Source organism: Perissodus microlepis, chromosome 10 (genome assembly GCF_051167445.1).
Source record: "Perissodus microlepis isolate ML-2025 ecotype Zambia chromosome 10, ASM5116744v1, whole genome shotgun sequence".
NCBI classification, from domain to species: Eukaryota; Metazoa; Chordata; class Actinopteri; order Cichliformes; family Cichlidae; genus Perissodus; species Perissodus microlepis.
Window position 1 is genome coordinate 15,841,730 of NC_140470.1, and position 120,444 is coordinate 15,962,173.

A 120,444-nucleotide genomic window follows, 5' to 3' on the forward strand; every position below is an offset into this window, starting at 1 on the left:
ACAAATTAAAAGATCACTTCATATTATCCAGGTTTTTGTCACCAGAGATTCCAAGTAGCCACAAAAGCATGAGAGAGAGAGAGAGAGAGAGAGCGATTCGTTGAATTCAGAATTCAAAATTAAGGGTGTATTTTGCAACAATAAAGATGGCAGTAAAGGCATAATTTCCAGGAGAAAAGCATTTAAAACCTTATTTGTGTGCAAAGTCATCACAAGTTATAGTTAATTTAAATAGTGTTTAACAGTTTTTAGATTTTATTTTGTAAAGATTAAGATTTAGACACAATGTAGCAAAATCTATAAGTAGCAACATGTTTATCAGAAAGAACACAGTATCTGACAATAGACAATATCTAAATGAGGTGTAATGAATATTCTATATTTGTGGGACATAAGCTAAGATATGAAGTATAATTTCCAAGGGATTCTACTGAATATAAGAGAAAATATATGTAAAAGTCTTTGCTTGTCAAAAAAAGAAGAAAAAAATGGTAAAATGGCATTCAGTCGTTCACCCATTCACACACACATTCACACACTGGTGATGGCAAGTTCTGATTACAAGAAGAACATGACATGATGCCATTTACATGTTTATGTATTTATTGTTATTACTTTTATCCATTCATTTATTAATTTTATCATGAAGTTTATGAAGCTCTGGTAAAACATAAACTCGTACAGTAGGTGGCAGTATTCGACCAAATATGTTGAGCTGAGGATAAACAGTATACACCATTGTAGATCAAGTCAAGAAGACACTTGGATGAAATTAGATAAAATACATTTTTATCCAATATTGTTGGTCCAATAAATTCCTTCATGCTGAGCCTAGGAAGTCAAAATTTATACATTAAAACAGAAGCGATTTTCAACAGCTTGTTTGTTTGTTTGTTTAATTTGTACCTTTCTGTGACTCTTTACTGTAAGACTTGAGATTTGTTGCTTTTTCTGTCATTAACAGTGTGTCAGGGGCTGACAAACCATAGTGACACTGCTCTGAGATTATACAACTTTCCATAACATTTCTTTTGGGTTGGTACAGAACTACAGGGGGTGATCGTAGGTCAAGAGTTGGCAGTTTGTCTTGTAATCGGAAGGTTGCTGGTTCGAGCCCCGGCTTGGACAGTCTCGGTCGTTGTGTCCTTGTGCAAGACACTTCACCCGTTGCCTACTGGTGCTGGTCAGAGGGCCCAGTGTCCGGCAGCCTCGCCTCTGTCAGTGCACCCCATGGCAGCTGTGGCTACAATGTAGCTTGCCATCACCAGTGTATGAATGTAGTGTAAAGCGCTTTGGGGTCCTTAGGGACTATGTAAAGCGCTATACAAATACAGGCCATTTTACCATTACAGACTACATCAGATAATTTGGGTGTGCATCAAGTCCTCTGAATGGCTAACTGTGGTATAGTGATGAAAGAAAACTATTTGCTGTTTTAAAACAACACAAAAAGTGGTTGGCTTTCTAAATTCAACCGACAAGTAAATGATAATATTTTTTAATCCCTGACTTTTTGCGAGACTTGGTTGCGACCAGCACTACCTCCATTTCTTCTGCAGGTGCATGCATGAACTTTGAAGAATGAACTTGCTGAACTTGTCATAGTAAACTGGAGCCAACATCGCTGATTTCTGGCTTGCAGTCAACCATTAAAAGGAGACAGAAATCAGTAACATCCAGGGGCTGTAGCAGGTTAAGGTAAATGATCCAGAACAGCGTTCCAGTTTTTTCGGTTAATAAGTAAATTTGTAGATATGTAAATGATATGCATTTAAAGATCTACAAAATACTGTCAAGTGAGTTCATTTTCCACGTGTAGCTGGATGGTCCACATGAGGCTTCAGGGGCTCTTATGACACCACACGATCCCACCTGCACACGTCCTTCTTTCTGTGCTGCACATGTCAGTGAGCTTCAGCATCTGCATGGCCCTGCTGAAGAGGAGAGAGCAAAAACTAATACAGTACTTCAAACAATATAACAAATATCACCAACAGCACAAAACCAAACACACAAAGTGTTTCCAAGGAAGATCTGTCATGGTCCGGAGTCTGATGACTCCATGTTTATGGTCTGTGTTTATTAATTTTTTAGAGTTTTGTGGGTTTTGTGTTATTTTTCTTCCAGTGTTTGGGTGTTCTCTGTGCTCCCCTTGTGTTCGTGTCATTTTACTTTGATGGTCCCTTGTCTCATGTCTGTGTCTCTAGCCTTGTCTCCCCTTAGTCTCGTCAAGTGTGCTCAGTCCCAGCTGTGATCTCCTCCTGTGCCCCATTCCCTCGTTATCCCTCAGTATATTTTAGCCCTGTGTTTCTGTCTGTCAGTTTCGTGTCATCCTTTCATGCTGTGTGGGTTTCTCCTGTTGTGCTCCCAGAAATCACCATCCTTAGTTTCCCAGTGTTTTGTTTTTAGTTCCCAGTTTCTAAGTTTTCGTTTGGTTTTGCAAGTGTTTTTTGTGTGACTTTTGCAACTGTAATAAAGTAGCCCCCACCAGTTCATCCCCGTGTTTTGGGTTCTGCATTTGGGCCCTTTCTCCTGCCTGCCACAGCCGTTTCATGACAAGATTATATCAATCGAGGAGATAGAGATTTTTTTCTGCAGACATCAGTTCTGTACATGATCTTTATGCAAGAGAGAGAAAACGAGAGAAAGAGAGATGCCACTTTGGATTTAATTTGGAATTTTTGTTTTTGGAACATTTTTAATAGTAATTATGGGCTGTAACTACTAATGTATAACTAGCTTTTAAAAATGTATTTGTGGACAAACAGGACAAATGTAAAGCACTTCTTTGCAAATTTGACAGATTATTCAATAAACACAGTTTTTGACTATTGAAATTAAAGTTCATCTGAAAAATTGTTCAAAATAACTGTTTGAAAAATCCAAACGTATGGGTGCTGCGCAGCAGGGCTGACTTTGAAGCTTTTATCAGTTTAAAATAAACCTAATAATCTTCTGTTTGAATCTTTATTCTGGAATCTGCTTATATAAAATGCAAATGTATAAAATGTAAGACGCACAAAGAGGACTAAACCTTTGGACCAGTACAGCATTCATCTGACCACAATGCATCCACAACGAGCACAAATCTGCTGTAGCTCACAATACAAGCTATTATGTCACTTATTTCTTAGTGAGACATTTTCCACCGTGGCCCCTCTACACCGGGATTTACTGAACTACACTTTAACTCATCTGAACATCTAGTATATGAACAACAGTTCACCAATCTGAAATTAACTCACGAGTAGAAAAATGTAATACTAGTGTGGGAACCAGAAAGGTGCTGTTTCTGGAAAACATGTAGCAGAAGACTATAGAATAATTTGGAGGATAATAATAAAGTAATGACAATGTCATTGAGTTTGTAGCACAAAACTAATAAGAAAGTAAGTACATTTATTCATATAGTAAATGACCGGTGATTCACATCAAAATAAAACTAACAACAAAAGGAAAACATACAATATAATACACAGATTGATACACAGATTCCGTCAGGAGACTAACACAACTGGACACACCACAGACCAGGGGTCGGCAACCTTTATGTGACACAACTCCCTGTCTTGGACCCCGGCACGACACACACAGACAGTCAGTGTTGCGGGGCAAGTGAGGGTTTTATTTTATTTTATTTTTTCAGCAATTAGACTTTTCAGCCATCGTGTCTCTGGCTCAGGTCTCCCTCTCTTCGGACTCCACGAGCTACTAAAACAGGGAAGACAGTCAGTCAGTTGATCCAACCTGCCCTGACAGCTTCCCTGGCACATGCCCCCGAACCCACAGCACTACCCCACCTCTCCAGCGGAGCCACAGACCACACCCCGCGACATCTGTCTGTCACGTAAAAGCAGTTCTTGAAGAAAAAGAAGTGTAGCTCATATAATGAAGGTAACACAGTCTTTTAAGTATAAATTAGCATGCCACCATTACTTATATTTAAACCACTAATTGATAGTGATTTAAAATCACATGTGACTCCGCAGTGTAAAGTCACAATTTTTCTACTTTAACTTTGTATTTTTATTATAATAAAAAAGGTTTTAGCTTTTTATTGGACAATTAGGAAGTGACAGAAAAAAGTATTAAGGCCTAGCTTGAAAGAAAGTGGCCAAAGAGTTAAGCCGGCCACTCTATACAAATTAAATCAAATTTACTGTCAGTACAGCAATTTGTTTAATTAAACAGACTGTTTAAAATTGGACACTGTGTCAGTAGGCACATCATTTGACGTAGGCACATAAAAGTCGGCTAGATTGCCCAGTTTTATAGCTGGACAAGAATCACAAGAAATCATAATAAATAAAAATTAAACAGTTTTTTAGATTATTATTACATATTATTATTATAAATATAATTATTTGCCTCGTTCTTTGTCAGAATTACACTGAACTACTGGAAAAACCTAAAAGAGCCGCATGCGGTTCAGGACACGGGACAATAGCTAGTTAAAACTACAAGGAGGCAGTATTGCAAAAGTCCTTTCAGTGGAGAAAGGAAAATAACTCCCGAGAAACACCGAAGAAGAATCGGTTGCCTGACAGCGAAACAGCCAATCACAGCCGAGGAAAGACAGCCGTCTAGCACCGCGGCATCTACTGCACATCTCTCTGAAAGAAAATGGCTGACATGGTGTGTGGTTATGACATCTTTCGGCTCGAGTTACATTTTTAAGATGAACCGTGTTTGCACGTGCACTGTTGCATTTAGCGGGTAAATTAAAAAAATGTTTAAAAAGGCGAAAAGAGCTAACTTTAGACGTCGGAATGAATCCGACGAGGATGAGCAGGAGGAGAGTCAGCAGCCGCAGCTGGCGCCGACAATGTTTGGGCCTACCGAAATCCCATTTATGGAGACTTCCAACAGCAACGCTACCGGAGTGCTCAGCACTACAGAGAGCTGTCATAGTAACGGCCTTCAGGCTAACAGCGTTAGAGCCGTCAAGAAGGAAAAGAAGGTCAAAGATACGACTGCCGTGCCAGGACCCACGAAGGCCAGTTTGCTGAGCTTCGTCGATGAAGAAGGTAACTTTGGTAGCCAAACCGATGCTAAGCTAGCTAGCTTGTTCACATTAGCCGGAGAAAGCGTGGTAGTTTTAAGTATGATCGTTATCAAACAGTTTCTGCATATTCTGCGCAAACTACACTTCTACTCCAGGCACTGTAGAGGGAAGAAAGTTATTGACCACCAAGCTAACATGCACGTTGTGCATGGTTAATTGGACTCATTATTAACTTTGTGCTACGACTTGTTTGTAAACAGACGGCTCAGAGGTGTTCCGAGTGAAGAAATCCAATCACAGCAAAAAGATTGTGAAACAACTCAAGAAAGAATACAAGGAGGACTTGGAGAGGTCTGGATCTACCAAACAGGATGTCAAATCAGGTGTGTTAGCCTATTGTCAATGCCATGCGTTATGTGCTGTCATGTGAACCATGAAATATTATATTTACTACTTATCTATATATTAGTGCCCAACTATGAAATAAGGTGAAGCCTGATTAAGCAGTAGAACTGTAATTTTTTTTTAACTGTGACATTAAATTACGTTAGCAAATACTTCCAATGTTTCAGCCAATTAATTGTCAGAGGCCCCCACCTTCTTTAACCATAGTAGTTGTGTTGTCAGCCACATCTGACAGTCACAACTGTGCCATAAATGATTTCACTCGACTTGATGCATCTTTCACTGCATTCCTGTTTTTTGTTTTTCCTAGATGCTCCAACTCAGCCTGCAGTTAAAGAGGAAGTTATTAGCAGAGCAAGTAGTGAACAGGGAGAGGAAGAAATGGAGGTGGAGAGTGCTGATGAACAGGAGGAGGATGCAAGGAGTCAAAGTGGTCAGACAAACAGTCAAGTGTCCAGAAGCAACACCACAGGAGCAACATTCAACACACTTTCTACACTTGGCAGCTTGAGACCAGGTATATACGACACACACTTCCACCACAGTACCTATCTGAAAGGACTGTCATCACAGGAGCACTTTTATGACAGTTTATTGGCATTGTAATAGCTGTGGAGTTTTTCTGTGTGTTATGTAACAAGGAATATCAGTGTCTTTGGTTTTGATATCTTGAGAACAGGTGCAGCGTTTTACATCTACCACTCTGCTGTGTTAGTTTAACTGCATTAGTACTATGCCCCAAACACAAAGGCTGTATTGGTTGTTGTTTGCACAGCATCACAAGAAGTTAGATGAAGACTTTTCTGACTTTATTCCAGGGGAGATTCCTGATGCAGCATTTATCCATGCTGCCAGAAAACGCCGGCAGCTTGCTAGAGAGCTGGGAGGGGATGCTCCTCTGGTTGAAACAGAGGCGCCCAAGAAACGTCTGGTACGAGAAGACCAAGATGCCAGCGATGATGAAGATGAGGAAGAGAAAAGGATCCGATTCAGCGGCGTCAGGAACAAAAGCCAGAGACAAAAGATAGCCGAGGAGATTGGTACTCTATTCAACTTCCCTGCTTGCTGTCTACTGACTACTATTCTGAATCAGATTTGGGTTTTTTTTAACTTTATTAAAAATGGATGTGTCTTTCATATGTGTACAGGTATTGAGGGTAGTGATGATGAAGCACTGGATACCGGACAGGATGAGGAGGTGAGCCGCTGGGAGCAGGAGCAAATTAGGAAAGGAATCAGCATACCCCAGGTAAGATGTACTGAGTCTCTGGACAGAGAGATATAATAAAAATATTCTCCTTTCAGGTGTGACTGTTGACAGTGAATGATGTTTGTGTTTTTACTTACTGTTTGATTCTGTGCTGCCATTGTATTGTTTACTAAAAAACTGGGGCCTTAATCAGAGTTTTTCTGTTTTTCAATTAAGTGGAGCAATTTGAGTATTTGTTCTTCCATATGAATATATTGGAACAATGTCTTTAGATGGTGTGTAAGAGCATCTCAATCTTTGTGAAGCTTGAGCGTATTTAGGTAATTTGGTGGTGACCTTTAGCTTGCACTGGAGCAGTTTGGTCGAGTGTGAAGCGGCTGGAATGAGAATCGGCACCTCCAAGCCTGAGACCACGGTTCTCAATCGGAAAAGGATGGAGTGCTCACTCCAGGTCAGGGACGAGGTCTTGTTCACGAGTGAGCAGAGAGTGGAGGGAGAGATTGATAGATGAATTGGAGCGGCATCCACAGTGATGCAGATGCTGCACCAATCTTTTGTAGTCATGAAGCTGTCTATTTACTAATCAGTATCTGCCTAGCCTCACTTGTTAGTCATAGATAGAAGCAGAATGGGTTCCCAGGTGGCTGAATTTTCTCTTAGAGATAGTGCGTGAAGATCGGTCGTTCAAAAGGGACTCGGAGTAGAGCTGCTGCTCTTTTACAAATATAAAGGAGTAAGTTTGGGGGTTCAGGCATCTGACTAGGGTACCACCTTCTACGTGAGGTATTCTGGGCATGTCTTACTGGGAGGAAGCCCAGGGGCAGACCCAGAACATGGGTGATTTAGTCCAACTGGATGAGTTGGATAAGGTGGCCAGGGTAAGGGATTTCAGGGCATTGGTACTCACCCTGCCACCACACAACCCAAACCCTTTGCTTTCACTTTGGTATTGTGAAGTGTAAAATAGTGTTTCACAACATTCATTATACCTGCATAATGGATGTGAATTTGTTACTCACAATGTTTAGTGGACACACATTTTGGTCAAATGGACTGCAATTGTGTTGGTGATTTCAGTGCATCTTTGTGAGCTGGAAGCAACTTGAATAAGTTGTGTTGCTTTACGAGGCAGACACACCTTTACAGAACTCTTTGCATATGATTTCTTCTTGGTTAACGTCACTCAATTCAAAGCATTTGAATTGAGTGACGCATTTGAATTGAGTGACGCATTTCCAAACGATGCGTAATGATCGGGCACAAGCTCTTCACTGTGTCTGACTTTTGCTGTACATCAGTCTTTTAAAGTTGTTCCTCATCCAAGCTAGTATAGGAAACTACATGGTGCAGGGAACAGCTGTGTTAAGCATATGCAATGTTTTGCCTTTGCATTTAGCATGTATTTTCAATATCACTTGATCATGTTTAATTAATTGTGGGAAGCCAAAATCATGATTGAAATTAAAATTTGATCCATTGTGCCACCCTAATATATTGAATAGTTTATGGGGTTGAAAATTTGTGCTTTAATCGTTAGTTGGAGCAATGCTGTTATTTTTAGTAGCTGAAGTGTTTTGTGTTTTCTGTGTTCCTAATGAATAGGTCCAAAGCAGTCAGCCAGAAGACAGCACAGTCTACTACCAGAACAGCTATGAGAGCCAGCCGTATGGCTCTTCCTACAGCATGCCTTACACCTACAGTACAGTGGCTCCACAGACTGCCAAACCGACTGGACAAGCTGACAATGGTTCTGTTCACTACGGGGCCCCTCTTAATGATCTAATCCCGGTATCCATTGATCTGGTAAAGAAACGCCTGCAGGATAGGTAGGTCCAGTAGAAAACTGCACCAACGTCTGTTTTCAGTCCTCAGCTCGGCTGCTGCCATCTCTGTTTGCTGTGGTCCTGATGACCGAGACACACAGTCCACAGATCTAAGGACCAGAGAGGCAAAAATGTTGCCTCTCTAGTTGCTGTTTATCATTGTTGGTGTACTTCAAACTTTTCTATCTGCAGAGCTTGTAATTAAGATTACACTAGCTTTACAACCATCTAATTTATTCTGTCCTTGTATGTCATGTGTCTACAGGCTCAGCCAAATGCATGCAGGCCACAATGGAAATGTCGACCGCTACAAACAGATCAATGAAGACCTAGCTGCTTCTGAGCGTACCATACAGCAGCTGGAGGACTCATCCAATGACAATGCAGAGCAATATAAGTTCTTGCAAGAGATGCGAGGGTATGTTGGAGACTTGCTTGAGTGTTTCAGTGAAAAGGTAAGGGAGAATTCGCCTGCAGTCTCATTAGCTGTATGCTGTTTTGTGTTTGTGTTATCTCCACGTAATGTGGATTTCCAAGGGATACAGTCTATCGAAATGCTGTCTTTTGAGGATTAATTGTAATAATATATTTTTTTTTTAAACTGTTGAATAATTACGGCTAGTTAACAGTGCTAACAAGCAAATGTGACAGTACATATATGTTGCTTGAAGCACACTTCAGGTATTTCTCAGTTTCTTCAAAACTGCTCTCATTAATTAAAAATATATTTATGAATATATAAATATACCTGTTCAGGTTGTTTAACATTATCAGCTGTTTAAACAGAAATAATATATACTAGTTTTTGTTCATATAATACGATACTAGATTTATGAAAGATGAATTCGAGCTGCAAAAGAAATTATTACAGTAGATTAGACAAGTATGTATTAAAATATTTTCACAACGAGTCCAGATTGGTAAAAGATACTATGTCTTTTACACAAACTATATATTTTGTGTATATATATATATATATATAAAAGAGCTACTTCTGAATGCATGTCTTCACAGAATAATTTAGTTTTGGTCTTACAGCAACTATATGGAATGATGGAAGAACTGGCCTTCCCACCACCATTATGTTTCCTCAACTAATCTGTGCTCCAAATGGGACACTAACCTTCCATTGTCAGCATGAATTAATGTGGAGTGCTTTCATACAGTATATACACGTCTGGATCATGATATTGTTTATGTTGGGTAGAAATGATGAACTTCACTATATTTTCTATACAAATAATCTAAGTTGACCCTTAACTTTGTCACTTTTCAGTGTTTAAACTAAGTAAATCCACTAAGTTCAGGCTTTCCTTCAGAGAGCCTCCCCCAGAATAGCACATTTTCACCCAACACCAGCAATATTTTGGTTCCAGTATTATACTGTCCATCCCACTTCTTTTATCCCTTCAGCAAGACATCCCTGTGACTCGGAGTCCCACTTTTGCTGGGTCAGAGGTCACAGAAGGCATCATATTTTTCAGGTGCCTGCTGTCCTGGAGCTGGAGGCTGCCATGCACCAGTTACTAAGGCAACGGGCCACGCGACTTGTCCAGAGACGACAGGATGATATTAAAGATGAATCGTCGGAGTTTGCAAGCCTTTCAAGTCAGTCCATCTTGAAGGTTTTTATGATTTATTTGAACGGCCTCATTAGCTCTCTGTATGTGCGTGTTATGTCTGCGAGTGTCTGCGGTTCACGCTGTTGTATCGCATCACATTTCTCTCACAAATACGATTAAAGCTAAGTGATGTGTGTTGTCGAGTGGATGAGCATGTACGTTTATGGAAAAAGCTTTGTTGAGGGAGCTGTTTCGGCTGTCCTTTAATGGCCGAATCTGAAAGTCAGCTGGGTGTTTGTAACTCAGCTCAAGTAAAGATGACTGTGTAAAGATGGCATTTAAAAAAACAAATTAAGTGATATGTCATCTGTCACGTTGACTGTGCCATAAGTGAAGTTCCAGCCTGGTAAGTAATTGACACCAAAAAGTGATTGATAAAAACATTGTTTGGATTTAATGTTTTATTGCCAATGGTGCCCAGTAGATAGGAAGGCTAGGGCAATATCTTCACCTGCTTGATAAATTTCAAACAGATTTTGATCTGATCGTCTTTTATTTTTAAGCCTTTAATTATACTTTCTTATTTGAGTACCCATGTTTTAGTTTGGAATTAGTCATCAGAATAAGAATGAGGCTATGGGTTGGCTTAGCTTCTCATTACTGGCTCTAACATTACTCCTGTCTCTTGCAGATAAAGCTGTCATGGCTCCTAATCTAGACTCATTTGGCCGAGATCGCGCAGCATACCAAGAGCACAGTCGTCAGAGGAGGATAGCTGAAAGAGAAGCACGAAGGTACCAAGTGTGCTTGTTCTCACATTCCTCTCCCTGTGGAAATGCTGTATTGTGCTGTACTTTTGGCCACAAATGCGCAACCAATTACAGTTACACAGAAACGAATAATGTGAATCCAGCTATAGATTTGTACAACAAAGGTTTTCTGTGCATCAGATTTTAAGTTTGGACCATGAGAGTGTCACCTTAGTGCCAAGTTGGTAAAAGGCAATTTCTGCTCATGTTTTTAATTTGGCTTCCTTTGTATTCGTGGATGGATACAGGACACGTCGACGACAAGCTAGAGAGCAGAATGGAAAGAGGGCAGAACATAAAGAAGGCTTATCATCTGATGACGAGGAGACTTCTACTGACATCACCAGCTTCAACATGGAGAGAGGTATGTTCCTGTATTTTAAAAAAAGGAAAAAAAGAAATAGATTAAAAAGTAAATGTATATTGTATGCAGTGCTCAACAACGTTAACTAAAAAAATAAATAAATAAATCTGTCAAAATCTTGTTTAAATTTAACAAACTGAATTCAATGAATTTCTCTGAAATAAGTCAAATTATTTGAATATAACATTCAACAAGAAAACAAATGGTTTTCTGTTTAGGAATATAAGTTTAAAAAAAACTGCACCAAAGATGTGCGTTAATATTTTTCCTGCCTTTTTTAGTAAACAAAGAGTAAATTTGAAAATGAATGAAAAACAGTAGTTATATTTTTGCATTGAAAATATTGTTTTGATTAAAGAGCTGTGCACACTGGTTACAGAAACCTAAAAATGATTTGGGTAATTATCAATGCTGTTCATTTAGGGCAGCTGTGGCATTTACCTTACATTGGTTGTTAGTCTAATAAATGTATTACGTACCATACATATAAGATTCAACTGATATTGAAGAGAATTTTTAAAAATCTGACGTGATCTCTTTGTGCTACCCAGATCGTATAATAAGGGAAAGTAAGAAGATATTTGAGGATGTTGTGGAGGACTTTCATTCTCTTGACTACATCAAATCCCACTTTGAAGTGTGGAGGAAGGAGTATGCCAACACCTACAGAGATGCTTACATAGGCCTCTGTCTGCCCAAGCTCTTTAACCCCTTAGTCCGTCTGCAGCTGATTACATGGAACCCTCTCGAGGTAGGGCATGGGTGTATTATCAGTGTAACCAGTTCCTTTTTGAAAGGAAATTGGATGAGGAATGGTGATGGAATCTTTTTTTTCTCTATTCACTGTGCAGGCGCAGTGTGCAAACTTTGAGTACATGCTCTGGTTTGAGTCGCTGCTGTTTTACGGCTTTGAAGAGAACAGCACGTTGCAAAAAGGAGATGGCGACATCGGCTTGCTGCCTGCTATAGTGGAGAAGGTCATCCTCTCCAAACTGTCAGGTTCGAGTAATAGCATGCTCAGAGATGTCCTTGGCTTACAAGCCTGTAGAAAATTTCTCCTACTATATGCATTTCTCTCTACTTTGTGTATGTGGCAGTGTTGGCAGAGCAGGTGTGGGACCCACTTTCCAGCAGTCAAACAACCAGGTTTGTGAGCTTCATTCACAGACTGCTAAAAGGCTATCCCACTGTGCTGCACGGGGACAACCGATACACACAGGTACTCCCCACCCTCATCATCTTTTTCCTCAAAATACATTGGCTGTTAGATTACCTGATCTTTTTAGAAGAACTGCTGTCATTACCTTGATTTCTTTCTCTCTCTCTCTCTCTCTCTCTCTCCCCCCCCCCCCCCCCTTCTTTTAGGAGCTATTGAAAACAATTGTCTTACGGACCAGGAGGACTCTGGATGAAGATGTCTTTCTTCCACTGTACCCCAAGAAGTATGTTCTTATTAATAACAATATTAACATTTGGATTCCACTTAGAATTTTTTTTATATTTACAATAAGCACTTAAAATTGCTTAAAGCAATCTCTCTTGCTTTTATTCAGCATCCTGGAGAACAAGAACAGTGGTCCCTACTTATTCTATCAGAGGCAGTTCTGGTCCTGTGTGAAGGTACGTGTGCAAATGTCTGGTCTTTTTGTTTTGTTTTTGTGTGTGTGTGTCTTTAAATTACTTCCTCCAGTCAGTTGCTGAACTGATAGCATCACATGAATAGCTTGCCTGATTGTTGGAGATCACACAATGAGATCTGTATAACTTGAAAAGCAGCTGCAGCGGGCTGATAATCAAAGTATCTTCACACTGATATTATGTACTTTTGTGTTGCTGCCTTTGAGTCCAGTCTAACTCTTGTCTCCTTCATGCTTAGCTGCTGGGCAACATCCTGCAGTGGGACGGTATCTTATCCATGTCCTCTCTGAAAGATTTGGCCTTGGACAGCACTCTCAACCGATATATCCTCTCTGCACTGCAGACCACAGATACATGGGAGGAAAATATTCAGAAGTGCCAAAAGGTAGATAAAATGTAATCACTTAGTAGGGGTGGATTTCATTCGATAGATAAATCAGATTAAACTGAGCATTGCAGATTTCTTTTACTTAACAAAATATCCTTCCATCCATCATGAACGGATATTATGTGTGAGAACATTGTACCGATATCACTACGTCTGTGTAGGTTCTCAGTCATCACTACTTCACTTGTTTTTGAGAAAAACTGAATTTAGAACTTTTCTCTGACCGTAGTTTTACTTGTGATATATAGTTTTAAACTGATAACTGCGCTTTCAGTTGATTTGTTTTAAAAGTGCTGTAAACCTTGATATTCCAAAGCAAATGAGAAGATTTCACATTTGGTAATATAAGAATTACTGACACAAATCTTTGGTCCTACCTATTAAATTTTGTTTAAAATGATATACTTTACAAACTGTAAAAATTACTGCTCACAAACTGTAAGGCAGTAATTTTAGTTTGCTCATATGACAAACTGTGTGATACGACATCATTTTTTTCCCCACCTTACATACTCGTTATTTACAACCATGTAAAATACAATAAGATTTGTTGGCTGAGATCATTCTGGTAAAGAGGGAGCATGCACAGACAAAATATTTTGAAGGAGGGGTCTGTTGTACCTGTTTATGACTACATGGTCAGTTGCCATTTTTAAGTCATGTGATTATTAAAAACTGGCCCTTCTGCTGGGGTGTTAGATGTTAGTTGGTTATCTTTTTACCATTAGTGACTCGCTGAACATGATAACACAAAGCTATTGTTTAATTCGTTCTCGTGTGCTTCTCAGGTGGTGGAGTGCTTGCCATCGCACTGGTTTTCTGGATTGAAGGGCCAGCAAACGTTGCCTCAGTTGGAACCATTCTGTCGCTACCTCACTCACCTGGCCAACTCAATCCACCGCAGCGCACTGGTCGGGTCTGATATTGAGCGGCGCACTTCAAAGTAAGGACCTCTACATGGCTTTGTATATACAACTTGGGGCCTTGAATTTACTAATAGCTATATCTGCAAGAATGGTATTGAATGTGCTTTAGGAACAATTGCATTGTCAGTGTTGTTTTATCATATTAACTCTTCCTTTTTCACAATGAGTGCTTTTAAGCTGTGTTGTGATAAGTATTTTTCGTAGTGCTCATAGTGCATGTCATGTCTTACAACAGGGAGCAGGTCAAGGATGTTGTGAAGATGTTGGGCCAAATGAATGCCCTGGACCACATCATAGCTGTGGCAGCAGAGCATGGGATTAAAGACATCAAACCACTTTTAGAAGTCAAATCATAGAGGAGAAGCAACTTTCCATCCGGATTACAGATCACTAAATGGGATTCCCAGAGAAGGGATGTGTCACCCAGCTTAATAACTCAACAACTGAGACCATGACTGAAAAAAAGATCTTGTAAATATTGTAAATATTGTATAGAAAGGTGTGTTTATACTGATGCTGAAATTAGGCCTTGTATTGTCAGCTCAAAGAGACTGCTCACTGCTGGCAATATTTTAAATGTGTAGAAGTTCTTGACATGGATTATTTTTTGAGACTCTGATCCCTGAATGAACACTATTCACTCCAACTCTGTACAGCAGACTCATCTTTGCCATACAAGCTAAAAGGTCAGATGCACGCAGGCAAAGAATGGTATCCAACTTTTGTTTCCTAACAGTCCAGATGTGATCTTTCTGTGATCCCTGCTTCATCCTGTTAGTATTTCTCACACCTCTCTGTTCAAATGCTCTTTAAGAACCTGAGGGCTTTGTTTTCAGCTTTGCAAGAATTCTGTTTTAGTAGTTTATTTGCCTGTGAATAAAATGAACATTTGAATGATTCTGTCTTGCTGCCATTAAGCAACAACTGCCCCTCATGATGTCGTGTTTTATGTAAGTATTATGATCATAAAGGAACAATCCAAACTTACACCGTGTTCTTCACCGTAGGGTTTTTAAAACTACAATATCTCTTTAAATTTGGGGGAAAATGGGTATCACTGATTTATTTAAAATGATAACATGGAAAACCACGTTTTCAAAAAATTACAAACTGCCAGTTTCTACACTCTTGGCAACTCTGTTTATGTGAAATGATACTTTGTTACCGAGTTCAGCCAGCTGCCACATGTGGGATTTGGTGTCATCCAGTGCGATTTCAGCCAGGAGGCGATTGCGCAATAGTAATGAGCGGGTGGGACAAGCCGTTTTTGCCTTTCTATCCCCCTCCTCTAGCTCAACAACCTAGACATAGCCACTCAAGACCTAAATATATCTTTTCTACATTTAAAGACGACACTTTCCTGACCAGCATCGTGTGAGACAAGAGTTTGGGGGTTCTACAGCTTCCTCTTCTCGGGCCTCCCAGGGAAACTGTAAATACCTCTCCTCCTTATGCCCGTTAAGGTAAAGTACTGCTTACAATAGCTACGTAGCGACTGCATGAAAGTGATCGGGCACTTAACACTACTGTATAGCAGACTTGACTGCTGTCCAAGTTAGTGTTAGGGATCTTTGAGGAAACGTATTTTCCTGTGTACATTTGAGTAAAGCGAATAGGGGGTCCATGCTGTAAAACACATGCTTTTTTCACTCGGACCCCCATTTTTACTGCTCGGTTGTCTGTGCTGCCGTCTTCTGCAGCGTGTCTGTGTGCAACTGTATCCTACTTAAGGAAGCTTCTGTTAATTCTACATTAAGGGGGTACTTGTGATGCATCCTTTGAAGGTGCAATCACACCAAATGAACTACAATTCCCGGACACGTGACTCTACAAGTTATCCAACGGTGGCCTGATGCATGCAAGGATTCTTGCCATGTAAGATCTGGAGCACCGTGCAGGACTTAAAACTGCTCTAAACCGAGGACTGAGTGGGACCTGAACCTGAACGATCAATCGGTGGTCTTCCTCTTGTCCTCGATCGAGGACAGTAACAGTAGAAATTAAAATCCCACCTCAGGCTGTATGTCACCGACGCCCCGATTTGACATTACTCCGATTTCCAATTGTACAATAACCTTTTGTTTTCAGGACAGCTGTCCGGGAGTACATAGCTACTGAAAAGCTCATTTAAATTGCAATTTATAGACAAATTGCAGCAAGATTGTTGCTATCGCCAACCCCGTTTATTGACGAACTTCAGAGAGACAGCGTTTGATATTTTTGTAATTACTACAATAGTTAGATTTCTTATTTTCCCCAATTACTGTAGCAGGCTTTTGGCTTGGGAGTCTGGGTTGTTTCCCCGTGTCTCTCTCTCTCTCTCTCTCACTCTCTCTCTCTCACACACACACACACACACACACACACACACACACACACACACTTTTATTTTGAAGTCTACACCCCCACCCCCCTTTCCCTCCCCTCACTATTTTCAGCAAAATGGCACCCACTGTCTCAAGGGTTTGTATTTTATGAAAGAACCTCAAACTGACCTGTGGAAAACATTACTAACCCTGTCAACATGATGCATTAGAATAATTAAAAAAAATGAAGCTGGTTCTTAAATTAGAGAAATCACAAGTTTATTGTTTTAATATTGTTCCACTTATTAGAAAATACAATAAAGAATAAGTACTTCATACAACAACATGTCAGTGAAAAAGTAATTCAGTGGAAAAACAAATTTTAAATGGTCTAAGCCCCCTGACTATTGCAATGATGGCAACAGATTGCTTTTAATTAGGACTTCTTCTTATAAGGGATTGGTACATATAACCTACCAGGTCTATTTTTTTTTAATTTCTTTTTTATGGTTTACTCCTGAGCAGAAATGTCTGTCTCCAGCATTTGTGCTCAGCCAGTGTCCCGTTGATCAGTCTCAATAAGGAAGATGTGATTAAAAGTGTGGATGCTGCAATCTCAAGAGCTCCATCTGGCACTCCTATGCAGCCTCTCAACATAGTCTTCCCCATTGTTCATCTTTCTCCACATAATTTGCTTAGGGATTAATACAGTATTCTGATTCTTACTTTGTGGTGAGCTATAATTGTCCTACATCCAACGCTTGTGCAAGATGGCTCAGCAGAACAATGGAACCCTTTTTAAATCACAATGATCTTTCAGATTGGTCAGAGACTCTTACACACATTGTCTAATCAGTCATTAATTTTTTTTTTTAAGACTCTGATTTGATTTGGTGAGTCTTGCTAAGGACTTCACTGTGGTCCTGGACTTTGTGCAGGGGTGCAGTGTTTGGCTGGAGGGTGAGGACAGCATTGCTAAGCAGAATGGGTGGTCCTAGAGTAAAGACAGTGGAGTTTAGCTGCAAGGCCAGAATGATATTGCTGCGAGGATGGGTAGTCCTGCAGTAAAGGCAGTGATACCGCACTTGGGTGCCGTGCTGAGCTAGGGAGCAAAGTGTTTATTGTTGGGGAGGGTGTGTGGTCCTGAAGCAACAGCAGTGGTGTAACACGGGAAGGCAAGGATGATTTTGCTGAGCAAGGTGGGTTGTTCTGGAATAAGGGCTGTAGCGCATAGATGGAGGGCGAGGATGATTTTGCAGAGGAGGACAGGTGGTCCTAGAGTGAGAATGGCGCCTCACTTGGATGCTGTGCTCAGCTCGAGGGCAAGGTTGGTTTTGCTGGGTAGGGTGGCTGGTCCTGGAGGATGGTTGCTGCAGAGACCTGCACACAGGTACCACCAGCCGTTACTGACAGATGCTCATCTTCTGAAAGCAAGAGTTAACACTGCAAAACAATCAAGCCATGTGCCAAATTATTGACTCACTCATCTGAATACAACATTTTCCACATAAAGCGAGATACATAACATATGCTCACAGTGGAAATGTGTTGTATGTGTCCATGTCCAGTGGGACATTAAAGGAGAACCAGTGTTTCAAATGAGAAGTAATATCTTACTCGAAGCTGTAGGGGTACAAGCGCAATATGTGGCGCAGTGTTGTGAAGTCGTGCTGCAGCACCTGACTGGGCGTCATCCGTTTTTCAGGATCAAGCTGAAGCATTCCTTTAAGCAGCTCGATAAACACCAGCAGATCACAGATTTCTGCGGATTTACTGGTATGATTTTGATGACGTGTGAACCAGAGCTGAAACATCAAAGAAAGAAAAGTCCCTTAAAAACTCTGAATTTTAAGTTGTTTCTTTTTGGGGGTTTTGTTTAAATATTTATTATATAAATAAAATCTATATTTAGTTTTAAACATAAAATAGAACAGTCAAGAAGTACACCTACGTTTTTAAGGTCATCAAGAGAGGTCAACTTCATCATCCTTTTCTCAGTGAACTTAATCCCTGTCTCACTGACAAACTGCTCAGGTGTCTGAAAAGACAGGAAACTCATTAGCACTGATAAATTGTAGACTGACAAAAATTGGCAATTTTCTTGAAAAACAAGGTTAAGAAAATATTTGACATTTTTAGAGAATGGCATATGCGGTTAATCAGTAATTGTAAAGTACTAAGAACCTTGAGTTTCCACGTGTTGGTGGTGAAATACAACTGCGTGTCGAAATAAAAGGCAGTCTTGAGCCCACTGTCGAGGATCTTGCCTGGAGGCTGGCCCTGAGTCTCCACTATGTACCTCATCTGGAAATACAGACCAATTGGTCAAATTCAGAGTCCAACAACTTTAATATAATGTGTTGTAATCCTTTAAATAAAGCTTTAAGTTCTTCAAAGGAGAAGCGTTAGTCACAGTTATACTTACCACCTCATATTCATTCTCACCAGGGTAGAGCATGGAGCCAAGGTACAGATTAGCAGCAATGCAGCCCAGAGACCATACATCTACGGCCTCTGTAAATGGAGCCCCGAGAATAATCTCTGGGGACCTGATTTAGGACAAACAGGAAAAACAGCAACTGTCAATTATTAACAACAAAAGTGACAACTGGAATAGTTATACAGCCGAGAAGCCCATCACAGAAACAGCAGGGGAGTATCCAGTATTGACCTTTAAGAGAAAAAGCCACTTTGGTTACAGCTACTAACCGGTATGAACGGGACTGAATGTAAGAGCCCATCGAGGCAGCGGAGGTGTCACATGCCAAGCTAAAGTCAATCACTTTGACCCTATATGGTTGTTTCTGATGGTTGACAAGCATCACATTTTCCAGCTTGAGGTCTGCATGTATCAAACGTACAGACTTCAAATGATCCAGCGCTTTCGCAATCTAAAAAAAAAACCCAAACAAAAAACCCCCCACACACCTTTGTATTAATGTAATCAGCATCCATCTGAAAAACTTTATTTATGTAGAGAATACAGTTAAACACACCTGCTGGGTGATGGCTCTAACTGACTTTAGAGCGAGTGGTCGGAATTGTCTTTCCTTCATGAATTCATAAAGGTTCTTGTCCAAAAGCTCAAATTCGAGACATAATTTTTGCCCATCGGTAAGAATGTTGTAAAACTGAACCAAGTTATACCTTTCAGATTTGTATAACTTTAACTTTCGCAGGGCAGCCACCTGGCAACATATGAGTTTTAGCTTCAAGTATAGATTTTAGAGGAATTTCTTCAAATACAATTGTTGGATTAATAACTGCATCAAGCCAAGTCTTTCCTACCTCCAAGTTTGCCAGTCCATTTCTGAAGCAATCAGTCTTAACTATTTTGATGGCTACGCTCTTCATGTCATTGAGCCTAATGAATTTTCCAACCGTGCCATAGGCTCCTTCTCCCAGGGTAGTTATCATCTGGTACCGTGCAGCTCCAGTGAAGTACCAGCCTATGGGAAGTAATCGGTTGATCTGGGCAATTTTATGGGCATCTCTGGCATCATAACGCCTAAAAAGAAAAAACGTTATAAAGAACAAAGATTCCTAAAAAACAAACAAACAAAAATTTAAAAACTCATTTAAACCTTCATTTCTTACAATGTAGACAGATTTTCATAATAACAGCAGGTGATATTAGAGGAAAAAGTGAAATAATGCATTGTGATTGTAAACCGATCATCTGCTGTCATGAGCTAGTTAACCAGAAAGCAAACTAAATACTTGGCAAGTTAATGTCCTTGATTTATCTCAGTAGTTTCACCTTAAAAATTACTTTGATGAATATCGAGTGAACAAGTTCTGCATACTACAGTGCTTGGAGTTTTTTAGTACTGAAATGGAAAGGTTTGGTGAAGATGTTTTTTTTAGGTCACAAGTCAGGGGTCTGACTGGACTTCAATAAATAAGTCTTACAGTTAACGTTATTTTAACCTGTCACAAACATTGATTTGGTGATGTCTAAAGGTGCATTCTTGGAGAGTACAAAACTTCAAACATTAGCCATTAGCCATTTCAAATGAGAGAAGACAGTTTTTACCTATAAAACAAATTAGTGCCACAGAGCCGAGCTCATTTGGCCCAGGTGAAACTCATGCACCTAATTACCCTCCAGTTATCTCCTGCAGAATAAAGCACGGCACAAAATCCAAAAGATAGAGATCTAGTATCCATGCGACATCACAAACCACACCTTCAAAGTGTAGGGGCTCTGAATGCGAGTCTCATACGAGATACATTACAATCCAGCATTATGTTTTATTTTATGTTCTTATTAAAAACCTTATTAATATTATAACAGATGCATTAAGTACTGACAGCCAAATAATTTTAAGAGCACATTTGCACATGTAAAGTTACGTTAAGGGTTACCTTACATTAAGGGTGCAGACGCATTATAAGCCTGCATGTGGCATGCATGCACTAGGTCAGGGGTGTCGAACTGCAGTCTTCAAGTCATTCTTTGTTGACAATAAACTTATTTGAATATTTATTAGGACTGCCACTAATGATTATTTTTATTATAGATTAATCCACTTATTTTTTTTTCCATTGATTGAATGTTTTGCACAAGCCATAATCCAAAGTTGTAAAGGCCTTAGCAACTTTAGCTGACCAACATTTCCTTGATTACCCTATTAGATTTATTACCTTATTAGATTCACAAGAACAACCAAGAAACTTGTTAACACTTAAAACAAAGCCCATAGGAGCAGTAGACAATGCATCTTTTGGAGAAATTGCAATGGGATGTTGCTACTTCCAGAGTTGGTCTGTGGCTTGGTGCTAAGAAGCCAGACAGAAAATGGGTGGGAGAGAAGTTTATTCTTATATCATAAAATGTTGAAAACAATTAAACAGGTTGATTTTGTTTTTAAAATCTGGAACATTCAAGTATGCTAAAGTGTACTTAGTATATCATTAAGGCAGACGATTAAAGCCTACTGGTTACACTATAACTAACACTATGATATTTTAAATGGAGGTTTGTTAAAGTTGCTGCTTGTGTGATTATAGATGCAGTGAGAGTCATGTTTCCCTTGCCGCCATATGTCATGACATCTTAAAACCTTCAACCTGAAAGTAGACAGAGGACGTTCAAGAAGGTGAGCTGCTGTTCTTGTTGTTATTCTACTACTGCTTCACATAAAGAAAATACATTTTATTAGAGGACTCAATGATACTTTATGGTCAGACCTTGTCTTTGTTAGACACGGGAAGCCAAACTAGATTAATCAATAAAGTACATCTAGCAATAGTCCAAAACAGAGGCGTTAGACGCTGCTCAACTGCAGGATGAGATCCTCTCTTTTTTCAGTGACCAAGCTAGCAAACCAACTTGTAAGGCAAACATTAGCTGGGAGGGCCTGAAGTAGCTGGGGAGCAGTGACCACACTGAACCTAGGTATTTAATGAATGCAAAGTTTCATCAGTAAAAGCAAACATGCTATAAGGAATAAGGAATATCTAACTTTTATTGGGGTGGCTGCCGCTCAGGAGAAGCAGTTCATCCTCTAATGGGAATATTGGTGGTCCGATTCTTGGCTGCTCCAGTCTGCACGCCAAAGCGTTTTAGGTAGAACGCAGTTAAGCTTATATAAGAAACAGTCCATTTACCATTTATAGAGCTATCTACACTTTGGTCAGATACATTTTTAGAAATTTCTGTTTAATTCTGGAAGGATGACAGATTTTATACAAATATTGATAAGATGAGTCACTACTAACGAATCCAAAATAGATCCGGTCCAGATGGGGCTGAATATGTGATCCTTATCTGTTCTGCGTCCATCCTGCTGTGCAGGTGGACTGCGATCTGGACCTGGTTTGCAGATCCACTACAGAGCCTATGATATCTCTAGGTTGGATCTGAGCCAGGGTCATTTTGCTATTTAAAAGTAGCCTAAACCCAGGATTGAGAAGGTCTTGAACCCTAATGTGTCGTGTGGCCTGGGTGGAGTTTCGGCAATCTAAATTAGAGTGAAAGCAGAAAGTGGCCACTAACATCTGACTGTAGGAGTAAAGTAAAGGTGTTGTGCAGTAAGTTCCATAATGGAAAACATAACAAATCTTCAAACTGATTCAGATCCTGCTTTGGTTAGTATGAAGGTGTTAAGAGTTAAATATTTGTCTCCTAATTGGGTACTGACTTGTCAAGTTTAAAATCTGACAAGTCAACATTTTATTCTTTTTTCTGCAAAAAACAAAACAAAACTCAAATAAAGTGGAATATCTATTGTTTTGCTATTACCACAATGAGTTTTTGTCTTTATGCTTATATTCTTGAGAAAAATAGAGAGGCTCATTATACAGTAACATATAATCAACAAGAGTTCATGTTATAAAGGCATTTAAAGAAAGAGTAATCTGACCTTTCAGATCTAGACCATTGCAGCTCAGACCAGCTCGAGTCAGTCTAACTTTAGCACCCCTGAATGTGGGTCACTAGTGGTGAAGTTGCTGACTGTGTTAGTCTATCTGCAACCCCTACACACTTAAATAAGTGTGTGTGTCTGTGCGTTTGTATGTGTGTGTGTGTAAGCTTTCCAGGATCACTGAGATTATGGAGGCTTTCGCACCATGAAGGGCTTATTCATATTTCCTCATTACTGTGTCTCTACCTGATTTGTGGCTTCTATTTATACCCATCACAGTTATGAGTAACACACTCAGACATTGTGTGTTCCTGCTTTTGGAATTGATTTGTTGCTGAAATAGGAATGCTAAGAATAAGATTCCAGATAGAAGGTTTGTATTGAGTGGGTAGGGATTTATGAAACCTGTAACTTTTCGTAATAACCAGAATACTTTTTATGCTTTAACTCTGAATATTTTAGAGTTCCACTTTTTCCTGGAGTAATCTACAGAGAAATAATCTACTATGAGGGGAATTAAGTCCATTGTAAAATGTTGATGAAAGAGATCTTTTGGTCAATGTAACATAACCTAACAGTTAAACATATGCTCTTGAAGTTCTTGATATGTTACTGCATATGATCTGGGTGGTGAGTTCACTCACTTTACATTGTGTCAAGTGTATTTGTTTCTTGGCATATATTTATATTTGTCACAGTCTCTGCTGCGCTCTTGGCCAGGTTTATATATAAAAATCAATATATATCACAAGTATACACAAATATAGTACTTTGAAATATAAAGTTAAATTTTTGCTGCTTATTAGGTCAAAAGTGCAGTCGTGCTTTTCTGGGGTTTTTTTTTCATCTTTGGCAACAAAAACTCTGCAACTATAAGTTGACTAGCCAATCACAATGAAACAAGTCACGCTTTACACTGAAACAGTATCACTTTCAGAGTTTTGTAGCTTTTTATTGACCACCACCAGTCATAAAAGTGATTCCAGAGATGTCAATAAATACAGCCTTCTTTTTATTTCCTTTTAATTTTGTGAAAAACAGCATGAACTATTCCTGACCTGACCTAAAAACATTAGTATTTTTTACCTGCGTCAGGAAAGAGGAGGAAGAGTAGAAGTATTATTAGTTATTACCAGCCAGCCTGACATGTTGCCAGCCTCTTTTTTCTTTTTCGCAGGTATAGTTTCACTTCAGTTTGACTTTAAAACAATATGTCCACCAAAACAACCAATCTGTTTAAGGAGTTACTACCTGATGCCCAGGTGCTGCCCATTTCCTTCTTTTACTTATTAACAGTTGACTTGCTTCTGATATTTTTCCAACTTGTTTGAACATAAAATCATTCAGCTGCTACTGAAAAACCACAATTCCCACACCCTAATTTTCCAGGAGTAAGTCATTTCAATTCACTTAATATCTCTGATGTTGCTTTGTCAATTTCTATTACTTATAATAGCAATAACATTCTGAATTTTTAATGCAGGATAAGAACTTTAGAGTTTATCATAACGCAGAGACCTACTCGTCTCTGCATTATGAGTACTTACTTTGATATTGTATGTGCCCTCTGTTAGGAAAGTATGGGGAGTAGGACTGTTAAGAAAATGGGGGAACTGTCATGATCCCTGCATTTTGGACCCTACGTTTGACATTGTGAGCTAATGTTTCCTTTGTATTTTTAAAAGGACAAAATATTTCAAAAGAAAAGTTTTGTTTCTTTTGTAATATTGCTTTCCTTGTGGCCTTAGATATATTTAGTTCACCATTTTCAACTAAGTGTTGGTCCCTTTATAGTTAATATATAGTGTACTATTTGTTGAATGGCTGCTTTCATTTAATTCCCTGTGTTTACAAGTTTAAAAGCTTTGTCTATTTTCTGTGGCTCTTTTCGATTATCTTCTTAAGACTTATTGTATTCCTCTGAGTCTTTGGTTCTTCTTAGTTGTAGTTACTGTTTACACTGGGTTAGTACCCTGTTGTGTTCCTTGGTGTCCTGATCTGCATTGCCCTTCATCTTTATGTGTTCTTCTGTCTAGTCTTTCTCTCCACCCTTATGCCAAGTTAACCTTTGCTTCCATTCAGTTGTGTCTTTCTGTTTTATTTTCTGTTGTTCTCTGTGTCTTCTGTTTTGTTTACTTCCCCAGCCTGATAATGTCTATAGTAACAACATTTTTGTACCTTTTACTTTTTACATTAAAGCAGATTTTTTGTTTGAGTCATTCCTGTTTCCTGAGTCCTGCATTTGGGTCCGCCCTCTCACATGGTAAAATCCATGCTGGCTATTTTTCATCTTCTTTTCTTTTTCTTTTTTTACAAGTGTTTAGATTAACTTCAAGTTTGACTTACTTACATAACATTCTGTTGCTTTTGGCTTAAATTGATTTGAAAAACTAATATACTAGAAATGTGATTTCACTCAAATAAGAGGCCTAGATTTTTGGTAATGCTGACAAGTGTTGTGGAAACATTTTATGTCTTTATGAAACATTTGGATCTGACACAGTGGCTAACTGTTACTGATACTGTATTACTCATCTTGTTCTTTGTTTGTCCGTAGAGGTGGTGCCAACTATTGATACACATTGTTCAGTTACAACTGACAAGGTTTACGGGTTCAAGGTGACCCTGTGGGGCATACCACCTCTATCTTGGTTAGCCAATAAGAAACACAACATGTTACCGTGTGGAACTGAAGATGATACCAAGATATTGCTGCAAATATAAGTAATCAGATAACACAGGTAAAATAAAATCAACACATAATTTTCAGAACTTCTCTGTGTTGCTTTGTCACAGTGTGGCCGGGTACTTATTCTAGCTCTTTAAACATTCATGTGTGTTGTATGCATAACTACAACTAGTTGAATCACAACTATAGTCTGTTGTAGCACCTGCTCATTCCTAAGGTTACGTTCTTGCCCTCATCTCAGCCCAGAGGCCCTAGATGTAGAGGACAAATTTATATCAAACCACAAGCTCGATGTTTTTAATGGATCTCTTTTGTTCACACTTTTAAAATTTCACCCTCACTAATGACCTTTTAACCTCCCTCAGTAATCATTGTGTGTCGCTAAACTGAAATGGAGAAAGCATAACACCAACTCCTGTTATTTAGTTCATTTAGTTCAGGAATGCAGAAAGTTGGAAGGCAAATGAACACTAATTAAAAATGCGACAGCCCTCTCTACTTTAAATGAATTTATAAAATAAACTACCAAAAAGCAGTTAAAGCTGCAAAATAAATAAGTATAATTCTTTTATATCATGTCATTTGTTCTCCAAGGAAGAAGTTTAACCCAGAAAATGACTGGTGCAGGGACTTGCACCGATATATTTCTACTTTAAGGAAATATAACACTGGGTACAAAACGTTAATCATTATCCTGCGGTCAGAATAGTTTCTCAGCTTAAGTTTTGCTTGTGCTATAGATATGTCAACCCAGTTTTTAAAGAGATACTATCTGCTGTTGCTCATTTATTTCTTTTACTTATTAACAGTTGGTTTGCTACTTGGTATTTTTTCCAGCTGGTAGTAAACTGAAAAATCATTCAGTTGTTACTGAGAATGCTTTTTGTGCGCTTTTAAAGCATTAGATTTAAAGTTAAAATAATATTGTTGTAAATCCATCCATCCATACTGACATGAGGTTTTGTGTTTTTACTTTGCTGTTCATTTACCTCAAAACGATGCCTCTGTTATACCACATGCTGACAATATTTCAAATGCACAGCCTAATAATGCATAGAAGTTATTGACACAAAAATGAATGATCAGCATCGTTTATTGACCTGACTAACTTTTTTCATGTTTATTTCATTTCATTTCCACTTTATTTGTCAGGGGCCATGTACAAACAAAAGAAAAACTTTAATCTCCTAAGATAAAAGGTTGTACCAGATTTAGCTACTAGCTTTACTATCTGCAGCCTGTGGGCAGCACAAATAGAAGAACTTTGAATAATATCTTTGGCTTGATAAACCAAGTCTCTTGGGTTGTTTTAGCAGGATGCTTCAGCCCTGTGCACATCACAATTGTCCTGCTGCTTCTATCGGCAGTCACGTCATTAATACACACTCTTGGCTCGCTGGCAGCCGTAGATGCACATGCCATAGCATTGCTTCCATAATAAGCAGACAAGAGGATGGATGAAGGAGATGGATAGATGAATGTGTGGCCTCTTTTACATGTTTTCTAGCAAAGTCTAACTTGCCTATCTTAGGCTAATGTCTAATTATGACCTTCTCCCTTGCCTACACAGGTCTTTCAACTTTTAGCATATCAGAAATTCCAGTGAACAGCTGCCAAATACAAGTCCAACTATTCCCTTATTATTGCAATGAAATATCGAGAGAATAAGCCTCACACAGCCAACCACTAATCAGTCAATTACCTTTGATCCTCTGGAAACAGCAAATCATCCATAAAATGGCTATAATTTACTCATTATATGTTTTTTTTTTTTTTTTAATGTATGTTTCTTATCTTTTTGACTTGGAAGTTAACTGGAGCAGTTGTGCCCTCCAAAATTGAAGACTACCAATTTCCAGACACTTGAATTTCTGGTTATTGATTTCAACAGTTGTCAGGTGTGTGACTTAATCATTTGGTGTAGTTTAAGCCAGAAGGTTATTGCATCATAGTAATGGCTAATAGTAATGAGCAGGTGGGGCTGCGTGTTTGCACCTCTATCTCCTCCTCCATCTCAATGCGTTAAATAGAGTAACCCCGAAACTCCTCACTGCATCCAAAGACCAACTTTCACCAAGTGGGAGACTGTGTTGTGGGGTTCTACAGCTTCATCTTCTTAGGCTTCACAGGGAAGCATCCAATACCTTAGATACCTTTTGCCCAGCTGCTGCATTAAGGTAAAATACTACTGTTGTAATGCTATCATTTCTGTGTCACAAATGCAGGAAAGTGATCAAGTACTACCGAACTGGTAACTTAGTAGTACTGTACCCCAGCTTGGAATCATTTTCTGGGGGAGAAATGTGTTTTCCTACATAAAATTAGGAGCACCCAGTGGTCTGTGCTGCCATCGCATGCACTCTCTCTGCAAGCATTTAGAATTTCCTTTTTCCTGCACTTGTATCCTACTGAAAGAAGTTTGTTTTAATGCAACACTACAATAATGAGCTACTTAAAGCACATGGTCAGTAGCAAAAATTATTAAAAATGAATAATAAATCCTGGAAACTGCTAGATCTGAATCTATCAGAGCTGCAATTGAACTTATCCAACAATGGCCTGTAATGCATGTAGGGAAAAGGGTGGCTGTAAGATTTGAAGTACTGTGCAGAATTTCAAACTGGCCTAAAATCAGGACTGAGCAGGTCTCAGACTCTGGTTAAAAGCACAGGTGGTGGTGAAAGCAAAGGCACTGCAATGAGAATGAGAAAAATACCTCATTCTAAGGTGTTAAATCCCATCCCATTTACGTCAATATGAAAACTTTCTGAAACTTTAAGGCTGTCATGTCAACAAGGAAATCCAATCTCTCACATGCACAGTACTGTTTGCTATTACTGCAGTGAGTTCGTTTTATATTTACACTTGTTTCCTCTAGAAAAGGGCATAAGTTCATTATCTAGATAGCTTCAGCTCAGACCAGCATGAGCTCACATTTTCCCTAAACAATGTGTAGCTTCTGTTTATACCATCACAGTTAAGATGAAGCAAGTTGCAACTGGATTTTGACTTTGACTTATCAAAGCAGTGTGAAAAATATAAGCAAGTCCAGCTTTAGTAAATATGTGTATAAATGGTTATTAAGATATCGAGTACCAGCAGAGGCGGGCGATGGTGATACTGATAATGACGTATCACAATAATGGAAAAACAGAACACACACACACATATATAAATAAATACATAAATTTATTATATGCCTGTGTGCGCATGTGCATGTTTGAGTTTGTGTGTCTGTGTGGGTGTGTAGGTCATTCACTGTCCCTCGGGTGGTGGCATGTTGACATATATCAGGCAGCCAATCATGCCCTGTGTCCTTCTCCTGGGAATATATTTTTATTTTGAAATGTTGCTTAGCTCGTGGAAATTTGGAATTACAGAAGTGAAGTGGTTTAAGTAAGTGTTCCTTACTTCATTGAATGATTTCCATTCCAGGAGGAAATGTGTCTTTGTTTCAAACTGACCAGTCAAACACCGATCGCATGTTCTGTGTCCTTGCGTTAAGAGCTGTCTCTACTTTCTATCTCTGACTGTTTTTCTTACATACATTTATTTGCATTTTGTTATAATTAATTGTCTCTGGCTGGTGTTTGGAAAGCAGTGTTTTTGTGAGACCGGTCAGGCTCATTCTTTGTGTTTGGAGGGCTTTAGAATGGAGTGGGTCTTAGGGGCTGGACTTAGGGTGATCAAAAATGTTTTACTTTATTTAATTCAATCTAATTATCAGTGGGTGTCTTCCTAATTCTGCTGGACAGTCATCACTTAGTGCTTTTCTGTGTATGTATAAAATGTCGAATTCTGCATTTAGTGATTATGTTGGGTGTTTATTTGAACAGATTATAGCTCTGATGACTGAGTGAACCCTGTACTTCAAACGGTACAGTGCACACCATAATATTATCAAATGTTTCAAGGCAGATTTTCATTGGAATTTGCTCTAATTTAAATTCTCTTTTTTCTTTATTCCCTCTCTCACACACACACAGCTAACCAAGTCTTCACTCTAAAGTTTATTGTGCTATCTAGAGAGACTATAAAAACAAAAACTATATTGTTTTTAATAAAATTAGATGTGGAAAAGATGACTTTAACTTTAACTTTTCTACTTTGACACTATTTTTAAACTGAGGTTCTTATGTTGTTGTAGCCAGCTGTGAGGTCCGTTTTAAAATGCGGACAGTGACCAGTTCAATCTTTCACAGTTAGCCGTCTGTTTTTTTATATTGTCTTTATTTTAGTATAACTAGTTTAGCTTAGTATACAGATACAGCCACTCAATATTGCTGCTTTCAGTCCGATGATTTTCTCAGTATTATTTTTATTATTGTTTTGTACCTTAGGGTGGAATGTTTCTTCAAGTTCTGTTTTAACCTTGCAACCATCCAAATCTAAGTGTATTCCACCTGTGTTAACTTGATAGGTGTGTGTAGGTGTGTAACTCTTATCAGCTGTTTAGGTTGTTTATGAGGGCTGGGCTGGGTCTTTGAAAATGTGAGCAAACAAACAAAGCAACCTCATGGTGCCTTCCTGAAAGCAGGGCATTAGAAGACTGGCAAAAAATGGAGTCTATACTACTATGTGAATTCCATATATTTAAGATTTTCCCACTTGATAATGAGCTTTTGTTCTTTCTGTTGAAACCTTCAATTTGTTTCAAGGAGAGCAGCACATGCTCTCACAGTTACCACAAGATTAAAAAAAGACTGACATTCTGATGTCGGGGGTTTCATGAACGCTGCGCTGAAAACTGTTTCTGTGACTGACCTTCTCTGACCTTAATACACTAAACAGGCATGTTCTGGTTTGTCAGATCATTGCAAGTTGAAATGACTTCTGCATCGTTTTGGGTTACACTCTGGTGTAAATCTACCATGATGTTACAAAGTTTGCAAATGTATTAACAACAGTAACGAACTCTGGACTGCATACTTTTAAAACGGGATTTTAACAGTAACGTAAGTAATCTAAAAATCGTTTTTGATTAATTTTATTGAAGGACAAAACACATAATTGGCATTGAATAAGAAGGCTTCACAGACAGGCAGAGCTGGGGGGAGGGTGCTGCTTGTCTGTTTCACATCATTAAGTGGTGACGATATGCAAATGAAGCGCGGCAGCTTAACAACAAGCACTAAAATGAGAAAAGCAAAAATCCCTCCCTATAGTTCGGGAAAATACAAAGAAGGTGACTGTTTTTATAACAGTGTTCTATAAATACTTTCTATCAATGATTCCTGGAACACCGTTTACAAGTTTTAAAATCACAACCAGCACTGACAGGATATTTGTGTGGGGTTTGGAAGTTGCTGCCCTTCCGTGGGGGTTCAGAGAGCTGTTTGATGAATCACCTAATGTGTGACAATGGAATCTGCTGTGATGCTAATGACGGTCTGCCCTCTGCCTACCTGTCTGTAAAAGTTGTTAAAATTACCGCAGTGATTTATCAGAAATGTGCAGAGTGTGGAAGGAGAATTAAAAGAAAAACAGGTGGTTAACAGCGAGCAATTTACTGCATTTAAAAATGATGCAATCCATATATTATAAGACTACATAACTAGCTAATATATGTAATTATTATTGTACCACATCTAAAATACGCTCTTCTCTGACAGGACCAACCAGTAATCAGTTTGCATTTATATTTTGCATTGATACATGTGTAGAAAGCTGGAAGTGAATCAACTTCCATTAGTGCCCCCTGGTGGATGTACAAGACATTACCACTGGTTTTCATAAATGCTGCTTGGGACAGGTCATGGTCCTGTCAGGAATGAGGCGGGCATTTGAAGTGGCTGTATCTGTTACTAATACCACATCCAACTTTCATTTGTAGCTTTTATACGGAGCCCCGGAGGGGACATGGGAGAAAAAAAAATTAAGACGGACTTTTGCGAGATCTCGCAAAACTAACTCGGGATCTCGCAAAACTTTTGCGAGATCTCGCAAAACAAACTCGGGATCTCGCAAAACTTTTGCGAGCTCTCGCAAAACAAACTCGGGATCTCGCAAAACAAACTCGGGATCTCGCAAAACTTTTGCGAGCTCTCGCAAAACAAACTCGGGATCTCGCAAAACTTTTGCGAGATCTCGCAAAAGTTTTAGCCGCATTCTTCCCGTTAGCTTCGAGCTAACGGGAGGTCTCGACCTCCTGTTAGCTTCGAGCTAATGGGAGGTCGAGACCTACTACAGCCGGGAGGAACACCGCTTTCCCGGCGTCCGAATAATGTGGCTAAAACTTTTGCGAGATCTCGCAAAAGTTTTGCGAGATCCCGAGTTTGTTTTGCGAGAGCTCGCAAAAGTTTTGCGAGATCCCGAGTTTGGTTTGCGAGAGCTCGCAAAAGTTTTGCGAGATCCCGAGTTTGTTTTGCGAGAGCTCGCAAAAGTTTTGCGAGATCCCGAGTTAGTTTTGCGAGATCTCGCAAAAGTCCGTCTTAATTTTTTTTTCTCCCATGTCCCCTGCGGGGCTCCGTACTTTTATCTTAATTTCTTCTCCTACAATAATTTAATTATTTCCACGTGTTAGGTATTGTGTTGTTTGTTGTACCCTCTGTTTGTTAGGAGGTTCTCAAATATATTTTACCTTCACGATCTGTACCGAAATAACTTGCAAAATGAATAAAACCTCTTAAATTAACTTAATCTTAAATAGGTACTTATTTTGTTAAATCTAACTTAAAGTTAACAGGCTACATTTTTCAAGAAATGATTTCTTTGACATTACTTCTGTTGTTGCAGGACAGGTTAAATATTTTCCCTGTGGGATACTGGTAAAACAGTACTGAGTATTTTCCTGGGTATCTGAGATACGCATCAACATTGAATCATCAAAAAAGGATTTAAAAAAAAACTTCACCACCTTGCACTACATTTAACAAACTTAAACACTTTAAAAAAAATTTTTTAAAAACTTGTCTTTTTTGTACCTGATGTGCTTGTGACAAAAAAGTGCCTCAGGTACCACTAAGAATGTTCATTTATTCACCATTATTGTTTAAGGGAGCCACATATTGCCACATATTTCTATTCTTTAGTAATTCTATGATTTTGATGATGGAGCCGAACTGAAAATCTGGAGCTTCAGAAGGAGGGAGAGACGAACCCCGATCGTGGTTCTTCACGCAGCCTGTTTTACATGCAGCCAAATCCACTTGTTCAGCGAGCTGATTGGTTATCAGACTTTTAGACAGAATAGACAGAATGTCTACAGAAATTTTGACACCTGGGAAAGCTATCTTTTCCCCGCTGTGCGCGCACACAGAGACATTTTCAAGTTACTTCCCTCGATCAGCCCTATTATATATAATTATCGAAATGTTTGTCTAAAATGCACTCGTTAATGTTACTTTGTAATGGTGCTAGATTAATGTCCGAATATAACATCCAAAAACCTGACGTTAATACTGCCCACAGCCTCACACAGCCTGGTGCGCATTTACGCACATGGCCTAAAAACCCTGTCTTAATTAAACTGCGGACAACTCGAGATGTGACGTTAACTACATTTTTGTGTCTTTCCACACATACAGGCCAGCTGGTGGACACTGACTTCAGGTTTATATAGTGAAATAGTATTTTTTTTAAACAAACTTTTTCTCCTCCTTGTATATAAATGATTCTATTAACAGCTATCACGAAAAACTTCCTCCAGCCACGTGCGCATTTTTGCGATTGCAGCAAACGGAATGCCGATGCGGCATTCTGTAATATTTACTGAGTATTCACATCAAGCCAAAACACCTGCAAATGTCCCCGTACTCTAAATAATATATAGCAACGATTTTGCAACATACCGAGTCAGACATCGTGTTAAGAATGAACTATTAAAATGTCAATAGAGAAGAGAGGCGAGCATCAGGGAAGCTGAAGGAACTGCCTGTGAGATGCTTTTTTAACGGAGGAGACAAACAGAGGAGGGAGGGAGAGAGATGGCACGCTTACCTTCTTGAAGAAGGTTGTTGCCCGTTGTTGGCAGGTGGTGGTCCAGGGAAAACCCGCTCAGTTGGCAGCTCATCCATTGCCTTTACTGTAGAGTAAATTTAGAGTAAATTATTTGATCCTCTTCAGTACACTGAAACATACACACTTGTCATGGAGTTTGCAACAGCTAGTTGATAACTCCAGTGTTATGGAAAAAAGTAGGTTCTTAAATTTGCTCTCAAAAACTTACTGAAGCTACAGATGTCAGTTTAGAAAATTTACCTTGTTTGTCTCCAGTCCTCCCAAATGCTTCTTCCAGAGCTGCCTTCTTGAGGATGTTGCAGAAAAACTTTCTAGTTCTAATCAAACCTGCCGCTTTAGCAGATTCAGCTGATGGAGAAAGTGCAGGGATTCCAGAAGAGGGACCCTGTCTTTTACGCAGCTCCATGCGCCGCCCCTGTCTACGTTTGTGCGAAATAAAGCTTCTTCATTGGTGCAACTGTGCACAATTAGCATACATGTCAATAAATGAAGGCTGATATTGTTTCATGCAAATATTTGCATGGTTAAAATACAGTCAAACAACTATTTGTAGATAGTTTTATACATGTAGTTAGCAGCCTGTGCGCTTAAGATGTTATCGCTAACGGCTATGGAAAACAACAGCAGGCCTGCTGCAGTCTAACCTTTGCAAAGCTAATGCTACTAAATTTAATACCAACACAGTCCCATAGTTAATGCTACGCTTTTTTTCCTCTACCACCTCTGTGTTAGCCCTCATCAAGCTGACAGCATTAACTTTATCCAGCATTGCTAGCGTTAGCTATTTCCACAGTGACATGCTACGTTCAGACAGAAATGTCTTTATTTTATAAGATAAAAGTTTCAAATTCATTAACACAAGCCAGCACAGGAAACATTGGGCCTGTAGTTAATTCTTACCCACACTTATAGTTAGCTAGTAGTTTTAAAACAGAATAGCACAAAATGTCCAATTTCGACCTTTGTAATATTTAAATCTAGTCTGGAATGTCTGGTCCCATATCTACACTTACATTTCTTCCTCCGATGAAATGAAGAAAACAGGAAAACAGATGACTAAATAAATAATCCATCCTCTTCCATGCTAATGCCCTCCACACTGGACTGAATGAATTTAGCACCTGTGCTCAGCCATTCACTGTACTGTACAGATGAATAGAAGCGGTCATTGTCAAAAATAAACCTATTTAGTTAAATCCTGTATTATTATCATCATCATCATCATCATCATCATCATCATTATTATTATTATTATTATTATTATTATTATTATTATTATTATTGACCTGACAAAGTGTGTTACTGATAGTTTTTTTCTGTCTGTTTTTTGTTACTTTGTTTAAAGGTGACTTGTGATTTAATTATCTCAGTTTACTTGGACTTCTTTATGGTAAAGCCAGTATGACTAAATCCAGCCACCAGTCTTCCTCAAAGTTGTGAGAGAGGTGTTGATTGTTATAAAAAAAAAAGTGTGTTAAGTGTCCTTTGTTTCTCTTGGCGGTTTCTCTGCATTTGAACTCTTTAGCTTGTCGTGCTTTTTAATATATAGATTTGCCGAAACAAAACAAAAAAACACAGCACATCATTTTCTGCACTTTTCTCTGTTTCTCTGTCAAAGGGTGTCAGGGTACTCATTCTAGCTGTTTAAACATTCACACGTGTTGCCCTACATACAGCATGTATGTATAACTAGAAAAAGTTGAATCATAACTATAGTCTGTTAAAGCATCCACTCATTCACAAGGTTACATTCCTGACCTGATCAAAGTCTAGAGAACTTAGATGTAGAGGGTAAATTTCCATCAGACCACAAAGCTTTTTATTAAACTTCAGCCCATCGTTGTCTCTACCACTGACTTTACTGCAAATAAATTCAGTGATGCTCTTGTCAGTAAGTCTTTTCCTGTTACAACAGCCCTACCGAATCCCAGTGAACTCCTAACCTCTTTCAATAATCATTGTCATGTAGCTGAACTGAAATGCAGAACGTAAAACTCACACTCCTCCCTGCATGACTAATTATCTAGATTACTTAACCCTTTACTGGGCAATTTTCAGCCTAAGAACAATATCCCTCTTATCTTGATCACTTAATGTTTTTGGAATTGGATTGTAATCAGAGGTTATCTGAAAACACAGTAATCCTCACTCACTGCCAACTAAAAACACTGCCAGTTTCAAACCATTAATCATTCTCCTCTTGGAGCATAGACATCAAGGTTTTGTGTGTGTGTGTGTGTGTGTGTGGGGGGGGGGGGGGGGGGGGGGAGAATACCAGTTGACTCTTTTACTTATAAACAGTTCTTCGCTTCTGGTATTTTTCATCTGCTACTGAGAAAGTTCAATTAGCATTCCCAGGGGCCGTTTTGATTGTTTTCAATGATCGACAGAGGTGACTGCTCAGTGTTTGTGCTTTTATATTTGATTACTGCCTTGGATACTTTTTCTCACTGTTTTCTCATGCTCTGTCTATTAAGGTTAACACACCCCACTTGCCCATGGTGTTCCTGAATACTTTATTTTTTATGTATTCATTTATGTATTTTTTCATTAAAGGCAATTTTCAGGCCTACTAATCACATTAAGCTCTTTTAAAGCTTCAGTTAAGTAATTTTAACCCCACACCCCAGATATCAAATTTGACAGATTTTTAAGTGTCCAGGACCCTCTTAGGGACACTCCCAATAGGGGTTAAAAATCTGGGACTCTCCACCAATTGCTCTTAGAGCTGAAAAAGCTCTTCGGATGAGAAGTGAAACAGCTTCAAGAAACTTAAAGAAGTCCAGACGCGTTTCTTTCCAAGCTCAGTCACCTCAAGGAACTTTATATTGTAAGGTAAAGACTCTACAATAACAGCTAAGGCTATTTATGGAATGACTATTAGGTCTTCTTCAAGCCAGCCATTTTCCAAATGTCCAGAAGTGTCATATTTATGGTCTAACTTCATTGGTTGAAAGGGCTTACACCCCTTTTCTGTTCAGTTCCCCCCTTCCACTTCTTTAACATATTATCCAAAGTACCCTGCCAAATACTTTTTAATGTGTCTTACAAGGGACCATTCTTTATATTGCATACTGTTATAAATGTAATATGCAACTACAATGCTGCTGTTATTTTAGTCTATGTACAAGAGTTCTTCTGGTAGAAATGCATTTATTAAGTCATCCTAAGTCTGCAGGAATTAAGTCTGCACATGTGTGCATGTGTGCCCGGTGCTTGGAATAGCCAAGCCATGTGATTCTTCTAGAGTCTATTTCAGATCACCTACTGTCCAAAGCCCCACAGTCTTCACAGCAGCTTAAAGAAAAGTTAACAAATGCACAGTTTAATCCTTCTGTCGTCACTTATCATTTCATCAGGAGTTGTTAGGTCGAGCGCTGAAGTGTACCTGTAGGTGTGTTTGAGTAAGTACTCTGTTCTGTCTTTTTCTGCCTTCACAACCAACAGGTTACTTTGACATAATGTTCAGAAGGCATATTTTAGTTTGTTTTGAATGATCAGATTTCATTCAATTTGAACAAAATCTGACAAAATGTAGATTTTTCGACAGAAAGTTGTGACCCTAGACTGACCCGTATACTCAAGTCAGTCAGGGGTTGTGTGATATATATGTAGGTCACGTTCATTGGTTTGTTTATTTTTTTTCTGCAAGGACTTTATGACTGCGCCAGAACATTTTTTTAAATCTTTACACTGAATTGGATTTTTATTACAAATTTGTATTTATGAGCTTCCGAGATCATAGACAGATGCTGAATGAGTGAAATAATATAGGGTTAATACATAATATAGGGTTAATACATGCATGCAGATTGTCTGACAGCAGTAGCCCTTTTGGGGTCTCATTAAGGAGAAATGGCAACCTGAAGTCACATTTTACTTTGAAAAAATGCTAGTTTTTTATGCCATGCAGTATATGAATCAGATATATCAATTCTGTAATTGAAGGCTGGAACTAACACTTATCTTCACTTTTGATTATATTCTCTATCAACTGTTTGGTCTGTAAATGTCAGAATCTACCAGGAAAATATTAACATTTGATTTTCTCATTTAACTAATAAAGGACCAATTGGTGTGCATCTAATCAAAAGGCATATGTTCATTATCTAGGCCCTTAATAGTGGAAAATAGAAGAGGCAGTCACCTGTGAAAATCTAATGAATGGCCATCGAGCTTACCGTTGAACGTGTATCATCATTTATAATCACTGACAACATGCAAACTATAGTGACCTCTACAACACTGCTGCAGGTGTGACTTCTGCTGAGATTGGTTTTTAGTTCAGTGACATGAAAATATCTGTATAGTGTTTTTTGTACTGAGCAGTTATTTTCATTTATTCCCTAAAATGTGGCTGGTTGCATGTGATATTATATTTGTATTTACATATGCTATATTTTACAGCGTCATCTAAGTCGGCTTTAGATATATGTGTGTAATTTTGCTTGGTTTGGATACAAGCTCATTTATTAGACATTTTTATACAGTGTAATTCATAATTGTGATGTGCTAGGCTGGAAAATTGAATGAGAGCCTGATTATTCTCAGAGGTAAGTGAGACGACAGTGTTCTCACATCAGCTTGTCCTTGGGTGGAAGTTTCTGTGAGCTGTTGCACTGTCCACATGACCTCTCGTGTTCATATCCTTAGGTCACTGCATTCTCACAAGGTGTCTGGATACTTGTCAGGCTGCTACTCTCTGTTACTTGTGTTTATCTTGTGCAAATGACTTAGCTGTATGATCCAAACATGGGCTAAACAGTAACAATCCTGGCAGATACTTTTAGTTTATTTTCTGCAATGAGTAACGTACTATAATGAGCTTCCTTAGCTATTGTCAGAAATTATTCGGAGTCCTTTGTTGAAACAGGGGAGATGAAAAACTAAGCGTGTTTTTTAAACTTACTGTCTTTCATCTTTAGGTTGTGACCTCTGAACCCCTAAACCCTGACTTTTGCTGAGACCAGAGTGTGATCCATGGCTATAAAGAGCCTTCTGCACGCTGCTTCCACTTTCAGGAAGCAGCTGATGAGGGTGAAGGTGGTAAACTCTAACTCCGAGGACTCCCGTCTGTGCCGATGTCTCAACACCTTTGACCTGGTAGCCCTCGGTGTGGGCAGTACATTGGGTGCTGGTGTTTATGTGCTCGCTGGTGCTGTTGCAAGAGAGAATTCTGGCAAGTGACATTACTTTTGATAGTGAAAACATGTGTATTGAGGAAAAACCTGAAAGTTTTTAATCATATGATTCCCACCACCTTCCACAGGTCCTGCTATTGTGCTGTCATTCCTGATAGCAGCTATAGCCTCAGTGTTAGCCGGGCTTTGCTACGCTGAGTTTGGAGCCCGTGTTCCCAAAACAGGCTCGGCTTATCTGTACTCCTATGTGACTGTAGGGGAGCTGTGGGCCTTCATCACTGGATGGAACCTCATTCTTTCCTACGTCATTGGTAAGCATAAAGCAGCACTGCTTTATTGTTTCTGTTTTGTCTAGTTTAAGGTCATGTGTAGGAAGAAATTTGTCTTCAAGAATGTTTTTTTCTTCGTCTCAGGTGCCTCCAGCGTGGCTCGTGCATGGAGCTCCACCTTTGATGAGTTGATAGGGAACCCCATAGGGCAGTTCTGCAGACAGTACATGGCCCTGAATGTACCAGGAGCACTGGCAGAGTATCCTGACATATTTGGTGCTTTCATCATAATCATTCTTACAAGTAAGAAGACATAGAAAGCATTTAATATTACACTTAACACATTTTCCCAAGACATTTTTCATTTTCCATTTCTTTGTCCTTTGCAATTCTAAGGTCTGCTGGCATTTGGGGTCAAAGAATCGGCAATGGTGAACAAGGTCTTCACTTGTATCAATGTCCTAGTCTTGGTGTTCATGGTGATCTCTGGATTCGTCAAAGGCACTATTAAAAACTGGCAGCTAGACCCTGAAGAGATCCTACATGCAAGTTATACAACAAACAGCACCAAGTAAGGACATATTCAATGCTGAATCTTTCCCTTTAACTGTCTCTGTTACTCTATTTTTTTTTTTTATCTGGATGACATTCTTTTAGAACTATATTTCATATTATTTATATTCCTCTGGTTTAGTGTGACAGACGTCCTGCCAAGCGCAGAGAGTTTAGGAATCGGCGGCTTCATGCCATTTGGATTCACCGGTGTCCTGTCAGGAGCCGCTACCTGTTTCTATGGGTTTGTAGGATTTGACTGCATTGCTGCCACAGGTTAGTGCTGATCTGACCTGAAAACTCTGTCGACCTTCTGTTTTTGACTCCCTCTGCTTCACGTCTCGCAGTTTCACATACATCTCCCTTTGACGGCCTCATGGGTGTGTTTCCATTTTCAGGGAGAGAGGGGGGAATGTAACTCAATCTTTTTGGAACCGTTTCAGCCCCGAGCTTTCCTAAACATCCAGAAGTATTACATAACAGGGGGCAAGAGAGAAATTAAAGATGCACTTTACTGCGTTTGGCTCATTTCTGCTATTGGCTGAAGGCCAAAAGACTGCTACTCAGGTTAGGGGGGAACAAACAGGGTTTTGGAAGAGGGCATTCCAGAGGTTTTTCCCTGAGTTTTGCAGAGTTTGTGAATAGGCTTGTTTCTTTATACATGTTACAAGGTTTTTCCCACCCATAGGTTTCCTGAATTTTAACTGGCTGGCAAGCTGACCAGTTAGCCTTAAATTACGATTGTCAGACATAACACAAACTCACAATGATCTTTTTGCATGTGTGTGTGTGTATGGCAGTAAGAGTTAAGTTGGCATGAAGCCATACTCCATTTCCCCCTGAGACACACACACAGACACACACAAACACACACACACATATCATCCACACAGCAGTTGTCTCCGTCACGTTTCAGAGCTCTTTTATTTTACAGTACTTTGGGCCTGCTTTGACACGTAACTGTGCGTCTTATGCACTCGCTCCATCACCGTAATGTGGTTTTATTACACAGCAAGGCCTTCCTACATAATCCCCTGCAGCTGAGCAGTTAGGCCTCTCAGCATGGTGGCTCCCCCCAAAAAAATAAGCTAATATCTTCAAACCTTGCAATGAACTGGGAGTGGCTAGTAACAAAGACATAGCTGTATAGCAGACGATGGGGCGATTTAGGAAATAACTAAGAAGGTAAAGTAATTTCACTGCTATTTACAGGTTCAGTCAACCACTTAGCATTCAGTTAATTTCCATAAAATTTTGCATGCACTTCACGATGCAACTGCAGCACTTCCGTAAATTATGTTACCTTTCTGAATACAGTGCCTGCACCCTGCATTCAAATGGACAATTCTCAGATGAAAGCATAAAACTCCTCCAAAATCTGAATATCCATCCATCATCCATCCAACAGTAGAGTTTGTACTGTGTTCTGTGTTTTCGTTCCACTGAATTTTCACATATTCACTTTTCTGCCTCATGTTCAAATGCTGAAAGTAAGAATTTCTGTCTTCTGACGATGTTTTTCAAATATAAATATAAGCAAAAAATGGCACATTACCTGAAGATATTTCTGCACCCGTTGAAATCATACAGAAGCAGATTTGCATATCTTGGCTCTTAACTGTGTCTATATATTATATATGTCCTAGGTGAAGAGGTGAAGAACCCCCAGCGAGCCATTCCTTTTGGTATCGTATCCTCATTGCTCATCTGCTTTGTGATCTACTTCAGCGTTTCTGGTGCTCTCACCCTCATGATGCCATACTACCTGCTGGACAGCAACAGCCCTCTGCCTACAGCTTTTAATTATGTGGGCTGGGGGGGCGCGAAATATGCTGTAGCTGTAGGCTCTCTTTGCGCTCTCTCTACAAGGTAAGAGATTTGAACTTAGAAGCACAATGAACATGTACTAGATCTTGTTCTGATTAACTGATTAACTCTAAGATAAGCAACTGTAAATACCAGTAGGTATTCTATTAGGCTGAGGAATATAAATTTGTTCCTTGTGGACCATGACATTTATTCAGCATTGTCCACTCAGTCATCATTAACCAAATGCAATTTTTCTTTAAAAAATCGAATTGGAATCCTATCAAAATATAGATTTTTGAATGGGGAAATGAAACACTGTCACTCAGCTGCTACAGCTGCAGCAGGAGGGCAGGAGTCAGTAACTAACTCAGAATCTTCACTACATCTGCTTTCTGGAGCGCAACCAAAGACTATCATTCATTTTAAATGCGCAGTTGTGTACACGGTTCTGTCTCAGATAACTACACACACACATATATATTTATGTTTGTGTTCCTGAGCGAGAGTGTATATTTAACTTCAGAAAGCATTTGATGCCTTAACTAAAAATAAAAAATGCTGCTGAGAATATAGCTGCACCATCACTGTGTGAAGGCGATTATGTAACAGGGACTCAGAAAGGCTAAGGCAGGTGACATTTTTTTTTTACTAACAATTAGTTTCTAATCACTTTAAATGATGGTCCATATATGTTATATTTAGCAATTAATAATAGCAACAATCAACCAATATTTTATTCATGATAAAACATAGAAAACATATCAAATGTTTAAACTGAGTATTTTACTATTTCATGATAAAAATTACGATACAATGATAATTTTGAATTTGACAGCACCAGACTGGGCACGGGTGCAACAAACGGCTGAAAAAGAACATTTTGATATTATCTTAAATGGTTAATTGCTGCACGAAAGGCAATAGCCAGAAATCAATATTGGAAGCTCATGTGCTTCGGCCCCTCAGGCAACACCGCATTAAAACCAGGCATGATTCACAAAGGTTAAAGCTCTATCATGCAGAGAAGAAACTATTTATGAACATGATCTAGAAATGCTGTCTTCTCTGGGCCAAAGCTGTGGTCCAGTGAAATGCAATTTGAAATTCCCTTAGGTAAACTTGAACACCGTGTCCTCTGGACTAGTGAGGAGAGAGACTATGCATGTTGTCATCGCTGTGTCCAAAAGTATGCATCTCTGATTTTAAGGGGATGCATTAGTGCATTAGTACATTAAAGGTTTTATAGTGACATATGCTGCATATCTCAGCAAGACTGTGTTAAACCACTTCTTGAAACACTTAGAACTGCATGGTTTCATAGTAGCAGAGGGTGCTCAAAGGGCCGACTTGGAGTCCAGACCTTTCACCAGCTGAAAAGATTTACATGAAATATTTTTTCTCCTATCATCACAAAAAGGTCGTGGCGGATGGCTGTCGCTCCCTGAGCCTGGTTCTGCCAGAGGGTTTCTTACTGTTAAAAGGAAGTTTTTCCTTCCCACTGTCACCAAGTGCTTGCTGAAAGGTATTTGAGCAAGCACTTGGTATTATTGTAAGGTCCATATCTTTCAGTATAAAGAGTCTTGAGGCGCTGTTTTTATGAATTGGTGCTATAAAAATAAAATGAATTGAAAATAAACGTGTAGTGAAAAATACGATAAACAAGACCCAGGGCTGTTGAACAGCTCAAATCAGATAAGAGTGAGATAACATTCCTCTTTCAAAGGTTCAGCAGCTGATCTCCTCAGTTCTCGAATGTTTTGAGACTGCTGTTAAAAGAAGAGAGGATGCCACACAGTGGTAAACAGCATGGCCCTGTCCCATCTTTACTAAGACATATTAAATTCAGCTAATATTAAATATAAAAATAAGCTAATATCTTTGTTTTAATGGTACATTTTCTCAGTTTAAACATTGATTTTTTTCATGTTTTATTGTGAATAAAATATGGGTGCATAAGATCTGCAAAACATTGCATTAAATTGTTATTTACATATTACAAAGTTACATTACAAAGTGTTGCACGTGTGTTCCTAACTTAAAATGTACGCACAACATATTTAAGTATCTTGTGTTCTGTTTTTTTTTTTTGTCTTAATCTGCTGTATCTATGTTGAATGTAATGCTCCTTGCATATGTGTGCTGTTGTCTTTGCTTATGCATGTTTCACATGGTTGCTCGTGTGGATACTTTATATTTTGGTACGCCCTTCCCCCCATGTTAGCTTGCTGGGTTGTCTGTACCCTGTTCCTCGTGTGATCATGGCTATGGCTGATGATGGGCTGTTATCAAAGTCCTTGGCCAGGGTCAACTCCTGCACCAAAACCCCACTAAATGCAACTTTTGTCACTTCCTCTCTGGCAGGTGAGATACTAACATGCGTTAGCATTAAAAACGAATTATTAAGTGTTTTACATAGCCAGGTCTCTGTTTAGTTGGCTGAGGGAGTCAAGGTTATTGTGTCTATACTATAAGTCTTCCATTGTTTTTTCTATTGGGAAACTTGAGACATATTTTCTAACTTGCATCTTGAGAAGGAGATGTGCACCAGCACTAATCCAAACTAAACCGCATGGTACGTGGACTAAAACTGACAGTAACAGCATGTGCAAAACATGCAGTCATACAGGGGGCCAAATTTTACATGCTGACATCAGAGTATCCTTGTCCCAGTATGTTGTTCTTCAACAGTGTTGCCAGTCTGGCATGCTGCAGCATGTTCTTTAACCCCCAGATCTTTCCACCCACATCAGTCTACTTTCTCTGAATCTTCTCTTGGTACTCACTGACCTTTCCTAATTCTTCTTTCCCCCTTGTCCCCCACGTTACACCAAACCGCTGCCATCACAATATGATGCCCTCCCCCCACCTTTACCCCAGTCTGTTGGGTTCCATGTTCCCCCTACCTCGTATCATCCTTGCCATGGCGCAGGATGGCCTGCTCTTCTCCTTCTTGGCCAACATCAGCGAGAGAAAATCTCCCGTAACATCTACTGTTGCTGCCGGGGCTATATCTGGTAAGATAAAGGGGGGCGTTAAATAAAAACGCAAATTCCTGTATTTGAGTAGAGGGACTTGAGAGAGGCAGTGATAGAAGGTCAGGTTTGAATTGAAGAGAAAAAGAACAAAGCAGAGACTTTTTGGTTTTTGAAAGATTAAGTTTCAAAACTTTTTATAACTTTTTTTTAATAGAGGCAGCTCTTTTATTGATATCTGATTTTCCAACCTATGGGAATTTTTGCCACCTCCAGCCTATACTTTATCCATTCCCAACTGGGGCCCTTTTTAAAACTGAAAACATGCAAACCTTTAATCAAAACTTTAATCAACAGGTTTTTAATCTTTTCTTGATTTGTTTTGTTGAGATTGATTTACTATTAACTTCCTTTCTTAGCCACTGCTTCATTTTTTATCTTTCCCCACCAGTGACGTGATATGAGATTTTGTCCCATTTAAAAAATAGAACGGAAAAATAAGAGTATCATATAAATGAAATGGAATGACTTTGTCGCCAGGTGAATGCTGGTTTCTCTCCATAATGCTATTTTTGCCCTATACCCTAATACAGCACCCTAAGAAGATTGTAGTTGTGAAATTTCAAGTAAATTTTGAACTCATATAATTATAAATTATACATTTTTTTTGTAGCAAAGATTTCTTTTGTGTGTGGTAAACCATTGGAACACCAGAGGGTCATGACCCACACTTTGGGAATCACTATTGTGAAAAGAATATGTACATTCAAGCTAGCGTCTTTATGAGGCTGTACTCAATGGCATCATTTGAGCTTATGATCAGCATACTTCTATGCTCACAGTAACTGTATAAGCATGCTGAATGTTAGACACATCTTAATTTATTCTTCTCACTTTAAATTGTTATTTTTTGTCTCCTTGTACTGTGAAGTTGTCATGGTGTTAATGTTCGAGCTGAAGGACCTGGTGGACCTGATGTCGATAGGGACGCTGCTAGCCTACACATTAGTGGCTGCCTGTATCCTGGTGCTCAGGTTGGTGAGAATATACCAGCTTGAAGAATTTACCTTGGACACGGTCTGAACATGTTTATAGTTGTTTATGCTAGCCAATAAAACTATTGGAAGCTATTTCAAACATACGCAGCATTGACATTGCTTATAAGCAGGTTCATTGTGTGCTAATGTTGCAGTGTGCATTACCAGCTTTTTCACCGGTGCTAGCAACTATTTTAAGTGGCAGGAACACAGAGTACAACTGCTATGTCTGAACACTTCATTATGGGTGTTTGTTCTTGTTGTTTCAGGTACCGGCCCAGCATGGGTTACCAGATTGTCAGTAGCCACGAGGAGATGGAGTTGAATGAGGGCAACATCCTGCCCGGTATGGAAGAGAGGCTCAGCTTCAAAATCTTGCTGTTCCCAGACAACCCCACACCATCCAAACTGTCAGGCTTCACTGTCAACGTCTGTGTCTTTCTCCTCGGTATGTTATTAAACCAGGACTGCCTTAAAATGGCAATAAAATCATACAAATAATGTAAGAAAATCAAGTATAAAGACCTTGTAAAGCACTTTAGTTTTAAATGTGCTGTAGAAATAACATTTATTTGCTTACTCAATAAAATGAAGGTGTTAGATCTTTGGTAAACAACCCAACAAGTATGCTCGCCTTGAATGTAGGTGATGGATTTATTTCCAGTATCTTCACTGTTAAAAATCACATTGCACTTGTGAAGTATTACACATAAGATAATAACATTTCTTTCATTTCAAAGGAATGCTGATGCTGGCATTCAGTGTTCTGGCATCTTATGGAGATCTTGCTTCGTGGAACTTGGTAGCCCTCAGCGTCATCTTCATGATGTGTCTTTTCGTGGTCTTCATCATCTGGAGACAGCCCCAGAACCACACTAAACTCTCCTTCAAGGTTTGATTTAAGCCCTTTCAGCACTACCTCTGCCCCCTGAGAGTTCACGCTTGCTAAGTTTTAATGGATACTGTTACGCTTTCTCCTTTTGTGGTATTTGTCTCCCAGGTGCCCATGCTGCCCTTCATTCCAGTGATCAGCATGTTTGTCAATATCTACCTGATGATGCAGCTTGAAGAACGCACTTGGGTTAAATTCTCAATCTGGATGGCCATAGGTAGTTACACTCCATCGTTCTTTTTTTAACTGCAAGAATTCTGCTCGCTACACTTACCTAGGATGACGCTGAAAAGTCTCACACACCCAGCTGACTATTTTACTTGCTTTAGCTGCTTGAAATGGGCTAGCTGCTTTGACTTGACATTGCAATGTGTTCGCAGACCGATCTGAAACATTTGCAAAACATGAGTAAACATACTTTGTCAGTTGGTTGCGAAAATGTCGATGTTATTAAAAAGGTACATGTTTTTAGACTGAGAAGTTCAGCAGGTGTATTTGCATTGAAAAGCTACAAACTGCCAACAAAATAGCTTTTAAACTAATTATATCCTGCAAGTAAAGTTAAGTTCTTTTTGCCTTTCCAGGTTTCGCGATCTACTTCGGCTATGGTTTCCGTCACAGCACCCTGTCAGCTGCAGCTCATTCGACTCCGGACACAGAGATGATGGGCTTAGGGCTTAACCACAAGTCAGCATCACCAGAAAAGGAAGCCTTTCTGTCCAATGGCATTGATGTAAGGGAAGAGAATGATGGAGATTTGTAGGAATTTGCAAATCTCCATCATCAGATCACGCTGCTTCCAAGACATGCATCCTTGATAGCCAGCAGTCAGTCTGTGTCAGCTCACTGGCAGAACTTTCTTTTAGGGAAGGTAAAGATAAATACCTCATACCTAAAATTCACAAACTTCTGACTTACTTCTTCAGCTGCAGGGAGAACACAGCCATAACTGACATGTTCTGTATTTTGCAATAACGTTCAGATTCAAGTGCCAATTATTACTTGACTATCAGGAATTAGGGCTTATGTTGGAGATACAGAATACATCATTGTCTTAAAGAGGTTGGGGGGGGGGGCATAGTCTCTGTTTCTTTTCATATTGGGTTGTACTTACGTCTACAACCTGTGACTGAGCCACATTTTTGACAGCAGGAATATGTACAAAAGCCAATGTGTGGGTGCCAGAAAGGTCTGCAATGATCAATGATGGATGGATTTTTGTTGTTGTTGTTGATGATGACGTTTGTTTGTTGTATCAAAAGTTCATCAGTTAGGTTCATGAGTCTTTGTTGGACAATGACACATTTTTTAGTGCTTTTGCCTCCATTCTGTACCAAGAGATTTTAAATCAAATGATCAAGATGTGAATCAAGGGAAGTGCAGACTTTCATTCAAAGTGTTTATACATAGGTCTGAATTTAATTATCAGGGACAAAAAAAAACCCTGGAGAAATTAACAAGGGTTGCTTTTAATAACTGGGCAAAAATCTTTTACAGTCAGTGATGGTCTGACATCCAGAAATTAGTTCAGTTTTTTCTTCTGAAAGTGTAAACTACCCTCTGTTGGCTTGATGTAACTGATATGGCCATTAAAGAACATAGCCTTTCTTTGCCTTGAGAAAGTTGCTTTTGCAGAATGTGTTTGGTCATTATCCAGTTTGCACTGCGAAGTGTCCATTGTACAACCGGGTTGAATTGGAACATAGAGTACAGCCCTGCATGCTTCACAGTTCATCCTGCTACTTATATCAGCAGCTGAATCGTCATCAATAAACTCTAGTAAACTGGTTCCATTGGCAGCCATACATACTCATGCCATAACACTGACTCCACCGTGTTTGACAGATGATGTGTTATGCTTTGGATCATGAGTTGTTTTTTTCCTGCTTCACTATCCTTTTCCCATTATTATTGGCTTCATCCGTGCAGGTTCTTTTAGATATATTTCTGGCAAAGTCTAATCTGGCCTGTCTCTTGTTGAGTTTAACCAGCAGATTGAATCCTCTTTTAAAATGACTCGATTTCCATTCATGAAGGCAACTAACTACCTCCTAAAGAGTGTTCTTGACTTTCTTAACCAAGAAAGTCAAGAACACTCTGATAACGACTGTGTTTAGACTGTCCCCCCCATTCCATGCAAGGCCACCTGGGTTGGCCTGGGTTGGCTGGAAGACTGTTTACTTAGCCTGGCGGGGCGAAGGACACTGTCTCAGCTGAACTCTGGACACACACACACATACACTGATATGCACACACTGATCCCCCCTCCCTTTCCAAACGCCCCCCTCCCTTTTCCAAATCCCTTTCCATCGATCCCTCTGCCCTACCGGGGAAGATGGCAGTCGACTGGACCAGCGCAGACATGCTGCAGGACCAGATGCGCTGTCTACACCGGCTCTCTCTTACCCTTTACCCGCCCCTGTTGCTTGTCTTGTGTTTCTATGGTGTACTGATAGTCATGTGCTTTTTGTGCTTTTTGTGTTATCAAACTGTTCTCCCACTAGTAGCTCAGTCTGAGTGGAGTTTTTTTTCTCCTCCTCTTACCTCATGTTATGTATTTTCGTTGTTTTTTTCCTATCAGCCTACCTTTCTGACATGTCTCCCCAATGTGATGTTTGTGTAAAGTTGGTCAGAAGGTTCCTTTGTAAGTGCGCATGCGCCATTAGCGTGCTGCCTGCTGTTACCCTAATTTCCTTCGGGATTAATAAAGTATTCTGATTCTGATTCTGATTCTGAAAAGAATTCTGCGATCATCCACTTTAGTTTCTCCTGTAGTTTCCTACACTTTCTGGTGTTTCTCAGCTGCCCCCTGTGTCCCTTCTTGTAACAGATTATTGATTTGGCAGCTGTTTATTTTGGTTTATTTTTGATTTAAAATCCATCGTTGTGTGGTGGTCCACAAAGGCTAAATTACAAAATAACAAACACAAATAAAGTGTGTCATTGTCCAGATACTTATGGACCTGAGTGTATGTGCAGAAGTCTTATCATCAGATAACACATGTAAGTATAAAATACAGGTTGGTATGAATACCTAAGTTCTCTAAAATCTCCCAGTTCTTATGTAACAATAGAAAGTATACTGTTCTAACATTGCTCCATTACAAGCTCTCACATTACACTTGGCTTATCTGTGACATAATTCTTCACTAACAGAAATCTGTGGTCAGGTCATTGTCTGGATGTATAAAAGCAGCTGCAGTTCGCTGTGCTTTACCGTTTCTATATGTGAAAAATTTTCATTGATGCCTTTTGAGGTCCAAAACTTGGTCCTCATGTTCAGTTGTGGTTTAACAGTACAGTTTTAATGCAGTGGTGTGTTTGTTTATATCTTTGTTTTCTTAAGCAGCAATCATGAAACATTGTAAAGCAAAGATCTGCAACGCAGAATGTAATACACAAACTAATGTTCCAGGAGTGTAGACAACACTATTGCAAGTTGTTTAACTTGTGCGTTGTGTTAGCTCTCCCATTGGTAATGGCAGTAAATCTAACTTCTGAATCTTTGTACATGTTTAGGATGAAAGCAATGACAGTTTCAGATTTTCAGTTCATGTCCTCCAACTTTAAGTGACAGTGAATTTTCACAGTGCTGGCTGCTGTATCTTTGCATTTGTGGTTTGTAGCATGTATTTTCGAATACAAAATAAGAGAGGCCAAATTTTTACCACTTGTTTGTTTTTTCTAATCAAATGAAATGTCTCTTTTGAGGAAGTTATATGTCCGCCATTCATTTTACATGTTTTCTCCTGTTTATTGATGCGTTTTAATACCCATGCTGAATTTTTACAAATGTAATTGGATACTATTTGGCTGAGTTTTACACCACTGTCATTAAAATATGTGACACACACAAACTGAACTTAATAAAATTTTGATTGTATGATCAAAATGACTGGCTTCATATTTTATTCCTTTAAACATGGTTTTCACTATCAAAATTATGCTTGCATTTTGAATGAAAGAAGCAGTGAAGCAGTGCATGATTGCCGGCATCGTTTCGACCACTTTTCAGTGCGTCTGTTTTTCGAAACATCTTGATATTGACCGGAGGCATAAAAATGTTAATCTACTTAGCAGTGGGTGATTATTTCAGATGAACTATATAGACAAAACTACACATTACACCTGCAAGAGCTTTGATGACAAGAGTTCTAAATGTAGTTGACTTTTGTAGCTAGATGTAACAACTTCCACTCTCCTGGGAAGACTTTCTGCAAGAATGCGTTTGTGGAAAATTTTGGCCATTAATCCAAAAGAACATTTGTGAGGTCAGACACTGATGTTGGACATTTGGAGTTTTTCTGCTAGTTCATCCCAAAAGTGTTTAATGAGACTGAGGACAAGGCTCTGTGTTCGCCAGTCAAGTTCTTTCACAATAAACACATCCAACTATATGAATCTCGCTTTGTGCAAATAAAATACTGTGTTCCCTAAACCCTAAACTGTTCCCACAAAGACGGAAGCAGAGACTTGTCTAAAATGTCTTGATAACCTGAAGCATTAAGATATTCCTTCACTGAATCTAATGAGCCCAGGCCCAGCCGCAGGGAAGCTATAATTAGGGGTGTGGATACAATTGATTTCTTTAACTGTAGATGGCAGATCTTTAACTTTTCACACATATCATAGTTTCACTGCATTTGTAGTTCTTCAATTACAGTTTTATAGCCAAAGCACTTCCCATAATTTTATAAAAGGAATTTAACTCAAAGGAATCTACATGTTGTGCCAAATCTCAGTATTTAGGAAAAAACTATGTATGGACCTACAACAGTATGAAAGAGATGAACATAAAATACTGAAATACAGGAAATGAGCAGTAAATTAAATATCCAATTCTAAAACCGTTTGGACGCTGTGTAAACTATAAATAAAAAACAGAATCTTTTATTCACAACTGAGATATTTTAGGTCATTTTGAATTCGATTGCAGCAGCAATGTTTGGCCCACTTGATTGATTTAAAATCTTGGAAAATTTGTCATTTTCCAAAAACCTATGAACCTAATTGTATATACATCTTCTCACACACACACACACACACACACACACACACACACACACACACACACAAATCCTACACATATCCTGCTATTTTGGTACCAGTGTCAGTATGTAGACTCCATATGCCTGTAATGCTTAAATGATTTTTGAATTTATAGCACAGTTGTACTTGTAATTCAGCTTTTCAAAATCCAGTCGCGGTCATATTGGAATCCCACCACGTGGGAAGAGCTGCTTCACACATGTTCCAGCAGAGGGCGCACATGTGTTAAAAAAGCCCGGGCGTCTGAGCAGAAGGATGCTCAGCCAGGTGTCGGCTGCAGCATCAGCACCGCTCCTCCTCCAGTTCCCTCCTCCTGCTGCTGTCCGCAGTACCTCTCTTTCTCTCTCTATCTCTCTCTCTCTCTCTGTGCGTCGTTTCTGGCAGCCAGGGAGAGTGGGGAGGGAGTGGAGAGACGCGCTGGCAACTCCTGCGTTTTTACCGACATTCTTCAATGAATCAGCAACAGAGAAAGCTGCAGGTAAGTCGTACGACTGTAAACACCCCGTGCTTATTTTGCTCGGAGGGCCAGCATTGATTTCCCGAAAAAGTGTCGCACTTATTTTGCTCGTAGGATTTCGGGTCTTGCTGCCGGATTCGGTTCGACCAGCACCATAAATACAGTTTGTTTTTGACTAGGCCCGCATCACGGCAATGTGCGAAGGATTTAGCTCGACTCTACATATAAATAGCTGTAACCTCGAAGTTGAGCCACAGTGTTGGAGAGAAAGTGAGGTCAGAAGGAAGAGACGGTGCGATGGAGATGGATGGAGCAGGTGAAGTCTCTGTGAGTGTTGCTAATGATCCAGTATAGATTTTAGGATTTAAACCAGATCCACTGCACTGAGAGATGACATGGACTTGAGTTTGAAGGATTTTGTTTTCATTTCTCGCCAAATGTTATTTATTGATGAGCTATTTTTTGTGCAGTGTTTATAGACTTCAAAAGCAAAGACTCTCACAGCTTTCTAATACATAACATATAATTCTTGTTAACTGATAGCTGAAAAGCTGCAATATTTTAAATTTCTTGTCGTGTTTGCCCGCTCAGGCTTAAGCTTTTTACCAGTGAAAGTGGACAAATGTACATTTATAATACAAAAGTTTGAAGTCTGATAGTATGATTAATAACTTTTCATTTCTAAGTCCACGAGTGACACTGCTGCACACTCATGCAAACACTAATTCTTCAGTATCTTGACTACTTTCAAGGAATCCACGGCACAGAGGTTGTATTGATACTTCAGTTCCATTTGCAACACTTCCCATTTTCTCAGTCTCATTGTTGGAGACTTGAGACCTGACAAAAGAAAACAACAGATGGAACAATTAAAAGTGACTGAGGGATTTCACGCTGTTGTTTCAATTGACCGGTGTCGGATGATTGGATTGTCCTTGAGGCAGTTGGATGGCAGTGTCTTTGTTGGGGTGAATCCCCCTTTTTCAGCTGCTTGGCTGAAGTTCTTGTACTTTTTTCAAATACGTTCTAGTTTGCAAGCGTTAAAGTTCAGAATTTGCCTGTACTACTGAAGAATGTAAACAATGTGCCTCTAATCTGACAGTTTCCATGTAAAAATAAGTGATGTTTTCAGCATATATTGAAATTGTCTGCTGCCACTATTGATCTCAGTATCAGAGACTTCCCACATTTATGGATCTTCAAGTCCGTTTTGCTAAATCTCACCAATCCCTCCCGATCATGTTAACGTGGAGGTTGACACTGCATCAAAGCAGGAAAGCAGATCTTACGGCCTTGGCTGTACACTGACTGCTCTAGTTGCTGCTCTCGATGCTGATGCATGTGTGATTGATTCATTACATCTGACCTCTGCTAGGTCTGAAGAGCGATCAATTTATCAGATCTCTGCCAGAAATACCACTGCCGGCTGTGTGTGTGTGTGTGCGTGTCTGACTTTGTGTGTTTTGTCTAAGCGTGAGGTTCCTATACCGTGTGTGTGTGTGTATATATTTGTTTCTGTAGGTACAGAAAAGCCTATGAATGTAGCACACCGGTATGACCTTCAAGGTTATTTAATAGGACAGAACGGAGGAGAAGGAGGAGGAAGGAAGGGAGAGAGGGAGAAATTGAGATGGGAAGTGAACTGAAGCTGAGAAGGACATTAAAGTTGGTCAGTGTGCCTTTGAATAACATGTCACAAGTGCAAGGCTTTAATTATTTTGAAACATTTTTGTCTTTTTTTTTAAACATTTTTGCTTGGATGATTGTGGTCTACTAATAAATATAACAGTGGTTTCCCGATAGTGGTGAAATAGGCTTAATGTAAGAAAATGATAGAAAAGGTTGCAGTTATTTTAATAACACAATTGTAAGAATCCTCCACACTTTGGACGCAAGACGCTCTGCACTTGCAAGTGCACGTACACACGCATGTGCCTTATGTGTGAACCAAGCATCAGCACACGCATTCTTGAATTCACACTGCTTTTGTCTGGAAGGTGGCATTGAGCTTATTGTAGCTCCTCCCCTGCAGTCGCAGGCAAGACATTACAGGGTGAAAAGAGAGGCACGCCTCCCCTCATGACACACACATACAGTTTTCCGTGTCCCACCAGGAGCAGACATGAAAGACCTTTATTCACTTGTGTCAGTCAGTTTAAGCGCTCACCTGATTTTGCTTTTTTATTTTAAATGTATCTTATTTGTATATTTGTCTCATATTATTTTATTAAGCTACAGACGTTATTAAGAAACTTTATAGAATTGTGTCAATGAACTTAAAAGCATGTGTGTGATAGAAAGAACCGCTGTAGTTATCCTTGGTTAGGTCTACCTCATTAATGTTTTATGAAACTTCTCAACAGTGTACATCTATGTTCTTTTTTTAGACTTACTCCCACCAAATAAAATCCACTCTCAGAACAGCAGCACAAGGGAATTCTTCTCCTGTGTTGTACTTTCTAGCTTTCCATTATTGAATGTATGAAAACACTTAAAAAAAAAGCTTCCCCCCCCCCCCCCCCCCCCCCCCACACACACACACACACACACACTTTTTGCATATCATTGCCCCTCCTAAAAAACCCTCATCTCGCCCTATTCTTTGCTCACCTCTCACTGATCCTTGGGCAGCTCTCCCTCCCCCACACCCCAGGGGTTTACCACTTGCTCATTGCACATACGCTTGCACATTACAATACTAACCAGAATCCGTCACATCCCCGCTCCTTTGCACCCCCTCGGCACTCCGCAGCACCATTTTCTGTTTCTATATTCTCTCGAAATAAACACAAGTGACTCAGCTCGCCTAAGTTGCTCTCAGCTTCTCTTTGTCTGGGCCGTCTCGCCTCTCCTGCTTTATGTCTGACCGTGTATGTCTGCGAGTCTTGGTGAGCTTGTGGCATCCTCACAGTCCCACGGAGAATTGCACTATCATTGCACCGCTTTGCATTTGAAATGAACTCCTCTTTGTCCCGCCTCATACAGTTTCGCACAGCCAGCTATGGAAGAGTTAACATTTTTTTTCTGCGACAGGAGTGAGGCTAGTGGGTGGAGGGGCTTTACTAATAACAATGCGGTGGTGCTGCTACCAGCAGCCAGCATGGACAAACACCCTCTTTTCTGCTCCCCTTACCTCAATAAACCCTTGTCTGGACCTTTGCAAACACGTGTTTTAATGGCACGTAGTTGCTGCTTTTAACCTGATGGTTCAGGTTGAATATCCAGAAAGGACTCAGCTTTGTTGTCGTTTTTATTTATTTATTTTTTCCTCATATTTCCTGCCTTATTCTTTCATTTCATCTTAGGTCAGCTTTTGTTGCATTGGTCTTGCTTTTTATGTGCCCCATTCTTACATTAAAAAAAATGTAAAATGTAAAATTGTAGTTTAACCATGTAGATCACGTTGCACCATAAAGTTTATTATTATTGTCTGCCATCACTTTATCCCAGTCCGGCATTACCGACTGCATAGCCTGGTGAAATAGACAGCGAGGCGGGACCGTGTCCGATTTAGTAGAGATTCATCCCGTGTTTTTGCATAAAAAGCAAGGCTAAAAAAAATAAATAAATAAGGAGATGGTAAATCCCATAAATAGATGTGTGCATGCATGCAGACCTTTTGTTTTGTTTTTGTTTTTTTAAGCCTCATTCCCCCCCCAGTTAGGAGCTGTTTCTTTGTCTGCCCCTGCTGCAGCGATAGTCACTGCCTGAGTGTGAGCTGTTGTGTGTGAAGGTGATTCTCGTGTTTGATGATCTTTCATTTTGCATGCACTCGGTGATCACCTTGGTGCTTTATGGGGTTATTCGGATCAGAAGTCCTTTTGTTTTTGTTCTGCCTCCCGTGTTGGCAACAATGGGACAAACCTAGCGTCCGAACACGTTTTGATGGATGGATGTGCACGTGAACCCGTGCCAGCGTTTGACCGTTTTTCATTTGGTTTCACCTAATAAATCTAATTTCTGGCATATTGTGATCTGCTGCTGATTTCATAGCAGGCGCCAAACGCCGCCTGCCTGCCCGAAATAAGGGAATAAATCAGCTTTTATTGGAGATCATCTGATATTCTCATTCTCCCTTATTCACTCATATATGACCACCCACTATGACTCAAGATCCTGTAGAAATCCTGTTACCGATTCCCCTGCGATATAGACTTATTCCCCTCCCCCGGGGTACAAAAAGGTGTCCAACTGTAGGAGTAGAGTGGGGGGATGAGCTGAGAGGAAATCATTTGGGCAGATGTAGCCTGCTGATGTGCCATCTATAAGGATGAAAATGAGATTGATTACCTCACCCTGCCCTTATTAACTCTGTATTATTGGGATGAAAGAGAAGAGGGGAGCAAAAGAGACAGAGTTGTTGAGAAAGGTATAACACCAAAGAACTGAAGGGACATCGCTGAGCTCAGTGTTGTGAGCTAAATTCTGTCAGCGAGGCGACGCTGGTTGATGAGGAGCATGTCTGTAAGCACAGCTATAAAGAAAATCGATGCAAAACAACAATCAAGGAGCCGGAGAAGACTATTTCTGGTTATTTTTGCACTCCTGTTTGCCTCGCTGTTTCTGTGTGATGGTAATCCCTTTGCTGTGTGCATACTGGGTTATTGCTCGGTTCACACATATAAACAGTCAAGCATACTTCAGTGAATCATCACTTGTGAAATTCTGTCTGCAGGCTATCTATTGTGTCTTGTGAAAATGGAGCGTTTAGCTTATTTCACTCCTATTTCTGTATGTGTGGTTCGCAGACAGGGATGAGGTGGCGGTAGTGGGGTTGAAAAGGAAGGAATGGATGACTAATTCTTAGCTAATTTGTGAATAGGTTTTTTTCGCTAAGCTTTATCCTGCTGGATGATTACGTTAAGGAATGCAATATAAAGACAATATCCTCCGCCCCCACCAAATTAGCACAAATATGATAGTTTTTATGTCTTACATCTATCCACGGCTCTAGAACACGGCTTTTCACAAGTTCACACTCTCCAACATGTTCATTGTACAAGGACACACAAGGGTGATGTCATTGGTGATTAATTGCATGTATGCAAAGACACAGCATGGACTGAATTAGAGAGAGAGACAAAAAAAGATTTTAAGGATAACCGCTCCACTGCATTTTAATGCAAATCCTTGCACAATCCAATTTTCAAATGCGGGAACAATCAGGAGTCATGAATTATGTCGTCGCTTTGTCCATTTGAGTTTGTTCCCCTTTTGCTAATATTGCAACGTGATGGAATTTACATCTCAGCAGAGGTATGTGCGGATGAAAGAGCGATAGGGCATGGGGCAATAAATATATGTGTGTGTTCCTGGGTTTCCCCTTGGGACCACAGAGCTGTAAAACCTGTCTGCTCTCCAGTGGGGGAGGAGAGAAATAAAGCAAAGTGCCAAAGACAAATGGCTTCTGTAATAGCCACATGTGCTGCTGGACCAGCAACAAAGACACTGAGGGGGAAGGCTGGTGTTGATGTGTCTACACAGGTGACTGCCTTTGTACTGTCACATGCGTTCATGCGATACAGAAAATGTAAACCAACTCAGCAACAGAAGAACAAAAAGATATGTCCATCAAATTTCCTTACTTGCTTTCAAAGAAGAATATATAAGATGCCGGGGCATATTCCTTTGAAATTTCATGGGTTTTTTTATCTGGAAAAAATTCTTTGCGGCACTCAACTTTGATCCCCTGAATGAATCCAAGACTGGCAGCCCCTACCCTTCTTGAAATCTGTAAAACCCTCTCACATATTTTGGCTCATATTCTGACCTGAGAGGAAGTAGAGGACTGAAAAGAGGAGGCTGAATCTTCACCACTCTTACTATTGCAAGACATTAGTGTCTTTAGAGACACAGTTTTCTTCATCCAGTTAAAAAACAAAACACAGCATTCTCTCTATAAGTCAAGTATTCATTAGAAATGCCTTATAGCAACATATTGAACAATTCAATTTGTAATTGTAAGTGAGAGGTTAGAGCACAGTTAGATGGTTACTTTAATTTGAGCTCTACTGATGGAGTGGAGATTTTAAAAAAAAGCTGGTAGGTAGGCAAAACTAAAATAAAGAGTTGCTAATGTGGCCAGGAAATAGCTATTAGTGTGTCAAGTCAAGTACTTTGACTTTGACTTGACACCATTGTTTCATGTAGTACACGATCTACTGCATACTTAGTTGTGGAGTATGTGAATTTCAACAGGTTAATTTGGCTAGCTGTTGCACTTCTGAACTTCTACATCTTTCTGTGCCTCTGAGCACACATAAAATAACATTTTTCAACAGTCAAGATTAAAATTGACATACACGCAACATTAAACACCATTACACCAACATGACATGTGCTTTAGATGGCTGAAAAAAATCTCTGACATCATCATTGATGCTATTATTGGCTGACATTGTTTGGAACCCTGTCTTTCCATTGCGTAGCCAAGAGTTAACTTTGTGACGTTTATGAGTACATCGTCAGTGTGCTCACTTCATGTAACAATACTTGATTGAGTGAACAGCAGAGATGCACCGATCGACCAGTCAGGGAGTGGAACTGGACAAATTCCAGCGTTCTCGTCCTAGACTGGTGACTGCCCGGTCAGCCTCACTCATGTGTAATTACAAGCTGGTCTGTTTCATGCCTGCACAACACAAGCGCAGGTTTCACAGGCAAACGGCCAAGCACCCGCTCACAGCCGCACGCTAACACGTCATTAACGTGGAAGTTCTTCACTGTGAGTGAAGTCAAAGAGTAAAATACCTGCAACAGCAAAGCTAATCCTCACCCTGACTAAAAATGGCCATTTTAGTGATGTGGCTAAAGGTAAAGCTATGCAGATGTCAGAGCCAACCACAAGACAGCAGCCTCGGTATGAGCAAAAGATCAAAGCGGTTACAAGAAAAACTATGGAGACTAGTGAAAAAGAGAAAAAGGTTGATGTTCTTTTTGTATTGAGTGTATGTAAACATGCTAGAATAAATGGCATAATAAAAGAAATAACATTTATTTTATTACAGAAATCTGTTTCATCGACTTTTGTTTGGTAAGGTAATACATCAGCTAAAGATTATTGTACAGGAACCCCGTAACGTATTGGAGTCGAAGGAAAATTGTACGTTTTAATTTCTTTCATTATGAAAATCAGATTTTGCATTATTCATACTGTCAGTTTTAATGCTTAGGAAGAAAATTGACAAAAAAATAGGCATCAGTGGGTCACACTTAGAAAAAAACTGAAGAAAATTGCAGTTGGTGCATTTCTAGTGAACACACTTGTGTGAATGCAGACTATTTGAGTCACAGCTTAGACAAACTGATTGGAGTGTAGATGCAGGTGTAAACGATCAAGGTTGAGCAGACACCAGTGTAGAAGAGAAGAATAGAAGCAAAGCAAGCAAAACAACAACTAGACACACAGGCTCCTACAGCCTGGCTTTACTTTTGTCAGGAGATTTACTTATGTGTACCCACAGTCGAGAGATTAAAAACGAAAACGAAAAAAACAACAACTCTCAGTTTCAGCGACATGACCAGTACCAATTAGTATTAAATCTTGTAACAGATTTTTGTTAACTGATTTGCTCTCTTGGGCTTTTATCAGTAAGTCGCTTCAGAAAAGGGGCTCTGTAGTGCATCCTATAGAGGGCCAAATGAGCACTAATTAGAACACTTGTGTGCTCCAGCAACAACTCTCTTTTCCGTATCTATTTGCATGTCTCATTTCTCTCACCTCAGGTCTGTTTCTCAGTCTCTCACCCACACAGACTCATTCCTGCTTGGAGACAAAAACGGAAGGTTAAGGAAAGCCTCCGTCTTTTCTTAACTCAACACCACTTTCGAGTTTCCTTGAGACCCCTGTCATGTATTGTTACCAACCTCTCGTCTTTCACCTTCTAAAAAGTGCTTTCTGTCTTAAACGCAGCACTTCGTGGGATAGGAGCCCAGTGAAAAATATCACAAATACAAGTGTCATTCTCCAAATTTAAGCACTGCCAAGATATCCCCATATCACAGCCCATGCTCCCATCACTTAAGCTATGCACCTTTCCACCTTTTTGCAGGGATATGATTGCTCCTTCGCTCATTTATGTTTAGTACTGTGTGTATTTTGTACGCGCTGTGTGTGCTTGTGGCTGAGTGCGCCTCTAACAACAGTTGCGTGTAGGTGTGAGTTTACATGTGAAATTGATGCACAGTAGAATGCATAGGAATGTAAAAGCATAAAGGTGACCTTCAGATCTTTATTGTATGACTGACCTTTTTCACTTGTGGTAAATTCCAGCATGAGGAAATGTATTATCTGCATCCGATAACAGCTTTGTTGGGTTCTGCCTACATCTGTTATTTCCCAGATGAGCTCAGTCTGAATACTTAGCTCAACATGTACATGTACAGTTAGGTGAAACAAAGCCTGCCTTTCTTCTTAACACCTAAATCTGAATGATGTTGCACAGGTTACAATATTATCCTCAAGCAGCTTACCCTATTTATTCAATTTGGATAAAAGGAAAATAAATGTTAAAAAAATACTATAGCATATGTATGTTTGTTCCCTAACTCCTCCTATATGTATAGGAGGAGTTGTATATGTGTATATATATATATATATATATATATATATATATATATATATATTGTAAATCCAGGTATCATAAGTTTGTGATTCAATTTGGGTCACTCAAATCATTACAAATGAAATTTATATTATGTGTAAATTATTAATGGGAATATAACATGTACGTTACATGTAAGTTGTCGCCTTTACATACGTTACCTGTACAATATTTTTGTAAATAAATTTTTCTAAATAACTTTTACTGCAGTGTCGCTGGATTACAAATGTAAAAATAGGTGTTCATCAAACACTGACATTAATAGCGCTTGTAATGAATTACTTTGTCTTCTACAATGAGTATGTAGCTTCAAATAGGCAGAATGAATATATGTTTGTATTCATTTGTTTGGTCTTTCTGAACAGCAATTTTTGCCATTTCACTATATATGAAGATAAATGAACATGCATGTATGTTTTTTTATATATACGTGTGGCGAGCAAGTGCAGACAGGCTTGTATAATGTAAATAAGGGTTTGGCTGTGCCAGGAGTGCTTGTGGCAACGGTGCGTTTATAACTCATAACTACTCTTATATAATGCATAGTACCCTGTCCACTTAGTTTTTCTTATTTGCAGTTTTTCCTTTGCTCCGAGCTGGGTGATCAAAGAGATTTTTCATATTTGTTAGATTTTGTAATTGCATAATTCATATTCCTGCCAACCGACACGCCTTCAACCAACACTCCCTCGCATGTGATCTTCTTTACTTAGAGGATCTGAGCGTGTGTGACATCAAAATAGCCTAATAACGAGGAAAGGCAGCTGAGGGTTTTTTTCTTTTCATGTTTCAGATTTTTCTCTTTTTTTTTTACTATCATCCACCAGTTTCTATTATTCTTTTTGATTCTATTATTTTCAAGTTATGATTAGAGTTTTGCTGGATTGTTTTCTGTTTTGGATTTTCTCAGTTAGGTGAAATGCAGCTTATTCTGGTTCAGCCACTGTGACCGAGCTCAGCATCCAGCCTCCCGAGAGTGCTGTCATCAGCACAAGCTGCAGCACTACATCAGTGCCAAAATTGATCTGCCACACATGTCTTCTCAGGGAATTCTCTCACCCTGTAGCACAGCTCTCTGCCACTTTCCTTCCCTCCTATCGGTCTCTGTCCCCGCCTCTGTGTGAGCAATTAGCTAATTATTTGATTGTTTGCGCCAATCAAGGGTAAATATGAGCAGGGTACACACAGGCAGAGGGGAGCAGACATTGTGTGGATTATCCTCCATGTTCTGTTTGTTGTCAGGCACAATGAATTTCCATGTGTTCCCATTGTGTGTGTGTGTGTGGGGGGGGGGGGGGGGGGGGGGGGGGATGTTTACTTTACCACAATCTCAATAAAAGAGTTGGGTTTTTAGATTTTATAACTGAAATTCTTTTAAAAAATGACCTCATTTTAGTTTGCTAAAGCCAACTTTTATTGCTTTTATTTATTTATGCTTTAAAAAAAAATAGAATATTAGGTTAACTTTGATGGTATCTCCAAATTACTTCTAAGAAAACCTATAGGAAATTGAACTTACATGTGAATCTTTCCCCTGTCCTTTACATTTAGAGAGAATTTAGCTCTCTGGGTTTTGTGGAATATCAAACGTGCCACAGGCACTGAGAGCTGTCACGGGGCACGTGGAAAAGCCACTCGCTAATGAGAACAGACACCCCTGCTGCACATATAATTAGAAGGTGGGAGAGCTATTCATACTTTGCTACTCAAACATTCAGTGTGATGGTTTAAGACATGTATTTTACTTCATTCTTTGACTGCACAGACAGATGAATTGATCCAGACAGTTTTGATAGCAGTTGACTGAAATCTGACGCTTGTTTTGTATGAATTTTCTCTATGATGCAGGAAACAGGCCTACAAAACAAGTGAGCAAAAGATGCTCTCCCTGAAGGGCAAGGGAGCTGAAACCATTAATATTCAATGGTTTTAATGCTTCTGGTTCAAGACAGAAAGAGAATTCCTCGTAGAGCTCTCGTATAATTATGGAGAAATTTAAGGAGACACCCGGAAGTGTTTATTCCGAGAGCGTTTGAGTGTGCGTGTTTTATACCGCATGTTTAACTCATCTCGTAATATGATATGTAGTAATATGTTTCAGCTCTACGGCCTCATTTGTGTATTAAAGGCTAACGCAAGTATTTAAAACACAGATTTAGAGACTGCAGATTTTAAATGCAGCAGGACGTGCCATTGTTGTGTACAGTCCAGTAACTACATCCACCCGCTACAGAAAACATGCTGAGAGGAGAGCGGAAACCCTCCTGTAGTGATCAGACATACCGCATGGATTTATCCCTTCTGAATTGCTGTTTCTGGTCCTCGCCATTAACGACCCCTGCACCTAATTTTCATCTTTTTCATGTTAGGATGATGCCTGCCTTTGAACATATTGGAGACACTGCTTGCTTGTGTTGTACGTTCTATAAAAACGTAATGACCGGAAAAGCTTTTAGTACAAGTCTTTTCACCCAGTTCTCATCTTGCTTTCTATTTCACATTGTCTCTTGAGGGAAAAAAAGCTCATTACAAAACACTTCTCACCCTTTCCGCCTTCCTCTTACTTGCCTTCATCAACCATCCCCAGGGTGATTCCTTCACTTACATGCAAACACGCTGTACTTCTCTCTTCACATATCTCTTATGACTAAAGTGAACATCTACAGTAAGTGTCCCTGTACTCTTGCTGATCACAGTAAGAACATTGCTATTACCTCAGTGATGCGCTTTATGGATGCTGTTTTGCATAAAATAACTGGTTTTCAAAATAGTGAAACAAAGATTTTGGTGCTCAATTCAGTGAAACACGCAATGTTTAGCCTCAAAATACACATAAAATACATAATGTAAAAGACCCATTATACAGAATTATTTAAATTTTATGTAAATTATCAATTCAAAATGCATCTGTCGCTTCAGTGTCGCAGGTGGATATTGATTTTAACTAATTATACATAGCTGGGTAGTGTTATCTGTTAGCTCATTGTTGAGCTGAAATATAATTATTTCAGCATATTAGAAAATAGAGTACAAAATGCAACACTTGCATCCAAAAGATACTGGCGTAGCAGCCCTAGACAAATGAACGTAACACTGTACTTAGGTGAAGTACTTACTTAGTTTCACCCCCTCTGGACATGTCTCTGCTCTCTCTCTCTTGTAGGGCAGCCTTCCCCAACCTTTTTTGCGCCACGCACCGGTTTATGTCCGACAATATTTTCACGGACCGGCCTTTAACGTGTCGCAAATACAAGACCTGTACCAAAAAAAGAAGATTTATTCATAACACACGGGAAAAGTCCCATGGAAACCAAGTTAACGATAAAAACGATTAAAAAATAACGATAAAAACCATGAAAACCATCAATTTTGCCTCCGAGCCTCAACTCTCGCGGCCCGGTACCAAACAACTCACAGATTAGTATCAGTGCCCCGGGTGTTGGGGACCGCTCTTGTAGGGAACCTGTTCACTTCATGTATGTAGCCAAATTGGTGTAGCCATTAATGGTTATGATGAATTGGAGCTCATTATTCAAAATAAATAATAATTTACACTTGCTGAACAGTATAGGATTTTCAAATATTTTGTGATTTAAAAATCAGATATATGGACCATTACTTTTTCTTTCAGACACACAAAACATAAATAGATGTGACAATGCAGTTTGAGAATAGTCTTGTTTTGTTGTAACAACAAGTCATCGCATTGCATTATGTACATTACATGTACTCATTTATGCTCTGCCTGACTTAGATCGCTTGGCTGTTTGTAGGTTCCAAATTGCTGCAACAGGGGAGTTGCAGGGTGCCCTGTGGAGAACAAACTGTGCAACGTCAGCACAATAACATGGTTGAACGGTGTTTTTCCTGCGTCTTCTTTACTTTTTACATTTTCATTTATTGCCTATTTTAAAAACCGACTCCAATAAACTGGAGCTGCCAGTATGTCAAGCTTTACTTACAAAGAACCCAATTTTGCCAATATCAATCGCACCAGTTTCCAAGTGATTCGCTTATAAGGAGGAGACATGGCACTCACAGAAATTCAAGATTCAAGGGAGAATTTGCTGGTAGAAGTTTAGCTACTGGGACAAAATGTCCATTGAAACCATTGAACTTAAAGATAATTTGGATAATGTTTTAAAATAAGTATCTGGAGGCATTTCAAGATGGCTGCCAAGTGGCCAGACTTGTGTCTAGAATGACTTTGGTGATGCCTGAAATTAAAATGAACATTATTACTTAGAGAACTAATATCTAATTCTCATAAAAATGATAAGTTAAAACCTCCATGTTCTTTTTGAACACACAATAAAACTTGCAAACTGCTGTAATTGTGTGCATGTTACATGGCACCAGCTCCATAGGTCCCATTTATGCTAAACTGTCTTGCAACCACCCACTATAAAACAAGAAATCTCTAAGTGGGAGTCAAGAGTTCTCCTCTACTTGTAAATTCTCTGATGCCTCTGAAATAGAAACAAGGTAGTATTAAAACTGTAATTTTCTTGTTATACTTCCAGTGATTCTTCTCTCATAGGCAACCAGTATTTTTCAAATGGCTATCCACTGATATGAGTCACACATTAAGAGCAGAAAATGGTTCGCTGTACACAGCTGATTTCATAATTGCTGCTACCCAGAGCAGGCTGAATATTAAAAAAAATTAAGTGACTCTGTGGGGGAACTGCAGAATGGCTGCTTATTAAGCGTACTTGATGCTTTTTTTCCTGACAGTTCCCTTTGTTCTCTTTTATTTCAGATTGAAAGACCTTCATCGTGGTGAAAAACCATCAGAGACAGCTTTTTAACTCGCCGTAAATGAAAAATAAGAAAGGTAAAGTGAGAAAGGTTTCATGAGATGACATTTTGTCCCTGGCTTATTCAAAAGAGCCGTCATCAGACCCTGAAGAGAAAAGGCAGTGAGGGAAGTAACTTTTGTAGCTCCATAAATGGCCTCAGTACCCTGCAGTTGTCTTTGAGTGTGACAAAAATCAATTCAACATGAGCAATCCAACGAGTATCCAAGGCCTGAGGGTCAGTGTTGACAGAGGAGAAAAGATTGGAAATAAAACCCAGATCCAGTTCACTCAGTCTGGAGATGACAACGCCAATCAGTTATCCTCAATCAGTGATCAAGAAAGAAGAGGTTTGTATGAGGATACGGGATACGGCACAAGCTCTATTCCTCCCTTGGTCTCTCAGAGCGACTCCCCAGAAAAGTTAGAGTTTTGGGGATCAGAGCAGCAGTGCGTGGAGTCTGAGCTCCGAGACTATGAGCTTTTGGCACGTCAGGAGATACATACTTACCTGGGAAGCAGGAAGCAGGAGGAGAATGAGGAGGAGGACGATTGTGGAAGCATGAAAGATGGAAAAGATGAAGGTGCCATGTCAATATCATCGAGTTCAACAGCCAGCTCTGCTTCTACCGGCGTGAGGAGAAATGACAATGACAGCAACAGAGTGGAGAGTAAAATTCAGAGAGGCAAAGAGGTTCAGAAAAGGATCGCCTGTCATAGCACTGAGGAGCTAGACGCATGTGTGACAGCAGAGAAACAGGACACCAGGTCAGGCAGAGAAAGATGGAAGGGAGGTCTGAAGGAGTCTAAGTCTGAGACGAATGTGTTTGTCTCCAGCCTGTCAGCTGTTTCCCTCAGTGGAAGCCTGTCTAGTGCTCTGGATGGTGATGGAGAAACTTCTCTCACCTCTCTGTCGAAGACCAACCCTTATCACAATGCCCAAAACACTACCTCAGCCCAGAACAGAAGAAGGGCAGCCCCTGTAGATGCCAATCAGAACTCCCCACCGATGCATCCTCAGGAGACCCTTAACCCAGCATTCTCATACCAGGATCAGAGAAAAGATGAGAGAAGTCATAGAAATGGCTTGTCCTCTGATGGAGGGCTGGGCCAAAGGAGAAAGGCTGGATTTGAGGAGAGGGTGCTGCCACCACGGCGCCAACAGCTTGTGAGGCCCCTCTGTCAGACGGAGATGGGAAGAGCGAGGAGTGCAGACTCCAACACTCAGCAAACTGAGACAGGGCAACCGTCTCCTCTTAACCTCTCTGCAGATCCACACAGTAATGGGTCAAGCAGAAAGTTTACAAAAACATCTTTACGTGAACCATCGGATTTCTCCCACCTGTACAACACATCTGTAGTCTCCCAGCTGAGGCAACCCAGCCAGACATCCCAAAGGGAGACTCCACCAGCGGAAAAACAGCCAGCTACAAGTGCACGCCACAGTTCCAATCCCTCAAACCCTTCCACCTTAGAGAAGAGACCCCAGACTCAGCTTACATACAGAAGGAATTGCTCTAGTCCCAACAGAACTGGGGTTGAATCCAGGTCATCAACCCCTCCACACTCCCCTCTCAGGACACCCCAGGGCTCACCATGCAGGCAACCCTCCATGTACCTCGTTTCTAGGAATGTCTCTGGAGTGGTTAGACACATCCCTGCTGTATCAACATCAGCTCAGGGCTATGGCAACAGTTGCTTGAGAGCACCAGTCAAAACTAATATAAGCACAAGTGGAATCCCCAAAGCGCCTCTTAACAACCAGCAAAGCTCCCCCAGCTCTAACAACAACAACTCCCCCAAAGACAGCTCGCCATCACCTAAACTGAAACCTAAAGGAGTTCGCCCCAAAATCATTACCTACGTCCGAAAGAATCCTCAGTTTAAGCCTCAGGCTTCTGATGGACCCTATCAGGTATCCTCTCTACCATCCAGGCTGTCCGCATGCACCCACAGCCAAACACCCACATCTTTTAAAGACACACCTAAAGAGCCCCCAAGGCCTGATCCGGAAACCCGAGGAGCCCCAGTTCTTTGTGCCTCCAATCTGCTTTATGATAAGTACCGCCAGGAGATGCAAACAAACATTTTTCCATCAGGAATACTGAATAGGAGTATAAGGGCTCCTGGACACACAAACACTGTTCCACCCATACACGCCCATAGCCACACAGCACCTCCAAAACTGGGCAGCAAGGCAGACAACTTCTATGGGACACCATCAGAGGTGAGTCCTGTTTATTGTAGAGATGTGATTTTAAGTCTTTCTTTTATTATGAGTCTTACGCACAGTTTATTGACTAAGCATGTTAATGCTTCCATCATGCTGATAGGCCTAGTAAACCATGTATAATTGATAACAGGCCTTTTGCATTTTATGATCACTCTCAGAGGACCTTCATTATTGCTTCTAAACCTATTTCTTATTGATACTGATTCAATAAATTCATTTTGCATTCATACTTATATACGCAGTCAAACACGAACATGGGGAAATAAATATTTAATGCTTGTTGAAGTGCAAAGTCCACGGGGGATGAGTTAGTTTTCAGTGCTTCACATGACAATGTATGTGTGTTAGCATTTTGCCTAGAACACAGTAACACTGTTGAGAGTGTCAACATTTCAAATTTATTCCGCAGCTTCCAGTTTCCCTGCAGGACTCTGTTACATTTTCATTTAGAGTTAATAACATCTGATTTGCTGGGTTCCATTTTTCATCAGATTTGATTGCTTCTACTCACAATATAAGAAAAAGAAGCATGTAGCAGAGTTCCAAACTGAGGATAGAAATACCTTTTTTTTCAATAATCAGCATCATGCTGCTATTAGATTACAGGGTGCGTTGCATTTTTGCACAAAATTAAAGCTGCCACAGTATCCAGACATTGTTGTTAACAAACGTGGGTGAAAGTCTGAAGGGGGTTTTAAAGCAAACACACACAAATGTTAAAAAAACAAAAGAAAACGCTGTTATTATCTTAATCATGAATTTAAGTGTGGCCCATACTTGAAATGCTGCAATGAAAAATGGAAAGCTCTTATGTAATTTAACTGCACAGAAATGGCTTCAGAAAACACAGCATGTCAGTTATTTTGATGGCATTTGACTCCATTTGGTGATTTTGATTTCTAGGTTGGAAGATCCGTCAGCTTGAAAGGCTGCTCCGCTGAGGACGCTCTGCAGAGCAGGACGGCTGCTCAGGCAGGAGGGAGTGGCAGTCTTCTGCGGTCTGGCAGAGGTCTGCGTCTGGGTCTGGGAGCTGTCACCAGAACGGCTACGATCTCGGCCAAGGGCAGAGGACCTAGTCAAGGTCAGAGGTCAACACAAGTCTTCAGCCAGCCGGTCCAACCTGTCACCCCAGCAACTAATCAGAAAGACCCGGATAATACAGGTAAATTAAACATTTGACCAGATCTGAATTTTCCACACAGAAAGCAGCAAGGATAGCAACTGTAAATGACCTCTTTTGAGTCATCTGAGCTCATGTCAGATTCTATTTCAGCAACCCAAAATTTATGCTGCATTACCTTTCTTCTCCTCTGCCGCACCAAGCAGTTTTGGGACCCTTTCCTTCCCCTATCAACTTGGCCCGAGATGAAGGCAGCTCATTAAAATGCGTTCTCTGAGATTAATTTTGCCTGATCTGATTGGGAATCTTTTAGAGACACTCTGACACGCTGCCATCACCAAAATCAAATAAATACATAACTACTTGCTCACATTTTCCTCTTCGCGCACAAAAAATTTCCGATTCTGAGGGTTCAGATAGCATCTCTGGCTGCCGAACTCAAATTTAAGTCACAGCTCAACCGTTAATGCAATATTGGAGTCTAAAATTTTCTCATCATCCTGCACACTGCTGGCAGGCTGTGTCATTTATCACTCCCATGCATGTTTGATTTGCTGTGTAGCTGAGGGTGCCAACGCAGACACAAACTGATAACATCCAGAGAGATTTTGTACATGTACATGTGTACTTTAATATATACATATATACACAAAATACATACATACATACCCAAAACTGAACATGCACAATTGATCAGCATAGTTTCATGATGTGCTGGGCTTCCTTATCATAATCCTTATTAATACATATGCATAGCAACTACATGCCGCTTGGCCCTCTGGGAACTAAAGCCTTTGAAGTACAAAGCAATTAACACTTAAGTGATGTCACTATCTTCCTTCTGGAATCCTCCATGCCCTTTGCATGGTTGGATAAACGGCACCTGAAATGCTGAAATTATTTGAGTTTTTCATTTTTTCTCATCAGTCTCCTGGGAAAACCCTAACTAGAACCCCCCACCCCACCCCCCACCCCTTTATTTCATTCATCGCTGTGAATAACAACATGTGAGGGAAGAGGAAATCTCTCTGTGTCACACAGATTATAGTAGTTATGCTATAAAGTTATTGTGTAGCTGTCAAGCTACTCAAACTGCTTACTTAATTACTATATAGATACGTCTAAATACTGTATTGTTTTTATAATAAGGACCTTCTTCTCATATGTGTTGTAGCAACCACAGCTTCTTCGTGCTGACACTCTCATCTACTCTAAAAGCAGTGATCCTGATGCTTTGTGCATGTTCTGCTGCAGAGATTGTAATAAACTCAGGTGTTACATTTACATGGAATTTAAGACTCAGTGGAGGTAATCGGTGCAGGTTTTTGTGTCTCACCTTGACCTGACTCTAAAAGACTGGCGATTGTTGCACCTTTCCCAGCTGCCTATCCCATTGAATTTTTCTGGCCTAAATTACTTAATGTCCTTGCTTTCATTCAAAGGCGGTGGACGGAAATATGGTTTTACTCACGTCTTTAGCATTGGCAAAACTCGTAGGGTTTTCTAAGGGAAAACAATTATAGCCTAAAGGACCTTTATAAATAAGCTTTTTGATGGTGACTTTATCACAGAGAACTTTGAGATGTGTGGAATAAAGACACCGGTTACTGCTTTCTATATTCACAAGCAGTCTGTGGCTGTGGTATTTAGGCTATAGTTGATGATTGCCAAGCTCACTTCTCTCTCTCCCTTGTCTCTCAGAGTGAATGAGTACAGAGGAGTGGGGGTTGGGAGGATAGAATAGAAATGAGACCGTTTATCTTGAATGGTCCTGACCTTCTCACTCTAGAGGAGCAAGCTCCAATCTAATGAACAGACTGCATGGCACACAGACGGGCGCTAAGGATCGAGGGAGGACATGACAAGTGTGAGCAGCAGCATTGATGATGCTGGAAGGGAGCTAGACTGGAAGCTTTTTTAATTTTTCTCCCGGGTTTTCCCCTCTCTGTTCCAACAGAGTTTTATTTCTCCTTCACAAAGTTTTTCTTTCTTTCTCTTGTCCTCATGATGTGGTTGCCCCCATAGCGTGCACTGGCACATGCAGCTGTGCCAAATGGAGAGGAAATGAGGGCTGCCTACCTTATCTCTGTAGCCAGCAGGGGATAAAGCTCCTCTTCCACCCAGGATCTAGACCTTGTTCTGCAGGCTAGTGCAGCCAAGATGGAGCTTTTATCCATGGCCTGGGGATTTGCCCACTGCCCATTGTGTGTATATTTGTGTGTAGCCTTTGTTGTTCATGCCTTCACATTTCATCTGTATTGCCATTGGAAACCATAGATTACAGCAAAGAGAGGATTTCTCACAATCGTTCCCTGACAATAGCTTCCTCTATGAGGCTGTGATTACTTTTTTAACCTCAATTTCTCTCTTTGATTCCAAACATTTTCCTTTTGTCCTTCAATAACAATAGTTTCTCTTTTTTAAAATTTACCTTCCATACCTTTCAAGTCTGGAAACGACTGCTTTTAGTGTTCCAGATAACTTTGAAGGGTTACTGATAATAAGGCAGTAAGGTTATGGGTTAGATAGATATATTAACAATGACCTAATCTGTGAGTGTCACATTGAATACCATGACAGCGCTGGCATTTGAGAAACCGCTGGCCAGTAGCCCAGTCTGCAATCACCAGCAGAGCCAAGCACAGCTGTTCACAGGTTATTGTGTGTATACTTATTATATTTACTTGGCGCAGCAGTCATAGTCATAGAATGATGAACTTCCTGGTGCCCACTGAGAGCTTAGTCAACACAGGATAATGAATGGTTCACAGGGGGATAAACATCACAACTGTTGAGCTTCTTGTATATATTTTGCCTAATGAGTTTAGTCAATAAGTACTAACACACACACATACATGCACACACACAGACATCTGTACACAAAATTACTTTCCTGTATATCAGGATTCATTTGTTGCAACTTAGACAAAAGGAGCATAAATGCAGTAGAGCCAGATATGATGAAATGCAGTGAAGTAGTTCTTTTTTTCTCAGTTCATTGCATATGTCTTGATTAGTTTTTTAGAATTCTCAGTAATACACATGAGATAACATGATTTATGCTTGATTCTCAGATGACCAGGCTGCCACCCCACCTGCTACTACGACAGCAGCAGCCCAGCCCCAGGCTGCAGCGGCCTCCAGGTCTCTGCTTCCCAAAGCAAGTCAGTCGGGTCTTCGCCCCCCAGGTTTCAGCTCCAGCCGCCTGCCCGCGGGCCGCCTGGCGGCATTTGGCTTCGTCCGGAGCTCCAGCGTGTCCTCTGTCTCCTCGGCCCATTCTGCTGACAGCACACAGAGTGACCCCTGCAGAACAGCTCACCGTGAGTCAGCTCAAATCTGTTGACACCACCATTACCACGCGTGAGATAGAGGCCCTTCCATGCACGCTTCTGCTTTTCTATGATGCCACGTTCACGTCACGCGAATGCCTGCCTGTTAACTTTAATGCCGACTTTATCACCACATTATGATACATTAAGAGTGATAAGCACTTAAGCGCTTTTGTTGCCTTCCACTGTGTTTTGCCTCATGAATATAGTTTGCATAAACAGCCCCCACCCACATGCATTATGTTAGGGTTTGCTTTCTCTTTGAGTTCCACCCCTCCTGCAATTTATCCTTCACTCTGAATTTTCACACACAATATCAATGTAATTATCGTCTGCAGAGACACAGATTCAAAGAGCACATCTTCCATAACACACGAGGACACCAAAGAAAAATCAGATTATAGTCACTAGCAGTGCAGTGTGTTGCTGTCAATTCGCATTAGTGTTTTATCATCAATAGGTTTGTGCACAGGCCACGTTGGTCTTTCCATTCTTACGCTTAGTGTTTGTCAAAACGACACAGCACACATCATCATTACCCAGACTTACCAGTAATTTTACAGGCTCTTACTGTAACTGGGTCTGTGCTGCAGATTCTGTAAGCATTAGCAGAGATAACAGCAATGCTTATGTGAATAGCTTTCATTTTCACAGTAGCAGGGGCTTGGAAGAATTTACAGTTGTGATCCCAGTGCTGCTTGGCAGACTGGTTAGATAGTTGGCTGAATTTTGTGATGGCTGCATGTGTATTTAATGTGACCTACATAGGAAATGCTTGCTCTTCCTCTCCCAGTTACAGTTGACGTAAGCGCCTCGCTCTCACGCACATCAGGCCCCCTGTTATGTCATCGCTCCTTTCCCTCATTTCCCCCCTTGTGCTCATACTTTTTTTTATCCTTGTCTTTTCTTTGCCATTGGTTAAAAAGTGAACACAAACTGTGCAGTACTGAGGGAACGGCTCTCTGCAGTGCAACAGGGAAAAGAGGAATCCCTCTGGGTTTCCAAAGCAGAATGTGTTTATCTTTTTTTTTTTTTTTTTTAAACAAAGCTGCATAAATAGGGAGGTTTTATTTTTGAAAAGCCTATGTGCTTCAGGAGAAAAAAACGTTTTTTATTGTTTTAAACTTTGTACGTATTGATGAAGGAAATAGCACCATTACTGACTAAGTGTGGGGGCACGTGTATGTGTGTCAAGCTGAAATCAGTGATTTTAAGAATCCTTTATTCATGAATATTTATTGTCTTTTGGAGCTATTTCTAAGCAACTATACATCTCAGCATCCTCAATTTAAACAACTGCAAGTACAACTTATGTGGATATGTCACCACTTGGCAAAGGTCTGGGAGAAGACCCAAACTGTCACCCGTAGATGGGAGAAAACTGGTTAGGATGTTCAGTAACAACCATCAAAACTCAAGCCTATTATGAACTGGAAACTGCTGATTCATCAGCATCACTTTCCACAGTGAACAAACAATGGGTTGTTTTCTCGCCGTGGCACTGGTGCATTGCACAAAGTGGATGGAACATTAGGACTACCTCCAAATCCTTCACCTCAAATCAACACCTAGACGGTAAAATTTGTTCATAATTAAGTGCTCTAATAGGATAATGATCAAAAGTAATCAATTTACGTTCTTCATTTTATATAAAACCTTCATTTCTACAGTTTTTTTCTTAAAATAAAATATTTCAAATAATGTCACACATAAGTGAAATTTGATTTAAGATATTTCTGCTGAGCAAACATTCATTACATCAGGACACACTGCAGCTCTTCACATACTGTAATGATACACTTGTACTACTAAATCAGAGAAGAACAAACACAATGTGACATGATCTTTCTTGCTGGCACATTGTCTATTTAAAAAGCTCTCAGTATTAATGTGCAGTAGCCAATCACCTGTCGGTCAAAACTCCTTAGGCAGTTAAACCTTTATACATCAAATATACTCAGAAAGTGTAGCAGCACCTGCCAGGACAACAGAGAAGACTAGAAATTTTTAAAAGTAGTGCCTGCAGCAGAATATTCCTCTTCCTGCTGTTGAACGGCTGCAGCGTGAGGTGAAGCTAAAATGGAATAGAGGATGATAGACGTGAGAGGAGGAAGATTAAGGTCCTTTGATGTTAAGTTTTATGTGTGTGTCTGTTGGTGTGTTTGTACGTGGCATGCAGTGCGGGAGACAGAAGGGGAGAGCAGAAACATTTATTTCCACTTTTGACTCTGCGTGGTGCTTGTGGCCTTTATCAGTGAAGTATTTGAACTCTTGGCCCTTTTTGAACCCCCCAGACTAAACCGGGCTTCACTGCAGATCCTCCTTTTTCTTTCCTGCTGTGTGAGTACTTGATGAGCTTTAAACACAAGGTTGTCTGATGTCTTTTTGTCTTACTTTACTTTACTTTCTTGGGGGGATAACTTTCACAGTCATACTAGCTCTTCTCTTTGCGAGATTAGGGTGAGTTGCCATACATTTATATGTATAATGAGTTTAAAACCACAACAATAAATGTATTTAGGAGTTTCTCTAATCCACATGATCAAAATTATAAATATACATATATAAATAAAAAAATACATACACCCTCATTAATATTTGGTTAATTAGTCCTTAGCAAGTTGCACCTTGATCAGACACTTTTGGTAGTCATCAAAAAGCTTGTAGTATATTTTCGAAAGGGTTGAGGTCAGGTGTTTGGGAAGGCTATTTCAGAAGCTTAATGTTAACCTGATTTATCGATTTGAAACCAGTTTGATGTGTGTGTGAGATCATTGTCCTGTTGAAATATCCAATTGTGTCCATGTTCCAAACATCTAGCTGCTGATTTGAGGTGAAGCTGAAGAATCTGAGGGTAGTCCTCCTTTCTCATTATTCTATCATCTTTGTTTAATAAACCAATACCACTGGCAGCAAAACAGCCCAGAGCAGAATGCTACTACCACCGTGCTTGACAGTTTCTGCAGTGTTCTTAGATTTGAATGCCTCACTTTTGTCCACTTTTGTCCTTCAAACATACCTTCTAGTTCTTGTAAATAAATAGCTTAATCTTTGTCTCCTCTGGCCATAAAACCTTTCTCCGACATTTGGTTTGTTTATGTGGGCAGCTACAAACTTCAGTCGGGTTCAATTGTCCATGGCAATGTAAAACTTGCTTTACTGTGTAAAGGAATGTAGGTGTTGCAGCATTTCCCAGTTCATTGCAGACTTCAGCCTTGTCAGTTTCTGGGTTGTTCCCAAACATCCTAAGCAATTCTTCTCACCGCAGGGTGACAATTTGTGTCTTGTTCCACACCTTGACGAAGTTGTGATACATGCAAATAACTTGTACTTAAACACAGTTGTTTGAACTGATGATGCTGGAAGCTGCATTAGCGTAGAAATGGCTCCAAGAGACCTTCCCAACTTGTGTAAATCTACAGTTCTCAATATTAGATCTTCCTATTACTCTGTGTGCTCTGGTCAATCCAACAAGTCCTGCCAAAGTCAGCCATGCAGTCAGTCATGATCACTAATGAGACATTAGTAGGCATGCTTATTAAAAGGTTTAAGTGAGTGTATGTATACTTTTGACCCTGTGTAGTTTAGAGAAAATCCATAATAAATTCAAACTTGTGTAATTACCGTGACATTTATGCACATGATGAGTGTATATAAACATCTGACCACAACTGTATCAAACTTTAGTCAGAGATTTAGCTAATATGGGTTTTTTCAATAATATATTAAAGCTGTCAAAATACAGGAAGACTGACGTTTCATTTAAACCGAAGCCTTTCCTCAATTTGAATTTTAAATATTGTCAGTTTTACCCCCCAAAAAACGCCTTTAGAAATCTTTATATAGCTCACGGCACTTTCTGAGAGACTGGTCCGTGTTTCTGCACAAACTCATTTGTAGAGAGAGGTTTGCAATACCTGATTTTCCTCTTCTGCTCTGGGATCTTTGCCCCATCTCACCACGCTCCAGCTTCGATCAAAGAACAGAAAGACTGACAGATGCATTCTCACATCCTTCTGTCAAGGATGTCAGGGGAGCTCCAGCAACCTAGTACCTACTTGTGCAGAGAGAAGCATTCCCCATTGATCAACAAGCAAAACGGACTCTGTTAGTGCTCTGGATGGTACTGATAGAAGAAATCATTAAGGAGTAACGCGTTTGGGAAATGATTGCAGGGCACTAGTAAAGTGGGTTAGAGGAATGTCCCTGGAGTTTATACTTCCCACTGTTGTAGTTCATCCTCCAGCTCAGTGGGTTGTGTGTGTGTGTGTACGGTGCAGGAGTAGTGTAGATAGTAGCTTCAGTAAAAATAGCTGATGGCTTGTTCAACTATAAGCCATTCAACTTTATTATTACAGTGGGATGAAAAAAGAGTCATACAGCATCAGGAAACTGGGGAAATTAATGAAAAGTATTTGCATGGCTAGATACTATTAGAGCTAATTGGAATTAGGGCGGCCCTGTGACAGACTGGCGACCTGTACAGGGTGTACCCCGCCTCTCGCCCTATGACAGCTGGGATAGGCTCCAGCGCCCCCCGCGACCCTGAAAAGGATGAGCGGAAGCGAATGGATGGATGGATGGATGGAATTAGGGCATTTTTCTGCATAGGAACACATAACATCCACACACTAAGCTAATACTAGGCTAAACTGCTTTGACCATAATTGATTCTTATCAGCGGTTTGTATATAAGTACACATGGAAATATGTATGAGTTAGTCTAGAGGCTAGAGTAGAGTATCTAGAGGCCCGTAGGTTATTCTACATGGCATTGATTAGCTATTAATTCAATCCATGCTTTAGCCCAGTGGCTGACATCTCCCAAGATGTTTCATGTGTGTGTGTGTGTGTGTGTGTCTGCGTGCTTTTGCACTGAACACACCCCTCTTGCATCCGCACATGAAAGAGGGGTGTGTGCTGTTAATTCCTCTGTGATTGACAGACTCTGTTTCATAGCTGAGAGAAGATTCCAGCAGAAGACAGTTGATTAAGCCTGTGCCTTTGAGCAACACCGACTCCATGACAGAAACTCAATCGCCAAAACAAACTGTGTATTATCAGCTCTATTTGTCTTGTCTTGCGATAATAAAATATTGTAAGAAATCAAACGAAGGGCGGGCTGGAGCGAGCAGGGAGCTGAGGGGAGAAGAAGAGCTGAAGGGAGATGCAGCGGTGAAAGCAAATTCAATGAGTCAAAATGAGCTAAGGGGAGAGAGGAAGGAAGACAGGGGAAAAAGGAGCGGAAAGCGAGGCATGCGGAGATCTGCATAGAGAGGAGAGTGAATGCCGTACCCCAGATGCCATGGCTCAGATCTAGTCTCTGACTCATGCTCGCTCACTGTGAACAGATGGTTTCTGTGGTGCATGTGCGCACACACTTATAAGCAATCGCACACACACACGCTGGTGGAGGAGAACATTAGATGGGCCAATTAGATATGGCTGGCATTCTGTGGTAGAGGAGAGAAAAAACTAACATGGAAGAGGCTTATTGAAGCGGCAGTGCTCTAGCGGTGAGGATGGGCTCGATGGGGCTGTTTATTAACTGCTAAACTCCCACTCTATTTCATCCAGCTCTGTGTTAATCGAGCTTTACGAGCTTAAAAGATGCTTTAGACTGACAAAGATGCATGCATATTAGTCAAGAGGCAGCACCCCTGTCCTTCGTTCTCTCCCCGCTGAGGAGCTCTTATTGCTATTTTAGTTTTTCACTGATGCATCTCTTAGAAGAAGCAAATAACTCCAGGAAATATATTTTTAATGAGATAATTGCAGGACGTCAAACATTTTTGAAAAGATTTTGGAATAATAAAATAGCTGCTAACACAAGCTAAGTTTTGTTTGAGTTTTATTAGAAAGTTTCATGTTGTCAGCCAGTATCGTTTCTTTTCCTGTTTTTTATTTACTAGTTTTTGCCTTTTTATTATATTTTTTATTTTACAGCCTCAAAGGCAAACTCTTTTATAGACACATAAATAATGTCGTCACACTTGTTATATGTAATTTCGTGGCTGAAAAATGTAAGCTTGTAAAATTAATAAATGAATATTTATTTTTTTGCTTTGTTCTTTCAGAAACCTAAACAGGGAGCTTGATATTATCCCAAAAAGTGTCAATAACTAACAGGCGGGTGTAGCAGCACCATGGTGGTAAATGCATTTTCATTAACTTATTCTGTAAAAGGCTTAGCGCCTGGAGACTGAGTACTGCTAAAATAGTGCTGACTGCCTGTGCTCACTTCTCGTGATGTTGCCTCAGTGAGTGAAATGACCGTTTTTGTCCAAGCTTGTGACCAGAAGCTGAAAGAAATGCAGAGCTAATGGCTCGGCTTAAGAACACTTCAGCAGGGATGATTCTGGCTGTCACTTTGAACCCAGACTGTGGTTAACAGATGGTCTCCTTCTACTGCCTCCTCTCTCCATCCTAAATCTTTCGCTTATTCTCTCCTGCTTTGAATTTTCATAAATCTTCTTTCTTCAAGACTGATCAAGAGCCTAACAGCAGTGTTATATTTAACCTCCTAGGACCCTGCGTCCACATATGTGGACATCACATTTTATTTAGACCAAAATACTCACTTTTGCTCTACAAGGGCCTGATATCCACTTACGAGGACATTATACTGCCACTGTTCTATCAAAATTCTAACAAATATCTTCATTTGTGGCTCTCATTTTTCTTAGAAACAAAAATCAGGTAAAAAAAACAAAACATTTGATAATTCTTTGTTTTTACATTCATCGGGCCCCAATATGCCCCAATATCAAAGAGAAATTAAAAATGCATGCTCTGGAAGAGTTCGGGTCTTAGGAGGTTAATCAAGAGAAAATGCTTTTCCTCCAGCCTAACTCTGAGGTCATTTCTTAAGACTGAACTTTAAATTGCCATTTGACTGCTTTCAGTCAGTGCTCCTTATCATAGAGGAGCATCTCTCTCTTGTTGACCATGAGAGGAGAAACGCTGTCCTTTTAGCTGGAATGAACTTTTAATCTCTTGGCATCTGTGTCCTAAGAGAGGAAAGGAGGCCCGAGGCTGCTGCCGTCAGCTCCTGTGTTATCATTTAATTCGACTGTCTACAACCCATGCCTTTGCTCTGTGGGGTTATTAATTTGATATTTATATATTCAGATATAACCTTACCATGACTTTCAAGAACATCACACATCATTGTAGCGTTTTATTCCCTGATATAAAACTGAGAATTGTGGGATGTACAACTCCGTGCATTTGCAAACTGTTTTTTAGTTACCATGAGAAGACATTTGGTGACAATCTTAACTTAAAGTTTTAAGTTAAGGTAGCTTGAGATAAATTTCAGTTTGGAGCATATTTAAAGCCACACTTTCTAATTTTGAACCAATCAACCTCCTTTTTCAATTCCAGGTTGCACTTTCAATTAAAAGGATTAATGTAACCTGAATATTGAATATCAAATCTGTATCTTATTCTATGTTTTATTCATCTTACTCTGTTAGCATGCTTTGGAAACCCAGTATTCGAGTTAATCTGCTTGTTGACCAGTTTCTAATATTTAATATTGTTAATGTGATTTTATCTAGATAGCTTTTCTTCCAAATATTCTTTTACTGGTTCATCTACAAATACTGGATAGAGTCGATGGAGTCAAATTCCCTTCCTTATGTGGCTAGATTTTTTTTTCTTTTGACAGTTGTTCTGAATTTCATTTATTCCACCTTTAAAAACAGCTGAAGGAAGGAATCAGCAGGAAGCCATTGATAAGCAGAACAAATTATGGCCTCTGATGAATATGAGTTTCAAGCTTCATTACACACGCTGTCTTTCGCACTGAACAGTGTTAAAGGAAACTGACATCTGTCTGTGAGAACATGTGGTCTAATTAAAAAAAGTTAAAATTAGGGTTAGGCTTAAAAGTCGGTGTATAAATGGAAGAAATTTTCAGTAGGTTTACACACTGACTTCAAATTCCAGTTATATCTATACACGTGTTGTCTAAATGTTTATTTAACAGGGAAACATTACTCATCACTTATACGATAAGTTTGTCTTAAATCACAGTACAAAAGCAGCGTGCGAGCAAACCTGGATCTGTTACTTTTAACTTTGTGAATTAATTTATAGCTGTTTGTTTTTCTGATTATTTCTTCTGCACTATAGCATGTATGATGAAAAAGTGCACAACTCGGTCATTTAAGGCACACGGTGTAATCTCTGTCTTAAGGTATTTGTACTTTTGTTGTTAAACAAAAATAAGTGAGAGAAAATAAAGAAATGGATTTATTGATTAAAACGCAAAGAAACCGCATTAATTAACATTAGCTTAATCATGAGTTAAACATAATAATATTAACAGGGAAATGATAATATCTGTTCATTGTGTCATCACGAATACTTTTTGTACTTTTGTTCTTCAAGTACAAGTTTGAGTGTAGTGATTTTAAATTAAATATTTGCGCACTGTGAGGCTGCTTCATCTATTTATATACAGGACGCGAGTACCTCCAGTTCAGTAGGTATTAACGAGAAATGCTCACAAACCACAACTTAAAACATCTATACTCTTCCACTTGTTCTTATCAGGGTCGCAGGAGCCTATCACAGTTAACATGTGATGAACGGCACAGTACACCCTGGACAGGTCGCCAGTCTGTTGCAGGGCTAACGCAGAGAGACAGACAACAATATGCTCTCACATTCACACCTATGACAATTTAGAATCAGCAGTTAACCTAACCCAACTAGGTTATTTGTCTTTGGGAGAGAGCTGGTAAAGGAAAGGAAAGGACGTGAAGGAAATATGGTGAAATCAAAGTCACGATCTTCTTGGTGTGAGGCAACAGTGCTAACCACCACCGTGCTGCCCTGACTTAAAACAGGACCAATGTAACCCCTTTACCTGCTTCATTAGTTATCTTACAAATATCTCAAAGAATCTGTTACCGCATGGTTCTTCTTTTCATATAATACATAATACATCATTTGTCTTTTTGTTGGGTGGTAGGTGTTTTTCAGGGAAAAAAAGGGGGGCTATTGATTTGCCATGTCAGCACTGCAAGCTGCACTGCAAGCTCCTACATCAGCGCCAGCGTATGCATGTTTGCACCTGGATGCATTCCCCCTGGGTTACTTTCAACGTGAATGGGCTTGATCAGTTCCTTGCTATAAACGTGAATGTGAAAAACACCAAAGAGTTCATGTCGCCGTGAGAACGAAGCATTTGACTATTTTACTTTCAAATTAAAATGTCGTTTTTTTTTCCAGTGAATACCACTGAAAACCAAAAAGCCAGGTCAGTTCTGCTGGTCTTGGTTTAGCTATGAGGAATAAACCCATCCAATAAAATGGTCTCCCGCTGAGAACAAAAGCCTGCTGTCTTTTGTTCCCAGCTGTTTCCTCTTATTCATGGTCCCTTTTTCATTTCTTTGCTATTTTTCATCCGCCTCTATAAAATACTAAGCTTGCTGCCGGCTCCATTGCAGCACCAATTATTGCTCCTTGTAGGTCTTTTTATATCCTTTTGTTGCCTTCCTCCTAATTCCATGCATCCAGCCTTTTCCCTCTTTCTTTCTCTGTTATCCATCATCAGCTGGCAATTAGCCAATAAGTGATGCATATCAGCTTGATAATGAAATGCATCCCCCCTTTTCTCCTTCTCTAAGCCCTCAAAATAGTCGCCATCTTCTCTTTCACAGCATTCCCCAGTTTTGTATTCCCCACATCATCGTTTTCTCTTCCTCTCTGTGCTCCGGGAGTTCATTTGTCCATATTTGACCTCTGACGAATGAGCTCATCTCTGTTTATATCGGCCAGCCAACTGATCTATGTCAACTCAGTTTAAATGTTCTACGCTAGGTTTTCATCTTTTAAACCTCTAATATAAAGGATGCTGACAGGTTGAGCCACAGAGCTCTGTGAACGTAGTCCACTCCTCTCTCCAAGATTAGATTTGAATGAGATAAACTGACCATATCTTCAGCTGGTTAATGAGAAAAAATTGCTGTCAGACTGTCAGCAGCCTTAGTAATGAACTCCCAGAGGAGCTCTGGGATAATATGGAAGCTTGGGGAATGCAACATATGTCAACTGTGTGCTGACAAATCAGTGAACAATAAGACATGCTAGTTAGGTTAACTGGTGACTCTAAATTGGCTGTAGAGGTGGATGTGAGAGTTTGCAGTGATGGACTGGTGACCTGTCCAGGTTGTTTCCTGCTTCTGGAATATTACATATAATATTGCTGTTTTTATATTTGCACAATATTCATGCATAAAAGAGCAAAGTAAGTTTGCAGTCACTATGGGCTTGCGGCTGATCAAAGGAAAGTATTGATAGATACATTCAAACAGGATTTTTTTCCTGTGTTGTTAAGCAACCAACTTGCGTTACAGTGAGGTACAAGTTGTTCTAAATGGCTTAATGCTAATTTCATAGCTTCTTTCAATCAGCTTTAAAACCAATTCTTAATCCCTGTTTGATGGAAAAATGTTGAAGCTTGAGAAATGCCGGTAATCTCTTGTGTCACTATTGATCAGGAACGGGGAGATGAGCAGGATTTATGCCGTGCGAGAGAGAGTGTGTAAACTATCTGCCAGTTTTTCAATAGATTAGAGCTCCATTAAGAGTCAGGAAGAGCCGTAATCACTGCGAGTATACATGTTCCAAGTATTGTATGCTTGTCGATGTGTCCCTGTGTAAACAAATCCCTGTATGTGTGTGTGTTTGAGATTGTGTGGGTATATGAAAGACAAGTGTATGTCCCGGGTTAACGGACAAGAAATTGGGGGCAGCAGCAGTGAGACCCTGAGGTTAGAAACCATTTCCCGGTCCAGTGACCCTAAATTCAGTCAGAATATAGCCCTGTCCAGTTATAGGAATAATATGTGATCGCAAGAGATGTGAAATAAAGAAAATAGGGCAGAAAACTCTGAAGGTAATGAGTTGGGGGTTTTTTGTATTCTAGGTCTGAGTGTGAGTGAGGAGCCTCCTCTTCATAGAGTGACAACTGGCACTGCGTCAACAGATCACCAGAGAGGGGCTCAATGTCGCAGCAACAGCCTCCAGCCCCCCTCCACTCCGGCACTGCCCCGACGCTACCTGCCACCCCAGTCAAGAAGCTCCCCTGGAGGTCAGTAGTTTTCCTGGAATGGCGCACAGAGTCTTGGTTTGATAAAACTGAAAACATTTTTTTGTTTTTTCTGTGATTTGGCACAGCTAACATTTCTGCACTACCACACATCAGTCTAAACCCATAAACTCTGTGTAGTAAATGCAGGAAATATATATTTTACATGCACATTTGTTCTCCATGAATGTGTGCAAAAGAGAGAGATGCATGTTTCCAGTAACAGATTGCGTCCTATTGTCTCATGCTGTCGTCACATATGTGGTTTACAGGCACGTATTGTGCACATATGTTAAAATAATTTAAAATATCATGAGAAATCCACATTAGAGGAGGCACACTATGCAGCATATCCAATTGAGTGCCACCAGGAATAAGAGGATGGAATTGACAGCAGCAATGTTCTTTTTCAAATGCATTTGTATTATCATACATGGAATTAACACCAGGCGCTCCATAGTATCGCACTTCACTCTGCCACATTTATATGATGTTATAAAAATGTCCTGTTTCTGCTTGAATAGATGACACAGGGCTACATGTTCTCTTCTGTGACATAAGCGAAATACATTTGAGACAAAACAATGCAGACATCGCTATTGTTGCCAACAGGTTCTTATCAGGGATGCAGACGGTGTTGAGGGGATGAGAAAATATCCTTCACCCTGTGTGCCCTGAGCTGATACAGAGTGTGTTATGAATTATTGATGTAGAAAGTTCCTGGCAACCTGACTCATACCCTTTTTTTATATTCGCGTTGCATTAAGGCTTTTTTTTGGCTCTCTATAGGGTTGTACATACTCATATGTACAGTCATGGCAATAAAACAGAAGGTACACCATCTTTGAATTCTAAAGTTTTATGCATCACCACAATGAGGTAAATAGAACCTCAGATGAGCACCAACACATGCAGTGTGTCATTATTTATTATTTATTTACCAAAAATCAAGCCGAAATTGTCACGGTCTGGCTGGCAGACCGTGGGGATGTAGGGAATGAGGATCCAAGCGCGGAGCTCTGTGTGTAGACAGTGCGTTTATTTACAGTGTGGTAAATACTGATGCACAATTAATCCCCGTGCTCCCCAAGACTCCCGTGTGTGTCTTCCAGTGGCGTCCGTGTTCGTGCGCCCCGCTGTCGTGACTGTGCACACCCTGTGCGTGCTGTCCTTCCTCTCCACGCTCCTCCTGCAGGGAAAACAATGGAAGCAGCCGTTAGACACTGACCCCTGCGGGCAAACATGATCAGTACTTCCTGGACTAACACTGACTTGGGAGTCTAACTCAATGATCCCACGTCGGTAGGAGCTCCAAGACTCTCCTAAGTAGCTCCCCCGACGAGCCCTGATCAGCAGCAGGTGTGTGGCTTCGGGTGTGGCCAGTCCCCTAGCAGGGCCACACCCACCAGGCCTGAAGGCGCCTGTAAACAAGTGTTCAGACACACCTGCACCCATACACACACCCACACACACACTCATATCTACAAACATGGAGAAGAGGGGCAGCAACACCAAAAATACATATAATATCACAAGTCCATGACTGCCCAGGGATCCTGGGTCGCTCAGACCCAGGACCCTGACAGAAATGCAGAAACTGTATGTGGAAAAACTAAATACACCCCCATGATTAAGTAACTTGTAGAAACACCTTTAGCAGCAAAAAAAACTGAAGTAACATGTCATGAGCACGTGTAGTATGTAGGCAATGGGAAATGCAGCTGTGCTATCCTAAACAGCTTCTTATCACAAGCATCTGCTGACCTTTTATTTTCAAGTAGCCCATCCAGATTTAAATTCAGATTCTACAAAGCCTCACTGTGTGTTCGAGTCAGTACGATGATGTGATGTGACAGTGTGTGGCAATAAAGATTCCCTCTGAGAGCCACATTTGCATGATTTTACCAAAACATGCACACTGAACACCGCACACACAGTGTTGCTGCAGAGCAAAAGAAACCTCCAGGGTTATATGGGGATTTGTTCAGGATCAGAGGCTTCTTTCCCGTAACAGGTCTAATTAGTTTCTTTTCAAGGTCTCGCTCCCACTCTCCTGCCTGCTTCACACCAGTCTCCCTGCTAACCTCTTGAAACTTTCTTCCTTCCTACTTCTTTATTTGCGTCACCTCTTTCTTCTCCTCCCCTTAGAATTTTTCACCCCAATTTTCTACATTTTGAGCTCCCGTGTACTTGTTTCAAATCCAGCCACTTGTTCTTACATTCACTAGTTCTGCAAAAGATTCAATGTGAAACGCAGGAGAATGTTTTTGAGGGTTGAGATAATATTAATAGATCATTGGGAGTTCCTAATTGTTGCCTGTCTTGACTACAAAGTGCAATAGTGTCACATAGACGAAGGAGGATTTTTAGCACATCTGCTCAGCTTCTTTTTGACCCGCAATATTGTGGGACATAGTTATACTACACAGCAGGGGGGATGTAGCTGGAGATGAAAGCAGAAGGGGTAACTGGAAAGATTGGAAAAAAGTTAGGAGAGGAGGAAAATCAGCCAAGAAATGGAAAAAAGTACAATAAAAAAGATTGAGGCAGGCAGGCAAAGTTGATTTGACACTCATGTGTGTATATCTGACATGCTGTACTAGCCAAATGTCACTGTGTGATATTCGGAGCCTAATCAACACCTTGTGTTGTGACAGTGAGCAGGAAGGAGTTTCAGCGGAGTTCAGAAGTCACACGTTCTCTCCCGTCCTCTCCAAAAAGGCTGGCTGTGGTTCCTCCCAAACCTCAGTCTCCAGGTGAGTTTTTCATCTTTGTTATTATGCAAAGTGTAGATATATGGAATGGTGGTTTTCTTTGTCTACAATACAAAACAGAGGTGCTAGAAATCGAACAGTTTGACTCGCACACAGGGGCAGAAAACTATTGATGGTAATATAGACACCTGTGCTTGTCCTACGATGGCAAGTCAAATTGTATGCAATTAAAAAAGCCTGTGCCAGAATCCCAGTGGCTAACTAATTGTACACTATTCACCCTGATCAGTAAGACTTAACACGTATTGTATAGCTCTAACTCACTCTGCTCTGGGGTGTCCCGCCCCCCAAATATTTCTAATACCCAGATGTGGTTCTAAACAGTTTGAGGTGGAGATTTGTGATATTTAACAATTTCTTCTATGTTGTGCTTTCATCCATGTGGTCTGGAAAAAGCAGAGTAATTTTCTTTTGGGATTGCGGAGAGAATCCAGATGTTTCCTAGCAGAGTCAAACACATCTCCTCAGGCCACTTATTTTCTCACTTTAGTGCTGCTGTTCACCTTTGTCTTTACTGCTACTTTCTCGGACCTCGTCTACTCCTACACGGTCCCAAAATGAAAGCATTTTTCTTCTTTCAAATTCCCAGCATCATTGATTTTGCTCTTGTTTACTGAAATTTGCAGACTGTTGTTCCACCTTGAAGTTGCTCTGGAGACGATCCCAGCAAGATGCTAGCGAGAGAAAGTGAAACTGATATTCACCTCGTGAATATCTCGGCCTTGATATCTTTAAGAACACCCTAAAAACACACAGACAAACACTTCCATCTATGCTCTCCGCAAGATTTGCCATTACCTTTTCTCATTGTTTCTTGCATCGTTATTTCTCATCCATCCACCTCTCTGCTCTCATCTGCATGCTGCCTTCACACTCATCCATATAGGCTCATTTAGTATTCAGTATCCTCTCTCTAACCTTTCAAGTAGAACCTGCACATGTCTGTGTGTGTGCACATGCATGCTTGTGCACATGTGCCTGAAAAAGAGGCAGAGAGCATTTACTGAAAATAAAGGAAAGGGATTCCTAATAAGGCTTCAAGGCAAAGAAAGGACATTGAGATAGATGGAGCTCTGGAACAATTGCTGACGCTTGCATTTTTTTAACAGATGGCATCAAAACATCTCTGCAGTTTTTTACCTTTTGGTCTTTACTTCTGTCATTTTTTCAGAGAGCTACTCCTACTAATGTGTTACATTTCTACCCGAAGCCCTTTGGTTATATTTGGTTAAACGGGTTATAGACATCAATCACCAAGACAGTTATTCAGTTCATCTGCAGCTATTCCACTCTATCCATCCGTTTTACCCCCCGCACCCCCACCTCCCTCCAAACAATTTTGCACTCATTACCTGGGACCCTGCTCCCCAAGCCCAGCCTCGTGTTGCCATGGAGACCACTCCCCATGCTCCAGCAGGCCTGAATTATATGGTTGAGGCAGGTGATTTGGTGTTCTGCTGTGATTTTATTTTGTGTGCAAGCACATTTCCACCTACAGGCTGGTTTGTGAGTCTGTTGCTAATATAGAGTAAATTTTATGGTATACACACACTCGCACTGTAACAAGGTGGCACAAGGGTTAATCGCCTTGCTTGTGTGTCAGCTATGATTTAATGATTGTGCCCCTTCAGACACCGTTACTTTGATGTGCCCAAATGTTTCTTTACATATGCATGTTGTAAATAAAACACCCACGTTAGCATAATCGTGGTGTTAAATCGTTATATGAGAGAAGTTTACACATTTATCATGAGTTTAAATGGTTCATTATGAGAAACTACCTGAAGACTGTATTAAAAAAAAGATTTAATTAAATTACTACCATTTATCCTGAAAATGCGATCACTGATTCACCAGTTGAATTTTGATGTTTAAAATTGCCAGATTCCATTACGGATATTTTTTTGGTTTCATGTATTTACTTCCTGTTTGTTACCTCTTTATGCTGGGAAACTACTGAACTGTTTTAAAAGTGTCTCTCCTTTTTGTCACTGTCATTCAACACTAAAACTGATGTGACAGAACAGATAAACTTCGGTATATATGTTTAATTGGCTGATGTTCAGTTGATACATGTGTGAGTCCCTAATGTCTTGTTAGTTTCCTTAAAACACACACACACACACACACACACACACACACACACACACACACACACACACACACACACACGCTCATTCTAACCTTATTTGATTGTCTTTGTTACGTGCAGCAGCAGTCCGGGGCTCAGCTCCCTCTGGTTCCCCTCGCCATGTGGCCCCCCTGAGGCTACAGCAAGAACAGCAGGAGAACCTGCAGAGAGAGAAAGAGGAGGCTCAACAGAAAGAGAAACAGAGGCAAGCGGAGGAGAGAGAAAAAGAAAAGCAAAGAGAAGAGGTGGGTAACTGAGAAACTCTGCAGCACCGTTTGGGCCGTGCTCCGTTCTGTTCATTCTGGTATTATTCTGTGTCGCTTTTCAGGTTCAGAGGCTGCAGGGACGCTGCGAACAGCAGGAGAGGCAGCTGAAAGCTCTTAGAGATGAACTGAGGAAGACTTCGCTGGGTCTAGAAGCTTTCATAGTCACCACTCAGCATTATTGCCTCAAGGTAGCGAACTGGAATGATACTGTGCACAGTATTATTGTAATCACCATATTAAGGCTTAAAGGTTCACCTGCCATCTCATGCAGATTTACAACATAATACCGCAGTCTTAGTGTTTACACCAAGCCTAATATGTATGACACACGTGCACACAGTGCACACGCGTGAATTTAAGGGCACATGCAGTATTTAACAGCATGAAGTGTTCACAGCATGGTCAATGAGATGCTGGATGACAAACAGTTTGAACGGTGTGACTGTGGAAAGGGTCTACCAGAGTTCAGTGTGTCACTGATCTGGTTTCATCCAGCTCTCTGTCTAATGGGATGATTTCACCTCTGAGGTGCTGTGGTAGTAATACCAGTGCCAGACTGTCGGGGGACTGTCTGACTTCTTTATGGTCATTGTCTGAGTGCTGCAATCACAGGTCCACACTGCAGATATACAAGACAGGGAAAGTACAAGTGTGACTTTTGAGTGGATTTGAGCTCCCTCTGCTGGCATCAGTCAAAAACTACAGCTAGAGCATTGTATATAGCAGCGGTCCCCAACCTTTTTTGCGCCACGGACCGGTTTATGCCCGACAATATTTTCACGGACCGGCCTTTAAGGTGTCGCGGATAAATACAACAAAATAAAACTAGTACCGGTACCGAAAAAAAGAAGATTTATTCATAACACACGTGAAAAGACCCAGGAAAACCGAGTTAACGATAAAAACGATAACAAAATAACGCTGAAAACCGATAAAAACCCTGAAAACCATACATTTCTCACCCGAGCCTCAACTCTCGCGGCCCGGTACCAAACGACTCACGGACCGGTACCGGTCCGAGGCCCGGGGATTGAGGACCGCTGGTATATAGTACTGTGTAAACAGTTCTGTATAAGCCAGACTTTCTTGTACTTTTTTAAGTGGTGTTAAGCGATAGGTAGGGTTTCTGAAGGTCTTTGGCATCATTGGCTGCTTTTTCACTCATTTTCAGTCCTGTACGTGAACCCGACCATTTTCTGATGAATGGCCTTTTGTTTAAGCCACTTAACATTAACCTATGAATCATTCACACACAAAAAAACCACCTAACCTAGTGTGGTGTCTAAACATAACACACAACTTAGCAAAAAAACAATTTGAAATTGTGTCTTTGGGCACTTCGTTATGTGTCACAAACGCACATATGTTTCCCTTTTCTCAGGCAGAGCCTACCAAAAGTACTAAAGACAACATAATCTGACATAAAAGAGTATTTTTGCACCAACAAGAAAATGCAAATTTGAAACTTTTGGTTTGAATCATCGTCATCATGTATGAGAGAAGTACAGTGAATGTCTACAGCCATCTGTGAACCACAGTCAGGGCTCCGATATGGTTTGAGGCTTTAATCAGTGCAATAACATCTGGAAAGCTTCTAATTAGCAACAGATTTTTTTTTTTTCTAGCAGTAAAAAAAAACCCTTACTGCTATTTAAGGTAAAGATTAAGAGCTGTTTGTGGCAGTGTGGATTTTTGGGTACATTTCAAATCAAAGCATGCTGTCCACTACGTTGGTTAATGAATGAAAAACGAATCTGTTAATATACCCATCAACCTTACCTGTAGCCTCACAAATAACATCCTAGTAAGTGACTTGTACAAAGCAGTAATACTCAATTTAGGGCATGAGCTAGACTTTTTTCTACTTTACTAAATTCAGATTATTTAACAGGTTCTTACAATGTTTATTTTTCTGTCAAATCTTTTAAATGTCACTAAAGCAGTCCGTACTGCAGCTAAAATGCCAAACAAACCCAGTGTCAACAAGTTTTTTGTAGTTAAAAGGCCAGTAAATCCATAATTAAATCACTTCAAAGATAGACTATTGGCCTTCTGTTCATTATTTAAACTTTTATTATTCTCTTTGGCCAAATTCAAGGCCAGTCTGAGGTCATTTGAGTTTAAGAATTCCAGTTGATTTGTACTTGGGCTGTGCATTGTGTCAACAATGATGTTCATTTTTGTTTTTCAGAATGAAACCGCAGAAGAAAATCAAAGGAAGTTGTCTTTGGAAATGCAAAAGATCAGAGAGGAAATGGGTAAAAATCAAATCACTTAATTAAAGTAATGTACAGCTGTTACATTAACTAAAGCACAGTTTATGTATTCTAGTTAGAATCACTAGACCATTATAATTACCTATTATTCACATCTGGGCTGTTCATACAGTGAATTGTAAAGGTGTAATCAGTGTTATTTTTACATTTTATATTTCAACATAAAATGACTTGCATTAATGATTTCCAAATAGAAATGTTGGTTTTAAGCTTTCTATAGCTGCTAGTGTAATTAGCAGACCTCATCGCGTAACAAGATGACAATATCAATAAGATACAATGTCCTTCATGCACAGCCTCAAACTCAGTGCGCTGGGAGAGACTCCAGAGAGAGAAGGCAGCGCTGGAGGTGGCGTTTGAGCGAGAGCTGCAGGAGCTGCAGCTGCAACAGGAGGCAGAGCTGGCTGCTGTGGAGGAAGGACTCAGGAAGTGTCACTCAGCAGAGGCGGAGCACCTGAAGGCGGAGCATCGGTCAGAGATGGAGGAGTGTAGGACTCAACAGCAGGAGCAGGTAGGAGAAAGGCATCGGTGGGAGGTGACTGGTTTGTTTCTGTTATTAGCTGGCTTTAACGTGCACGTGTACACGTGTGTGGCTGTGCGTTAGATCGAAGAGATGACAGTCAGCCATCAGGCAGCCATTCAGGAACTCAGAGACATGCACAACATCACCATGGCAACACTCCATGAAGAGCACGCCCGTACTATGAGAGGTATGAATGTGGGGTTAGTTTAATAAAAAAAACCACAATATGATGCAAGCACTGCAGGGAGTCACACCAGCTCTCTTCTTTTATCATCCTTGTAAATCTGCACGTAGACTTAAGGAAAGCTCACGAGCAACAGAAGATCCTTCTAGAGGAGGACTTTGAGAAGCTTAGACTTTCTCTACAGGTATGATACTGAAAAGAAGATCTTTTTTTTAGGTTTAAATGTAGATGTTTGTACTGGTACAGTGTGCAATCTTGTATTTTTGTGTGTGCATTTTCTCAGGATCAAGTGGATACGCTCACCTTTCAAAACCAGAGTCTGAGGGACAAGGCCAAACGCTTTGAGGAGGCTTTGAGGAGGAGCACAGATGAACAGATAGTGGTGAGTAAATACCCTGCATATATATACAAAGAGCACAAACAGAAACTTGGCATACTTCTGAGACGCTGGGTGCCTTTTATTCAAACACTCCCTTTCATTCACTTATTTTTAAATGCGCTTATTTTTTGGCAGGATGCTTTAGCGCCATATCAACACATCGAGCAAGACCTCAAGAGTTTGAAGGAGGTCGTGGAAATGAAGAACCAGCAGATACACCAGCAGGAGAAGAAGATCTCTGACCTGGAGAAAGTGGTAGGCTCAAATAAGCCACCGTAACCAGCATCTTCTACACTGCCTTTTCCACAAATTCACACTATTTTGAATAGACAGAAAGGTCAGTGTGGTCTGTATAATGATAGATTGCGGTATGGTTGTTTTCTGCTTTTGAGCAGGCCCAAAAGAACGTGTTCCTCGAGGAAAAAGTGCAGGTTCTGCAACAGCAGAATGAAGATCTTAAAGCTCGCATTGAAAAGAACCTAGCCCTGTCCAGGTAAGAGGCATCGAGTCATCATCATTAACATTAATGCTCAGCATTCACTACTTCATGCCTACCTCTCCTGTAGGTACATCCAGAGTCAACCTTTGAGGTGAAAGTTAACTTTACCTCCCTTTTTGTCTGTTTCCCTGCAGACAACTGTCTGAGGAGAACGCAAACCTCCACGAGTCCGTCGAGAAGGAGAGCACTGAGAAGAAGCGCCTGAGTCGGAACAACGAGGAGTTGCTGTGGCGTCTCCAGACCAGCCCTCTCGTGTCTCCAGCGTCCTCCCCACTCCACCGCTCCTTCTCTACCTCACCACTTCCCTCATCCCCATTATTTTCCTCTTCACCTGTAGCAGGGTGTGACTCCCCCACTCACTGCCATGGCTGTCCTCAGCAGGCCCAGTACTCCTCTCCCTCCCACAGAGCTGCTGCTACCAATCAGAATCTCTCACCGGGACCAGCCACACCCACACACAGGGCAGTAACTAATCAGAATTACTCCCCCACCCATGTCACACCCACGCACAGGGCATCACGCAGTCGCTGTAATTCAAATACTTCTCTCAGCTCTTTGCAGAGATAAGTTCTTTCCCTTCTAAATTTTCTCTTCTGACTCATTTGACCTTTATTTTATTTTCTCTTTCCCAACCTTCAGTTTGTTTTTTTTGCAAGCCTGTGGTTTCCAGTCATCACAGCATAAACTGGACAGACTGTACACTCAGTGCTAAAGCAATGAGGTTACACAGTCCTGTACTTTTATCAGGCTCTACAGCTCTTGGTGTCCATCATATGAAAGTATCATCATACACAGAAACACAATGTGGATACATACTGACAGCAAGCTCTGTTCCTTTTTCCCAGCCCACACTTTTACTGAAATAGTCTTGACTTGTAGGTTGTAGATAATGTATGATAGCGGCACAAACGGTGCTGTAAACTTCCCCTGCATGGGTAGTTGTGAGTCCTGCACAGTACATAGTACAACAGTGCACATTTACAGATGGAAAGTAGCACACTGCTGGCACCACAGCACATACTCTGGTGTGGTACGAACACAAGTATATCAACTATGTAAAATAAGCTATAATTTCTAATTGTGATTAGTTTCCCATGCTTTCATGAATTCATGAATTAATGTTTCTCCTTTTTTGGATTGTATCTCTAAAAAAATCCCTAACAAAGCGCCTTAAACTGGGTCCTGCAACCTCACCAGCAGAGAACGACCAATGTTTTATTTATAAAGGACTTTGGATAAAGAATTGGTTTGTATATTAAAAAAAACACCTAAAAGTCATGTTTCTTACCTTCCTCAAACTGTATTTAAAATTTTGTAATTACTTAATTTTAGCTGACAGATTTACTTGTGTGGAACAGCCCTCCTTGGAACCCCAGCCATTTTTATCAGCAAAACACAAAGAACTTATGTCTTTTAAAACCTTGCCAGGTCTTCCTACACATGAGCTACTCTTCACTTCTGGGATCCCTCAGGTCAACTTGCAAAAACTATGTCTGCCATTTTGGATTTACCTCAGTGGGAATGTGCCGTCTGTTGTGTCTCTAGCTCAACGGCAACGTCAACAAAAATCACACAGCTACCGCGGAGCTCAAAGCTAAGGGGGGAAAACCTAGCACAGGAATCACTGTTTTAAATGTTGTGGATTTCTTTATAAAGAAACGTTTCTATCTAATTTATTACATGTGTTTTGCTACTTAGCAAGCATGTACTGTGAAAGTCTTCCAGTTTTAACATGGAACTTGTTATTGCTGTGATTTGTCTATTTATTAAGCTCGAGGTGTGAAGAAGATAAATGGCGTTAGTTACTTATAAAATATCACCTACAGGTCACAAGTCGAACGTGATGTACCTGAGGAGAAAGCGGATATACTGCATATTATGTGACTGGTTGTCTTCACACATGCAGTTTTTTGCAAAAGTTTTGCACCTCTGAGGAGACTGCAAAGTTTTTGAAGTGAAACCCTTTTGTTCAGACCCTAATGCCCAGATTCTTGTTTCATTAACTTAAGAAAAATTGCAGCATGCACAAAATCTATCTTACTATTTAATAGCTAGCTAACTTTTAAAGCATCAAAGCTTTGTTAACTTAACAGACCTTAAAGATTTTTATAAGACAACATGCTGTAAAGAATGTAATTTGCCCACTGATGCACAAACTTCTGCAGAAAACTGTACATTGATGGTGTCGTATGGTAAAATATAGTATCTATAAGCTATGTAAATTTTCAAAAACGAACCCTCCGTTTACCTCTTCGTGGTGTAGTACAGTAATGTAGTCCTTTCTCGGTCTGTTAACTTCTTCAGATATTCTTCTGGTTTGTTTATCTGAACAACACTTTTTATTCTTTGATTATCATGTTGTTGCGAGCTATGCTGGATTTCCGGTGTGCGAGAATATATTGTTCAGGGAGTTGTTTTCTAAAATTAGATTAGAAATCCTTTCTTTTTTATATAAATATAGAGAGAGCTTCTCAACACAGCATTATACATTTCCAAGATATTCCCCAAGATAATTTTTCATTTATATCAAATACAACAGAGAAACCAACAACTGATATATACAAATGAGAAATATTTTATAGCACACAGTATGTTATACCTGCCTCCTGTACTGTACTCTTCAGATTAACTTCCCCTCAGGGTCTTAATCTCTCGTCCAGCTTCGAACAAGCCAAGATCAAAGTTGTGTACAGTATAATCTCAGATTTACTCACAAATAAACAACAACAACAAAACAAAGCTAAAACAGTTCAGATGTGTTAAAAGGGGTCACTGTAAATACATCAGGCCCAGGCGAAAAGATGAAGTTGGCAGCGTTAATGGGAGCATGAGTTAGATTTAGAAGCTGATCAAATATTGTTAATAGTTTAATAGATGCATGAAAGGGGGGGTAGGGTTGCGTCGGGGGGCGGGGGCACCAATTCTTAACATTTCTAAAACCGCTCCTGGTTACATCTTCTGTTCACTTACAGATGAAAATGTTACCAGCATGTAAAATATATGGCGTTTCTGAGTTACCAGTTTTTCATTACCTTTAACTAAAGTTGTATTTGCTATACCAGCACTTTTGACAGTCCTGAAAAGAAAGAAAGAAATAAAAGCGGGATTCTTTTCATGGATCTTTTTTTTTGTATGAGACGTACACAGGGTTAACTGTCTTAAACGAGCGAATGTCGGCGTTGAAAAAGGGAAAAAAAGTATCTCAATTGTGACTGATTTTGTACCTATACTAACAGTTTCTGAGAATGTCAAAAAGAACATGCCAGTCAGAAAGTCACTGTGTTTTCAGTTTTTTTAGGACCACAATTCACCGACACTGAAAGATTCTTTAGGTTTCTCCTAAAAAGTTATTTAAGCTGCAAAAAACTACAGTCAACATGGATGCAACAAAACTACTGTTTACAAGTGACAGCGCAAAGTTACCAGTGTCGTATTTAATGAATATTTCACCACTGAATGGACTTTGATTTCTAAACAATGAACTGGTATTGTAGTGACCCTGCAATGTGTCCTGTGGACATCTTACTATGTGCTGAATGTCAAAAACCTAACCACTGCGTTTTAGGTTTTCTTTTCCTTTTTTACAATTTGTTCATGTGATTTTGTTTAATATACAAGGACCTTTTGTCCGACGACTATGTAGCAGCCATTTAACATGTAGCACTTGGCTGAGCCTCCCCGTAATACACGAGTAATTTATTCCATTTATTAGGGGGCAAAATGCCCATTTTAATATTTAAATGCTGTCGTAGCAAATGTTTGTCGACTTTCAGCTCTTAAATTTGAATTTGTGTGTGTAAACTATACAAAGACTCATTTTGGAACTGGTAGAGGAACAAGGTTTACAGAATATTGTTTGTTCTGGCACTGATTGTACGTTTGAATGTAAATACATTTACAACATGAGCTGTGTCTTAGTGCACCAACAGAGTAATAGAAGCATGTTTTTTGTTTTGTTTTTCTTTTCTGTCTTTGCTGTTTTATCGCTCTCCCTTTCTCTTATTTAACCTCTCAGCATTTGTGATTGTCAAAAATGTAACTGTAGCGTAGGAGACCTAGAAAATGAAGAATGAAATAGTTCATCAATGTAATGTGATGCACAGTATGTTGATGCCTTTGATTTGTTCTTTTTGGGGGAGAGCAGAGTATTAAAATGTTTAAGAAAAGTGAGGGAAATCCTTGTGTTCATTTTAGTAGTACTAAAGTGTGTTTAGCTGCTGTATATTCAGAGCTAGTTTAATAGTTCAAAGCCCTGACTTACTCAGAGTTTTTGTCATCACTTGTCTTTTCTTCAAACAACAATCTTCTCATCTTTTAAGACGCCACAAAATAATTCTCTACACAAGATGTTACTTCTTTTTATATTACTTTTATTTTTGGAAATGAAAGAATCTTTTGGTAGTTAACAAATAAATTCAAAAGAGAAATAACATCGTCTGTTAAGCGATGAGAATATAAACTATACAGAATGTTACAAACACAATAATTGCAAAGCAGCAAAAGCTTTGTTCATAGGGGCGATTGTGGCTCAAGAGTTGGGCGTTCGTCTTGTAATCGGAAGGTTGCCGGTTCGAGCCCCGGCTTCGACAGTCTCGGTCGTTGTGTCCTTGGGCAAGACACTTCACCTGTTGCCGCCTGGTGGTGGTCAGAGGGCCCGGTGGCGCCAGTGTCCGGCAGCCTCGCCTCTGTCAGTGCGCCCCAGGGTGGCTGTGGCTACACTGTAGCTTGCTATCACCAGTGTGTGAGTGTGTGTGAATGGGTGGATGATTGTGTATAGTGTAAAGCGCTTTGGGGTCCTTAGGACCAAGTAAAGCGCTATACAAATACAGACCATTTACAGAAATATAACAAAACATTCAGTCATTCATGCACTGTATAATGAATTGCAGACAACTTACTGCAAAAGTTTATCAGAATATTGTTCTAGACAAATAACAGCAGGTTTAGTCAAGTCACACCTTGAAGTAAACATGAAGATTTTCTGTGATTACTCTTTGGCATTCGCAACAGTTTTTTGTTTTTTTATGCACATATATGCAAATCAGTCGTTTGATTCAAGCTTCACGATGAGCAACAAGCTGAGGCATCATCAAGCCGGCGACCTCACTTCCTCATGAAGTGGGAAATGACATCCATGGGCAGGGGGAAGATAATGGTGGAGTTCTTCTCTGCTGCGATGGTGTTGAGAGTCTGGAGGTAGCGAAGCTGAAGGGCTGAGGGAGACTCGGCAATCACAAGGGAAGCCTCTTTCAGGGCACGGGATGCATTCATCTCACCCTCTGCTGCGATCACCTGTGCGTGGATCAAAACAGAGTGAGTGATCAGGAAATGCAAAATAAGTCATTTAAAAGTCAAAAGCGTGAAAATAATGCACTTCTAGGAAGTATTTCATGTGTGACATTTCCAGACCTTAGCCCGGGCCTCTCGCGCAGCCTCGGCCTCAGCGGCCATGGCCCTCTGCAGCTGAACCGGCAGCTTCACGTCTTTTATCTCCACACGCTCCACCTTGATCCCCCAGTTGTCTGTGGCTTCATCCAAGTTAGACTGGAAAAGTCAAGAAGAGGAGATGATCACAGCTTACAGTGTAAATACACAGTATGGTTGGTCCCTGTATTGCATTTGGAAAAAGAAGAGTATCATTTCATACCAAATATTTAGCAACAAAAAGAAAAAATCAAGGAAACTGAGCAGATGCTACCCACATCCGAGTCTTTTTTTAGGTATTAGAAGTATGATGCCAAAAATAAAATGGAACTGGGGTTTTCATATTCAGATTCATCTAAAGGGGATTTTCTGGCTTCTGAAAAACCTCTAAAAACCACATCACACATTCAGGCTTCAGGTTTTATACCTGCATGCTGTGAGCGATGCCCTCGCGGTCAGACAAGACTTCAGCCAGGTTCTTGGTTCCCAGGACATTTCTGAGGGTGGTTTGTGCCAGCAGGCGGGTGGAAAAGTCAGCATTGGTAACATTGGCCACAGATGCGATGGGGTCACTGACGCGGAAGTAGACCACGCCATCTACGCTAACTGTAACTGAATCTTTGGTCAGGATCTATAAAAGAAATACATATACCAGCATGATGAGTCATTTTATAATGCTGCAAGGGGGCAATTTTACATCATTTTGTTGTTCGTCTACAATCCTACCTCTTGTGGTGGGATGTCAAATGAAATGGTTCGCAGATCCACTTTCACAAAGGAGTCAGTGCATGGCAAAACAAAGAAAATCCCTGTGGACAATGTAAATGAAGTAAATACAAATTCTTTTGTCTAAAAACCCAACAAATGTGCAAACCCTGAGCGTTTCTACCTGGTCCTTTAGGCTTCCTGTCTGTGATGCGGCCCAGTCGGAAGATGACAGCTCGCTCATACTCCTGAACGATCTGCAAGACCACCAAAAACACAAGCTGAGTTCATGTTCACAGCAGCAAAGGAAGCTGTGGTTTCAGCTCCTCAGCCCACTGTGCTTATTTAGTTATCTCGCTCACCTTCAGACAAAACCAGATCGTTATGGGGAAGAGCAGAACTGTGAATAGGCCAGCGAGTATAACTATGATCCAGCCGCACGCTCCCAAAGATCCTGTGCGTTCGGCTAAAGAGAGAGAAAAACAGAGAGACGGCATGTGTTTAAATGTGTTTGGCACACTTTGACACCCATACATGGATGGAGAGGAAAGTTACCTTGTTATAAGTATTAGCTTTAATCACGCTTACATAGAAAACTGGATCTGATTCAGTGAGGTACACAAAGATCTTCTTCAAGCTCTCAAGCTTCAGCTGCTAAAAGATCAACAAACTATTCAAAAGTGGATTACGTGCCGACAATTGTAATTAATATTTTCCCACAGTTCATAATGGTCTTATTGTTGGACTGCTCCTCACATTTCCAGCTTATCTTAAATGTTGGGTATAAACAAAAGGTGAAAACACTCTCCTGTGCTCTGTGCACACACTGAAATATTTACTCAGGCAATACAATCTTGGGATTTCTGCTTTGTTTGTGAAAAGAAGCCATTAAAAACAGAGAAGGGTCAGTATATTCCAGACTCATGGTGTACAGTCTTTCTCTGCGGTTTTGTGACATGGCCATTAAACAATGATGTTAAACTTTATGCTGGATTATTAAGCAGCATTAGGGAAATGTTGTAATGTTGAAGTGTAAGTCTCAGTTTTATGGCTAATTTATCTGCTTATTTTATATGTGAGCTGGTTTTCACTGGGAATAATAAAAAATAAAATGAGCGCCTGGAATTGTAACAAGGCAAAAAAAACCTTATCTGAGACATAAAAGTATAGAATGTCCCAGATGAGTAACCTGCTTAAATTTATTGTGGATCCCTTTGGAACTGGAGGTGAGATCTTTTGGCTTTCTGTATCTACCACACAGGACACCTGAGGGACGGCTTTTAACCCTCATCTGCCAAGTAGGCCGCCACACAATGCAAAAGTGCGTGGGTGGAAACCGGAGCGCAGGCACGGGTAAATAAGAAGGCCTGTTTACACAGTTGTAATTCATATTTTCCTTCAGACAATTACACTCACACTCAGTTTTCCATCCCACAGTTTACACAAATGTTTAGTCATGCAATATCATCTCCTTTAAAAAATATATATATATAAATTTAATTTGGGAAGGGTGCTATGTGTAATAGGTTACACCTCTAATAACAGCATTTGAGCCTCTTTATATGGTTTACAATAAAGGCATTACAAAATGACTCCAATGTGAATCACTAAACAGGGCTACTATAGAATGATCTTAAGTATACTTTAATATAAAGCTGAGAGATGACCTTTATGTTGCTATTATGCTCTGTGGTATATTTTCTGTGGTCAAAAAAAAAAGAAAAAAAAAAAAAGGAAGGTGTTGTTTATGCTTTCAAACAAGGGGACATCTATCAGTAACAGGAAACAGCTTCCTGTGGTTTGAATGTGTTGCTGTGAGACTCAGACCACTGTGCTGAAGTCTGCAGGAGTTTCAATCCACCTTGCAAACCCACCTCAGATGTTTCATATGTTCTATGGCTATTATTTAGAAGTTATATATTTTAAAACTAATACAAGATGATCATGTTATTTCAATCACAGCTTTCATTGTGCCTGTTTTTAATATCTGTATATTTCATTTTAGAGAAAAAATAATAAGCATACTTGCATACTTTTAGTTGAGTTGTAGAAACTTAGCTGAGACATTTAAGGAAATCCTAGCTGTCTCAGTACACTAACCGATCTCTGCACCCAGGTAATATTTTACCTACGTCAAAAATAGAAATGCTGCCCGCACAGCTATCCGTTTGGCATTATCTTGTCCGACAGGCTGGTGATAATAAAAACAATGGATAAAAAAGTGATATGGAAACAACCCCTTATCAACGCCCACATAAAGGACATTTCCATACATGCGAACATGACAGCGCTCCCTTTTCACCAGTGCACGCACACATAAAAAAAAAAGTCACATGCTTTGGGACTGTTTGTCTTGGTAGCATGTGATTTCTGTCACTATGACGATAGAGTCAAACTATAACCCTAGTCTGTTTAGCTGCTTTCCATCTCCACACCGACTATACAGATATAAAACTGATACTAAAATAACTCACAGAACAAGGATGATATTTTACATGTAATTATTGGCCAACAATAACATTGTGCCTTGTTGGAGAAGGATATAACTCTGTTCTCGAATGAAGTAGTAGTAGTAATAGTAATAGCTTATTTAACACAGCCAGTAACAGGATATCGAACCCTAAAAAAACGAAGTAATAATAATAATGATATTGAAAGTCAGCTTACATATCAAGTCCTCTTTGCTCATTCCTCTCCTCTTCTGGCTTTCCACCTGGTCTTCCATTTCCATATGCTGGTAAAACTGAGAGTGGTTAGTAGGAAGTGCGTTTAGAGAGAGTTTGTTGAAGTGTGCCTGAACTAGAGCAAGTGCGCCTTTTAAAGAAGCCCTGCTGCAATACAATGTGGCTCAAGGTGAAGGCGTGGCTCTGATTCAGGGTCAATCATCGCCAAAGTAACAGAGTACCATCGTCATGATTCTTACAGGTAAATGGATAATCTTAGAGGCTGTAAAATTCTACATAGCACTTGTAAAAAAAGAAAAGAAGAAGAAAATAAAAATCCACGTGACATGTGTGAACCACATGGGAAACAGTAGAGTATATCGATATATTTATTACTATAAACTTTTATTTCTGCTGTGATGTTTACATAAAAAAAAAACTTATTATAAATTTGTATTTTCATTATTTTTTATTTCTTAATGCTTTAAGTTTAACACTAAAGATCTTTGGGTTTTATTTAATTTTAAGATAGACGGATAGATAGCAAAGAAACAAATAATTTAAATCAAATAAGATACAATTTGTGTTCACGATTAAAATGAAATTTATAATAAGATGTAAGCTGGAAATAATATAATTAAGCTATAATTACATTTTAATAATTTCCCCACCATGCTTTTGTCAAATAGAAATGCATTCCTTTATTTCCCTTACTACTAGAATGAGGAACCAGTTAAAGCCTGATGCTGAAAAAAGATTTTGTGAAATGTTGCAAAGTAAAACAGTATTGGGCAAAAGTCTTGGGCACCCCTTTATTTATATTTTGCTTCCAGCGAGCCAGACTCACTGTGGTCGCAAATGCAGATAATCCCCTCCAATTTCTTTAGTTGGAATCTAAGAAAAAGCACAAAGTAATGGTCTTGCACCAGCGACGTCATTCTCAAAGAGCAAAATTAAAGACAGGAGGGGTGTCTCAAGACTTGTTCACTGAAGTAAAATCGACTTCGTTTGTTTATTGGTATTTTTGTGGAAATACCATAATTATTTTTGACTTTGACCTTTACTGCCAAAGATATAAAAACAATAAAAACGATAAAAAATAAAACTCATTTATGTAAATTGATATTTAATTTCTTTTTTTTTTTTAAATTTGTCAGTCGGTGAAAAAAAAACAGGCAGAGAAGCTTCAAATTTTGTCAGAAATTATTATTTGTTGGTATTATTTATTATTTGTTTTATATACACTTCACGTTACACACAAAAATGTCACTCCATAACATTGCCCACGACCTGAACAGTACAGTGTATGTACGATGTAAAATGTAATTAAATTTACTTTAAAATTATATACAGAATACTTCTAATTACTTACCCAGTACTGTAAATTGCTTACACTGTACTTAATTTTACTGACAGTGTAATTAGTTCATTGTTGCCTGTAAAAACATGACCTTTTAACTTCTTTTTATAATTGCCTTTAAATATTTGTAGGTAATTGTAGTTTCACTGTAATTACAGATAAAATACTACACTTAATTACAGGGTATGTATGTATTTTAAAGTGTTACCAAAAATGAAACTTCTCGAGCTATGGTGTTTACAGACAGAATGATGACACGACTGTACACATGCATGCACATGCTGCCACAGACTTCCTGGGCAGTGGAACTCAACATTTGCCCTATTTTGCAAATGTGACAAGGGCAATGAGTTTCCATTAACTTTGATGAACATCTGTCAGGGGCCCAAATTAGTTTTTTTCTTCACTATGTAGGAGAAAATCAGCCAATGGAGGAATAACCCTTTTTACTACTTTAATTCCCTAGGAAATTAAATACATGTATACAGGTTTAGATGAATAATCCTAATTGCACTGACTGAAAAAGTGTTTAATAGTTTTACAAAAAAGCTAAACTGTACAAAACAAAAATCACAAAGTTTTTTATATATAATTAGCAAACATATTCTGATCAAAGAACTCAAATGGAAAAAAAAATTTCCCCACCAATTATACATGTATACCCACATGACTAATGGACACATGACTTTGTGTGTTGAGCAATAGCGACGCTTGTGATAAGCTTTGTATATGGTGGGGTAAGTGGAACGTACGCAGGTTGTAAAACCATTCAAATCAAGGTTAGGAACCAAAGTGGATATTAAATAGATGCAGTCATTTAGAATTTGTAGTTAAGTGAATCTTCAAAATTGAGTTGATGTATACGTGTAGCTTTATGGTTAAAATAAACTTTGTTTCCATTATTTTGTCCAGCTCCAGTATTTTTATTCAAGAGATGTCGACAGTAATGGCATCACATAGACTACAGATACAGTAACCAGCAGTTCACTGGAAACATTTTTCAAAAAGGGCAAAAAATAAAAACTGTGTAGCATACAAAACATCTATTACTCAAGACAAAGGTCATTGTCATTGAGATAATCCCAGTAGAATAGAGAACTACTAAGGAGTAAAGAGGGGCAAAAGTACAGCTTTCAATCTGTTAAACTACAGAATATAATAAAAAAAAGTCACAATGTCAAAAAAAATGCCTGCATACCCTTATTCTGGATAAATGTTGTAGTAGCAGTCCCAGCAGTGTCACATATGAGAAATAAACTTTGTAAACATGAGAATCACAGAGAATTGCAGTCACAAATATGTTCACTGAAAAGAAAAGAATGAAAAAAAAAAAACACACTTGTGTAGAGCTGCCAAATGCAAGTTTTTGTATGTTCTACAAACTAACCCCTGACACAGCACATTCATTTGTAGTTTGCATACTTTAGTATATGCCCCTGCTATGCTTTGTGAGGTTTTTCCTATTTATTCTTTACGAAAGCCTTCTCCAAACGAAGTTTAGAAGTGCTGGAAACACCCAATTTGAAACCGAGATGTAGACAGAGTCCTTACAATGATCTGCGCTTCAGCTACAAAAGCATCAAGAATCTCCGTGCACTCCCAGCAACTGAGGTGGTGGCAATGTCCCAACATCAGCAGAAAAAAAAAGTTGTTGTTTCCGTCACTAAAATTACAGAATCGGATCTGTCTGCCCCTTTTCTACACGCTGTGCTCACAGTAACTTTATTTTAATGCAGCTTACCTGTAAATAAAACTGTTCTCATTTACCTATTTTTGTGTTAAATAACTGAACAAACAAGAATTGGTGAAGCACCCCCTCGTTACCAATTTAAAACAGCCCAAAGTGTACTGCTAAAAACCTGATGTTTTTAGAAGAAAAAAAAACTGAGACAAACTTAACATTCTCACATGTTAAAGAAAACCACTGTGCTGTAAATTTTTAGATTAGAAATGAGCATAACGGGGACATCAAGTCATCAAAAAATAAAAATAAAAAAAATCATGTTACAATACTATATCTTATGCCTGTCAATCAAATTCATTAGCATTTCATTTGTTCTGTAATTGGAAATGAGATACTACTGTGGCTCAGGACTGAGGTCAATTTATTACATAATGTTATGTGGACTTTTCTAATACTCTATAATTCATTATTCATTTATAAATGTTCTAAGTTTGATTAAAAACAGGCAAGTCAGGCTAATAATGAAATCACTCACAGTCTACCTGTCAAACTAACACCTTTCACAATTAATATTTACAACGCTTCACTATGAATGATATTACAATTATGCCTTTTCCCCCACAGACTATTTGACCCATTGCACTCCTGTTCCAACATACACAGTGATTAACTGTCATGTGCTCTTCTGGGGTTCAAGGACAAATAGAAATTGTATCACCTGCTAAGAGGTGTGGCAGGAGTCAGTGTTACTTTTTTACTCAATGTTTCACAACTATTGTAGGTTTCACGGCCAGCCCAACGGTTGGTGCAGCCCCGATTGGATAGGGAAGGTGTGTCCTGGGCCTGCAGGGTAGTTGGTGAAGCTGTTAGGTTGAGTAGTGAAGTTCTCCAAAGCAGAAGGGGGATGAGGCTAGAACAAGATAAGAAAATCAGTGTTTACAACGACATAATATTCAGTTCTTTTTGTTTTTTTAAACTTGGTCAGAACATTTGTGTGTGTGTGGTTTTGTGCATTTACCTGCAGCAGGGCAGACTGCACAGCTGGGTTGTGGAGGCCACCGAGTGCAGCGGGGGAGGCAGAGGGAGAGAAGCCTGGTACCTGGAACGACAGTAAGCCAGGAAACCCGCTACTGCCTGGAGGCTGGAGTCCACCGCTCAACCTGGAATATGCGCATGCATGGTCTTAAAAATGGCACATAATAAACAATAACACCACCTGCATGTTATGTGTCCTTTTTTTAATGTGTACAGGAGCTGACATTTAAAAACATTGTTTCACAAAGTCCATGTACTGCTGTACAGCTGAGCTGTTGCCATGCAACCAGCGAAGACTCTCCTTTAAGTCTGTGTGCATGGTGTTAGTATCCAGCCAATTCTAAGACTATTTTTCATAAGAATGTAAGAATTATACTAGCAACATAAAGGCAGCTTATGATATGACACTTGTCATGTATGTGCATATTATTATACTTGTTGTTACTAAATAATGTGGTGGCTCATTTAATTCCTCCTACAAGACAGTTTGTCCCCTTCGAGTTCAACAAAGGAAACCTTCTGCTTGCATTACTTGTTCAAGGAAAACATATCACACTACATATGACGGAGTAAACAGTTGAGCAATGCTGCTGAAGGACTATTTGAGACAACACAAAAAAAAAAGTCTAATGCTTGCACTCCACGTGCATCTAAATGAACTGTTCGGTTATCAGACAATAACAAAGTGGAAAGTAGTTATGATTTACGATGCCCTTTTTTCCAGCTATTTTATAAGCTACTGGAAATCTGTGTCACATGGTGTCATCGTGTCCAAATTCTTAATGCAGTCTACTTTTCCCTTTCATTACTACAATACATGAATACTATAACAGGTAAGCGTTTGGCGTTCAAACTCAGTTTAATATCAGGAAGTCAATGCTGTATTGTCACACATAGAGCAGATTATGGCACACACAGCCCAGTTTCTGTATACTGGCTAGTAAAGAGGACACATACCCAGGCTGGAAATTGGAGCTGAAGGCAGATGCAAAGCCTGGTAAAACTGGTGAAGATGATGGAACGCCGACTGCTGCTGCTGCTGCTGCTGCTGCCGCCGCCTGCAGTGGTGCCACTGATGCCACTGTAGATGGAGTGGCCCCTGGTAGTCCAATAAATGAAGTTAAAACAGGGCTCCCAGCACCATGCCCCCCTGCCACACCAAGTCCAGGGAAGGCAGTTGGGCTAGCCCCAGGTGGAAGGCCTGGGAATATAGTGGGAGCAGAGGTGAGGCCTAGACCAAAAGGAGAGGCTGCACTCGGAGGAGCATTTGGAGCCAAGCCAGAGTAGATGGTTGTTGGTGGATGGTTAGAAATCTTGGTAGTTGGGGACATTGTTGGCATGGATGAGGGGACAGTTGAAGGAGGCAGAGATGAAGAAAGGGAGGGAAAAGGTGACAGGCCTGGGTAATGAGAGGGTGCATTGCTGGAAGACAGCGCTTGTAGGCCAGTAAGACCAACGGGACTGGGGAGAGAGACTTGAGGAGAACCTGAAGGGTGTGAGAGGCCATAGGGACGTGCTAGAGCAGCCTGTGCAGAGCTTGGTGTGCCAGAGCGAGAGGTACCCTTGAAAGCAGAGGGTACAGGGCTATTACTGCCACTGCTACTACCCGCACTGTGTCTGTTCAGGGCTCCAGCCACAACTGCCTGAGCCTGTGCAGAATGAGCAGGGGAAGGTTTAGGACTAGGACCTGGGGTGGAACAGCTCGGAATTACTGCCGTGGAACATCCAGGGGGAAGAGACTGCGGTCCAGATGGGGTGTAACTTCGGATCACTGACCCAGAAGAGTTACCTGCTTGTGGGTGTATGCCAGGGAAGGGTGATCCTGACTGGTGTTCTGTGGACTGAGAATAAACCTTCTGCTGACTGGAGTTCGTCTGAGACAGGGAGTCTGGGGCACTGCGTGAAGTAGCAGGGGTGCCTGGTCGGGAAATTGCGTGGAAAGGGGAGAAACCCCCACTGCCAGGGACAGGAGTTCCACAAGGTGTGCCTGATGGGGTGTGCGCTTTAATGACAGATGAGGGTGTAGGTGTAGCATGACCAGTGGGAGTCTGTGGTCCTGCTTTGATTACAGATGGGGATGGAGCAGGTGAGGGAGAGGGGGCGTTGAGGTTGTGAGAGGGCACCATTCCTGGGAAAACTGGCGTGATGGGGGTAGTGGGAGGAGCAGGAGAGGCCTGGTTTGGGACTGGTGTGGACCCATGAGGAATGAGGAGGGGCCCGCTGTTAATTCCGGGTGTGGTGTTCTGTGGATTGCTTGGTTTATTGTAACCTGTAAAGAAGGAGATTATAGTTAGCTAAATGTGCGAACTAATGACTACTATTATCTGACATGCATGGACTTTAATAGAAAAAAATGTTGCATTTTATTTATTTTTTAAATGTTTTTTATTAGTAATACTGTTTACAAACATGTTTTACTCCAGGATGTAGGCAGGAACGCCCAGCAAAGAGCCAATAAACTTGCATATAGAGCATTCATACATGCAGCTCATTAAATTGAAATTTAAAACAATTTTCAAGATCAAAATATGTCTTCTTTTTACCTTTGGGGAAAGGTTTATATAACACACTGGGACATGCTAAAATTGTTTTTATCTGAACATTCTGGCTATAATAAATCTTTGCATTTAAGATCACAAATCTCCCCAAAGGCCTTCAAAAGATGTATTTCAATTGTGAAAAGTGATAAGACGCTGCATTTGGAAAACAAGTCATCCCAAGCAATGCGTGTTAAATGCCAGCACAAAGCATGAATCCAGAAAGAAAACGAGTGACATTAGTTTGAAGTTATTCCCAGTCTAGTCAACCCAAATCCCAACCCCACAAGTGATCAAAAACATACATCTACACTGACTGACCAGAAAACCAAAATATCTACAAGAGAAAAAAACAGTAGAAAAATCACTGATTTGTTTTTATTGAAACTACTTCTCATTTGCCTGGTACATGTGCTGGGTGCTTTGTAGTGTTGTACTGTGCTACTGCATCACTTGCACTGAAAGGTAATTTGGTACTTTTTCAGTTTAGTCCTCCACATTTATTATAAGAAGAATTATCAAGTTAAATGTATCCGAAATGCTGTAATACTGGAAGTGAATGGGAAAAACGACAATAAAATGTTCTCCGACTAATCTAAATGGACGGTTTAAATTAAAATCACAGTGGACTTTATTTCTGGTCACTCAGTGTTCCCAAGAGAAGTGGGAAAGACATCTTTACCTGATAAAGCCATTAAACTGGAGAAGCACAGTAAGCAGCATGCCAGTGTGTTAGGCAGCAAGCTTCAACGAGTGTCTATTTGCTCTCACACTCACACGTACATGGTTGCTGTCATTGGATCATACCTGCTACTTTGTGGGTGGAGTTGTAGGGGGGTGGGGGTACGTTGGCTGTTATAACCCCTCCCATAGAAACAAGGCCTGCGTTGTTGTATGCACCTAAGCAGCAGTTGTAAATATTAAGCGTGTCCACCACACATTCATACACATAAAAGAATCACACACCCCACTACTTACTGCACCCAAACCAATCCCAGATGGCAATAAGAAAACATGGTTAAGTGCACCTCTTTAGGCATCAGTATTAATTGAATTGTCTCGGAGCTTGGTATCCACCTTTTCAATAACTGATAGGTTGTATAGGGAAAGGCAAAGGAAACCAGAGGTGGGAGTGTGTTGCTTCTGTGGTGTTTCTTACTTGGTGCAATGGTGGCGTGGGGTCGGCACGGTGGTATTGGGTAAGGAACAGGTCGATGAGGATTGTAGGTTGAGGGGAACTTAAAAAAAGGATCACAAAGATATAAAACACTTAGGTGATCAGCAAGTTCTGTATAACTGGAATACATAAAGTCAGAATGTGAGGAAGAATCAAGGAAAATAAGAAAAAACATCCTTTGTATGATCAATGGTTAACAAGTGAAGCAAATTATTTTTTATACCATCATTATAGTCTGTGTTTGACGTTCATGCTTACAGGTTTGAATGGTCCTATAATTCGGGAAGCAATTCCTTTCCCCTCCATATTGTTAGAGGTGTCTTCTTTCTTCTCGCCTTCCTTTTTTACCGGTGGGTTTCCCTGTTACCATAAAACAAAATAATATTATTTCTAATGACTAGGCCCATTTTGTTGTTTACAATTTATATCAAAAAATCAATTTTTATTCGCAATGTTTGTTGTATGTAAAGTCTGTTAGTTCAGAACTTGGGTATCCTTAAACAAACCTCATACTTACAGGAAATGACCCAGTGACCAAGCTGGGTTTGCCTTTAGGATATGGATTTCCTGGTATTATTCCACAGGAGGAGATCATTGCTATGGGAGCCTTGCAGCCAACCTTACAGACCTAATAAGAGAGAAATATTATTATTTTAAAGGTTGTGTGTGTGTGTGTGTACATTAAAATATGCAAACTAATGGAAAATAACACAATAACACTCTTAGTTTAAAAGTTTACCTTTAGTTTTTTATTACATGAATGACTTCTTCCTAAACAACAGCCAACAGTTTATCATCTCCTGATTTTTTTAAAGTTGAACTTGCCTGTTCCAGGATCCTGCGGGCACGCTTCTTCTCAGACAAGTGTATACGAAAGAGATCCTCCACTGGCCGATAATTCTGAGCATCTGAAATGTTTCTGAATGGGAAGAGTAATATTTAAAGGGATAACAGTTAGTCAACAATTGTACAAATCACTAAGATTTAAACGCAACATCTGAGTTACAGTGTTTAAAATGAGTTGTTTAACCTACTGGACACATTTGTAAAATGTACTCACAAAGCTATCAGTTCCAAGACAATCAGTCTGTCTTTTGAGAACGTGAAGCAGTTCAAGATATTTGCGACTTCTGTTGTGGGGATTGCAACCATTTTCTAAAGGCAACAGATTAGAAAGCATATTTGAGGAACAAAGAGGTTTCAACTTCACTTAAACAAACACATTTTCTAAGTTCATAATATTTGCTGCACTTGTTTATATTAATCACAGATACATCTGTGATACAGATTACAAACAATTATGAAAGTGTATAAAAATACCATAATTTAACTATTGCTACAGTTCAATTCTGTGACCAGCTATTTATGTAAATATTACTTTGACACATACCACCCACGTTGCTGCAGATTAAGCACACCCCCCTATGGCAATGGCTCTCCCCAACGACAGGGGCCTCCCCCAGTAGGACAATGCACCGTTAAACCCCGAAAAACAAATGCTCAGGAACAACTTGAAGAGCATGACAAAGATTTGCTGACATTGACCTGGCCTTCAAACTTCCATGATCCCAAACAAACATCAGGAAGATTTGTAGGAACAACCCTGATCCACAGAGGCCCCACCCCGAAACCATCAGGACCCAACTAATCCGCTGTCCCTGTACACAACAGGAAACCCCCAGAGGTCCCGTGTCCACGTCCTAAGGTTCAGAGCCATTTTGCTGGTGGAAGGTTGACCTACACAATATTAGGCAGGTAGTCTTAATATTTCTTTAACGTTGTAGTTGATTATCTCACACAATATAAATAGAGTAAATAAAACTGGGGCCCCAATCGAACAAATAAATAAAAATAAATCAGTGGTTTACTTACATGCTGCAGAGCTTTAACAGCTTTGATCTGTGGTTCAGCCCATGAGAAATACTTCAATATTTCCATCACCTGTGGATTTTTCAGGATAGTATTAGTGCAGAAGCATTAAAAAAGTGTTTATATATATATATATATATATATATATATATATATATATATATATATATATATATATATATGTGTGTGTGTGTGTGTGTGTGTGTGTGTGTATGTGTGTGTGTGTTTATTCTGAAATATGAGTTCTTTGCAATCATCCTCTTTTTTTAATAAATAATCATGCAATTCATCTTGTAACAACTGTAAACAAACGATCATGCAACACGGGTTATACAGTAAGTAATCTATAATTCGAGGTATCGTTTTGCTTTGTGATTGATTAATCAAATCTTAATTAATCTAATCTTTTATCACATGAGGATAGCTGGGGCTATTAAATATGGAGGAAGCTTGTAAAACATTTACCTGTTTACTGGAGAAATAGCCATGCACCTGCTCAATGGCTCTGATGCGCTGATCGGTCAAGACGCACTACGGAAACAGGATGACGAGAGAGCAAGCTAGAAGCTTAAACGATTCCAAAATAAATAAGATAGATTTGACATTAGCCGCTTCTTACCTTTCTTATCTCATCCAATACAATGTCAAATGATTTCTTATCCATGTTTGTTGACTTAAACAAACGCTAGACTCTTTAACAATGAATACTACCAAAAAGCTGAACTTAAATAAACAGACTGAGTATGATACAGCAGATTAAGTCAAATGATGTCAAATTCATTCAGATGACTTTTATTTTAATGACCAAAGTTACTCACTTATAATATCAATTCGTCGAAATTTAAAGCAATAAATATTCGCAGCATACTACTTAAAAATTGCATGATCGTTACATACAATACAACAATGACTTCCAAAGAAGAGGAGCAGTCTGCAGAGCAGAACCCGTCTGTACCAGATTTGCCCGCAGCTAACAACAAGCTAGCGGGCTACAGCTAACTCGACTCGGAGGACAGCGCGACTACAGAAACAACTAGACACCCCGAATCAAATATTTGCACGTGTTTTCATTCAATCATCGTTACATTTTTTGATGATCTATTAAATAGGAGTGAAAAAATTTCAAAATATATATTTTAAAATCTCAAATTAACCCGGGAAGATAGCAGTCCTGCTAGCTCCTGACAGCTGGCGCTGTGAACGTCAACACTGAAAGGACCCCTTAGAGGTAGCTAGTTAAAAAATACAGCGTGTAGCAAAAGTGTTAGAGAAAAAATATCAAAGCTACAGTTAACTGGGGTAACATCACCAATGAAGAGAGTTAATGTATAAACAATATGTTTGTGAGTTCAGTTGACTTTAGCTTATATTATAATATCAATTTTGGTTTTTATCGCAGGCGAATTTTGAACAGCATACAGGAAGAAAACATAAGATGAGTCTTAGCGGAGAAGAAGTGAAGTGCGACCTGAATTGTTCTTGTTTTTCTTAAAAATGGACCGGTTTTCGTGGGCAAATGGGCTCCTAGAAATAAACGAAACTTTAGTGATCCAGCAGCGAGGTGTCAGACTGTATGACGGTGATGATAAGGTATCGTTTTGCTTTGTGATTTAACAGCCTGGTACCACAACGCGGTGGCTAAAACTTACACCATATTACTGTTACAAAAACCATATATGTCAGATGCTGATGAAGAGTTGTTGCTTTATGTGGTTGCATATGTACCGTGGGGGAGTGTTTGTAACTCGGAAAGCTGCGCAAGTAAGTAACGTCAAGTCTTTCGTGTCATTGTACAGGCTAAGCTGGATCTCGGAGTTACCTTGCTGAGCACCCATCGTTTAATCTGGAGGGATATCAAAAATCATGTAAGGGAGCATTAAACACACCCTAACTACCCAACTTGTGTGCCAGCTGGTGCCTATTGCTGATATGATGGCTCCTTTTGCCTTTGCTGTCTCCAGGAATGCTGCATCGCCATGCCCCTGTCACAGATCATCTACTTTGAGGAGCAGGCTGCAGGAATAGGAAAGAGGTAAACACTGCTGAATTTTTTTTTTTTCAAGCACACTGCAATGGTCAACAAAGACAGTTAAAAATTATCAGGAATGCACTAAAATCATTGTGAATATCACTCCTAATGTTTACTGATTCAATAGTCTATCTGTTGCATCATGTCGATTTTGTACATAAATAGTGTGATAAAGAGCAAAAAGGTCTAAATTATTTAGGATAGACAACTGCCAAATTATTATAAATAGCATCTGTGTTGCCCCTTACTGATTCAGTAAAAGGACTAGATGTTACAATCCCTGATAATGCATTGCTTTAAATGGAGAGAATCTTGAGGGATGGCTGTTATTAGGAAAGGCAGCCCAGAAACTTTACCAGCGGCACACATCTAGTGTGCCTCAACTTTTGGTCTTTTACGCCGGCTAATCTGCCATTTTTTTCTTCGTTGGTTTGGTTTAGAAATTAGAGATCTGATCTATCTTATCATATTAAAATTTGGGACACATCGTCAGTAGTAGACTTTAGATTCATCTGCGTTTCGGCCATTATCACTAGACACCCTCATCCAAGGAGGCCCTGCCAGGGTTGATCAGGCCACAGAGTGTGTCACTGGTTTATGTTAAAATTGTTATTTCTCTTCTTCTTTCTGCTGTTTAGTTTTCTACAGTTTATTTTTCTGTCTATTCACTGCAACTGAGAAATAATACGTACCTCATTAACATTTATGGAGCCTCACTTCTTCAAAGGGATAGATTCAGTTCAGTTCAGTTCATTTTTATTTCAAACATTTCAAACATGTGCCTTCACAATCATTACAAAATATCATTCCATTATTTGTTTGAAAAGGAGTAGGCAGAAGTATTTACTTATTTGTCCCTACCCCCTCAAGTTTTACCTCTCATTCATTTAATTTTTTTTTTTTGTCTTAAATTAAACAAACAACATATGAAACAAAAGTAAAGCAAAACAAAACAAAACATACATAAATCAAAAACAAGAAATTAGCAAGCCCCACCACAGTATAGTTTCTTTCATATGAAAAATACAGAAGGTGTATATTTGCAGATACACAAGTTATGGAAAAACAAACAAACCAAAACAAAAAAACCAAAAAAAGAACCACAACACCATTACCAGCAACATTACCGTCCTGGGTTAATCCCGTTTTCTTCATTCTTATACTTATTTAAAATTAGGTTTTTATATTTTACTTTAAACTGTTTTATGTTTTTACTGTCTTTTATTTCTTCTGTTAGACTGTTCCATAATTTAACTCCTGCAATTGAGATAGACATCGTTTTTAAAGTTGTTCTAGCACTTTGTATTTTTAAATTCCATTTCCCTCTTAAGTTATACCCACTTTCTCTTTCTATGAACAATTTACAGATTTCTTTTGGAAGCAATTTATTTCTTACTTTATACATTATTTGCGCTGTTTTAAGCTTCACCAAGTCTTGGAATTTAATAGCTTGCATTTTGACAAAGAGTGCATTTGCATGGTCCCTGTACCCTACATTATTTATTAATCTAATGGCCCTTCAAGAGAGAAGTAAGACAAAAGGGACAAGATAGGAGAGCTAACTAGGCTCCATTGCTACTAAATATGTAGTGAAAACAAAGATCAAAACATGATGATCTCACTAGTTGTACTTTGAAAGAGGCAAGCATCACTCTTACACCATGAGATGTGGTAACAGCTACAGAATAAAAAAGTATGGGGAGAGTAAACTAATAAATACTCTAAGGAGCAATTGGTGGGGACTTCCTTCAAGAAACTTAAAGAAGACCAGAAGCTTTTCTTTCCAAGCTCCTTAGACTACAATGACCTGGATGACTGAGAACCTTCACAGAGAACATATAAATACACTAACTTAAATTTAGTACAAAAAAATATGTATCTCCTAACTACTGGTCTTTCCTATTCTTAAGTGCAAAAATAGTTATCCACCTGCATCCAGTACCTGCCAACAAGGAGCCAGGTCCATACCAATACAGCAAGTACTCTTACATCAAGCTATCCTTTAAGGAACATGGGCAGATTGAGGTAGTGATTCAACTTCCTCATTTTCACTTTTTGTACTGCTTTTTTTTTTTCTTTTTTTTTTTTTTGATGACTTGGAACTGACATGGCTTCGTTTTGTTGTTTTTCCTTGCAGTTTTACAGAAGGCTCACTGAAGAGATGACCAAGAAAAGGTGGGAGAACACACCAGTTTCACAGCCCATTCCCACAGGAACTGGATCTCAGGTTAGAAACAAAAGAGCACACCGTGTTTCCTCACTGATAACCATCTGTCCTTTGTGCTCTATTATGTTTATGGGGATTTTTAGGTGTAGGTGGCACATTGTTTTCACTCACCAGCGTATAAACGCAACTTCCATGTACCGTAACAGTTCAGTATATGATAAAATGAAGGTTGGAGTCACTGTCAGTGTAAGATATGTTCCACATGATGGCAGCGTAGGCACTTAATTCTTGTACCTTTCAGTTTTTAACAATTAGTAAGAATTACTGCCTGACATTTTGATTTTTCCAACGTTCTTTTTTAAGTATCTATATGCATCAAATTAGATTTAATGTTTTACAGAAATTAGTGCAAGAAGTCATTCCACTTGCATTAGGTCATGTGTCTCCAAAAAGTACATTACTTAATTTTTTGTTGAACAGGATAATGGTCAGTAAAATTCACTTATGTACCATAACAACAACTGACCACCACAAAGAGTTCCCTCCTGGATTTCTTTTGTTTGTTTTTGTCTTTCCTTGTCCTTTGAGACATGTTGCCGGTGTTTAACTTGATTGTGTGTTTTTTCTTTTCCTTTGTGGTCACGTAGGCAGGAAAGACACGTGCAGTGGGGATTGTTGGCATTGAGAGGAAGATCGAGGAGAAGAGGAAAGAAACAGACAAAAACATTTCTGAGGTAATGGGAAAAATAAGAGTGAGAAATGGGCCAGAACTGGAATTATGGTATACTCTCTCTGATGCAGAGTTATGTATAAAATCCATCGCCATCTCCTTGAAACCCTTAGCTGAGGTCTTGTATTTAACCAAAGTCATTTTGACTAAATTAACTGTAAATATATTTTAAAATAAATGTGGTTTGGATTTGGACTTTTTTTTTTTTTTTTTTTTTTTACATTTTTTATTAGTTTTTTCTTCTGTAAAAACTTGTCAACATTGGACGTTATTGCAAAGCAAGTAGACCACAGCCACTGTGATACTCTGGAAGGCATCTGGAAAGTTGTTTATATAACCTCTATTGAATACATTATATGATATATCAATATTTAAAAATACTGATTTAATCCAAATGACACAGATACAAATACATGGCAAGTATAGCTTTTACAAAAATGGGGTTTAAAGTTAGGAAGTATGTTTTATATCCAGCTACAGGGGTGGGGGGTTTGCTGTGGAATGACATTTAAATTATATCTGCAGCCATGAAGTTTTGTGGTTTATTTAATTGTCAACAATTTTGAAAGCCATTACTCATTCAGTCTCTGCTTTTCAGGCCTTTGAGGACCTCAGTAAGCTGATGGTGAAGGTAAGGAAGCTCTCATTTCATGTTTACATGTTTCTATAGTTGCTGAGTTATAACAGAATTAGGGAAGCTTTAAGTTATCCACTGACAAATGTGTAAATTTATATAATCATAAATAGCAGAGCTGTGTAAAACTCCTTTCCTTAGTGGGATTTTCTTCATGATTCTCTTCCTAACAGGCCAAAGAGATGGTGGAGCTCTCCAGATCTATAGCCAACAAGATCAAAGACAAGCAGGGAGACATAACAGAAGATGAGGTAAAGAGTTTGCTGACGTGATGAGACAGAAACATGAAGGATAATATGTGTACCTTCAAGTCACTGTACCGTAATCCTCCTCACATCTTATTGAATCATCTCATCTCAGATCTGATGCACAAATTTAACACAACACGTTTTATTGCATTTTATGTTTACCTTAGCGTTTTAGAAAATTGTGACTCTAAAATAACTTTTTTAGCAGCTTGTTTTTTATTTATTCTCATGTTTTATTCAATAGACAATACGGTTTAAGGCATACCTCTTGAGCATGGGTATTGCTAACCCTGTTACCAGAGAAACACATGGATCCGGTACACATTATCACCTGCAACTGGCTAAGCAACTGGGGGATATGCTGCAGGCCCCTCTGGAGGTGGGTGTGATTTTTATTTTTTATTTTTTTTGGGGGGGGGGGACAGAAGGAAAGAGATACCTTTTATATTTACTTACTTGCTTTTATTTTATTCTCTTCATGATCCTCTTTCTCTCATGTTCTTTCTCCCACTCCCCACTCTCACAGGAACGTGGAGGTATGATGGCTCTTACAGAGGTGTACTGTCTCGTCAACCGTGCTAGAGGGATGGAGGTAATTCTTCGAAAATGCACACATAACTGTAACACAACATTGTACTTCCACACTACACACAAACATCTTTGGTTATTTTTTTTCCTCTTTCCACAGCTGTTATCTCCAGAAGATTTGGTGAATGCGTGTAAAATGTTTGAGTCATTGAAGCTCCCGTTGAGGTGAGTTTGAGTTGCATTTGTCTTTGTATTCCGTTTTAAATTAGGTGTGCACTAAATTAATTTGAATAGAGACAGGCTATGTTACTATAGTGATAGGTTGGTGCCCACTTCACAAAGGCCAGGCTCTTCCTGCCGGGCTTCCTGTTGATTGAAGGGCTGTCCAGGCCTCCGCAGCTGTCATTTCCTGTTACTTCTCAGTTTCAGAAAAAAAAACTGGCTTGTTTTACTGTTTGCGTACAAAGTTGATCCCAGCACTACAAGCTAGTTGCCATATTTTAACTATCTATAATATTTAATAAAACAGCCTAAAACCCTAAAACTGGTCTCTATTCCTTCCATGCACACTTAACCCCTTTTTTCTCATATCTCATCTTGTGTGTAGGTTGCGTGTGTTTGATAGCGGAGTGATGGTGGTCCAGCTGCAGTCTCACAGTGAAGAGGAAATGATAGCCTCAGCACTGGACAATGTAAGCTTTAACTGTTACAATCATAATACAGTCTGTGACGTTATCATGCTTTAGGGTGACTAAACATCACATTCCACTACTTATCAAAATGAACTAAATAATTTAAAGGTGCTGTGAATAGGAATGTAAAGCAATTTACATGTAACAACCTTTTATTTGCCCAAAACAGTATGTTGGCTGGCATCTTTTTAAAGGATTTAAAGGGTTTTGTCATGAAAAGGAAGCGGTTAGCAAAGAAAAAACTGGGATAATCAAGGAAATAAAGAAAGTAGACAGGCGTATTGGGAGCATATGGCAATGAGAGAGGTGGCAAAGGAAAAGACTTATAGTAGGTTCTATGTGAAGCTGGACACAAAGGAAGGGGAAAAGGACTTGTATATATTCACTAGACAGAGAGGCCAAGCTGGAAAGGATGTGCAGCAGGTTAGGGTAATTAAGGATAGAGATGGAAAATGTGCTAAGATGGAAGGAGCTGATGAATGTAGAAAATCAGAAGGAAGGGAGAATGGATGAAGGACAGCTGGTGAATCAGAAAGCAAAAATTAGCATGCATGGTGCTTTACATAGTGGGTCTAACCCTTAACTGTTCTGTGTAGTCCTGATGGAGAATTATAGAGAAAATCAGAAGGACTGTGTGTGGCTGTAGAGAAAGCATATGATGGGCTGCCTAGATAAGAACTGTAGGTCTGTATAAGGGCATTAGAGGAGAGGTTGAGATGGAGCCAGATGAGCTGTTGTGGCGATATTGGTGATCTTGGCTATTTGCTGATCTATCAGGGTCAGCATTTATAATGGCTGATAATTGATTTTTTTTTTAACTAAAGACGAGACAAAAGAAACACTATTCAAACATGTTATGAGTGTTGAGCTTGCACAGTTCGTTCACCAGAGAGCGTTCTGCGATGTATGTTTGGAACCACAAACACAACAAACAGCTGATCGGCCCAGAATTGGGCAAACAAGTAAATTAATAACTACAGATAACAAATGTTAGGGAAATCTGTTTATGTTTTGAGTGTCTGACAGAAAAATTAAAAATACTGGACAGTATATCAGATTTTTAAATGATCAAATATCGGTATTGGTCTAAAAACTCTGATATTGGTTAGACTCTACTCAGTTCCTCCCTTTATTGCCACACTGCAAGCTAGTGTAAAACACTGGCTAGAGTAAGCTTAAAAACTCAGTCCACTAATGTCAGCAAATGATCTTCTCCCAGCACAGCATAGACTTTAACATGAACTCTTTCTTATAGCACAAAAATGTATAATTCTATATATATCTCTACCAACTTCAGGGAAATTACTGCAAGTTGTCTAACCTTGTTATTGCTAGGAAAATACTAAATGGCTAAGTTGGCTACTCCTTTAAATGACTTCACTAGGTAATCTAATCTGTGGTACTGATTTATGGATTGCATTAAACTAAGCTGATTTTGGTCAACAGACAGTTATTTCACAACAGAAAAAAAGGTGAATAAGTAGCAATTGCTTTCTTCTAACCAAGAACAATCTGTGCAGTACAGACACTGCTCCAACAAGTGTGAACAAGCGTTCAACTACACATTTATACATTTATAACCAATTCTGTATCTCTTCCTGTCATGGACAGGTGTCAGAGAAAGGCTCCTTGACTGCAGAGGAGTTTGCAAAGCTCTTGGGTCTCTCTGTTCTTCTGTCAAAAGAGCGGTAAGTTAGTCATGTCAGTCAGTTTTACTTTATCGTCATGGTGTAGAAGTGTGAAATACTTGTCTGTGTCTCATATTTTATAGTTCTTTGTTGCTGCAGTTTGTCATGTTGTAATTTATTTGCCTTCTTCACTCCCAATGTCCAGGTTGTTGCTGGCTGAGAAGATGGGCCACCTTTGTAGAGATGACTCTGTTGAGGGTTTAAGATTCTACCCAAATCTATTTTAACCTGTTTACAATTAAAGTGGAATATAGAAACAGATGATTTCTTTAAAAAAAAAAAAAAAACTAAATCAGCTGACCTCTACAGGTGCTGTACTTTTCATGCCATGCTGTATGTATCCAATGTATGTATCCATTTGGTGTTCTGATTATAATAGAGAACTGTGAATCCACCTATAGATATGTTTGTATCTAGAACTACGAGCGATACTGGACTGTTTTCAAAATGTTTCAAGTTTCAGGTCCACTCTCGTTGGTAGAGTGACCATCGGGTGTGTTTGGTAATAAATGCTTTTTGGAAAACGGCACTTTATGTTTTATACTTTGTTTTCATTCACAATGTACTCATTCTGGAAAAGTCGGGTATACCTTTTCAATGCAACCAAAGCATTCTGTTATGAAAAATACCATCACTAATGACATTTTCCAGAGTAAAATATATAATAAGTGGTTAGGGACTGTAGCGTTCCCTGCTGACGTAGATGCCCAGGTTTCAATTAATCCAAATGACCTACTCCACATTGCATCTTTTGTTGGTCGTTTAATTTAGTCCATCAACATCAGTTCCTGTCCCTTTCCCAGCAAACGCTCCTGTGAGTGTAATAGCTTTGGGTAAATTCAAGACCAGACAAGACAGACTAAAATGCATCTCCTGTCAATCCAGTTCACAGAGTGCATGTGAGTAATACTCAGTCCCAGTTCAGAGGAAAGTTGTGCTAGACAAATACCAGAGTGTGTGTTTTGAAGGCAAAACTGAAAGGTAAGCACGCGATCAACTGGCACAACAAATCTTTCAAAACAATACTTTATCATATTCACCCACAGTTACCATATAGCAAGTAACTACATATGAATGAGGAGCCTATGGCAACAAGTAGTGTTAGAATGGTGCTTCTGTTGTCACCTTAAAGTATTTTAACAAACAGAATAGAAAAGTTCATTGTTCCCATTGTGAACGTGAACGTTTCATCTCCAGAGAGGTTTCCTGTTCTGTGTGGACTCTCGCCAGAGGAAGAATGAAGGTCTGCAGAGTTGATTAGATTACCCTGCCATGTGGCCCGCTTATTGATAGATGAATTCAACTAGTTCAGGAAGTCTCGAGAGCCGAGCCGAGGCAGGTCTGATTCTCATAATTGGGGGTGCATGCACAATATTTAGTTTAGGTGAACATTTTAACGCACGACATGAGTCCCGTTACTC

The 120,444-nt window shown here is 39.8% G+C and overlaps 7 protein-coding genes across 14 annotated transcripts; 4 read left to right on the forward strand and 3 right to left on the reverse strand.

Annotated features, from left to right (window-relative positions):
- Nucleotides 1-4,557: 4,557 nt before the first annotated feature.
- Nucleotides 4,558-15,027, forward strand: paxbp1 (PAX3 and PAX7 binding protein 1). The gene is made up of 18 exons (XM_084942422.1): nucleotides 4,558-5,027; nucleotides 5,266-5,388; nucleotides 5,721-5,927; nucleotides 6,229-6,450; nucleotides 6,559-6,659; nucleotides 8,223-8,446; nucleotides 8,709-8,898; nucleotides 9,928-10,051; nucleotides 10,697-10,799; nucleotides 11,063-11,178; nucleotides 11,730-11,929; nucleotides 12,030-12,177; nucleotides 12,276-12,397; nucleotides 12,544-12,620; nucleotides 12,732-12,798; nucleotides 13,055-13,201; nucleotides 13,993-14,147; nucleotides 14,366-15,027. The coding sequence occupies exons 1-18, from the start codon at nucleotides 4,730-4,732 to the stop codon at nucleotides 14,484-14,486; spliced, it is 2,745 nt and encodes a 914-aa protein (XP_084798548.1). The 5' UTR covers nucleotides 4,558-4,729; the 3' UTR covers nucleotides 14,487-15,027.
- Nucleotides 15,028-15,107: 80 nt separating this feature from the next.
- Nucleotides 15,108-49,984, forward strand: slc7a1a (solute carrier family 7 member 1a). 5 transcript variants are annotated; one of them, XM_084942423.1, is made up of 14 exons: nucleotides 15,108-15,593; nucleotides 21,450-21,538; nucleotides 38,381-38,634; nucleotides 38,725-38,907; nucleotides 39,010-39,168; nucleotides 39,262-39,436; nucleotides 39,560-39,693; nucleotides 41,064-41,286; nucleotides 43,448-43,587; nucleotides 45,130-45,232; nucleotides 45,505-45,683; nucleotides 45,976-46,127; nucleotides 46,236-46,344; nucleotides 46,712-49,984. In XM_084942423.1, exons 3-14 carry the CDS (start codon nucleotides 38,436-38,438, stop codon nucleotides 46,888-46,890), a joined length of 1,935 nt encoding a protein of 644 aa, XP_084798549.1. In that variant the 5' UTR covers nucleotides 15,108-15,593; nucleotides 21,450-21,538; nucleotides 38,381-38,435; the 3' UTR covers nucleotides 46,891-49,984. The 5 variants fall into 5 exon arrangements, with proteins under 5 accessions (XP_084798549.1, XP_084798553.1, XP_084798550.1 ...); XM_084942427.1 differs by lacking the exon at nucleotides 43,448-43,587 and adding an exon at nucleotides 44,104-44,240; XM_084942424.1 differs by lacking the exon at nucleotides 21,450-21,538.
- Nucleotides 16,717-33,861, reverse strand: LOC146379115 (homeodomain-interacting protein kinase 1-like). The gene is made up of 10 exons (XM_084941649.1): nucleotides 33,696-33,861; nucleotides 33,435-33,519; nucleotides 19,725-19,944; nucleotides 19,433-19,624; nucleotides 19,146-19,327; nucleotides 18,862-18,985; nucleotides 18,621-18,740; nucleotides 18,388-18,474; nucleotides 18,054-18,241; nucleotides 16,717-17,816 (listed from the first exon to the last, which is right to left on the reverse strand). Exons 1-10 carry the CDS (start codon nucleotides 33,859-33,861, stop codon nucleotides 17,555-17,557), a joined length of 1,626 nt encoding a protein of 541 aa, XP_084797775.1. The 3' UTR covers nucleotides 16,717-17,554.
- Nucleotides 49,985-51,486: 1,502 nt separating the features above from the next.
- On the forward strand, nucleotides 51,487-96,019 carry mtus2a (microtubule associated tumor suppressor candidate 2a). Of its 3 annotated transcripts, none has more exons than XM_084942428.1 (16): nucleotides 51,487-51,654; nucleotides 64,999-67,262; nucleotides 68,172-68,430; nucleotides 71,463-71,708; nucleotides 82,660-82,824; nucleotides 85,479-85,577; nucleotides 87,808-87,971; nucleotides 88,055-88,180; nucleotides 90,184-90,250; nucleotides 90,565-90,779; nucleotides 90,873-90,978; nucleotides 91,086-91,159; nucleotides 91,259-91,357; nucleotides 91,490-91,609; nucleotides 91,747-91,847; nucleotides 91,988-96,019. In XM_084942428.1, the coding sequence occupies exons 2-16, from the start codon at nucleotides 65,241-65,243 to the stop codon at nucleotides 92,418-92,420; spliced, it is 4,296 nt and encodes a 1,431-aa protein (XP_084798554.1). In that variant the 5' UTR covers nucleotides 51,487-51,654; nucleotides 64,999-65,240; the 3' UTR covers nucleotides 92,421-96,019. The 3 variants fall into 3 exon arrangements, with proteins under 3 accessions (XP_084798554.1, XP_084798556.1, XP_084798555.1); XM_084942430.1 differs by having other exon boundaries at nucleotides 87,811-87,971; XM_084942429.1 differs by having other exon boundaries at nucleotides 51,488-51,654; nucleotides 91,750-91,847.
- Nucleotides 96,020-96,202: 183 nt separating this feature from the next.
- stoml3b (stomatin (EPB72)-like 3b) lies at nucleotides 96,203-100,785 on the reverse strand. The gene is made up of 7 exons (XM_084942431.1): nucleotides 100,650-100,785; nucleotides 98,345-98,448; nucleotides 98,167-98,239; nucleotides 98,004-98,086; nucleotides 97,705-97,908; nucleotides 97,263-97,397; nucleotides 96,203-97,145 (listed from the first exon to the last, which is right to left on the reverse strand). Exons 1-7 carry the CDS (start codon nucleotides 100,711-100,713, stop codon nucleotides 96,957-96,959), a joined length of 852 nt encoding a protein of 283 aa, XP_084798557.1. The 5' UTR covers nucleotides 100,714-100,785; the 3' UTR covers nucleotides 96,203-96,956.
- Nucleotides 100,786-102,904: 2,119 nt separating this feature from the next.
- proser1 (proline and serine rich 1) lies at nucleotides 102,905-111,535 on the reverse strand. 2 transcript variants are annotated; one of them, XM_084942432.1, is made up of 12 exons: nucleotides 110,927-111,535; nucleotides 110,773-110,838; nucleotides 110,311-110,379; nucleotides 109,499-109,593; nucleotides 109,264-109,357; nucleotides 108,956-109,066; nucleotides 108,697-108,798; nucleotides 108,421-108,499; nucleotides 108,069-108,161; nucleotides 105,682-106,993; nucleotides 104,708-104,849; nucleotides 102,905-104,599 (listed from the first exon to the last, which is right to left on the reverse strand). In XM_084942432.1, the coding sequence occupies exons 1-12, from the start codon at nucleotides 110,969-110,971 to the stop codon at nucleotides 104,474-104,476; spliced, it is 2,334 nt and encodes a 777-aa protein (XP_084798558.1). In that variant the 5' UTR covers nucleotides 110,972-111,535; the 3' UTR covers nucleotides 102,905-104,473. The 2 variants fall into 2 exon arrangements, with proteins under 2 accessions (XP_084798558.1, XP_084798560.1); XM_084942434.1 differs by lacking the exon at nucleotides 108,069-108,161.
- Nucleotides 111,536-111,708: 173 nt separating this feature from the next.
- Nucleotides 111,709-119,552, forward strand: vps36 (vacuolar protein sorting 36 homolog). Its single transcript, XM_084942435.1, has 14 exons — nucleotides 111,709-111,897; nucleotides 112,104-112,172; nucleotides 112,269-112,339; nucleotides 114,247-114,361; nucleotides 114,474-114,563; nucleotides 115,151-115,237; nucleotides 115,832-115,864; nucleotides 116,041-116,118; nucleotides 116,360-116,494; nucleotides 116,642-116,707; nucleotides 116,804-116,868; nucleotides 117,251-117,335; nucleotides 118,947-119,023; nucleotides 119,169-119,552. Exons 1-14 carry the CDS (start codon nucleotides 111,802-111,804, stop codon nucleotides 119,248-119,250), a joined length of 1,149 nt encoding a protein of 382 aa, XP_084798561.1. The 5' UTR covers nucleotides 111,709-111,801; the 3' UTR covers nucleotides 119,251-119,552.
- Nucleotides 119,553-120,444: the final 892 nt, after the last annotated feature.

What these genes read in the sequence shown, in the direction of transcription:
- paxbp1 (XM_084942422.1), top strand. Translation starts at nt 4,730, where the DNA reads ATGTTTAAAAAGGCGAAAAGAGCTAACTTTAGACGTCGGAATGAATCC. An exon ending in GGGACAACCGATACACACAG is followed by an intron (nt 12,398 to 12,543) that starts GTACTCCCCACC and finishes CCCTTCTTTTAG; the next exon opens with GAGCTATTGAAAACAATTGT. An exon ending in ATATTCAGAAGTGCCAAAAG is followed by an intron (nt 13,202 to 13,992) that starts GTAGATAAAATG and finishes TGTGCTTCTCAG; the next exon opens with GTGGTGGAGTGCTTGCCATC.
- LOC146379115 (XM_084941649.1), bottom strand. Translation starts at nt 33,861, where the DNA reads ATGGAGCTGCGTAAAAGACAGGGTCCCTCTTCTGGAATCCCTGCACTT. An exon ending in CAACAACCTTCTTCAAGAAG is followed by an intron (nt 19,945 to 33,434) that starts GTAAGCGTGCCA and finishes TTTTCTTTTTAG; the next exon opens with GCGTTATGATGCCAGAGATG. An exon ending in TTGTACCCCTACAGCTTCGA is followed by an intron (nt 17,817 to 18,053) that starts GTAAGATATTAC and finishes ACCTGTGTGCAG; the next exon opens with GTCTCTGCAGCAACCATCCT.
- slc7a1a (XM_084942423.1), top strand. Translation starts at nt 38,436, where the DNA reads ATGGCTATAAAGAGCCTTCTGCACGCTGCTTCCACTTTCAGGAAGCAG. An exon ending in CATCATAATCATTCTTACAA is followed by an intron (nt 39,169 to 39,261) that starts GTAAGAAGACAT and finishes TGCAATTCTAAG; the next exon opens with GTCTGCTGGCATTTGGGGTC. An exon ending in GCCTGTATCCTGGTGCTCAG is followed by an intron (nt 45,233 to 45,504) that starts GTTGGTGAGAAT and finishes TTGTTGTTTCAG; the next exon opens with GTACCGGCCCAGCATGGGTT.
- mtus2a (XM_084942428.1), top strand. Translation starts at nt 65,241, where the DNA reads ATGAGCAATCCAACGAGTATCCAAGGCCTGAGGGTCAGTGTTGACAGA. An exon ending in GTCAAGAAGCTCCCCTGGAG is followed by an intron (nt 82,825 to 85,478) that starts GTCAGTAGTTTT and finishes GTGTTGTGACAG; the next exon opens with TGAGCAGGAAGGAGTTTCAG. An exon ending in GCACAGATGAACAGATAGTG is followed by an intron (nt 91,358 to 91,489) that starts GTGAGTAAATAC and finishes ATTTTTTGGCAG; the next exon opens with GATGCTTTAGCGCCATATCA.
- stoml3b (XM_084942431.1), bottom strand. Translation starts at nt 100,713, where the DNA reads ATGGAAATGGAAGACCAGGTGGAAAGCCAGAAGAGGAGAGGAATGAGC. An exon ending in CAGGAAGCCTAAAGGACCAG is followed by an intron (nt 98,087 to 98,166) that starts GTAGAAACGCTC and finishes CATTGTCCACAG; the next exon opens with GGATTTTCTTTGTTTTGCCA. An exon ending in CGCGAGAGGCCCGGGCTAAG is followed by an intron (nt 97,146 to 97,262) that starts GTCTGGAAATGT and finishes ATCCACGCACAG; the next exon opens with GTGATCGCAGCAGAGGGTGA.
- proser1 (XM_084942432.1), bottom strand. Translation starts at nt 110,971, where the DNA reads ATGGATAAGAAATCATTTGACATTGTATTGGATGAGATAAGAAAG. An exon ending in CCACGCCACCATTGCACCAA is followed by an intron (nt 108,162 to 108,420) that starts GTAAGAAACACC and finishes ACTGCTGCTTAG; the next exon opens with GTGCATACAACAACGCAGGC. An exon ending in CTCCACCCACAAAGTAGCAG is followed by an intron (nt 106,994 to 108,068) that starts GTATGATCCAAT and finishes CCTTCTTTACAG; the next exon opens with GTTACAATAAACCAAGCAAT.
- vps36 (XM_084942435.1), top strand. Translation starts at nt 111,802, where the DNA reads ATGGACCGGTTTTCGTGGGCAAATGGGCTCCTAGAAATAAACGAAACT. An exon ending in CCACAGGAACTGGATCTCAG is followed by an intron (nt 114,564 to 115,150) that starts GTTAGAAACAAA and finishes GTGGTCACGTAG; the next exon opens with GCAGGAAAGACACGTGCAGT. An exon ending in TAGCCTCAGCACTGGACAAT is followed by an intron (nt 117,336 to 118,946) that starts GTAAGCTTTAAC and finishes TGTCATGGACAG; the next exon opens with GTGTCAGAGAAAGGCTCCTT.